Source organism: Nipponia nippon, unplaced genomic scaffold (genome assembly GCF_047370975.1).
Source record: "Nipponia nippon isolate SJK-2023a ecotype South Korea unplaced genomic scaffold, ASM4737097v1 scaffold_8, whole genome shotgun sequence".
NCBI lineage: Eukaryota > Metazoa > Chordata > Aves > Pelecaniformes > Threskiornithidae > Nipponia > Nipponia nippon.
The window spans coordinates 2,041,557-2,179,972 of record NW_028262402.1 but is presented as its reverse complement, the minus strand read 5'-3'; the positions used below and the strand labels follow the sequence as shown (position 1 = coordinate 2,179,972).

General features: G+C 43.5%; 4 protein-coding genes across 21 annotated transcripts; 2 read left to right on the top strand and 2 right to left on the bottom strand.

Moving 5' to 3' along the window:
* Positions 1 to 8,778: 8,778 nt before the first annotated feature.
* LOC104019850 (thioredoxin) lies at positions 8,779 to 17,683 on the top strand. The gene is made up of 5 exons (XM_087741335.1): positions 8,779 to 9,082; positions 14,176 to 14,280; positions 14,966 to 15,025; positions 15,833 to 15,898; positions 17,456 to 17,683. Exons 1-5 carry the CDS (start codon positions 9,059 to 9,061, stop codon positions 17,516 to 17,518), a joined length of 318 nt encoding a protein of 105 aa, XP_087597461.1. The 5' UTR covers positions 8,779 to 9,058; the 3' UTR covers positions 17,519 to 17,683.
* Positions 17,684 to 25,189: 7,506 nt separating this feature from the next.
* On the bottom strand, positions 25,190 to 51,404 carry PTGR1 (prostaglandin reductase 1). Of its 13 annotated transcripts, none has more exons than XM_087741329.1 (13): positions 50,751 to 50,933; positions 50,535 to 50,648; positions 48,071 to 48,596; positions 39,023 to 39,129; positions 38,237 to 38,374; positions 36,246 to 36,291; positions 35,453 to 35,512; positions 34,055 to 34,222; positions 30,755 to 30,872; positions 30,296 to 30,451; positions 28,711 to 28,816; positions 27,330 to 27,448; positions 25,190 to 25,833 (listed from the first exon to the last, which is right to left on the bottom strand). In XM_087741329.1, the coding sequence occupies exons 5-13, from the start codon at positions 38,340 to 38,342 to the stop codon at positions 25,723 to 25,725; spliced, it is 990 nt and encodes a 329-aa protein (XP_087597455.1). In that variant the 5' UTR covers positions 38,343 to 38,374; positions 39,023 to 39,129; positions 48,071 to 48,596; positions 50,535 to 50,648; positions 50,751 to 50,933; the 3' UTR covers positions 25,190 to 25,722. The 13 variants fall into 13 exon arrangements, with proteins under 13 accessions (XP_087597455.1, XP_087597449.1, XP_087597451.1 ...); XM_087741323.1 differs by having other exon boundaries at positions 38,237 to 38,343; positions 50,751 to 50,931; XM_087741325.1 differs by lacking the exons at positions 50,535 to 50,648; positions 50,751 to 50,933 and adding an exon at positions 51,269 to 51,404 and having other exon boundaries at positions 38,237 to 38,343.
* Positions 51,405 to 51,460: 56 nt separating this feature from the next.
* SMC2 (structural maintenance of chromosomes 2) lies at positions 51,461 to 71,595 on the top strand. Of its 3 annotated transcripts, none has more exons than XM_087741318.1 (25): positions 51,461 to 51,591; positions 52,236 to 52,477; positions 53,381 to 53,530; positions 54,259 to 54,381; positions 55,340 to 55,378; positions 55,560 to 55,670; positions 55,846 to 55,890; positions 56,393 to 56,626; positions 57,284 to 57,433; positions 58,104 to 58,337; positions 59,213 to 59,372; positions 60,050 to 60,167; positions 60,955 to 61,093; positions 61,341 to 61,460; positions 61,773 to 61,977; positions 62,566 to 62,701; positions 63,721 to 63,845; positions 64,691 to 64,884; positions 65,158 to 65,301; positions 65,556 to 65,750; positions 66,283 to 66,483; positions 67,303 to 67,419; positions 68,804 to 68,964; positions 69,792 to 69,939; positions 70,867 to 71,595. In XM_087741318.1, the coding sequence occupies exons 2-25, from the start codon at positions 52,310 to 52,312 to the stop codon at positions 71,077 to 71,079; spliced, it is 3,630 nt and encodes a 1,209-aa protein (XP_087597444.1). In that variant the 5' UTR covers positions 51,461 to 51,591; positions 52,236 to 52,309; the 3' UTR covers positions 71,080 to 71,595. The 3 variants fall into 3 exon arrangements, with proteins under 3 accessions (XP_087597444.1, XP_087597445.1, XP_087597446.1); XM_087741319.1 differs by having other exon boundaries at positions 51,482 to 51,586; XM_087741320.1 differs by having other exon boundaries at positions 51,490 to 51,591; positions 52,249 to 52,477.
* A 2,443-nt stretch (positions 71,596 to 74,038) lies between these two features.
* Positions 74,039 to 138,098, bottom strand: ECPAS (Ecm29 proteasome adaptor and scaffold). Of its 4 annotated transcripts, XM_087741494.1 has the most exons (50): positions 137,971 to 138,050; positions 137,504 to 137,548; positions 128,811 to 128,941; positions 123,062 to 123,178; positions 121,306 to 121,424; positions 119,890 to 120,042; positions 117,520 to 117,688; positions 116,857 to 116,996; positions 115,230 to 115,311; positions 114,846 to 114,965; positions 114,583 to 114,668; positions 114,221 to 114,299; positions 113,049 to 113,098; positions 112,429 to 112,495; positions 112,200 to 112,322; positions 110,916 to 111,019; positions 109,745 to 109,868; positions 107,410 to 107,490; positions 106,423 to 106,651; positions 105,789 to 105,880; positions 103,891 to 104,025; positions 101,654 to 101,819; positions 101,048 to 101,220; positions 100,463 to 100,564; positions 98,810 to 98,933; positions 97,680 to 97,825; positions 96,509 to 96,563; positions 95,626 to 95,740; positions 94,606 to 94,671; positions 94,235 to 94,352; positions 92,165 to 92,332; positions 91,204 to 91,283; positions 90,332 to 90,437; positions 88,972 to 89,019; positions 87,825 to 87,946; positions 86,523 to 86,673; positions 85,572 to 85,637; positions 83,636 to 83,725; positions 83,060 to 83,126; positions 82,235 to 82,326; positions 82,069 to 82,135; positions 81,644 to 81,835; positions 80,474 to 80,682; positions 79,933 to 79,976; positions 79,182 to 79,374; positions 78,404 to 78,548; positions 77,678 to 77,783; positions 77,427 to 77,515; positions 76,156 to 76,227; positions 74,039 to 75,319 (listed from the first exon to the last, which is right to left on the bottom strand). In XM_087741494.1, exons 1-50 carry the CDS (start codon positions 137,990 to 137,992, stop codon positions 75,180 to 75,182), a joined length of 5,580 nt encoding a protein of 1,859 aa, XP_087597620.1. In that variant the 5' UTR covers positions 137,993 to 138,050; the 3' UTR covers positions 74,039 to 75,179. The 4 variants fall into 4 exon arrangements, with proteins under 4 accessions (XP_087597620.1, XP_087597621.1, XP_087597622.1 ...); XM_087741495.1 differs by lacking the exon at positions 137,504 to 137,548 and having other exon boundaries at positions 137,971 to 138,098; XM_087741496.1 differs by lacking the exons at positions 137,504 to 137,548; positions 137,971 to 138,050 and adding an exon at positions 132,573 to 132,694.
* Between the last annotated feature and the right edge of the window lie 318 nt (positions 138,099 to 138,416).

Genomic DNA, 138,416 nt, shown 5'->3' with positions numbered 1-138,416 from the left:
AGTGAGCGGTTGCATGTCTCATGAGGCAGCCAGCTAGTGGTGTTTCTTCCTGTCTGCTTTAGGGCACCTCAGCACAAAGGCAAGTCTTTAACTTGATTTGATCTGGCTAGTGATTTTGGTTGCCCTGGTTTTCAACTGCTTTATTACAGGTACTTTCAAGGAGCCTAAGTTTTTCCAGGATGTGGTAACCATCTTCTCACCCATCCCTGCACTCTAAAATCGGTCGCAGCTGGACGCTGCATAATTTGCACATCCAAAAATACAATTGCTTTGAAAACGGTCAGCTGGAGCACTTCTGCAGTGTAAACACAGGCTTTTCAGCATCACCTGTTCAGGCACAGAAATGCAATTGCGTGTGCACTTTTGGAAACAGGACCTTGTGCGCATCTCCCTTCAGTGAGGATTACATTTCTGTTAATGAGCTTCTAGGAAATCACAGACTATATGGTTTTTAAACTTAGCTCCATACCCACACACAACCATCCCCTGACCTGAGCCAGCATCAAGAGATGGAGCACTCTCATTTATGGGTAAGAAAACAAGACACTGGTGTTTTGTGGACTGCAGCGGCAACCATACACCTACATTTTGAGAACCTCATCAACACCCCAGCCTAGGGACAGCCACAGATACACGGGCAGAAAGCAGTGTTGAGGCGATGCTGTAGTGCTCTGAGGTCCACCTTGCAGGAGGGATGTGATGCCACCCCAGGGATAAGGTGATGTGGAGGCCCTGAGACATCCCAAGATGAAGGCCCAAAGCCAGCTTGCCCCTCTCTTTCCATCATTTTTCCTCCACACTGCTGCCAGCTCCTTACTGTGCCTGCTAAAATCACCCTAGGCACCAGGTCAGCCCACTGCAGGGTCCCCACTGGAGCACAGAAGTAAGAGCTGTATGGAGATCCTAAGAGTGATACCACGCTTGCCCTTCTGAAGCTAGTGAAGATGACCCAATGCCCATCATGCATTCTGGGGTTTTGGGGCTGCCATTTCCCCCAGAGAGCACCGTAGTGGCCCTCTGAGCCTAGGGACGCTGGGGCGGTGGCCCAGGGAGTGTGCAGCGCTGGAAGGACCGGGGGTATGTGAGCCCCATGCCCTCCTGATAAGGCCTTGGACAACTCTGTGGCCCCAGTGTACAAACCACATCACATGTTTTTAAATCAGCTCTGGCAGATGCATCACTGCTGAAGTCAAAGTCTCCAGTTATCTCTGTGGCTTACGCAGAAGAAGCACCTGGAGGCCCAACATCTGGGTCCCTCAGCCTGCAGGCTGTGCAAGTAGGCAGAGGTGTGTGAAGCAGATTCAGAACTACACAGAAATGTGGTATTTTACTTCCAGACAAAGAGAAACAGAGCATGGCGAGGAGAGGGGAAAAAATCCCAGGAGACGTCAGGAATGAAGAAAAAAACAAGGCGGGGGGGGAGCTTGAAGAGAGAGAAAGAGAAACAAAGCAAAACAGCTGTTCGAAGACAGATGGGTATCAGGTACTCAAAAGCAAAGTTTGTTATTGGTACCAGCTTGTAATTTGAATGCGATGCAAAGTGAAATGAAGAACTGAACCTCCGTTCTCCCCACGCCACTTCTCATGTGCCGCTTCCTGGAAGCGGCACGGCGTGCTCTGCCGCAGCAGACTGCCAAGAGGCATGAGAGCAGTAAGTGTTCGCCCAGGAGACCAGACTCAGTCTTGACGTGAGGACATCTGAATGGTCGCAGTCAGAGAAAACACTTAAGTGAAGCCGCAGGAGCCTGCATCCGGTGCATATGGATTTTTTTCTGACTGTTACTGAGCTTTTAAATGGCAGCTAAGCATAATTACAGCTTGCAACTTCTCTACATTGCTTTACAAAGCATCCAGGCATGACATTGAACCTGCACGCTGCTTTTAACACAGATGTGTTACTTCATTAATAACACACCAACCCAGTGTATTTCATTCAGAGAACTTGCATTTAAGATGAAGAAAATCAAGAGGACTCAGCAGGCTGTGCTGGTGGGTGCTTAGCCCGACCTGCCAGTCCTTGGGTGGGTCCTGTTGATTTCCTGGGAACCCTCTGATGAACAGGGTCCTACCCAGGAGACAAAGAGCAGCCTTATCTGGGGTGAAATACATACATTAGTCATTTGCAGGTACTCGTCTTATTGCAGACAAACTCTGAGTGAAAAGCGCTGGACTGATTCTCTGGTGTATTGGGTTTGCATAGCAAGGTTTTAGTAGCGGGGGGCTGCAGGGGTGGCTTCTGTGAGAAGCTGCCAGAAGCTTTCCCTGTGTCCGACAGAGCCAACGCCAGATGGCTCCAAGACGGACCTGCCGCTGGCTGAGGCCGAGCCCATCAACAGCAGTGGTAGCGCCTCTGGGATAACATATTTAAGAAGGGGAAAGAAAAATTGCACAATTGCAGCCGGAGAGAGGAGTGAGAATATGTGAGAGGAACAGCCCTGCAGACACCCAGGTCAGTGAAGAAGGAGGGGAGGAGGTGCTCCAGGAGCTGGAGCAGAGATTCCCCTGCAGCCCCTGGTGAAGACCAAGGTGAGGCAGGCTGTCCCCCTGCAGCCCATGGAGGTCCACGGTAAAGCAGATATCCACCTGCAGCCTATGGAGAACCCCACACCAGAGCAGATGGATGCCCGAAGGAGGCTGTGACCCCATGGGAAGCCCCCGCTGGAGCAGGCTCTTGGTGGGACCTGTGGCCCCATGGAGAGAGGAGCCCACACTGGAGCAGGTTTGCTGGCAGGACTTGTGACCCCACGGGGGACCCACGCTGGAGCAGTCTGTTCCTGAAGGACTGCACCCCATGGAAGGGACCCACACTGGAGCAGTTCGTGAAAAACTGCAGCCCGGGGCAAGGACCCACATTGGAGAAGTTCGTGGAGGACTGTCTCCTGTGGGAGGGACCCCACGCTGGAGCAGGGGAAGTGTGAGGAGTCCTCCCCGTGAGGAGGAAGGAGCAGCAGAGACAACATGTGATGAACTGACCGCAACCCCCATTCCCTGTCCCCCTGTGCCGCTGCAGGGAGGATGTAGAGAAATCGGGAGTGAAGTTGAGCCCCGGAAGAAGGGAGGGGTGGGGGAAGATGTTTTAAGGTTTGTTCCTATTTCTCATTATCCTACTCTGACTTTTGACTGGCAATAAACTAAATTAATTTCCCCAAGCCAAGTCTGTTTTGCCTGTGACAATAATTGCTGAGTCATCTCCCTGTCCTTATCTCGGCCCACGAGCCTTTCATCATATTTTCTCTCCCCTGTCCAGCTGAGGAGGGGAAGTGATAGAGCGGCTTGGTGGGCACCTGGCAGCCAGCCAAGGTCAACCCATCACACCTGAAAGCAAAACACACACCAGCCTGCTTTTGTCCTCCATGCAGACTCCACACACACACTTACTCCTCACGATTTGCTTCCTCAAAGACATCTCCACATGTGCACCAACAGCTTGTCCTGACACACGAGTGTTTGCCTATGCTCAGGCAAAACCAGTACATGTTCTCCCCCAGATAAAAAGCTGTGACAATGCAAATGTCCCCAAGAAGGCAAAAATCTCTCATCTCCTCTCCAGGAGTCTCTTGGTTCAGCGCTGATGTCCCACTCTGTAGAGACCCAGCACAAGCACAGCAACTGCAAAGTGCAAAATCTCAGCTTCGTGCTTTGGCCAGGACTTGAACTTCTCTTTTCTTCTTTGGCAGCTGCTGCCCTCCAGCATGAGCACCTTGCAGTACTGTTGGGTGTTTACCCTCCTGCCGCCCAAAGGGTCTTGTTCCCATGTCGCAGAGGGGGACGTGGGGCACAGACAGATCCAGCAGCATCCCCTAGGAAAAAGCAGGGTCCCCTAGGAAAAACACAGGGTCCTCTAGAAAAAAATTGGGGTCCCCCAGGAAAAATGCAGGTCTGCTTGCTCCAGCCCGCCCTGCTCCCTGAGGAAGGACAGAGGCTGTCAGCATGGAGGAGGTGACTGAAAATCTCAGTCTGAGTTTGAGATACTTAAGGCAATTACACAACAAGTGTAAGTCCCTCAGCTTGAGACCTGAAGTGCCTTGACACTGGAGAGCGTGGATGAGCGTTCCCGTGTTTGCAGACACTGCGCCAGCAGTACTTTTCTTTCTGGAGACACAGAGTATGCCATAAACCCAGGTAAGCTCACAGAAGGTTTCTTTAAAAAGAAATGAACAGGTTCCTTCTAATACAAGGCCCAAAAGTACTAGCTTCACCAGCTCTGGAGGGTTTTGAGATTTCTTCCCCAAAGAACGTACTAAAAATGAAGTGATAATGAGTGGAAGAGTGGTAACATGCGCTCTTTCTTGGGTGTCAGGAGGAAGTGTTTGGTTAACCAATATCCCCCCTTAGTAAGAGGAGATAAACTGTGGCCAAGATCCTTGTTCTCCTTTTCTTGCTCAGCTTCTCCTCTCATCTTTTAACGAGACGTGCTACACCAAGCGTTCAAAAGACTCTGGGTAATTACATCACTAGTACATCATTTTGGGAGCGAGAAGCCTGTTTGCTCCATGACTTATACTGGCACAACACCAAGGGCACCTATCTAATTATTAAATATTTATTGCACCTTTAATAGGTCAGTTACAAAAGCAGAATCTTCCAGAAGAGCAAGCTGGAAGGAAAGAGAAAGTACAATTAAAGGCTGCTGCTTTGTTGCAGTGTCAGGGCCAGGTGCAACACTCCTAATTTCCCTTGTAAGGCAAATAACCTGGCTTTCCTATGATAAAATCTGATGCAGCTGTGCCTGGAGTAGTTGCCTTTAGCAGCTTACTCATTTCTGCAACTCTCTGCACCATTGCTTAGTGCTGCACATGACTGACCACCTGTGCCATGGCTGTAGTAATATTTTCCCTGTAGCTGTCCCTTTTACTACATCACACATTTGAGTGGTTGGGTGACTTAATAGTGGTTTTGGGAGACAGAAGTTTGCCTTAGATATGTTCACAGGAGCTTGGAGGGGTTAACTTGTGAGAAGTTAGCACAAGCTGCTGGATCTGTGATCCTGCTCTCTTTTTCTTTTTCCCCCTCATTTTCAGGTTTCCTCGCTCTCTGTCACATACCTATGGGGAAATGCAACATGAGTGACTACTGTGCACCAGAGCCCAAAGTCTTGAAGAGCTGGCTTTCTGTTGGCGAACGCTTTGCAATGCCACCCTTGGGATGTCTGGGTGCAGACCCCCAGCCCATGTCAGGCCTCACCGCTCGATGGCATTTCCTCCAGCCACCAACACGCACTGGCCCACGAAGCAGAAAAGACAGAAGCGAGCCCTGGAAAGCAGACCCATGTCTCCAGAGCCCAGCAGGTTTGCTTGCCCTCGGCTGCCGACAGGGAAACACAGCTGGAAAGCTGCTGGCAGAGACATACGCGGGGCTGCGGGAACGTCACACTGGGACCACGCGCCACAGCTCCAGCTCATTCATCCAGATGGACGCCGCGATTTACGCCCTGCCTAACTGGTCGTCCTGCCAGGGATTGCTGCTGCCCACCTTCCCCACCCTGCTTCGTACCTTTCCCGGCAGCTCAGAAAGAACTGAAAGCGTGATTTGCTCAGCCTCCCAAACCTCCCACGGGCCTGATCCTGAGCGCACTGAGGCTCACCGCCGGCTCCGGGCGAAGCCCTTCCCCACTGCTAGTGCATGTTGCTCTCACCTAATAGGTGACAGAAATCAGCACAAGCAGACCTTAAAAAAACCTGATGCCTTCTGTCACAGGAGCTTTAACGATGATTAAAAGAGGTGAAATTTTCATTGAATTCCCGCTGGGATGTTGGTGAGGGTCATGGGGTATGTGGGCTCTCATAAAACTCATCCCTTTTACTGGCCTACATCTAAATGGTGCTGATTAATTCACTTGAGGGCACCTAAATTTAGACCTGCCAGCTTCCTCTCCCTCAGTCTTTCCATACATCAAAGGAGTGTAGCAATTCATTCATATCGTGCATGGGTGGCATGAGCATTCACCAGTGCCTCCAGACTTTTGCAAGAGAAACTGTCTAAGGACTGATTTTGAAGCCTTCGCTGCCTTTCTACTCTGCCCTTTCTCGAGCCACGTTCTCTGACTTTAAGGAGCAAGCAAACCCACACTTCTGAAGGGCAAAGACGTGTCTTTAAAAGTGCTTCCTGGTTCCCCCCTGCATTTGCCAAGAGCCGTCTATTGGCTCGCCGTCCTATCAAGTGACTCCTGGGTATGACACGGCATACAGCAATCTGCTGAAGCACAAAATACGTTTAATTTCCAACTTCCCCACAGTCAACTTGCGTATTTTTAACAGCCACGTTCCCTCTCCGACGGCTTGGGGGAAAAAAGTATGTTGCATTTATGGCCGTGAAGAAGGTGGGTGGGAGTGAGGGCACCTGAGGAGCAAAGGCCCCCATAGTCGAGTGACTGTGTGCATGGGACAGCTACAGCACTGTTAAGCTAAACAGTGAGACACTCTAAAAAAAAAAAAACAAATACAGACAAAAATAATAAGAAAACAGGGTGTGTTTTCTGGGTGTGTGTTTTTTTTTCCCAGCCAGAGGACCCACATTCCTATGTATGATTTTTATTACGTGCTGTCATGATAGTCACTAGTACACTCTAAGAATCAAGTGCAGATCACATGAATTATATTACTGTCCAGTTATTTTAGGCATTCATACAACAATCCCACAGTGACATTTCGCACTTCTAACTGCTGTATGGCTAAGCTTGTACTTGACTGTAAGCACACCAGGAGGCAAAGGGCGGCAGACGGGATCTGAGGACGGGGGGCAGGTAGGCACCCCTCCTCGTAGTTCACAGAGGGCTTATCCACCCACGCTCACCTATAGAAAGCAGAACGAAGGTATTTATTATTGGGTGGATTGTTTCCTTCCTTTGCTTGCGCTAGCTTCTGCGAGAGCCGTGCGATGCTGAGCTGAGGCGTTCGGGAGCTGGGTTTTGAAGGTAGTTCGTGTTTCTCTACCATTTTATCCTGCCCGGCAGTAGGTTGCAAAGCAAGGTGCCTTGGCTGATAAGGCTTTCCTGCTTTCCCTCTCCTGAGCCAGCCGCAGCAGCTGCACCTCCCCAGAGCAGCACAGGGCACAGGCACCAGCTGCCTCTGCCTGCCACAGGGGCACGTGGACACAAGGGCAGCAGGGACCAGCCGGAAGAAAAAGCAAAAGCCAGGAGCTACCAAGCCCTCGTGGTACTGCTTCTCACCCACAGATATCCTAGCTCCTCTGGTGTTGCCACCAAATTAAAAAGGGGATGCAAACAGCATGGGACAGGAAGGGGAAGGAGCATGGATAGCAGCACCCAAAGTGCTTCGGATAGGAAAAACCAGGTGTGGAAAGGGCTAGGCAGGAAGCGACCCACTGTAGGGCACACAAAAGTTGCACCCAGAAGCAGGAGGGAGAGCAAAGGGGATGGCACCGCGGGGTCAGAAAAGAGAGCCTTGTCATTGTGGTTCTGCTGCTGTAGGAAGCCACAAACTTAATAAACTTCCAAAATAAAAAGTTACTTATTCTCAGTACAAATTTCCAGCCTAAGAGACCTCCAACACCAATCTCATGGGGCAAGCTTTGAGGCTATGAGGGCTGTTACCAGCTTTTTGTGTCCACCACAAAAGCAAAGCAATCTATCAGGGCACATCCTGTTGGGATGGGTTGGTACCTGTGTCCAAGCCAGACTGCCTTCTGTTATCTTTTTTTGTTTTTTGTTTTTTAACGAAGCATCTTTTTATCCAGGACCTCCACTAAATCTTCCTGTCCTCTGCTCAGTTGCATCCCAGAGGAAACCTTCCACAGGCTGGTAACCTGGCTGCTAAAGCCTGCAGAAACACCCCATTCATGACACAGTCAGCACCAGGCATCCCAAAACCTAACATCACTTTTCCTGCGTCCCATGTAGTGGGAGCTGGAGTCAGTAACCTCATACTCCAACATAATGATTCTATGATATCCTACCAGCCCAAAAGAAGGAAAGGAGGGCTGCAACAGCCCCGTTTTGCACTCTTGCACTCCGGGATGGGCAGTAGTGCAGCAGCGTGCAGTAGAACAAAGGACCTCTCCAAAACACAGAGAAATAAATGAGACAAATGGAAATTTAAGTTTCCATGACAGAGTCCCTTTGGCTGGGAAAGATTAAAGGAATTCTGTGAGGACTGTTTCTGGTCCTGGCTGACTCCCTCCAAAAGCAGAACTGCTACAGATGCTCACAGTGTCTCTAGTCATCTATATTAATTTCAGTGTTTACCACCGGGCAAGCACTGCTCACAACAGCGAGCACTTCGGTGCTGCAGAAAGCCTGCAACCCACAGCGAAAGAGAGCTGCTCTGCTGCCCTATCCTGTGCTTTGGGCGGTGGGGGGAGAAAAAGAAGAAAAAAGAAAAGGAAGAAGCACTCCCGTGGTTTATCCCTGCGACCTGGCCCCTTCCTGCCTTTCGGCTTTGCAGGAGCCACGCTCTCCGCGCACTGCGGGCAGCACCAGCCTCCTTCTTCCCCTACGGCCTCAGGGAGCCCGGCTCCGCCGAGGGGAAGGAGGAGGAGGGAAGCCGTGGGAGCCAGGCCACAGGGACGCTGCCTGCGGAATACTTCCTGCTCAGCGTTACACAGCACTTTTTCCCAGAGTCGATGACCTTTTTTTTTTCTTTTTTTTTTTTTTTCTTTTGTTGATGTTGCTGCTGATTCTTCCCGGCAGCCGGCAGGGATGCAAGGCCCGCCTTCCCCATGTACCGCTCCGCTCCGCTGGGCGGTGCGGGGACCAGGCTGCCGAGCCCTCCGCTCCCCGGGGCTCCCCCGGGGCCGCCCGCCCCGAGCTCCCGCCGCCGGGCGCTGCGGGTCAGCGCCCCCCGCCCGCGCCCGGGGCCGCCCGAGCTCCGCGCCATGGGGCGGGGAAGGGGCGGCCGCCCATGCGCAGTGCGGCGCGGCGCCGGGTATATAAGGGGGGAGCCGGGGCGGTGGCGGGAGGAGGCTGAGGCGGCTGGAGGTGGCGGAGCGGGCCTGAGTCGAGCCGAGCGGAGCAAAGCGCAGGGACGAGGCCCTTGGCCGCTCTCTTGCCGTTTAGCCGCCGACCCTCTCTCCCTACCTCCTTGCTTCCCGAGCCGTCGCCATGGTGAAGACCGTGGGCAGCCTGGTGAGTCCGTTAGGCGCGCGGCGGCCGTTGGCGCCGCGCGGGGCCGCCCCCCTCCCCGGCATGGCCGCCCAGGTGGCTCCGGCCTCCTCCGCCGGGGAGCCCGCGTCTTTCTTCCTCCGCCGTGGGCCTGGTGGCCGCCGTCCTTTCGCCGTGAGAAGGGAAGGAGCGGGCCCGCTGGGCTGCCTGCGGCGCTGCCGGCCGCCGGGAGAAGCTCAGGCGAGCAGGTGGCCCTCCTCCGCGCCGCCCTGGAGCCCGGCGAGGCCCTGGCCCGCAGAGGCTGGCGGGTGAGAGGCCACGGTCCGGGTGCCGGGGCTGCCCGGGCAGGAGGAGCCTGCTTCACCGCTGCGGCGGGAAGGGGGGAGACTGAAGGGAGGACTCGCTTAGACCAGAGGGAGGGAACAAATAACTGTACGGCCTAAGGCTTCAGATAGTCAGAATGAGATGGGAGATGATGTAATTTCATGTTATGACAGATTGTTGCTCATCTCCCTTTACCGTCTTAAGGAAATGACATGTTTCATTTATCAAGCTGATAACAGGGTACTACAGTACCCTAATTCAGAAGTCCCAGTTTGCCTTACCTACTGCCAGTGTGCAGGGGACCAGGTGGCTTTCTTAGTAGAGGTTGGCCTAAGTTCTGGTGTGTCTCTGGATGGGAGTTGATGGAAAACATTAATCCAGTTTCCTTGACTTGAAAGGAATTATTAGAGCCCGTTCCTGTACTTAAATAACAGGAGCTGCTGGCAAAAGAAGCATTTCCCTTGTTATGGTGCTGTCTGACTTGCTCACTAATGCAGCACCTCATTGTTTGGATGGTTTTCTGAATACAAACATGGCTGTGGCTTTGTGATACAGAATTGTAATAAAGCCTAGACCAGCATATGGGGAATACTCTGCTGGTGATGAAATAGTATGTGGTCTTGTGCATGGCAGCTGATGTGGCTGATAGACAGCAACAGAGTATTTGTTAGCTGTAACTGATGAACCCAAATCTCCAACAATATTCTGTGTGCAAACTTAGCGAGCTCTTCATTTCAGGAGAAATCCTGTTGGGCCAGTCTTGCATTTTGAACTTGAAATTTGGTTGACGTGTCAGTTTGATCTGATTGTGAGGGGCCTGTGAGTGATGCTGTATGGCATCCAAGTTTGTCTTCCAGGCTATGCTCTCCTACAGTGAGCTCACTGTGTAAATGAGAAGCATGGCAGACTTCCCCCATGGGACTGCTGAGGTGTTAACATCTGACACATGGGCATACTAATTCTTGTGACCACAGCTTTAATACCTGTGAATGCAGAAGGCTCCTTAAAGTTAAGATTAACAAAATGCCTTATTATTCAGGTTGTGGAGATGGAGTGGTGCGTGAATTCAACCTGATGGTTTGCATCTCTCCCCCTGCCCCCCTTCTCTGTTTATGGAGGGATGAAAGGGGTGAACTTCTTAGGCAAGGTTTGAGGTTTTTGATATAGGCTGGAACAGCTTAAAAATGGAAAGTCAATAAACCTGGCTTTGGAGTAAGAGCCTGCTCTAACTTAAAGTGGACTAGGCTTCTACTATCCTCCCAGCTATAGGCATTGATTAATAGTCTGCTGTAGTTAAAGCACGGCTTTGTTGCTCATCCGTGGAGAGCATGGACTCAGCAGTCATGCTGACAACAAGATTTTAACATCAGCAGCACCCAGAGTATTCAAGTGCAGTGCAGCTGGGATTTCTGGATTAATTCTGTTTTTCAGTAAAGCAGATTTGTATTCTTCTCTGATACAAAAAGGAAAACCCCTTCTTCCACTATCTGCAAAAGCTTCTGTGAGTGACATCTGTAAAGCAAAGTAGACATGACAGGTAGCTAGATGTGACCCCTTTCCTAACACACCTCTTCACAAACTGACTGGCTTCTGAAGAACGGCTACTCTCAAGGTGCTTTACTGGTCCCTCTCATGTCCCTGCTGGTGGACAGAAGGAGCAGTGCTGCAGCAGGCTTAAGTATGTGGTCTTGAGATGGGTGACTCATGTCACTTGCAACAGGGTTTGACTATGGGACATAATGCCTTTTATAGCAGAAGCTAATATAAACTGTTAGAAAGCTGGTGTTGCCAAAGCTTTCCTCTTCTCTAGCTGCCTGTCTATTATTTAAGTCAAAGCAAATATTGAAAACTTCTAGCTTCAGATGCAGGTGATAGTTTTAGAAGTGGTGTCTGCTAGGGAGTTCAGGCAGTTGAACCTTCAGTCTGTTTATGCTAGCTTCTGTATTAAAAAAAAAAATAGGAACCCAAACCACTAAATTATGTAGTAACCATTGGCAGTCAGCTGATGACTGGGTTAATCCAAGTTCAAGGGTGACTTGATATGTGTCAGAAATCATATTTGCAGCTAAGGTCTACACCATCTGGCAGATTTGATTAAAGCTATCCTATCTACTGCTGAGAGCAGTAGACTCCTTTCAGCACTGTCCATGGTCAGTAGCCTCCATTTTGAGGTAATACCTGGTGATGGGAATCCCTGCTGCACTAGAGGCTTTCATTATTACAGCCTTTTCTCTTACTTGGCTCTTGGCAACAGACATCTGCTACCAATGTATTCGTTGAATGGAGCATGCGCTTTTCTGCTGGAATACAATACAAGTAAAATGAGGTCTTTTGTGTGCTCAGGGAGCTTATAGTTAAATATTCGGGTGGGAGGGGGGAAACAACCAACTGGTCAGAGGTTTCCCCCAGTAAGGTGCTACCCAAAGAAAATATTAGTTAACAAAGTTGCAAGATCCTCTAACAGTGTGACCAGATGGTCTTGGTGGTGGGAGGTTCCCCTTCTCTTAACAAAGATGATTTGGTTTTTATATGAAAGCTTGTCACTTCACAGTTAACATGAAAGACAACTATGGAATTCAATCAGACAGGTCGAGTAGCTTGTTTTGCCCCCACTACTGTCTTCCTTCCTCCAGGGAAATTAAGCTCCCTGGGAAAACTTTCAGGACTTCTCCCTAGTTCAATATTTTTTTAACTTTAGCTAGAGTAAGCACCTTTGGACCCTGCATTGTTTTTTACTCTCCCACAGCAACTTTAGCTGATATTAGAGATGACTCACAGGGTAATGCCTGATTGTAGCCAGGACCAGGTCTCCAATGGTGGATGGTGTGTGACCAGCTGTAGGTATCATGCCCTCCCACTTTCCTCTTGTTCTATGCAACAGCAAACCTAAGGTCCCTGTGGCCATATGGCCAACACATCCCAGGGCTGGACTTCCTTTTGCAGAATATGGTAGTTATGCAGCTGGACAGCAGACTTAAAGGTGAGAAGAGGATGGTTTAACTGGCAGGTGCAGGAAGCGGAATCCATAAAGGTCTGGTGGTGTTACAGTGTAGAGGTGTGAGAAGCTATACCAAAAACCAAGCTGTAGGATTTGAAGGTTGGGAGGAGTGAGGCTTGACTGAGGAACTAGTGATGTAAGTAGGTTCAGGGAGAAGCTAGCATGGATTGCTGTGTACAGGGACACTGAACTTTGTTGGTGGGAATGGGGTATTTCGAGGAATGGGGTGCAGGAATGCATACTATGTCAGTACAGGAGTTGGGGAATGTGGAGAGACAGGAAAACTTACTGTTTCAATCTCTTTCAGACTCAGAGTAGCTGGTGTGGAGTGTTAGCTACTGATGTTACAGCAGAGTAGACTGAATATCCAAGATGCAAGGATGGAAGAACTCAACAAGTGGAGGCTGCATTTCTGAAGATAGCTACATTGGGAGGGAAAATGTCTTATCAACAGGGAGATGTAATGCCAGGTGTATTTGAAGTCACAGGAACTTACGAAGACCTTCACATAGGTTTATGCATAAGAATGCTGGTGCAGGACCCTCTGCTTGCTTGTTAAATATACTTGTGACTAGTTTGACTCTTGGCTCCTCACCTGCATGGCATTCTTTAATGGGGGGGAATAGCTTACTAGAACTTACTGTGGGTGATTGCAGAAGCTGGCATTAGTTAACTCCTGCACTGCAAAACTAACCACCATGTACATATGGCAGTAACCATATTGCTTTGTTAGCTGTTGCTGACACAACTCTAATGCTCTGGTCTGTTAAGCTGGGGAGAATAAAGCAGTTATCTTTTATATGCATAATCTGAAATGAAGCTTATATTAACAGCTTTCCTGATGCTTGCATTGCCATGAGGGTGAAGTTGAGGAATGTTGAAGTGGCTTGTACTTGCTTTGGAAAAGAAACTGTCAAGAAGTAGCAGATTAGCATTTTCTGTCTCTGCCTGAGATACTTGTTTGCCTCTTGCTAGCATGCAAGTATTTATTGCTTGTAATGTCTTTCAGTTCTGCTGAAACATTCACTTTTTGACCAGAAAACATGGTTAATGGCATGTAAGGAGCTCTAAATTCCAAAGAATATTGTCCAAAAATGATTGGTGTGACTAAGTGCAACAAACAGTCCCGAAGCTTTAAAGTACTGGGTGTTACTTGTGTAGCCTGTATGTGTAGCATTGCTTTGGCTGGTGATGTTACATGTCGATTCACTTGGCAAAATAAGTAAAATAACTATCCTATGAGGTTGCATTAGAAAGCATGCTGTAGAGTAAACCACACAGCATCATTTTCATGTTAGCCATTGATTGGAACAGGCATCAAGCTGGAGGAGTGTGCAAAGGCTTGTGTCCTTTTCAAATTTTGCAGAGGAAAGTCTGTCCCAGAAGAAAATGGAAGTCTTCCTGCCAAGGCAGAAATGAGAAAATGGGATTATTGAAAACCATAAGGATCACATTCAGGGGGTAACACTAAACAGAGCTGCTGGAGTTGAGGATCATAGGCTAGATGAATTTCTAGCTTATGTTTCCACAATTCATTGAGTTGGGGTGACTGAGCATTGTGGTCTTTCCTAATTGAAGAGTCATAAGACACTGGCTGATGCTAGCACTGATGAAAGCAATTCATACTGAAACACTTACATGATGGTACAAATACCCCAGTTAAGTGAAGTGTTTAAAGAGCTACCAAAATGGTTAATGTGTTAAGGCTGAGAGCAAGCCAGCTTTGGGATTAGTCTAAATCCTTTCAGAAAGGAGGGGAAAAATCAATTAATGTGTTCGATTCTTTTTTTTATAGTCTGAATTTGAGGCGGAACTGAAATCTGCTGGTGAGAAGCTTATAGTAGTTGATTTCTCTGCCACGTGGTGTGGACCATGCAAAATGATCAAGCCCTTTTTCCACGTAAGTAGCCTTTCTGTTTTTATTGGCACTGTATTAAAGCATATACAAATGTTTTGGTGCTGCTTGACAGTAACATGGAGGAAACTTCCTTTGCCACATGTGATTGCCACCATTTTCTGGAAAATGGAGGAGTCACAGAAGTATTTACTTTGAGACTATTGAGTTAAATATACTGACCTTTGATACAGCTAGGAGCTCAAATGTGGTTTAACTTTTGCTGTCCTAATGCTTACATGCATCTTGGGTCTATAGGGACCTAGCAGTTGCATTGCCTCAAAAGGTGGGATGTAGAGGGGAAACAATGCTTATCCTTCTGTACACAGTTACTGTAATCACTCTAGCTGTGTGTAGGTGACAATGTTATCTCCTGGTAAACTGTGATACAAGCTGTAGCATCTTTAGATGATCAGCTGAAGGCTGTAAGAGAAGGCCTTTCACCTGTGTCTTGGGATATTTGAGTCTTCTCTGTGGGGAGTGTGTTTGAACAAGTTTCAACAGACTCTTCCAGGTATTGGAGCAGAAGATAAAATTTTTGCTCTGGTCAGTAAAATAGCTGCTTTAAGGTAACAAGACAAGTTTCACTGCGGGGGGGTAAGCAGCACCAGCCTTACAGTTTATATGAATGTGTCTTTTAAAAGAAAGCTTTCCTAGAATGCTAACTGCATAGTTTCTTATTCCATTCTAGAGTTTGTGTGAGAAGTATGCTGATGTGGTGTTCATCGAAATTGATGTGGATGATGCCCAGGTATGGTCCAGGGTAATGCTGAGAGAGGGCAGCTAATGAGTTCCACACAAGTGACAATGAAGAACTCTTTTTAAAATGTGCTTGCAGATGCTGAAACAGAATGAGAAATTACTTCAACTTTGAGAAGCAGAGATAGGGGTTTAGCACTTACACTGGAAAGAATGCATTTTTAGAGGACACCTGAGCAGAACAAACCGCCTTGGTTATCAGCACACTTGAAGGCCTATGGCATGTGTTAGATAACTTGGGAACACTGACCCTCTACTTTGGGAGGGAGTTAGTCTAAGGCCTTAAGCTGCTTTGATGCAATCTTCCCTAAAACTAATTGCTCACAACTGTCTGGTGATCTGTCTGTTCTCTCCACTGCTCTTGGCACTGTTTCTTCTTTCGTGTCTTGAATTAAGTGCAATAAAACGTCTCCTGTATAGCAGTTCCAGCGATGTCGAATAGTTACTTGAACAATGTCAGGGTGAAGCACAAGAGTTGCTGTAGGGCTCTTGAGCCTTACAAATGGTCATCTCTGTTTTGATGCAGAGGTCTTTTTTTCTCAAACACAGAGTACAGGTATAGTAAATGTGGTTTTGTTGTTGCCTGAATTAAATGCTGAAGGAAGGATCTTCCAGGCTTACTTCAGGGAGATGTTAATACTGCACTGTGTTTGCTAGTGATAGACTACCAGAAGTGCTTTTGCTTCATTTTGAGCAGGAATGGCTTTGCCCTGTCACCTAAACAAAAGGCAGCTAGTGAGTTCTAAATTTGACATCCTTCAGAAGTGCACAGCTGAAGATTGTTTTCTGGCTCTTCCAGGACGTTGCTACACACTGTGATGTGAAGTGCATGCCAACGTTCCAGTTCTACAAGAAAGGAAAGAAGGTAGGCTCTACTTTTTTGGAACTGGAGCAGACAAGCTAAACACTTAAAAGAAGATTGGAAGTGTTAGACTACATAGCCTGTTTTCTCCTGATAATGTATCTGGGGCACCACTGGCATTAAGACACTCCCAAAAGCAAGGAAGTTCATCTTAGTGCTGCAATAAATATAACATGGACCAGCAGTTAACTGACAAAGCAAACACTATTGTTCATGGGTAGTGAACTGAGTTAGTGTTACAGTCAGTCTTCTACGCAGAGCTTTGCAAGAGATCAGTGGGGTAGATGTCTGGGTTAAGACTGCTAGTCTGTCTGCCTAGCAGCCTGCTTTTTACTGATCTGGGTCAGTATTTGTTTGCTGGATGCAGCTCATGCGCAAGCAGAGAGGTAACTGTATGTGCCTGTGGAAGTCTCTAACATGTGGTTGAACACACATACAGCTGAAGCAACTGCTTGGATGCTTTTACGTATGGGCTGTGTAACCTGTGAAGTGGATGTCCCCTCTCTGTCAGAGGACTGAACAGACCTCTTGTGCCTGCTCTGCCAAGAGGTGAATGAGGTGGGGTGCAGACCATGCTCTGACAGTGTAGTGGGCTGCCTGTGCAGGGTAGTTGTGAATGGCCATCTGCCTGAACTAAAGAACTGCTGAGCGAAATGTGCTATCTTGGGCTTTTAGTTTGCCAGGCAAGCTGAAGGTAGGCTTTTCGAAAGTAAAACAATGCCTGGATGGAAGTTTCATGGCTGAAAGCAATGGAATTGTGCCTGAAAAGTGAGTGCCAGATGTTGGGTGACCTTTGGTTCAAATCAGTATGGGCTCAAATCATGACTAATAATGAACCTTTGACAGTTGTCTCAGAGTAAATTTCCACAGCTTCATAATATAATTGGAAGAATTGTGATTATGATGTGACAGTGTGTGAAGGTGACAGGCTTAACCCTGTTGTGTGGCTTTTTATTTTGGGTGACCTTGGCAGTTCTCTGGACACATGACTATCAAGCAAGCAATGTCATGGCCTGTAGTGTAGTCTGCTCTGTACCTTGCACCCCTATACATAGTGGAAGACAGAGCCACTGTTTTCGAGATATGAATGTTGCCTTTTTTCTGCTGTGTAAGTTGCAACAAGGACAGTTATCACAGGAGAAGCCAGGCTCAGGGACAGGTTATTTGGAGCAATCCTTTCAGAATTTGATTGGTAAGAGTCCTGAGCAACCCAAAGTAACTTTGAGCTACCTCTGTTACACAGTGACCTCCACAGTCTCTTCAAGCTTGTATTTGAGTCTTACACAGCATTGATTCAGGATCAGTTGTCTTTTCCCTTGTTTTATGTGTAGAAGGCTCCAGGAGTGGTAGTCTGGAAGTGATTCTTCATAGACTCTTGTCCCAGTTTTTGCATGAGTTGAGTGGGAGATGAATAGATGAACATCTGCAAAATACTCTGTTTTGGGGGTGAAAAAATTTGTCATAGCAGAGTTGAATAGGTGTATATGTGTCTGGATGCTGTGCAACTAATGTTATGAAGTATTGAATGCAACAGCTCTAAAAATCACTCTCTCTTTACAGGTGCAGGAGTTCTCTGGGGCCAATAAAGAGAAGCTGGAAGAGACCATTAAAAGTCTAGCCTAATCTCCGGCCATGGAGACATTGAAGCATGACTGCTTCGGCTAAATTATAGCCTGTAACTTTTCTACTTAAAAAAATAAATCTAAACAAGCTAGCTAGGGTATGTGGTGGAAACTACCCTCTTGATCTATGTAAATGAGTACAATAAAGTGTAAATTCTTCACTTTAGGATATCCTCCTGTGTGTGAAAATGTGAGGAAGTTTGTAATGTCATCAAGGTGTCAGTTTTTGCTGTGCTAAAGCACTGTCTGGATACAAGGACTCTCATCAAATGCAACCAGATCTGTTACTGGGTTATTGCTGAGGGTGGAAAATTGTGTTGCACGGGATAGCAATGACAGTTGCTTTAGAAGTCTGCTGCCACCTTACTCAGGTGGTAGTCACCAGGCTATAATCTGAAGAGTGGCAGTCTGGCTTGCAGATACTGAAAGGGGAGTTTAGGAGTTGTAGAAAGGGTGGTCACTGGGTGGGATAGGTTCTTTTGTTACCTCTTTTTAGCTAAAGATTGCTTTAAAACTTGTCAAGCTTCCTTTTAGACTTCAAAGCTAAGACTTGGCTGTGTATTAAACATCAGAACATAATACCAGTCCTACCATGGAAGTGTAAGGCAGGACTTGGAGCTGCTGCCTTTTCACTTTTGCTTTGCTGTTCGTTTACCTTCTGGTTCTATTAGTAGGAAAGTCTGTTTAGTCTCTGAGTTGGGCTGCTTTGTTCCTAGGCAATAGTCTGGGACAAATGACTGAAGAGGTAAAACTCGTTGTGTCTTAAGCCCAAGGTAATTTAGATTTGTGTATTCTCGTCATCTTCATTTGACTGCACTCTTGTGTTCTTAGATCATGCTGGACAGTAAACTGGACTCTGCAGTCTTCCAGACCTGCATCGGGCTGTCTAATTAACGCTGTCCTGCCAGCCTCTGTATACCATTCAGCTACTCTTTCCAGAGTTACCAAGGAGAACTGTGTTTTTCCACCACATGAAAATGGCTTTCTTGCTGGCTTGGGTGTTGTCCTGGATAAGAATTCAGTAAATAAGGAAGCAGGGCTGTAGCTAGCAGCTATACCTAATGCTGTGGTGAGGGCTGGGTGAGCTGTGCTGCTCATTGAGTACCACTGATGAAGAAGCAAGGCTTTCTGCTCTGTATGCAGACAACATGGAATGAGTAAGCCTCTTGGCTTTGTGGTAGGGAGCTCATGTGTGACTCAGGCTTACACTCATTTCACAAGCATGCATGAATTTCAACAGCTTCCTGCGTGTGTCCCTATGTGAACCAAGATTTTTCTAGTCCAAGAAGTGACCACGCCCTTTAGCTGAGGATGAGCCATCAAGGATCTTCTCGGATGTAAGCTCTGGGTTGTGATTATGCAATGAGAAGGACATGCAAAATGTGTTCTGTGCAGCTCTGGCTCTTTGACTAAGAGTGCAGCTGTGTGTTTAAATGACTGTTCACACAGGTAAGTGGGAAACCACTACCCCGAGTGGTGCCATGGACTGACTTGTGGGGAGAGAATAAAATGAACCTGCGTCAGGAATGTGCCATTAACATCACACCATCTGCAAACAAGTGCTGCTTTTAAAAGGAGTTCCTGGGTCACCTCCTTATTCCCTCTGGGCAGTATCTGGGAGCAAGAAAGGTTTTGAAAATCCCTGGTGAAAAGTCCAGGTGGAGTTCAGTAGGAGCCCCTAAAATCCCACTTCGCTTTTAAGAAATATGGAAGTTACCAAGGTCTGCTGCAACAGAGTACTCCTGCTGAGGTGAGGCCAGACCAGGTCATTACCTACTGCAGCAAGGGAAAGGTGCAGTTAATGGGAAATGCTGCTTTTCTGTTGAGTTTGACTTAATGCTTTGATTACTCCCTTAATAAGATGGCACTCTGCAATAGCCCTGAAAGATCCAGGTGACAAAAGTCACTGGAAATTCAAGGTAGGATTGGGAAAGATCAGAAAGGCTGGAATGACTCTTGTGCTGAAACCAGGGGTGCAAAGCAGTTCTTAGCAGTGCAGTGAGTCTTCAGCTTCCTGGGCTGCAGCGTCTTCCTGTTCTGGGAACCGGTGTGTGGGCATGGAGTGATAGGAAAAAAACTTGCACAGCCTTATTTGAAAGGAGGTGTTCTTTAAGGCTCGGCTCTGAGGAATACGTAGCGAGGATCTGTGTGTTAGGTACGCTTTGCCTTTAAAGGAACCAGCAAGCATATTCAAATGCATAGTTATGCCGGAATTTGAGTATTTGAAGTTGGTCCTTGTCATTACAGGTGATGGAAAGCAAAGCCTACTGGTTATACCTAGCTGAGGTGTAAGGAGTCTCAGTTCCTGTAGCAACAGTGCCCCTGCTGGGAGGAAGGTACCCCAGTTCAGGATGGGGACTGGACTAAGTCTTCCAACAGGCAAGAACATGGGGCTTCAGCCTTTAACAAAGCCCAGATAGAGCACATTTTGCCCAAAATGAAATGGGTACAAATAGCCTTGCTGAAAATTCAGGCTGTATGCTTTGCCATGTGGGTATTAAGTAATACCCTGGAGGGGTCAGTGGGTGCATTTTTTTTTTTTGCTTGCTTGTTTTTTTGTGCGAATGAGTGAGACCGGTAGTATGATACACCAGACAGTAGTGCAGCAGTCACTCTTTCATTGAACTCTGTGATCTGCTGTTTGCGTGAACAGAACTGACTGCCTTGATCCAGTGATCGGAAAAGATGTCTTTAGGAGGGAAGTGATAGATGGCCAACTGACTTGAATGTTTGGAAGAAGCTTGATGCACATGGCAGAGAAGAAACAGCATGTAAAGGTTTCTTCTGGGAGTGAGGGCTTCAGGAAGAAGTTGTCCTCCCTTCAGGTAATGACTGCAGTCTGTTTCATTTGGCTATGAAATGGCTGGGATCTGTGCCTTGCTGCCAAACCAGTAGAGCAAGATGGTTTTGTCTGCAGGCCTGTTACATAGCTTGCTTCCTTATAGTAGGCTGGCCAGCAGGAAGAGAAGTACTTCCTTGAGCACAGCAATTGGAACACATGGCTGGAATAATTAGGCTTAATGAGAGGACTAACTATCATGAAAGAGAAGACAAGGGTTCACATGAGTGGATAAGGGAACTGTGTGTGGTTAGATTGCAGTGAAAGTGATGCTCCTTAACTCCATCTGTGTGCTCTGAAACTGCTGTTGTGCACTCAGGGAAGGATTCTCCTAACCACCTGCACATGTCTTCCACATCTTCTCTTGCAGCAGGCAGCCTAACTTCAGCTCCAGTTAACCATCTGCTTGTCATTCTTTCCTTGGCCTGAATGAAGTTAGACTTGGATTCCCCCCCGAATAATTCCAGTAAGAGTATTTGTAATTATTCTAATGTTTAAATTCTTACTGTTCATTCATCAAAACTAGCTGCATCTAGCAAGGACAAAACCCAACTTCTATTGTTTTACCAATGCCAACAAACTGTGGCATAGTAGCTCCTCTGTGCTGTGCTCTATGACATCCAACTTTCAGCCACCCAAGGAGTTGGCTTGAGGGATTTGCTGGTGAAATCCTTGCCAGACGAACTCTTGTAGTGCTGGTCCCTGACCCTTGGTGAGGGGACGGAGAGACTGACTGGAGGGTTGGCCTTGGCTGGCTGCCAGCTACCCGCTGAGCCCCTCTTACCATTGCTGATAATCGGCAGCACAGGACCGAGGGGGCACCAGGCTTAGCAGGGCCCTGGCTGTGGCATGGAGTCTCTGCTCTTCTGCTGAAGCAATAGCTGTACACCAGGTGTATCCCAGCTGCTGAAACCTTTATCTGTAGGTCTTCCTCAGTCAGAAGACCAAGCACAAAACCATGGCAGGAAGAATCTGATAAGGAGCTCTGGGGAGGCAGTGGGTGCTGTACTCAGTTTATCTGGGCAGAGGTTGGACCATATTGTGGCATCCTTATTTTCAATGGCGGTGAGAAGCATATCCAGCCAGATGCCTCCAGATTTGGTAAAGGATCAACTAGATGAGTTTGAGGAACTTGAAAAAAGTCTTATGGAGATGTTGGGAAAGCACATCCACATGAAATGCAATTTTTCCTCATGTGGAGAGGGAAAGCTGAGATGGTGCAGGTTGGTATATAGAGAAGGTCAATCATAGAATCATAGAATGCTTTGGGATAGAAGGGACCTTTAAAGTTCATCTAGTCCAACCCCCCTGCAATTGGCCAGGGACATCTACAACTAGATCAGGTTGAAGAACACATGGGAGCTGCATGAAGCCTTGTCTATACCTGCAGTTGGTGAAGACAAATTTGTGACAGATGCAAATCTCCACAAGGTGGCAGTGACTGTCTATACATATATTTATATGCACACTGGCTCTGGGAATGCCTTGTGCTTTTCTCTCTCTGGTAGCACTGGGGTGATGGTAGTATCTCTAGCTGATGTGCTAGAGGAGAATGCATGGGGGGTGGGTTCCTACCACCCAGGTGGCACCATCTGCCTGGCCCCCAGGAACTGGAGCATCTGGGGTGGGGTGGATGTGGCCAAGGTGTGAACAGACTCTAGGGAGGTGGAGAAGCCAGGCGTTGGGTCCAGCTGCAGCCACAGAGGAAGAGTTTTAGACCAGGCTTGGATCATCTGCCCTCCACTGGAGTCAGTCCATGACATTTCCTCAGGGAAGCAATCAAGTCTGTTTTTTCACTTTTCTTTGCCTCTGTTCCTGGTTCCTCTGAGAGGGGAGCCTGGGGGAAGAGCAAGGGCTGGCACCATGCACAGTCCTTGGAACTGTGACACCTGCCGGTAAGGGGAATGCGGTGGTCAGTTTTACCACCGCTTAGCAGGATGGCCCCAAAGGCTTTCAGCTTAATAGGAAGCAGAGCCCATGTTCAGGTAATGATGGGGGGCTGAGGACAGGGACAGGAGGCGTCTCCCCACACTGTAGGTAATGGCCAGCAGCAAGCTAAACTGTGAGGGACCTGTTTGGAACTGATGCTGTCTAGCTGGGTGGGGACGTGAAAGATGAACAGCTACAGTCAGGGCTCGTGGGAGCAAGAGCAAGGGCTCTGAGATATGTCTGGCTCACTTCAGTACAGGCTGCATCAGAGACGCAGGAGTGTTTGAGGTTGGGTTTGATTCAGCTGGGGAACAGGGCTGAGGTGAGAATGGATGCTGTGGCTGGGCCGTGTTGTCCTGACCCCTCCTGTGGGCACCCACCCCAGAGGACCACGAGGGAAGCTCAGCAGGCAGCAATGCACTCCAGGAATAGCTCCTCGGTTTCAGCAACCCACAGCTCTTTGCAGCAATTCCCAGGGCTTCCTGAGGCCACCCTTGGTGTGGCAGGCCACGGTGGACCCCTCAAGGCTGGTCCCCACTGCATCCTGAGCTCGGGCAGGTTATTGCCACCAGCCCCAGCTTGAATTTGCTTAGGGACAGGACACAAAAGTTGCAATATTTATTAGACTGGAACAACTCTAATCTAGAAACTCTTTCAGTTTGCACAGGTGAATCACAAGGTGTTAAGCAGTTAAACCACTACCTTAGAAATAATATGTATAAAAGAAAAGCTATTTAGCCAACAGATGATGAAGCCTGCAGCTGTTTACATTTAAGATTATCAAATCAACTCTTCCTCTTGCTCTCATATATATCCTCAATGAACTGGGATCCTAAATGGCCTCAGAAATCCCCCTTTCAAGCCTACTTGCTAAGTGTAACTTAGGTAGGGGCGCAGACATGGCCACGTGGACTGGGGAAAGCAGCACAAAAAGACCCGAGCTGACTACCAACACAGCCCCAGCTGCAGGGCCATTGCGGAGCGAGCGCTGCACCCTGGGCAGAGCTGACACCCTTTTCACCTTTGCAGATGCACGCAATGGGGGACTGCTGCAGTGCCAAGGGGGACCTAGCCCAGGCAGTCCCTCGCCCACCTTCTGACAGTCAGTGGGACCCCCAAGAGCTCGCCCTTTCCCGGAAAGCCCTTATGCTCAGCTGCAGAGTGATAATGTTAGAGGAAGGGTGATGGCAGCCAGCGTTTGCTGCTCACAGGCCTTCTGCAACCGGCCGGAGGACAGGCTGGACCAATGCACTGTTACCAACGCTCTGCCTAAAAGCACAGGGAGTCAGGTGGTGGCAGAAGGGGCCTGTACAGCAGCGCACAGCTCTGCCTCTGCTCTCCACTGGACATTGGCACCTTGTTCAATGTCGTTATGCTGACTGTGCTCATAGGGTTAGTTTGCTTCACTAGAGGGGAGAAATAGAGAGTTTTTGTGACCTTTAGCCTACCTTGTGCCACTGACACTCTCACTCCTGTGACTGCCAAGAAAAAAAATTTCTGTTTTTAATATTCCCTTTTTATTTTCATCAACACCTTGTGGAAAAATTCAGATATCTCTCCATAACACTTAGAACTTCAAGGAGCTCACAGTGAGAAACAACTGCAAGACTTGAAGGTGGTGCCGGACAGTGAGGGACATTATTGCCATTATTCACGTGCTGGCAGTGTTCCCAGTGCATAACAGAAAACTTGCATTTTCAGGAGGAACTAGCTATGTTCCCCAGTGAAGTTCAGAGGTGGGGCAGGTTCAGGAGGGTTTTGCTTTTACAAAAAAAACTTTAAAACAGCCTTGGAAAACCAGCTGCAATTCATGAAGCACGAAACATATACACAGATAGCGAGGGCAACACACAGGTCAGTATTTTATGAGAAAGCAGGCTGAGCCAGAACTCTTCTGACTGACAAATCTTTCTGCAACTCTGACCAAGGGACAGGAACTCCATGTGGCTATTTGTAGTTCATTCCCAAATCACAACTTTACTTGAAACAAGAGATTGTGAATTCACTGGACTTAAAACAATTCAGTATTTTAGGACTTGCAAGCCCTCTGAGAATTTCTCAGTAAGAGAACAACAGACAACAGCAGATCTCTACACAGTGGATCTGAAGCCTACTGACAACAAACTCTCTTTTCTGAGGCTGTGCAGTGGTATTACTCCACAGATTTTTCTCAGAGGTCAGTTGAAAACCACAGCACTGGAGCTAACACACACTGGCAATTCTTTCTCCTCAGAAAACCCTATAAAGCACACAGAACCTCTCTCTTACTTGTGCCAAGATGCGTTACTTCCCCAGTGGCCAGTCAACCTGCATTTCAGGACATGTGTTTTGTTCACTCAGCAAGTACCAGTTGATCTAGATCAACTAAGTAAGTAAGTAAGTCAGTTATGTCTTCTTGTTGACAGAGCATCTAACCCTGGCACTGCAAAGACATTAAGGCCACTTAGGATCCCTTTTCACAGATCAACGAGACCTAAAAATTAACCAAGAAATCCTCCACAGTGGTTGAAGATGGATCACCATCACCTTCAATACCTGTTTGTATCCTGTAGTCGGTAACAGGTTCTTGTTCTGGCTTTTTCAATAGACCTAAGACTTTTATTGTTCCTAATCTGTGTGTCTCCTTCGCTCAGCACCATGTGGGTCCTGGACACCAATTTAACACAGCTAGGGCCAGCATATTGATCTCATCTTCCAGGAGAGCCAGGGTGAACACCATGGCAAGGTCAACTCTAAGCTTGGACACCAATGGCCAAATTAGTGAAGGAAATAAGTGACCTATCCATGCCACCCATACTGTGAGATCTGCTGGGATAAATAAGTGCTCACAATATTTTGGCCTCTCTCTGTTAACCGCAAGGAAGTGGAGGGCATTCCACAAACAGAACTATAACACAAGCAAAGTATCCATTAAAAGATTTATTTTTTATTTCCATAATCTCAGAATAACTCAGATATCTACATTTCCTGATGAAAGTAAAAAAAGCCTATCTGTGGGAGGAAACCCCCAGGTGTTGTTAGCCTGTTCTCTGCTCCTTGATATTGGTTAAAAAAATCCCTCTTGCTGAGTTCCAGGCCAAATCAATAGGTAAACATTAGTCATCAGATGTGCCATCAGCTGGTAAAGCTTTTGGAATTGCTTTTCCTTTCTACAAGCCAACTCATAGAAAGGTTCAAACTACTATTAAATCTGTTACAGTTCTGATGAGGTTCAGCAGTTTAAAGGCTTTTTTTTGTGTGTGTGTGTAGCTTTGGGAAGCAATTCTCAATTTCTTCAGCAGCAAAGCTATTGGCATATACTTACACTTACTAGCCCAATTATTAACAGAAGTTATCATCAGCAAACATCCAGCAAAATGACTGAAACATGATTTTTAATCAGTGACTTAAAAGCACTTAACAGAATCACATTCTCCTGCACCAGTTTCCCAGGAATTTCAGACTTTTACAATAGCTTTTCCGAGATTTTCTCCCTTTAACATTCCAATGAAAGCCATTGGCATGTTCTCAAATCCTTCAGTAACTTGTTCATGGTACTTCACTTTTCCCTGTCAAAAGGAAGAAAGGAAATTGCTGAGTTTTCATTCACCAGCTGCCTAGTTTTTACCATCATCCCCCTGTACGTGGCACTGGTGAGGCCGCACCTCGAATCCTGTGTTCAGTTTTGGGCCCCTCACTCCAAGAAGGACTCTGAGGTGCTGGAGCGTGTCCAAAGAAGGGCAACGAGGCTGGTGAAGGGTCTGGAGCACAAGTCTTACAAGGAGCGGCTGAGGGAGCTGGGGTTGTTTACCCTGGAGAAGAGGAGGCTGAGGGGAGACCTTATTGCTCTCTACAACTACCTGAAAGGAGGCCGTAGCAAGGTGGGGGGTGGGTCTCCAAGTGACACATGACAGGACAAGACGAAATGGCCTCAAGTTGCACCAGAGGAGGTTTAGATTGGATATTAGGAAAAACTTCTTCACCAAAAGGGTGGTCAAGCATTGGAACAGGCTGCCCAGGGAAGTGATTGAGTCCCTACACCTGGATGTATTTAAAAGAGGTGCAGATGTGGTGCTTAGGGACATGGTTTAGTGGTGGACTTGGCAGTGCTAGGTTAATGGTGGGACCTGATGATCTTACAGGTCTTTTCCAACCTAAATGATTCTATGATATTCTGGAGACTAAATTGCAATGCCATTTTCTCCAGCTTGTATGTTTCATCTGAAACATGCAAGGTGGCATGCACCAGGGCAACTTTGCAAAACTAGGTAGGCTGTTGTGAGGATCTGCTTCTGTTGAAAGACCTGCTTGAAGTCGTAACATGAAGCAAAAGTCACTGCTACAAAAAAATCACACCAGAACAGATTTAGTGCTACTTGGTCCCCAAACAATGGACAGGTAGGGGATTACTTCTCCAAAGCCAGGCCTGTCTCTACCCATAAGGACGTACAGAATTGCAGATCCAAGTGATTAAAAGCTGAGCCATCCCAAATCCTCATGTTTGTAAAAGCTAGAGCCTCTTCGTCTTCCGGGCTTGCACTCACAAGCTTTTCACAGCCATGAACCAAGTGTTAAATTCAGCCTCCATTTAGAAAAATGAAATTTAAGAAATTCCCTATTAAGTCCCTTTAAAGCCCAGCTCCCAGTTCCATAAAAACATCCATTCTTGCCAGTAATTTCAGCACAACACTACAATAGAAATCCTTGCTCATACTACAAATGAAAGGAGACTTCTGAATGAGAAATAAAAGACTCACTCTAAAAATGAAACTCTTCATTGCCAGAGAAGTGTTTTGAATTACTCTGGAAGCATCCTTTCCCAAAGCCTACATGTATTCTGGAATATACCTAAGTCAACAAGCTAATATCGCAGGTCTCAACAAAGCAGAAGGCATGTGGCATGTTCACTACGGCTTGAGTATCCCCAAAAGGCTCAAAGATCAAGTCAGACAGAAGAAAACTATCACGCTGGGACCTCACCTCAACAGCTATGATGAGACCCCTTGCAAAGAGGGAAGCTATCGTGTGAGTACACCTTATAGAAAACTACCCCTTCCTTCCTTACCTCCACCACCCATTTTAGCAGTGCATTCAGACCTTCCTCCCGGCGGTTACTCCAGCGGGTCACAATAAACCCTTCCATTTGAAGCTCTTTGAAGATCATTGGGACCTGCACATAAGGCCCTGCAAGAAAAAGGAACCAGCAAACCACTTGCAATATCAGTTTCATTTAAAATGAGACCCAGTGCCTAAAGAGAGCTTTTAGCTGACAAAGACCACTGAATCACTTTGTTCCAGCCAGAAGCAACTGCTATTTTTTCCAAACAGAATTTCCAGAACAAAAGTCCAAGGATTCATGGACATACAGCCACCCCGGGGAAACAAAGGCCTGATCCGTAAAGCTGTGGGTTTAAACACCCAACGCTTCTGAAAACAGTTTCATTCAGAAGTAAAGCAGCCTTAGCTTCAGCTGAGGTGTTTCAGCTGAATCCTGGAAATATTGTTTTGACAGTTTGTTTGATAGCCTGCCAAGCTATCATGCTCTTCCTAAATCTCAAAAAATTGACACACATTAAGAAACAGGTATATAAACTGTGGGGAGTTGGCTGGAGGGGCAGCGATAGCTGCTTGGGGACAGGCTGGGCATTGGTCAGCAGGTGGTGAGCAATTGCATTGTGCATCACTTGTTTTGTATATTCTTTTATCATTATTATTATTTTCTCTTCCTTTCCTGTCCTATTAAACTGTCTTTATCTCAACCCACGGGTTTGACTTTTTTTTTTTCCCCAATTCTCCCCTCATCCCACCAGGGGGGTGTGGTACTTAGTTGCCAGCTGGGTTAAACCACTCTCAAAAGCCTGTCCCATTTTTAAAGTGATCTTGGAGTCCAAAGCCAGTCAGTTGCCAAAGAGAATTCAGACCTCCCATTTCTTCTAGAAGGCAGATTTGGAAAACTTAATGCTATTGAAAGTGAATATTCATCTCAGCCACATCTCCCAGCAGTTTCACCAGCAGCTGAAATCTTATGGAAAAAAACCCTAAGCTGCCTCATCTAAAAACCTGAGGGGAATCCATTGTCTTATCTAAAAGTATGTTCTGTGCAAATGGCATCATGCCACCACACCTGCCTTCTACTGATCTGTATCTGCTTAGAGCCCTGGGGAATCCTGTTTTCAGTAGTTTAGTCTCTCCTTCCATTTCTAATCAGCTGATCTTCTCCATCTGATACGAGTGTGCACAGAGGGGTATGAGTGCGTGTACACACAAGGAGCGTGGTCACACTCCCACTGTCCCAGAGCAGCGGTTAGGTACCCAAATGCACACACATACACACACTCAAATGGCATACGGAAACAACCAATAAAATCTCAAGAGATTCCCGTTATGTCTTTCTCTGTCACCACCAAACAGGAAATAAACTTAGACAGAAGAAAGCAGGCCCACACCTTGCTGAGGCACTGAGTCATTGTACTGAGAGATGGCTCCACAGACTGCAATCCTTCCATATTTCTTCATGTGGTTGATAGCAATACTGGCAAATTCTCCACCCACCTACAAGAACCAGAGCATGTGCAGCATTAGAGACAATCCAGTGTTTGGCATTGACTGTCAAGACCTGCCAACCTTGCATTGTTGTACCAACAGGTTCCATCAAGGGGTGGAGAGGTAAGTTCCACTACTCCAAAGACTCAGTGGCTGCAGAAATCCAAACATCTATGACGACTCGATGTCACTCTTCTAAAAATTAGTTATGACCGCAGGGAATTGGTTTTAATTCTGAACCTGCTTCACAAAGCTTGGTTTGGAAGCATTGGGTGGGACTTGCCCTTAGATCCCTCCTCCTAAGCTTTTACTTAAATGATTCTCTTCTCCCAGATGGGGATATGCTGTACTCAGCTTTTAATGGAGAAAAGCTGTGATAAAATTTACTGCTGGGAAGTGCTCTGCACAAAAGCTGAAAGTGAGAGGGAAGGGAATGGACGTGACCATAAAACCTGTGTAGGACCTTAGCAGCACAGGACATGAAATTTGGAAGGGTGAGGCAAGGCAGCCAGGAGCTCCTGCCATAGGGGCAAGTGCTTTGCCCTGGCACCGTGCATTCACATTGATTGCCAGGGCAAGGCAGGTGCATTGCAATCCATACAGAACAACAGCGCCGTCACCCCTGGATCAGCGGACAGACTGCTGAGAGAAAGACATGCTAAAGGGGTGATGATGGCTCCCCTTTAAACCAGGTGGCTAGCCAGGGAGTTTTAGGCCAGTATGTCAGCTAATACCCCTGTGCCAGGTATTACATTATCAGGTATAGTGCATATATTAGCTACACTAGGAAATTAAAAAAGCCAGGGCTTGTTCTCTGGCTTGAAGGTGAACTGACATGGTTTGACTGCATCCATACTGTTAAACTCTCTTAGTCTCCAAAATAAGATGGTCACATTCAAACAGCGTATCGAGAACAGTCCATAGCCCCCATTAATTCCAGCTGTACTTGGGAGAGGTCAGAAACCCTCTATGAGCCACTCCAGCAATTTTACAAGTGGTCCTTGCAACTGTGTTATTTACAGGTACCGGTGTAGACACCTGGACCATGGAACATGGGGCTGTCCATGCTCACTCCCCTTCCAGCAACAGCAGAGAACTGCCTGTGGTCCAAGGTGGGCCCAGGAATGGACCAGAGCTCTCTCTGTTCAGCATCAGTTAAATGTTCACTGTGACTCTCACCTCCCCAAAACGTGCCATACTTTCCAAAGAATGAAAGCTTCTCTCTCTCCATTCACAAACACCACCAACAACCCAGCTTTGCCTTTTGATCTTTGTTCTTTCTGTTACTGCCCAAGTCAGATGCAGAAGTAAGTGTGGGAAGGGAACAGGAAAGCAGTAAGCTCTTACAGAGACCATTTCTCAATTAGATGGAACTCAATATCGAGTTCCTGGTGTAGCCTTCAATTATATGTATACAATATTGAGTTCCTGCTGTAGTTTAAGGAAAATGACAGTCTGCTCAGGGTAAGGCCCTCTTTCTGAACTCACATTGTCAAAGAAACAGTCATAGCCATCAGGAGAGGCTTTACGCAGTGCTTCATCCAAAGATGTAACAGTCTTGTAATTAAAGGCTTCATCAAAGCCTATTTTTTTCAGATAGGCAACCTTCTCACCTGAGCCAGCACAGCCAACCACTTTGCAACCCTGCAAGAAAAGGAGAAAAACATTTCTAAACATTAAACATCCCCTCACAACACAGGCTGACACTCAGAGAGTGCTGGGTGGAGGGCTCACCCTTAAAGCCAGGCTGTCATCGCCATACAAGTTCCTGAGCTCTAGGAAACATTCAGGTAGCCTTGCCCCATCTTCAGGAGTTTGTCCCATCTCAAGGCCTTACTGTAGGCATGCCTTCAGGGATGCCCCACCTTCTGATCATTTATGGCCTTTTTCCCCTGTCTCTCAGGTGAGCCTTCTGAGAAGCAAGTATGAGTAGTTCAAGTCACTCACCCCAATTTTAGCAAGCTGCCCCACCACAGAGCCCACAGCACCAGCTGCAGCATTAACCAGCACCGTCTCTCCTGGCTTCATCTTGCAGACCTCCAGCAGACCAAAATACGCAGTGAGGCTGTGCAGACAAAGAAAGCATGTTCAGTGAGGAATAAAAGATGCCAGACACAGAGATGTGACTTGCATCATAGACTTGTCTAGGTTGGAAAAGACCTGCAAGATCATCATGTCCAACTGTTAACCTAGCATTGCCAAGTCCACCACTAAACCATGTCCCTAAGCACCACATCTGCACCTCTTTTAAATACCTCCAGGCATGGGCACTCAACCACTTCCCCGGGAAGCCTGTTCAACTTGACAACACTTCTGGTGAAATAATTTTTCCCAATATCCAATCTAAACCTCCCCTGGTGATACTTGAGGTCATTTCCTCTCATCCTATTGCTTGTGACTTGGGAGAAGAGATGAATCCCCACCTGGCTACAGCCTCCTTTCAGGTAGTTGTAGAGAGAGATAAGGTCTCCTCTCAGCCTCTTTTCTCCAGGCTAAACAACCCCAGCTCCCTCAGCTGCTCCTCATAAGACTTGTGCTCTAGACCCTTCACCAGCTTCATTGCCCTTCTTTGGACATGCTCCAGCACCTCGATGTCCTTCTTTTAGTGAGGGGCCCAAAACTGAACACAGGATTCCAGGTGTGGCCTCACCAGTGCCGAGTACAGGGGGACCATCACTTCCCTGGTCCTGCTGGCCACACTATTCCTGATACAAGCCAGGATGCTATTGGCCTTCTTGGCCACCTGAGCACACTGCTGGCTCATGTTCAGGCGGCTGTCAACCAACACCCCCAGGTCCTTTTCTGCCAGACAGCTCTCCAGTCACTCTTCCCCAAGCCTGTAGCGTTCCAAGGGGTTGTTGTGACCCAAGTGCAGGACCTGGCACTTGGCCTTGTTGAATCTCATACAGTTCGCCTCAGCCCATCAGTCCAGCCTGTCCAGGTCCCTCTGTAGGGCCTTCCTACCCTCCAGCAGATCAACACTTCCACCCAACTTGGTGTCATCTGCAAACTTACTGAGGGTGCACTCGATCCCCTCATCCAGATCACTGATAAAGATATTAAACAGAACTGGCCCTAATATTGAGCCCTGGGGAACACCACTTGCCACTGGCTGCCAGCTGGATTTAACTTTATTCACCATAACTCTTTGGGCCTGGCCATCCAGGCAGTTTTTTTACCCAGCGAAGCCTATGCCCATCCAAGCCATGAGCAGCCAGTTTCTCCAGGAGAATGCTGGGGGAAATGGTGTCAAAGGCCTTACTAAAGTCCAGGTAGACAACACGCACAGCCTTTCCCTCATCCACTAAGCAGGTCACCTTGTCATAGAAGGAGATCAGGTTAGTCAAACAGGACCCGCCTTTTATAAACCTATGCTGAGTGCATCTGATCCCCTGGTTGTCCTGTATGTGTCAAGTGATGGGACTCAGGATGAGCTGTTCCATAAGCTTCCCCAGTGCCGAGGTCAGGCTGACAGGCCTGTAGTTCCCCGGATCCTCATTCTGGCCCTTCTTGTAGATGGGTGCCACATTTGCTAACCTCCAGTCAACTGGGACCTCCCTGGTTAGCCAGGACAGCTGATAGATGATGGAAAGTGGCTTGGTGAGCACCTCCACCAGCTCTCTCAGTACCCTTGGGTGGATCCCATCCGGCCCCATAGACTTGTGTGTGTCTCAGTGGTGTAGCAGGTCTCTAACGACTTCCCCTTGGATTATGGGGTCTTCATTCTGTTCCCCGTCCCTGTCTTCCAGCTCACGGGGCTGGGTACCTGGAGAACAACTGGTCTGACTATTAAAGACTGAGGCAAGGAAGGCATTAAGTACCTCAGCCTTCTCCTCATCCTTTGTCACTATGTTTCCCCCCGTATCCAATAAAACACAGAGATTCTCCTTAGCCTTCCTTTTGTTGCTGGCCATTTGACCACATTGAACCAAAATATTGTCACAACCAGAACAAGATTCAGTTTTCCTCATTCTTTATGAAATACAAAAATTAACCCAAACTTCCTAATTTGGCTTTTTTTACAGCCATCCCCCCAAAAAACAGATACACTACTGGGAAACAGGACGCTGTGGCAGAAGTCCACCTTAGGTGAAAACAGCTCTCCTTGTGCTCACTAGCTGAAAGGAGAAACACAGAGATAACTCGTAAGGTGACAGCTCAGTTACACGCTGGAAGAGAGAGTACATCCAAGCTAGACAGGGGTCAGTAGACAGCTGGCATCTACCAGATCGAGGCAATTAAACAATACTCATCACAAATCAAAGCTGGCAGAAAAAGAAAAAATGGTGCAAAACCTTGCTGAACTGATGGGCACACAGCTCCTGAGGACTACTGTGCAGAGTTATGGCTCTGGGTAGCTATGGCTACTGGGTGAATTGGGATCTGTAGGAACCACTGAAGTTTAGCTCAAGTATGTTCCACTCATATAAATACTGAATGACATCAGGCTCTGCAAGCTTCCTGAAGCAATGTGATCAACTGGCCCAGAATCCCAACAAACTTTTCTTCTAACTTCTAAATTCAAGCTAAGAGCTTCCCACTGGGTCCGAACTGAAAGGGTGAACTGAATCCATATAGCAGCTGTCTGGAAAAACACGTATCTTGTCTGATATCAAAATGAAACCTGAAAAGTTCTGCATCACACACAATGTTACAATCATTTTGAAAGCCTTCTGTGTCAACAGGACTGACCAAGTCCTGATTTCCCATACAAACTACTGAGAAAGAGAGAAGAAATGTAAGAAGGTGACTGAGACTGCAGTAGTGAATACAGATTCTGAAGCACAGCAGCTCTGCTGCAGTGAAGTTTAAAGGGCCTGTTTTGCTGCACGATATGAGAGCTGTCTTTTGCCATTTTGGGGGCAATTCTGGAAATATGATGGTAGCAGAAGAGCCCAATCAGCAAAAGCAGACTAGTCCAGGTGCCAATGAAGTTTGCGTCTTTCCACCGAGGTTAATTCAGATTGAACTGGATTCTTTCCAGCCCCTCTTGAATCCTCTTCCTGCATCATTACAACTCCTCAGGGAGATGCACCATAATCTCCAAGACAACTCTCCTCTGATCTAGAGAATGGGCCAAACTTCAGGCCCTCTACAGGGTAAGGGCATCCAGAAGCACACATTTTTTACCAGAGTGAGCAGACAATACTGGTAGAACAAGATGAGGGAAGAAGGTCATACAGATAGGCAGAAACATCCTGCACAACAAAATCCAGGGGATAGCTGCCTTTGGATCTCAAAACTCACCCTGGCATGCCAACCGTCCCAAGAGCCAGAGATTTGGGGAGTGATTCTGGCCAATTGGAAGGAAGGAGTTGTAGGTCTTTCCCATCAGAGATGAAATGAGTTCTCCAGCCACTTCTAGCCACAACAAAGGCCCCCACTGTGAAAGCAGGATTCTTGCTTTCTACAATCCTGTTTAAAAGAAAGGGGGGGAGGGTGGGTGAAAAGAATGCCCTGTCAGAGACAAATCATTACTGGCTCTTCCTTCCTTTATTCCTGTTGCCCTGTGATGCAGGAGAAAATAAATATTTCACATCAGGACATTTAGCCCATACCTGCTGGTGCTGTAGACTTCTGATGTCTTTCCTGAAATGTCTACAATCTCTCATCACCAGGGGGATACTGGGCAAGATGATTCTAGACTCAGCCCTGCCCACAACAAATCTAATGTTCCCACATGGATGCCAACTTTTTTTTGGCTAGCACCAGTCTGGTATGAATTCAGGCTAGGCTTCTGTGAGTTAGAAGGCAGGAAAGAGGACACCAGGATTAAAGGGTGGAAAAGCAAGAAGTCACAGATAGGTTGTAACAAGTAGTTCCCTTCTCAGACAATCTGCACCTCATTTAAAGGTTGAAGATCCTGAAGATGGAACCTCTTGGGGTAACAAAACCAGACAGAAAGCAGTTCTACGGAGAGAAGTTCATACTTGCAGTGTCTCTATGCCAAACGAAAATTCAACTTTCTTAGCCCAATGGGAAAACTACATTGGGAAAGGGTAGGTAAACAGCTTTGAAATATTGGAAACTGTTGGCCTTCTGTTTGGCAGACTTTGTTGTTAATTTATCCCAGCCCTCAGTGCTCCTGCAGAGAAACACAAGAGTCAAAGGCCACAGACATTCCTGGGCAGCAACCTAGAGGCAGCACAGCAGGAACAAACTGACAAAGGGAAACATCTGTGTAGCTAAATTACCACAAGCTTGGGAAAGGATGTATTTAAGGTTAGATAACCCTTTGGCTAGAGCTGTATCTTAGGTGATGCTGAGGTATTCTCAGCTGGAGTAGATAGCATGCATGGTTTCAGGCATGAAATTACTAGCACAGCAGATTTTAAAATGTGACGTTGATGCTTATGGCAAGTACAATGGTCGGTCCTTCATACCTCTGTTGTTAAAAATTTCCTTTGAAAACATTATTGCCAGAAATAACATAGAGATTGTATCAGAGGCCTAAATGCTCTCCAAGAAAGCAAAAGAGGTTCTTAGAGGAAAACCACATTCCAACCAATTACAGCTAAGAATACAGTTGCAGAAGTATGTAGACTTATGTCAAGAATAGGTAAAGCAGGCTGCAGATGTCTTGAATGTCAGCACATTCCTTTGAGATCTGCCATGTGTATGGATAACAAGAACTGAAGATCTTACCTGGCAACCTGTGTGCCTATCATTATGTCCCCTTCCTTCATGTCCCTTCGACTGTAAGGTCTGTAACATAGGCAGAGATGGCTTACTGTAAGAAACTTTAATGATGTTCCAGATATGCTATGAAGCAATAGCTACTGTCTGACCCAGAAAGAGAGTATAAGCAGTGATGTTGAACAGATCGCAAAGAGCTTGTCATTGTAATGACATAACTGGATGTTTTCCATAGCCAGTTACTTGAGCATCCCATCTTGACTGAATACTGGGCTTAGAGTGTTGTGGACACAATAGCATTAATCTTCCTAGCATGGTCCACCACCACAAGACTGAGACTCCAAAGAACTATCTCTGACACTAGGGTCCACCAGACTTCTTCAAACTACCCAGTCTCCCGGTGCTTGAACTACCAGCTATTAACATGGGCATATCAGCAACTTCCTACTTAGAATATGTATCCTTAAGTACAAGGTTGCCAAGATAAATGAAGGAGCTACTGCCAACAGGGCTGCAGTCTCATCTGAGCCTGTTGCATTCCAGTGGAAGAGACATGACAACAAACAACAGCAGAGTCCAAGAAAAGTCCAGGACTGCAGCATCATTGTCCTGACGTCTGGCTAAATCTGGCACAGCTCTATATTGGGAGTCTTGTAATTTACACATATTTTATAAAAATCAGACAAAGGCATCTGGAACTCTGGCAACAGGGGATGCTCCCAGTACCTGTTCCTTTTAGGTTTAAGTGGGAGATCAAATGAGGTATCTTAGCCAGCAATTAAAAAAAGAAAAAAATATATACCTCATGTAAGGATCAACACTGAGAAACACTGATTCAAGGAGCAACTCTGCAGAAAAAGACAAAGCAAATTCCTGGGCATTAGCAGTGCAGTAAAGCATAGTTTCCACAAGTCAGTCTTTCAACAAAAGCCATAGGAATTCCTGACAGCTCAAAAACTCCATATCCCATCACCCTTTAGGGAAAAAGGATCAGAACCAACTACTACATTCATTAGCTTTGTCTGGATTATCACTGTGCTGTTACAAAAGGCACTTTCTGTAATGTCCCTTTAGCTTCTTTTCAACCTTGTTTTTCTTTATCTGCCTCCTCTCTCTGTAGGAGGCTCAAGAGGTCAGACCCCCTAAGCAAAACACTAACGTACTTTCGACCCAGATACGAAATGCCTTCCCATGATTCAATCAGCAGAGGTGGTAAGAAACCTTGGCACAAGTCAAATATAAACACTACTACACACTACACTTTGCTCCCTTAAACAGAAAGCATTAGGCTGTCTTTTCTAGGTAGCCTAATTCACCTTACTGTCTCTAATGCCACTAGTTCTTGTGAAAGATACTGCTAAACAAATTTTAATTTAAATTCTAATTCACACAGCAGATTTAGCTGTTCATCTCCACCTAATAATACTTTTCATTGCCTGTGCTGCAGTGTTCTAGCTGCTACAAGCTAGAAACATATTCAAATATAAATATTTTCCCATTTCTCAGAGCGAGCAGGAAGAACAGTCAAGGCCATGTAATATAACAAGAAAGGCCATCTCCTTTAGAAGCGTTACTCTAGTATGAAGTTATGCCTCTTCTTGCTGTAGGGATTAAAATGGGAAGGAAGAAATGACTCCATGTTCTTAAATACCCACAGGCATGAAATTTTTAAGTGTGTCTGAACGCTATAGAAGTACACATGCTATGAAAACACTTGAAACTATATGTAAGAAGAAACTACCTTTCAAACCTTTAAGTTGTAAACATAACTAGTACTTTAATGCAAATTCTTTGGCTCACCTTCTAAACTGGAGTAAATTTTGTAAAGGACAAATGGTGGGATGAGTTTCAAGACAGCATGGTACAGATGTCCACTTGAAGCCAAAAATAAATTCTTTTATCAACAGCTCTTGCATTAAATAAGTTATCATATTCCCTACCCTTTTCAAAATAAAGAAACACAGGAATAAAACCTGTGCATTTTTTTCTCCTTTTATTCACTCTTGCTGTTACAACAGGTCAAATATAACAGATAAGCACTGGCAAAAAAATAGATGTTGAAGGCAGACAGAAGTCTTGCCTTGTTGCTTCTTAAAATGAAAGGCCAGCCCACATTGACTTCAGCCCCAAGGCTTCGCAGCTGCAGGCTCCCTCCCACCCCAGTCACTCTGCTCCCTGCCAGCACTACCTTCAATACCTTCCCTATCAGCATGAAAAACTCCAATGAAAACATACTCGCAGAAGCTACCGTCTTCTCCAGCTTTCTCCAAAGGATTTTGCAAAATAAAGTAGATGAAAACCTTTCACCAGTACAGTATGTTTGGGTTTTACTACAGTTATCTCATTTGTTCTGTGTCACAGTTCAGTTTTCTCTCTCTCTAAATTAAACTGTTTCCTTGTGGCTGTTGGTTTCAAGGGCATATCACTTCAGCAATTCTCTCCAATAAGCTTCATTTGCAAACACATTCAAATGCCTTTGCCATCAGGCACCACGTGTGAGACTGTGAAAGGCATGCCGCAGCTGCTGCATGCTAGAGTTAGAAGAGCTCAGCCACTGTTTCTACGGGTATTATCAGAAGGCAGCACATCTTAAAACCCACCAAACCCATCAGAATACATGTTCTCGAGCAGTCGCCCTTCTCTGCTAAGGTGCATGGCTTGCCACAAGCCATGCCAACCCATTTTTGAAAATCCAAGCCAGAGAAACATACAAACAGTTCTACAGATGCACAGCCATTCATCAGCAACCAGACAACCTCCGGAAAAAATAAAAACAGGTAGCACTCCACTTACCTCCATCCTTTAGGTTTGGCAGCTCTATCTTTTTCAGGTCGAAGTCACTGGGTTTGGGGAAACCCTCAAAATGCTTCTTCAGGACCCACACCTTGGCAGTCACCATCCTGCACAACAAACAGCACAGCGAACGAGCACCTGTCAAAGAGATGCCTAACGGTGCTGGGCTGCTCACAGGGGCCAGTTTAGGCTTTATAAAGCATAAAAGTACCTTGATAACTTGCCATCACACAAGACAGCCTCTGCCTGCACCCTGTAGCAATATCACTGGATCAAGAAAATGTCTGAAAAGCCCCCTCATTGCCTAAGCAACCCGGAGCTTACTGCGACCTGCCAGACCTCCCTGCCTGCTGGCAGCAAGCCCTGGTGTGGGAAGCCAGCAGGAGGTACTGCTCCCACTCTAAAGAAATTGAAGAGGGAAAATCTTCTAGTTTAAGGAGAAAAAATATCCTGGAAGGAAAAAAAAAACCCCACCCACTTAAACTCACTCTTTTGCCCCGATTACATGGGGTGAGTACTGAACCTAAACTTTTACAAACTTGAACCAAAGTGCAAGTGAGAAATACAAAGGTAAGAAAGACCTCTTTCCGTGACACCCCATATGCCAAAAGAAAATGCTACTCCAGTTGCCAAGCTCGGGGCTTGGAACTAGGAGCACGCTGTCACCACCATTTTCTGTAGAAGATGGAAACAAACAAATGCCTTGCATTTGTTTTACCCTCACAGTCCCTTTTTCCTTCCTATAAGCAAGCCTATCAACAAAGGCAAAGAAAGAGAAGTTTATACTTGAAGCAGGCAGGTGGAAAACTGTGTCTTCTGCTGACCAGGCCAGTCAATAACCTTCTGCACCCGACTCAAGTTGATGGCTGGACTCCTTCCGTCACACACACCTCCTAAAAGGCAAAGACGTGCTTTTATTGACAGAGCAAGTACCACCACCCACTTCCCCAGGAGCAAGTAAACCTGGCACAGGGCACACCCGACGTGATTCACCTTTCTTCTATCAAGATTTCAGATCATCCTTACAGACCGCTCCAATTCAGCGCTCAGCCACTTGCATAGGGATGTTCTGCAATATGCCAAGCTAAATACACAAACCCCAAGGTCCTAGAAACCACAAAATACTGCAGTCTGGAGGCTGAGACTATCCCCTGGAGCAGGAGTTTCTTCAAAACCCATTTTTCCAGTCTGTTGTCCCTCAATCAGGGCTTGGGTCCGTGCTAGCAAGCACACAGAGCTGAGATCCACCTTCTGACCTTTAACCCAGTTCTGGACAGAAATGGGTGCCAGCGATAGCTGGCAAAGCCAGCACACCTCCTTAGAGACGTAGGCTTTTACACAGGTTACAACAAAGAAGAAGTTGCACAATACTCATTCATTGGTCAGCTATTGATTAGATAACTGATGCTCTTCTGAGCATGTGGCCGTTAGTGGTTAGTTCATTATACAAAGGTGGTCTGACATTAGCAGGTAAGGTCCCCTCCCAGGGTACGATTTTTACTATGCTACTTACTCCTAGGCTACCTTCGGGCATCCCTACTTCTTTCTCCCCCAGCCCCCTGATCAGAAGGTGATTCATCTTTGTTGCCATGAGCACATTTTTGTCATTCTGGTGTTATCTTGCTGTGATTCTTTCCTTTGAGGACCACAGTTCCAGCCCTAAAACTCTTAAGAGTTCTGCCACTGAGGAAAAAAATATCAAATTCATTGTTCAATCCATCATTTAACACAGCGAATGATCCATACGTACGCCACTATGACAAGGGAACACTGCCATGACATTTACACAGTGAGATGCTCTCACTATGCAGGTTCTCAGAGGACATCCCTACCCACGCGTGTGCTCTGGCATCCCGGTACAACCACCAAGGGACCAGAGGTTGCGTGGCTGTGCCTCTGCACGCCGGGATCTCCCTGCACTGCAGAGCCACCTTAAGAAACAGCACCAAGCCTGGGCATTTTGCCTCAACTGTGTTGCAATGAGGCATGCGGCATGGGAGAAAACTTTGTCCAGGGACTATCTGTTTTCAGCTTTTATTGCTCTTGTGAAAATATTCAAGTAGAATATGAAGGGTGGAAAGTGTAAAGAGCCCAATATGTAGCAGCACATTTAACTACAAAACACTTGAAGGCAAAACTACTAACTAGGAACAGAGAGCTGAGAAAATAAACAAAACTTTTTAAAGACACACAAGCAAGGACCAGGGAGAAGAGGGCAAGCTCTCCGTTGTTTAGGTAAAAGCAAAAGCCACCAGGCCCATAAATTCATCAGCACTCAGCACCTTTCTGTGATGAACCAGGGATAGTCCTGGCTCCTCGATGAGAAACAAACACAGCACAGGTGAAGGGCTCCTGCATCAGGAGCGTGTGCTGGGGAAATCACCTATATCAGGACACGTATGTCTTTCACAAAATGACAGAAGTATCATCGAGCTCACAGTCAAAGCACCCCGCATTCATCAAGTGAGCAGCCAAAATCAGCATTCCTCACATTTCACATACAATAACAAGAACCAAGGTCACAGAAAACTTATCTGCAGCAATTGCCATCTGATTTGCAGATGTTTTTTTCTAAAAAAAAAGAAAAAAAAAGCAAAAAAAAAGCAGGTGGCACTCTCCTGGCAATTCCATCTGCTGCTGCATTTGCTTTGGTATCAGCAGTGCTTACCTGTACTTTTCAGCAACAAAGGATATCGTGACACTGCAGCAACAACAGAGCAACCTCAGCAAAGGAGCTTACAGGAGCAACAGGTGAGCTCGGAGTGACACAACACTGATCCCGCTCACTCGCTTACACCCACAAGCAGTACGAGGTGTCTGTCCCAGCAGGGTGTCCTGCGTCCAGACCCAGGCACTCAGGTGCTCCAGGTGGGAATGCCTGGGGACAAGGGATGCTGGCTAGGTTGGCAGCCGTGCGCTGGTGTGCCATTTGCACCCCCGGGAGGCAGTGGTGGCTCAGAAACGCTTTGTCTCCCGTCCTGTTCATCCACATTGACTCTCTGCTCGTTGTCTCTTGTCTGTGTGCCTCAGGGCTCCAGCCCTGTTCTTTATATTCCCACCATCATATCTTAATAGCTTGATTCTTCACTTTAGTCCGAGTACAGGAACTTGTTGCCTCTTGTTTTAGGCTGTCCCTTTTTTCCCTACCTGGTCCTCTAAGAAGCTGCACAAAGATGTGCTGTAATCCTGATGTTCTGCAAATCTAGGTGCCATCAGTATGGGCCATTTCTCTCTGCTTCCACACTCAGACCTCCTATTCACACCAATCTTCACATTCCTACCAAAAATTTCTGCTTTTCGTGATACACAGATTTTTCAGCAGAGCAATGATCTCTCCAATACTGAAATATTATATACTCCAATCCCAAACAATACTGAAAGATTAATTTCACTGAACCATTTTTAATACATTTAGGTCTGACTTCGGGAACAGGACAAATTTTCTGCTGACCACATCTCACCACCTACTGAAATCGCATTATTATAGCCACTTCAAGGCTAGAGATGTTTTCTGTAGGCTGTAAAACAAAAAGCCCCAAACCAAACACACAGAAAACAGAATGCAGACACATGCTTGATGAATGGATTCCCAAACCAATTTCCGGTTAACAAACCAAGATTATTTTGTATGTTTAGATATAAAATCATAAAAGCTAGTAAGCGCTACATTGCTTAAGCACATTAAAGAACTCTAAAGCATAAACAGCAGTGATGCAACATTTGTGGAGTCCAATAATAGCATTACTGGACTAAGCATGTGATAGCCACTACCTCAGCTCCAAGAGCAGTAACCATTGCACTCTAAAACTACTTTGTTGTCAGTGTCAGTGGGTTTGAATAATACATTTATTTTGTGTGTTTTCTGCATAAAGTGCTTCACAGCCCATTATAATCATTACTGCAAAGAGGCAGTTATGATAAAAACTTGAGAAAGGACAGTCCATGAAGGTGATAAAAAGACTCTTTTAAAAATAATTCATTCCTAGCAAGTCCCAGGAAAAAATTAAGGTGATGCATTTCTGCCTGATATTCTTACAAAAGAGCCATTAAAGCTTTTACTGAAATTGAAGTCCAAGACAACATTTATTCTGATGTCCTTCAAAGCCTCCTTGTCCTCTGGTCCCGCCCATCAAGTTATCAAAGAATAAAGTTTTACATTAATCTCTGCCAATTTTTTCCATAAAATCAGACACTTAGAAGATACTACCTCCCCACACATTACAGCATTACCAATTACCTGGGAGTGAATATGGCCTGAAATCGTAAGTGCCTGCAAGTCTTAGCAAAAATTATCTGTTCCTCCCTTCTGGCTTAGCTATTACAATGTTTTCTCAGAAATTATTTTTTTCCTGTGGTGAAAAACAAGGCAAAGGCAAACCACTCCCATGGTACTTTTGGCAGACGCCATACTGCAAATATCTAAGCAACCATGACGCTGCATTATGAAACAATAAAGCTGCAACTTCACTTTTTTATGCAATACTATCAAGCCCTGGTCGGAGGTCAGAGATTGGAGGTGAGTAGTCATTGCTCAGTAAAGACTGCGCTGCCCTGCACTTTGTTACAAGGCTGTAATTTGCACAGAGGTTCAACAGTCCTGCAAGGCAAGACCACACGGGGAGCAGAAAAAGGAAGCCAAGACCTGCACTGAAACAGGTCAGCTGCCCTTCAGCTCTCAGAAATGGCACAGAAAATGAGAGTCTTAAGAACTACATCTGATAAGAAAGAATAAGCAAGAAGCCCACAGGTAGGAAGGAAGACAGGACACTGCAGGTGACGGAGGCTGACCAACCAAGCCAAAGCTTCTTGAAGGACCAGCTGTGATTCCTTGGTCACTGTGGAGCACTCTGAGCTTCTTCCAAGCACTCTTTCTACTTCCCCTTTGCTTAAATGTTGGTACAGTCCAAGCACATGCGGCAATGTTTCATTTGCTTGATTTTACAGCTGCCAAAGAAAACTCCCCTTTTTTAAAAGCTCCATTAAGCTTAAATTTCTAGAAAACTCCATTTAAATTAAACCCTAAACGTTTGACTACACCAAGCAAGCAATTTTGTTTCAGGGGAAAAAGATAAGAAATCTCAGGCTGGTATCTTATTTTGCAAAGTTACTGCAAGAGCTTCCGGACTTACTAAGCCCATCTGTTGACTGCTCCTTCCCTCATTTCTCGTTACTTACCTCCACAAAGATCAAGCACCCCCGTCTCTTGCAGCGTAGTGCAATAAGACAGCCCTGCGTGCTCAGAAGGGAAGTTACAAACATGGTTTCAAGCACCAGCAATCCCTCTGAGGCCCTCTCCTGAATTTCTGTAATATTACAAGGGCAGACATCCCTGAATGAGTTCCTGCTCACCACCTAAGCAACCAGCCTCTCCCTCACAAAGGAAACTCACTGCTCCAGCCCACCTAGCATATCCGAGACATACCTGTTATCTGTTACCGCTCCAATACATCCATAGTATTGAGACTGAGATAGATAAATGAAAAGATAAAAGGACAAGAGGGAGAAAAAAAAAAAGAGGGAAGTCAATGAGAGTCTAAGGAACTGCAGTGGAAGGGTGGAAGCACAGAGCAGCAATCAGCATCTGTAGCATCACTGCTTTAGACAGCAGACAGCTTCTGGCAAAAGGGGCCTGGCGACCGCCCCGCTCCCGCAGCGCACATCAGCTCAGCATAGTACTTTACCGTGACATTCCACAGCAAGCAAAAATGGGTGCATCCAAGCAAAATGCCATCCTAGGGCTCCCACTGCCACGACAGAGCAGCCATCCCGCAGTGACGTACAGTCCCAGACAGATTTGCCTCTCACCGCTGATCAACACTGGTCACTTGTGAGCTCTGACATTTCCTACGCTCTGTAAACAGGAGTGTCCATCTAGCCCTACCAGAGGGAATGCAATATTGGACCTGTTGGTCACCAACACAAGTGAGCTGATTGGTAACGTCAAGACTGGAGGCAGCCTGGGCTGCAGTGACCATGCACTGGTGCAGTTTGCAGTCCTGAGGGATATGGGTCAGGCAAAGAGTAAAGTCAAGACCCTGAATTTTAGGAAGGTTCAAGGAGTTAGTCAATAGGACCCCCCGGGAAACTGCCCTCAGGGACAAGGGAGCAGAACAGAGCTGGCAGATCTTTAAGGCTGCTTTCCACAGAGCACAAGAGCTCTCCATCCCCAGGTGTGAGAAATCGGGAAAGGAAGGCAAGAGACCAGCATGGATGAGTCAATACCTGCTGCTCAAACTAAAGGGCAAGAAATAAATGTGCAGGCAGTGGAAGCAGGGACTGGTATCCTGGGAAGACTATAGGGACGCTGCCCGGTTGTGTAGGGATAGGGTCAGGAAGGTCAAGGTGCGCTGGAGCTGAACTTGGCAAGGGACGCAAAGAATAGTAAGAACGGCTTCTATAGGTATGTCAGCCAGAAAAGGAACATCAAATAAAGTGTACCCCCACTGATGAACATGACTGGCAAACTGGTAACAATGGACAAGAAGGCTGAGGTACTTGACAACTTTTTTGCCTCAGTCTTCACTGGCAGCCTCTCTTCCCACACCTCTTGAGTGGATGAACCGCAAGATGGGGACTGGAGGAGAAAAGTTCCTCCCACTCTAAGAGAAGATCAGGTTTGTGACCACCTGAGGAACCTGAACATACATAATTCTATGGGACCTGATGAGATGCATCCCAGCGTCCTGAGGGAACTGGCTGATGTAGTTGCCAAGCCACTCTCCATGATATTTGAAAAGTTGTATCAGTCAGGTGAAATCCCTGGTGATTGGAAAAAGGGTAACATTGCACCCATTTTTAGCAAGGGTAGAATGGAGGATGCTGGGAACTACTGACCTGTCAGCCTCACCTCTGTGCCTGGGAAGATCATGGAACAGATCCTCCTAGAAGCTACGCTAAGGCACATGGAGGACAGGGAGGTGATACAAGGAAGCCAGCACGGCTTCACCAAGGGCAAGTCCTGCCTGACCAACCTAGTGGCCTTCTGTGATGGAGTGACTACATCAGCGGACAAGGGAAGAGCTATGGATGTCATTTATCTGGACTTCTGTAAGGCCTTTGACACAGTCCCCCACAACATCCTTCTCTCTAAACTGGAGAGATACGGATTTGCTGGGGGGACTGTTTGGTGGATAAGGCATTGATTGGATGGTCACATCCAGAGGGTAGTGGTCAATGGCTCAATGTCGGGATGGAGATCAGTGACGACTGGGGTCCCTCAGGGGTCCATGTTGGGACTGCCTGATATCTTCATCAATGACATAGTGGGATCGAGTGCACCTTGAGCAAATTTGCAGATGACACCAAGCTGAGTGGTGCAGTTGACACGCCTGAGGGACAGGATGCCATCCAGAGGGACCTGGACAAGCTCAAGAAGTGGGCCCGTGTGAACCTCATGAGGTTCAACAAGGCCAAGTGCAAGGTCCTGCACCCAGGTCAGGGCAACCCCTGATATCAATACAGGCTGGGCGATGAAGGGATTGAGAGCAGTCCTGCCAAGAAGGACTTGCAGGTACTGGTGGATGAAAAGCTGGACATGAGCTGGCAATGTGCGCTTGCAGCCCAGAAAGCCGACCGTATCCTGGGCTGCATTCAAAAGAAGGGTGGCCAGCAGGTCGAGAGAGGTGATTCTGCCCCTCTACTCTGCTCTGGTGAGACCCCACCTGCAGTACTGCATCCAGCTCTGGGGTCCTCAGCACAGGAAGGGCATGGACCTGTTGGAGTGGGTCCAGAGGAGGGCCACAAAAATGATCACAGGGATGGAGCACCTCTGCTATGAGGAAAGCCTGAGAGAGCTGGGGTTGTTCAGCCTGGAGAAGAGAAGGCTGCGGGAGACCTTATTGAGGCCTTCCAGTACTTAAAAGGGGCTTATAAGAAAGATGGGGACAAACTTTTTAGCAGGGCCTGTTGCAATAGGAGAAGGGGTAATGGTTTTAAACTAAAAGAGTGTAGATTTAGACTAGATATAAGGGAGAAATGTTTTACAATGAGGGTGGTGAAACCCTGGCACAGGTTGCCCAGAGAGGTGGTAGATGCGCCATCCCTGGAAACGTTCAAGGTCAGGTTGGATGGGGGTCTGAGCAACCTGATCGAGTGGAAGATGTCCCTGCCAATTGTGGGGGGGTTGGACTAGATGACCTTTAAATGTCCCTTCCAACCCAAACTATTCTATGATTTTCTATGATCTCTCCTTTCCTTCCTGCTTTCCTCCTTTCCTCCTTCTATATCCTTGCTTGCTCCCTCCCTCAGAAAACATTCTCCTGTGTCTAATGAAGCATGTATCTTCTGCCATCAAGGCACCTGCAGGTTTTCTCTTTCAATCCTTTTCCTGTGTGCCAAACATGGTTTGAGAATTACACCACCACAGACAATATTCACTTCAGATGAAATGCATACAACTTGCACAGTATGGACCTTCCTTCCCTATAAAAGCAGACTAAAGCATCGTCCCTCTCTCAAATTTATATCCAGCCCAGCACAAGAAAACTTCTTGTGAGAGTTAGAGCAAGGATTACATCCACCACTGGTGTTTAAAACACTAAATCTGCGGGCTTGAAAGAAAAATCCTGGAATGCCCCCCTACAGCCCCTATTCTTAGCCTGACTGCCTTTCCTCTGGTACTTTGTGAAGATCAACACCTCTCCAAACGCCGAGGACTGAGAGTTGTCATGGTGAATCCTTGAGGGAAGCTTCACACATTTTTCACGGAAGTGGAGATTCAGAAGACAGTCCTTCTCCAGACTTGTGGCTTCTCTGGCTAAAGATTTTCCTGTCTGAGAACCCCGAGCACACACTGATCTGTCGCCCTTGTGTGCTGAGGGGGATTGCCGGCCTTTTAGGGTCTCCCCTCCAGGACCCTTCTTTTCAAGGGTTGTAAACCTTAATGGGAATATCAGCTCATGAGACGTGTAGGCTCGAGCAGATATAAACCACCTACCCCACAAGGAGACTACAGTACCACCACAGAGGAAACAACATCTAGTATTCAACTTGTCTAGATTAGAAATGTACCTTAGTCTCAGTTATCTGACAGAAGGAAGGTGAGAATTTCTAAATCGCCTGCTTAATATTTGGTGTGGTGCTTAACCTTTGTTCTTGCTTCCCTTCCCAAACTGTAAGATTAATGAATTTCAATGTGCTAATGAAACTCTGAATAACTGACTGGATTTGCCAGTTCACCTGTGGTCCCAAATTCCCCGGGAAACTGAGCCATAACCTACATTAGAGGATCTCAGAGGGTATTGATTCGTGCAAGGAAATCTGTACCTGCTTTGGACTGAGAGAAGCATGTGTTTTCGCATGAAGAACATTTAAGCAAATAAAGCTCATAAACGCAGCAAAGAATCAGATATAAACAGGTCACTGATGCAATCTCTCATACGATCCTTACAGCCAAACTGGTGAGATAAATTGGTGCATAAATGGATAAGAAGGCAGAAGATTTCAGGATTGTCCTCAGTGGGACGAAGTCCAGTGGGCAGCCCATTTCTAGTGGCATCCCTTGGGGATCATATTGGGAGCCATAATGTTTGATGTCCTTATAAAAGACCTGGACAGTCATAACCTGGAAGGACAGAGTCCTTCCCTACCACCCTGAACCAGGACTGAGCTGCATCTGGAGTGCCGTGTTGAATTCTTGTTAAGTCCCAGTCTGACTGTCAGGCTTGGGGAAGGTTTGTAATGATCCCAAGAGCGAAATTAAGACACAAGCAAGGTTATATGCCACCAATCAGACGTTTTACTGGGTAAATATAAAAGAGGAAAGCAATAGGAAAGGCAGGAAATATTAGGAGGAAATTAAGCAAGCATTCAGAGAGATAAGCAAAGGATAGTCACCACCATGGATCCAGCGGCGTCCCGTTGGTCCTCAGTCTTCAGTTTTTCGGTGGTGGATGGCCACACTCAGGTTTCGTTGTGCGATCTTTTATCCGGTGTGGGAGAGGGAGTTTTGCCCTCTCGTTTCGGTTTGGTTACCCAGGGCAACATCACATACCCAACACACGCACATCTAATCACACAATATATATTGGTGGTGGGCAAGCGGCCTGGCCCGGATACCAGTTGGTGTCCTGTTCTTGGTGGTGCCTGATAAGCCAAAGAATGGCCTGCTGCTTCAGCAAGTTTGCACACGTTTCCTTGCAAGCTAGTGGCACTTGAGAAGCCAAAGAATGGTCTGCCCTCAGGTCTTATCAGACAAAAGAGTGGTCTGCTGTCCAGTCTTATCAGATAAACACACACAAGCAAGCTTTGAGACAACTGTTCTTAACACTGCAGTCTCTTTAAGTTCTCAGCTCCCCAGTACAAGAAAGTCACTGACATACTTGAGCGAGTCCAGTGTAGGGTCACCAAGATGATGAAGGGACTGGAAAACATAACAGATGAGGAAAAACTTGAGTAAAATGCCTTTGTTCAGTCTCCAGAAGCAAAACCCATGAAGAGATTTACTGCTTTCTACAGGTGCTTAGTAAGACAGTACCAAGAAAATGGAAACCAGCTCATCTGAGGGGAGTGCAGAGTGACAGGGTAAGAGACGATGAATGTAGTTTGCAAGACAGCATTTTCCAATGATACATGGAAAGTTGTGGGATTTCCTCCCCCCCCCCAAACCATGACAGGTGGCCTGAAGAGATGGTAGAATCTCCATCTTTCAAAATTTATACACCTTCACATGCCTGTGAGCAATCTGATCAGTCTGGTCTGGCTTTGCTTGTGTGTACAGACTACACGACCTCCCAAAATCCCTACCAACCTAAATTATTCTGTGACTAGATAATGGCAACTAGCATTCTTAATTCATAATTAGCTCTTGGTACAACAACTAGTGCTTATTTCATATGAACAACTGTGAGCATGAACACCTTAAGAATTAGATCAATATTAGGAGCAAGCAAAGTTATAATTTTGTATTTATTTATTATTGATGGTTTTACTTATTATTTATCACGGGTTTCTATAGGATACTCTTCAAAATACCTGAAGAACCAGAAAACTCTCATGGGAGATTTATTCAGGATGTACACACCCTAATTTCTTTCATCAGAACTGAGTCCTGAGAAGAAAAAGAAACCAATTATCTCCTCTGAACCAAGAATCAATAGAGCATGATTTGCAAAAAACCCACCAAAATCCAAAAACAACACTTACAATATGTCTACCCAAAAGGCTTAGTGTTAAATTCATCCCATGAAATATAAAAAGCAACAGGTCACTTCACCAAAATAGAACACCGTCTTTTATGTATCTGCTGTGACCAAGCTTTCAGTCCTTAGAGATTCTAGTTAGCACACTAGTAGTTCCAAAATATCCACCTCTTTCTGAACTGATTATATCATCAATTTTGTGCTGTTTTATCATGTACTTACTAAAATCAAACCCTTTCCCAGTTCTTAAAATATTCATTTCACAAACCAGTGAAGCTATACTATATGTTTACCTTTGTAGAATATCTACATGTGACTTCAGACCTAGGAAAGGTATCTGCTATACGTTTGGTATAATGCACATTATGGTATAATAATACTAAAAATTCTCCTAGATAAGCAGCTGCTAAAAATATCTTTTCCTTCCTCAAACCACATGCTATACTAATTCCAACATGCTAACTGCATATTAAGTAGCTGCAACATTTTTTTTTTATTCCTTAAAATTGAACACTGTCATTAATGTAGCACGTTTTACCATTACACTAAATGAAGCACGCAATTTTTAGGGCCTAGGAGGTCAAAGCTATTACATAACCACTTAAGAAAGGGTGACATTATCCCTCTCCCTCATGTCATATGCAAATAGAGAACATACATGGTTATCGTCATAGTGGAAAGCCTCTCACATTAGAAGTGGTCCTTCTTTATTTCCATTTTCTTATTTCAGGCTGTAGTTAGCCTGGACGGAAAAGGAGTAGCTGGAGCAGGTACAGCACTGGCTACTCAGCTGCCAGCTCCATCAGCCACATATTGACAATCATTTTGGCCCTTTGAAGAGCAACCAGGTGCCACCTGCAGCATGGTTCAAGCAGCCACCTCTCACAGAAACTAATCAGAATCTTGCCTTCAGGCAAGAAACATGCAAGCACGTTTGCCACAGATTGCAGACTTTTTGCCAATCAAAAATGAATCGAAAATCATTTTGAAAGGTCTTCCACTTGCCAAATAAAAAGTGGCATTTAATGATGGCTGTCTAGTTACATGGTGTCAGTCTGATTCTTCCCCATACTTCAAAGTAATTTTTCTCAGTATGGTGTCCAGATGTCAGCAAATGAACGGCTGACAGGACATCATAAAGTGCTTCCTGGCTACAGTACCTCCAGCAGCAGTGCTGTCAATGTAATGCCTTAAACGGATCAAGCTGCGTCCAGTGTAATTCCTGAAGCGAGCTGGCACACAGAAGATTTTTCCCTCTAACGCAGACCTGCGGTCTGAATGATTTCAAATGATTAAAATAACCTCAGACTATAAACGAGGTAGTTCAGTACAATCAGTTTTACAGCAGCTCCCCAAATCTCAGTGACAACACTCACTTCCAGCTGACAGCACAACGCGCAAGTCCTCTTGCAAAATGCTGGTCTATTTTTACAGCATAACTACGGCAGTCTTAAAAAAGAGTAAACACATTCAGCTGACTTCACTTTTCCCGTGACCAACGCAGCACTGCGCAACTACTGTTCTTCCAATGACACACGCTCTCCAATTTTGAATAGGTGCTCTTCATTCTGCTCGAATGGAAACACTTCTGAAAATCACATCAAGATAGCTGAACAGGCGTAGAGAGTACTGGGTTTTGGTTTTTTTTTTTGGGGGGGGGGTAGGGGTCGTGGGAGTTGAAGTACAGAACTGCACTTTCTTAATTTTAATGTAATTTAAGTGCGGTAGAAAGGCACCTCCCGCCGCAGCCTAGAGTTAACACTCAAGCTCCTCAGCCCCGCCACGTAACCCCGCACTAAGGCTCCAGCGCCTTCTCATCCACCCCGACCCCTCCTCTCTCAGGGACCGCATTCGCATTGCGCCAGCTCCCTTCCCCCACGGCGGCAACACCCACCATCTTCCCCCGCTCCCGCCCCTCTCCGCCTGTCAGGGCTGGAGGGGACCTTCTCGTCAGCGCCCGCCCGCCGCGCTCGCCTGACCGGAGGCTGCCCGCCGTCCCCTCAGGCCGAGAGGCTGCCTCACGGATGTGCTCACTCCTCCTCTGAAAAGGAATGAGGAGCGGACGAGTCCCTCCCCTCTCTCGCCGGGAAGGGAGGCTCAGGCCCGGCTGAAGCAGGCAGCGCGGGGGCAGCCGCCAGCAGGCGCCGCCTCTAACGGCCGCCGACTCTCGGCGCCAAAATTCAATCGCTGCAGGCGGCTGGCGGCGGCGGCGGTGAGGTACCGGAGCTTGGGGAGGGGGCTTGGCCGCGGTCGCTGTGCGGGGCCCGGCCCGGCTGATTCCGGCGTCGGAGCCGCCAGCGAGGGGTCGCTTGGCGGGGGCATCCGCGGGGCTGTGGGGAGCGGTCGGCGAGAGCTTGGGGGCAGGCGCCATGGCGGCGGCGGCAGGGGCTGGGATGGGGCTGCGTTCACGGCTCCTCAGAGCCGAGGCTGTCGCTTTCCTGGGCTTCAGCCTTCCGGTGCGGTGGGGCTGAGCAGGCAGCAGTCCTGCAGGCTGGAAAGGGAAAAAAAACCCTCCCCTTCTGCCAGATCCTGAAAGATTCGGGCCTTTCCCTTACCTTCGTTGGCTGGTGGGCTGACGGCCAGCTTTGTGAGAAACAAGGGCTATACTACAGTCTTCGTACAAATGTGATGCACGTTGTGTAAAGTCACGTCGCTTAAAAATGTTGAAGTACAGGTTATTGTTGGGATGCTTCCTGGATCTGGGGTCTACTTGGAATTTTCCGTTTATAAATGCATAATCTTTTTGTTGTAGGAGGCATGTGTTCTTTCCATTTTCTCACACATTTAGCTGTTTGTTTGGCATGCAGTATGATTCGTTTGCTTCTTTTTTTTTTTTTTTTCCACTCCTTTGAAATCCGTAGGATTGTAATACAGATACTTTTCTTCATACTGTTGGGAGGAATACCTTGCCTGGTCCCTTAGGAGCGTAGAGAAGATGTACATCAAATCAATTATTCTTGAAGGATTTAAATCCTATGCTCAGAGGACGGAAGTTTGTGACTTTGACCCGTTATTCAATGCCATTACTGGCTTGAATGGTAGCGGCAAGTCCAATATCTTGGACTCAATCTGTTTCCTGTTGGGAATCACCAATCTGTCACAGGTAAAGAGAGGGTGCATTTAAGAAAGGTTTGTCTTCTGTCGGCAACGTTTCATATTACGATGGAAGACCTGAAGTGGTGCTTCTATTAAAAAAAAAAGTTTTATTTATTTGGATTTTTCATTACATAAAACTGCGTCTCTGTCATTCTTGCTCATTCTTACATTAAGACTGAATTACAATTTCACCAGTATACTACAGTGGCTCAAAGCATGCAGCTTAGAACATTAGACTAAAAATACCCACTTAAAAGGTAGCGGCCTCAAGCCAAGGATCTTTTGCGCCTAAAGGCACTAACTGGTTTATTTGTAATAAACTTTTTCACTTCTGGATTAGATCTTAAAATTTGGCCAACTGGTTCATTGGAAGAAAATAAAAACCTGTTTTTCATGCAACGCCTGCTATTCAAAAGATGATGTATCTGCTTTACTCTTATAAAAAAAAATTGTGTGCTTTGAGATCAGTTTGAATCTTTGTCTTCAGGTGATTTTTTTATTCCCCCCACGTAATTGTAGACAAATCCTGTGGACCTCCAAGGACCACTTTCTGATTAATTTCCCTGTGAAATGCATTATGAATAATAAATGCTCTTTAAGTAAATGTACTGGTGACCCAACTAGTCATCTGGCTTTTTTTTTTTTTTTTTTTAACATCTATTCAGTTTTTGTTAGGAGTTTTGTGCAGAAACAATTATCTGGCTCACTAAAACTTAGACTGGCACACTCTGCCTGTTGTTTTACAACGCTAGCACCTTGCAGCTCCCATATGTCAGTCTGTCACATGAACTCTTATATCTACAGATAGATCTGCATTTTTTTCATTCGTTTCTCCAAAATCTGTAGTAGCACGCTGAAGCTGTGTAATGAATTTCTTTAAAAAATGTATTTATCTGTTCCATGGATTTAGGTGCGAGCTTCAAACTTGCAAGACCTAGTTTATAAAAATGGGCAAGCTGGAATTTCTAAAGCAACTGTGTCTATTACCTTTGATAATTCTGACAAGAAACTAAGTCCACTGGGATTTGAAGCTAATGATGAGATCACCATCACTAGACAGGTGAGTCTTTAGTATCTGTATTGCTTAGTAACTTATGTATATTTTTACCATGCTCAACAGAGTGGCTTTTCAAGGAAAAAAAAAAAAGGAAAGTAATTTTTAAAGTCCCTGAGTTTTGCAGTTGAGGCAATGCTTCTACAGTGTAGTTAGTAACACAAACTGTAGAAGTAGGTCCAGTGTACTAGATTAAAAAAAAAAATTGAATTACTTGGGAAATTTAGTTTAATATTGTTACATGTATTATATCAATAATGTTTTCTACGGTCTTGCACAGAAACATAATAATAATAATGAAATAATGTTTCTAAAGCAAGTTATAATTTCCTATTTTGTGGCTTTTTCTTCTGCTTTCATATATTCCTCTTAATATCTGAACTGTGTGTTAAATTTGGTCTCCAAGAACAAAGAAACCTTTATCTTTCTGATGAACGTGTCTCCCAAGTTTTTAAAAAAAAAAAACAGTGAAAACTTGTGGAGTTTGGAAATTTTCTTGTCAATATTGCCCTCGATGACTGATCTTTCTTATGTTTTAGTTAGGTATTTTAAATGTCCCTTCAGCCCAACAAGATCTGTTTTGATGTTCTGTATAGTATGCATATATATGTGTATGTGAACATATAATATATGGGATTTGCTCAGATTTTTTATTCTTTATTGCACTTTATATTCTCAATGTCAAGTCATTTTTAAATCACTCAAAGTTTCTTCCATTTATTTTCCTTCTCCAGATTGTCGTTGGAGGTAGAAATAAGTATCTTATCAATGGTGTGAATGCTACCAACACTCGTGTGCAGGATCTCTTCTGTTCCGTTGGACTCAATGTCAATAACCCTCACTTCCTCATTATGCAGGTATTGTCTGTATCTTTATAAAATCCAAAAAGAAGTTGCACTAAATTTGAGGCAGGATAGATAATGGAAGAACATTTAACTTCCTAATCAGAGAAAAGCAACTTCTTATCAAGTAAAAATTAAATGTCTATTACGTAGTTAAGATTTCCAGTATGGTTTGACCCTAAAACACGTCTTGTAGCACAAGACCTCATGTAGCCCTCATTGTAGCAAGCTTTTTCTAAAAGAGGTTCCAATTTTATTTTCATTTTTGTCTCTTTAACAGATAGGTGTTGCTTTTATTATTGTGCTAAAAAGACAGAGATTTTCTTTCCTATTATGTGTGCTCCATGTTAGACAACATTTTGAATGAAGTTGATACACCTGTGGCCTTGAATCACAATTAGCAAAGGAAAAGCTGACCAGTTGAAAAGACCCTTATAAACATCAACACAGGGACTAGACAAATCCCTGAAGTATTTGCAGGGAATAATAGAACAGGATTTACTGTTTCAAATGGCACTGTCCCAACTTGCAGCAGGGGGAAGGGCAGTTTTGCACCGATTCTGCTTTCCCCTAGTTACATATGAGACCCAGTTTATGATTAAGAGCTTGTTCAACATCAGCTACTCAGTAAGACTCTAGAACAAAATATGCACATTACTCCTGTAAGATTTAATCAGGAATGTGGAGGACAATCCTGAGATAATATATGAGGGCCATTTCAAGGTTGCTGCCTGAAGGAGTGACTTATTTGAACTTTCAAGAACAAAATAATTGAGTAAACTAGATTATCTTTGTAGCCAAAAAAAAATCATGTTTGAGCTTATAATATAACGTGTAACAATGAGGGGGGGCTTTTAGGGTTTGGGGTTTCATTTTGTTGTTTCTTTTACTATTTTTTTATATATATATATACCATACATTTACTATTGCATGGTATGCAACCACCACTCTTGTTTTATCTTTCTGTCACCAGGGACGAATTACCAAAGTTCTGAATATGAAGCCACCAGAGGTAAGAAAGTTGTGGGAGTCTTCTGTCTGAAGTGTTACTGATTTGTTTTGATTGACAAGAATGAATGTTGGGGGTGGGGAGAAGGTCTCAGAGGGAGATGAGATGTTCAACTCAGTTCTGAGTTGAACCTATCTAACATAAGATGAAACATCAATTTTTTTGTTGCACTGCTTTACTTTAGATTTTAGCTATGGTTGAAGAAGCAGCTGGTACTAGGATGTATGAATGCAAGAAAATAACTGTCCAGAAAACCATAGAGAAGAAGGAAGCCAAGCTGAAAGACATTGAAACGGTACTGTATGTTGGAAAGTATACTTTCTTTTATATTTGTTAAAGGTAACTGAATAACTAGTGTAGTGTGGTTTTTAACTTGTAGAATATTTCATTTCTGTACCTGGAACTACGTATTCGTTAGACATATAAGAGTTTTAAAAATGTGAAAGTAAATATTCTGGTTTGTGTTTCAGGTCTTAAATGAGGAGATCACTCCAACTCTACAGAAACTGAAAGAGGTATGGGAAAATTAGAAGAGTGGTAAGGCCCTTAAAGTACTGAAAAAATACTTTCAGCTACCCTGAAGTAGTATGTGGTGGCTAAAACAACAGTATGCTTTCAAGCTTTGTAGAATCTTTTAAGACACATAAATTTTATCATCTGTCCAAATGCAGAAAATATGATATTCAGGAATTCCAAGAAATCCTGGATTGTAGGGAGGAGGAAGAAAACAAGAGAACTGGATAAAAACAGAAGATAAAAAACATCTTAGTTCTTAAAAAAACTTGTGTCAAGCTATATTTCTGCTGTACAATCAGTTGTGCAAATATGTTTTACCTAAGATTTTCCTAAGCAGGCCTGCAATGTACAATACCGAATATATTACTTAACATGGAGAATCCTTCCTCTTATCTACAAATAATAATGTTAGTAGAAGCGCTTAGAATATTTCTATAACAGTCCTACTTAATGTTATTTTTCCATCATATTTTAGAGGTTTTTTTATTGGTGTCTTTTCAGGAACGATCATCCTATCTAGAATACCAAAAATTAATACGATCAATAGAACATTTAAGCCGCCTCTGTATAGCTTATCAGTTTGTTCAGGCTGAAGAGACAAAGGTATCCTCTGCTGAAGTATTAAAGGAAATGCAGGCTAATGTAGAGAAGTTTCAGGAATCAATGGCTGAAAGTGAAAAGAAGTTGAGACAACTTAATGAAGAAATAGTGGAGATGGAAAAGAAAAGGAATGAGGTAAGTGAGAATAGTCGTGCTTTTCTGAATATCTGAACACAAGGAGTTATATGAGAAGGGAATTATTTCTACAGATAATATACCCTTGAATTTTTACCTTCTTCTGGGGCGTTGTTTAGATTATACACTGCTCGTTGTCGTTCTTAGCCATTGTATAAAAGACATCCATTTAAAGTTTTCATTTATCTGCAATGCTTTACTGCCTGTCACTGTAAATGAATAACTGAAGAACAGCCCTCATGTTTCCACTCTGTGCATTCAATGGTAAGTTTTGGCAGAGATTTTTTTTTGTCCCTTTTTATTGATGTCTCAAAAGAAATACACTTCAGGTATGAAACTTGTTCAACAAAAGTCAGTATTGACCTCAGTTTTGGGGGCTGTAAATTTGGTTAGATACAGGATGGCCCATAGGGTCTTTGCATGCCTAAAGGCAGCTTTTGTTGAGGGACAGTGTCCCGTGATGTGGGGCTTCAGTAGTGGCTTCTGGTTAGTTTGGATTTCAGAGGGAAGAGATTTTCTGACCTATTTGTGTTGCAGTCTAACTGCCTGCTTGATCAGATATTTATCTCCTACATATAGCTGTGAACAGAAGATGAAATATTACAAATACTTTCAGTTTCTTAAGCTAAATTAAACTTCCTTTATTTCTGACTGTAGGAAGTTGGTGGTACACTCCGTTCACTGGAAGATGCTCTTTCAGAAATGCAAAGAGTTAATACTAAAGCACAAAGTGCCCTTGATCTCAAGAAGCAAAACTTAAAAAGTGAAGAGAATAAGTGCAAAGAACTGCTAAAAAGTATGCAGGAGGTAAGACCTTTGTATATAATTTTCTTTAAACACTAAATTAATTCAGATTGAGGGGGCCAGATGTTTTTTCTTACCCGTTGTGATAAGAAAAATCCTATGATTGGCAAGAATTATATCAGGAAAGCAGAAACAAATGGTAAAAGTATTGTTTGATTTGTGCAACATAGGTAGTACGTTGCCATTAGAAACAAATGTGATGCATATACAAAGAAATTGCAACTCTATATGGTTGCTAACCTTCTATTAAGCTCAAGAGAGATCCCTATAGCTTCAGAAGTATTTTGCTTTCTAGACATGTGGTATTCTTAAAATTAAAGGAGAAATTTCTACATTGTGTATTTCCGACAGTTGATTTTTTTTTTATGCAAGAGGAGCACTGAAGAATACTTTTTAGATATTGGGAAGAAAGAGCCATTTCTCCTAGGTCTTGGGCAGTTGTCATCTCTTGCTGTATTTTAATCTTTCTGTAGATCTTCCGTTCACTCATGGGGCAAGTACACACTTGAAAACATGCAAAGACAAATTGCAAGATCACAAAGTCTCGCAAAGGGTCATAGAAATGTAGTTGATGAAACCACTCATAGCTCCTCATCTAAACAACATGAATTTAAAGCTAATGGGACTCAGGTTCTTTCTTCCTTTTTTGTTTTTGTTATTTGTTTTGCTGAAGGATTCTAAAGCATTAGTGTCAAAGGAAAAAGAGGTAAAGAAGACAGAGGAAGAACTAAATACTTTACAGGAAGCAAGTGAAAAAGATGCAGAAGCTTTAGCTGCAGCACAACAGCATTTTAATGCTGTGTCTGCTGGCTTGTCCAGCAATGACGATGGGGAAGAAGCTACTCTTGCTGGGCAGATGATGACCTGCAAAAATGAAATCAGCAAAGCAGTAACAGAGGCTAAACAGGTAAGAATAAAAGCTCTGCCTGTCTCAGACCAGCCTCCCTGCTTCTTTTTAAAATTGTCTGGAAACCAAATGACACACTCTTGAAAGGTCAGTGAAAAGGTTTGCAGAATATCTATGCAAGATATTTTCCAGTTGGTATGTGCAATAACGTGACTTTTTGATAAAACAGGTCATTAAAAAAATATGCTTGCATAAATACAGACAAATAGGGAAAAGCTATGACATTGCTGTGAGGAAGGATAGAAACTGGCATTTGAGACATGAAGTAGGACTCAAAGTACTCAAATGACTGACGGTTTTGGATAGGAAGCAATTAAGACTGCTGTCCATGATACGCATTCATACTGTAGAGATTTCCACAGTAAAACTTAGTGGAATCAAAATAAAGATGTCTGAGACTGTGAAAGGAGAGTTCAGAAGACACTGTTTTCTCCTCAGTTAAATTGTGTGCCAGTCACACAACTGAAACAGACGCCACTTCTTTTGTCTTAAGTTAGGAAACCTCTGCTGGGGTAGTTCTTAGGGTGGAATTTAAATTTTCAAAGTTGAAAGTGCACCTTGCTTTTCTCACCTAAGGAAAAACTCTTTTGGGGAAAATAACAAGGACAGCTGTGTCCCACGTTATTTTACCTTGTTTCTTTTTGGACACTATTCATGTGCTAATATGATTTATTGTATCCAAATATATGATTTATTTTTATTTCCAAATCACCTGTGCCCTTACTTTCAAAAGCCAAGACTGCTTTTTGGCATTTCTGCAACCAGTGGAAACTTACAAATTACACGAGCACCTTGTTAGTGCAAGTGTTCTAAATCTGCTCCTATAAGATTGTCTTTGAAGATCTTCTGGTTCGATATTTTCTTACTCCTTACAGGCTCAAATGAAGTTGAATTATGCACAACAAGAACTAAAGACAAAACAAGCTGAAGTTAAAAAGATGGATGGAGGCTACAAGAAAGACCAAGAAGCACTTGAAGCTGTCAGAAAAACAAAAGAAAAACTAGAGAACCAAATGAAGAAGCTGAACTATGAAGGTCTGTACAGACTTCTGGTGCATAATTTTGGGGGAATCTGAAAAGGAGTAGAAGTGTGGTGGGCTGACCTTGGCTGGCCACCAGGTGCCCACCGAGCTTCTCTATCACTCCCCCTTCTGAATTGGAACAGGGAGAGAAAATATGCCTGGCCCAATACAAGGTGAAACTGAAAAACCGAGTATGCTGCTTTCATGCACAAATAAATTTCTCTGGTCAAAGCTCTGCAAGGTCTTGTCTTCCACAGAAAATAGTTTAAAATAATATGATTTTATAAACTTTAGGCCAAATCTTTTAAAGTTTGATGGAAAATTTAAATTCCATCTCAAATTTAGATGGAAAAAGTGACCAACCTCCCTTTTCCTTCCTGGTTTTCCCTGCCTAAGACACTCCTTAAAGTTTGTTTCTCATTCCAGATAACATTTGTTGCAGAAGCTACTAAAAACTGTAAATTGATATTCCAGAATGACATTCAGAGAAGCACATTAGACTCTAAATTCTTTCTGTGCATGTTTGATACTGTAATGGTGTTAATTTCTCTAAACTGGAAGAATTTTAGAAAGTCTTTCAAATAAGTATTCTCTACATATATGTAGATAAACAGTGTAGCATACCAATTTTTAAGCTAATGGATTTCTGTGCTCTGGATGTTTGTCTACTGCTTGTGTTCAACTCTTAAGAAGAGAAAGAAGCAGCCCTTTTAGAAAAAAAAAAGGCATTGACTCATGACATCAGCCGACTGAGAGAATTGTATGAAGGCTTGATGGCAAAATTTCCTCACCTACACTTTGAATACAAGTAAGATCTCGGTGTGATCCTAAAAAGACATTTTGAAAGTGCTTTTTGGGGCATTGTACACATGGCTTATGGACTTAGAGTATAATTCCATCAGTTGCTTAGCTGTTGCTTTCCTTTTAGTGCCAGTGAATGATGACTATTTTATCCGCATTGCAAGCAAAGCGGGGGAGGGAGGGGGAGAAGTCAAGAAATGTTAATTGAATTAATGGACAGCAGGGAAAGTGATGCAGTCATTCTTAAATGACAGCCTTATCAAAATCACTGAAATTTTAAAGTTTTGTGTGATGGTGTTTGCAAGCCATAACTCAGCTTCAGTGGCTAAAACCATAGAATCCAAAGGTCTAAACTGCAAAAATATGTAATCATTACTTTTTAGAGTTCTGCCTGAGAACTGTGAGTAGACTCGCTCTGTGGAGGTCAACATTGTATCTGTCTCCACCAATCAAATATATGTATCCCCAGATTTATTGGCTTAATAATCAGTCTGAACATATTCCTATAGCTGTGTTAATAATAGGACCCATAGTAAAAATCAACTGAAAATGGCGTGAACGCATTATACCAAAATCTGGAGGGACATTCTTCTAATGACTTTGTAACTGATTATTGGGAAGTCTCTTGCCCTGAATTATTTAATTTAACCATTTTCTATGGTTTTTTTTTTCCTGATAGAATTTAGTACTTCTTATACCAATATAATAAACAGTATGATTTTTTTAATGTAATTTTTTTTAAGATTTGTGGGAGAAAAACAAACATGATTATCATAATTTAAATTTATTTTAAGAGATCCTGAAAAAAATTGGAATCCAAACCATGTGAAAGGCCCTGTTGTGTCTCTTATCACTGTGAAAGATCCATCCAAAGCAAAAGCCCTGGAAGCGGTGGCTGGAGGGAAACTCTATAACATTATTGTGGACACAGAGGTATGTTTATTACTTTAACACAGAACTCTGAATGCTGAGATGAGGTCATGTAATTCAGGGTTAGTGAGCATGTGCGTTGTTAACGAACGCTTAAGAAGTGTTTTGGACCCATGTACATGTTTAAATTGGGGCCAGAGAGTCATGTATAGTTACTGGCAACAATATATTCCTCTTGCAATGCCCTATTGTCTTACTTTACAAAATCAGTTATGTATTCAGGCGCACTTTGTAACTCTTCTCATTCGAGGTTACTGGCAAAAAGCTTTTAGAAAAGGGTGAACTAAAGCGTCGATACACCATCATTCCACTAAACAAAATTTCAGCCAGATGTGTTGGACAAGACATGGTCAAGTTGGCCCAAACCTTGGTATGTAAATAAATACACTATTTACACTATTCTGCTTGAGTACCTTTTTCATTTTGTTTCTTTGCTAAAAACATGGTCTTCTTAATTGTTATACTAATAAGAATTTCTATAGGGTTTGAGAGTATCTTGATTTTATTTTTTTCCTTTGTATCCTTTCAGTTTAAGTGGATATTAATTATTCCACTTTTAACTGAAATTGTTTTAAAATGTAATGATATTTTTAGAAAGTGTTTCTACCAAGAGAAGACAGAAATTAAATTTGAAAATGCTTATAACTTAAGGCATACTAATTGCATTTCATTTGATTTCTAGGTTGGTCATGATAATTTGGATCTAGCCCTTTCTCTGGTTGAATATGAACCTGAACTGAGGAAAGCAATGGAATATGTCTTTGGAACAACACTGATCTGTAATAACATGGATAATGCTAAGAAAGTGACCTTTGACAAAAGGATAATGACGAGAAGTGTTACACTTGATGGAGATACGTTTGACCCCCAGGGCACTCTGCATGGAGGCAATTGCTGGTTTTTTTTCATATAATAATACTGTGTGTCTCTTGATTTGTTTGCTGCTCTGCATATTTTTTTATAAAAATGAACAGTAACTTTTTTGTTTAGACTCATACTGGGGATAATATGATCTGTTTGAGCAAAGATTTTTCAGTCTTGAGTTGAAATAAGATTGATTAGACTAAGAGAAACTTAATGGCAAACTACTTGCATAAAGTAGTTCAGGTTTTAAATACTTAAATCGTATTTGGCTATATAATCCTCTTGGAAGGAGAAATGCTTTGAATTCAAGCACTTTTTGAAGTAATTCATAATTAATTTGAGGTAATTTCATAAATTATGAAAAGTTAGTTGATTTCACAAGAAATGCATGTGTAGTATTCAAAGTCTGCAGAACTAAATTCTATAATAGAGGAGGTAGTCTTTCTCCACTGAGAACTACTGTAACTTTAGCCTAGCTGCCTTCCTGTTTTGTAACTAAAAAAAAAAGTCAACCTGCATCATTATTAACATTTAGAATCTGCTGTTTGCTAGTGGTGAATCCAGTAGTCTAATTCCAATTAGCTTGACTTTGCTTTTTTTTCACTGAACAGGTGCGTGCTCACAGGCTGCACCAATATTGTCTAAACTTCAAGAAATGAAAGACGTTGAAGTAGAACTCAAGACAAAGGAATCTGAACTTGAGACGGTAGAGAATGAGCTGGCAAGCTTGAAGAATGTTGCTGAAAAGTAAGGTTTGCCCTATAAAATGTCTATTGTTTCTCATACGTGACTGAGTAAACGTAATATAAAGAAGTATTTTTGGAGCGCATGGGATCTGTTGAGAATGTAATATGCAGAAAATTATTCCCTTCCTCCCTCCTCTCTCTCCCCTCCCCCAATTTAATTTGTAAGTACAACAATCAACAAGCAAATTTAGTTTTTAGATAACACATGCAAGAAAACTTTATTTTGGGTAATACAGGAAAAAAGAAGTCATATGGTGTTGTCTACTTGGACTCACTTGAAATTTTCCAAAGTTTCATGAAGTCCACTGAAGAATGGATCTGATCCAGTCATATTTTCTAACACCCATACAGAATTTCAGTTGTGATAGCTCTTATTTTTCTCCAAAGAAAATTGGAGAGTGCTACTAAAGGGGAATATCTGAGTGATATAAGGATTTAAATTAAATAATTTTAATTTTAAGTATATTTGATTTTCAGCTACTCATTTACTGAAGATCTTTGTAAAAGATGGAATATAAAAATACGTTTAGTCAGTTCTGTAACAATCCCATAAGGAGGCAGTGTTGTGTAATATGCTATCTACCCGCTGGATTTATTTTTCAAGTTGTTTTGAGTTGGAAGAGACTTCCAGAAATATGACCAAAATGAAGACATGAGTTTTTGCTTTTAGATTTTTTTTCTTTAATGCTTCAGCCTAGCATCTGTCATGCTTCTGGTTGGAAAAACACAAGCTCTAAATTGTTGCCAAATTCTATGTGTTGCATTTGTTTGTTTTTAATAGGCTTTACTGGGGCTACATAACTAGGAGTTATATACGTAATAACTTATATACCTACAAACTTCACAATTGCTATTAAAGAAATTATATCAGACTTTCATGCATTTAAGCTTATTTGTCCTATAGTCATGATGTATCTCACATTACAAAGGGAATATAAGTATTTTTTTATCTACTTATTTCTATATGTACTTATTTCAACTTTGAAACTGAAGTGCTGGGTATCATTACTGTCTTCAAAGGTACCGGCAACTGAAACAGCAGTGGGAGATGAAGTCTGAGGAAGCAGAGCTGTTGCAAACAAAGCTTCATCAAAGCGCTTATCACAAACAAGAGGAAGAGCTCCTTGCCCTGAAGAAAACCATTGGTGACAAATGCATTCTTAATCTTTTAACTGAAAACAAATTGCTGAGAATAAGGTGGATATTTGGCTGTTTGAGTAGCAGAATCTTTGCTTAAGAAAAAAAATACTTTTTCACTTTGAAAATACTAGCTTTATATTTTGGAATATGTAACAAATACAGAATCACAATAGACTTGCGTAGAAGTGATTCACATAAGGTTGGTCATTCTCTTGCAGTAAAGGTTATATTCTTATTAAATTTTTATATAGTTTATAATAAAAGGAAAAATGCCTTTGCAGGGAAGTTTTAAAATGGATTTAATGCCATATTTGAGTAATCTTTGTTTTTTCCAAGCCATCCACTTCTGTAGATATTTAAGGTTAGCAATATAAATAGTTTGTGCAACAAGAAAGCATTGCAAAGAAGTATTGTTCATATAGCTAAGAAAAAATGTAAAAGGAAGCAAAGGCAGCAATAAGTAAAACATCTGAAGAAAGAAGATGGACAGAAGTGATACATATGTAGACAGAGTATTCTAGGGATGAGGTGATATCTTATTAGGTAGCCATCTGATTAATTGCTTCTTGATCATGTGATTTGGCGTATACTTGTCCCTGTCAAAAAAAGAAAAAAGGCTTATTTTCAATAATTTTAATGACTGGTTGTCTATTTGGTGCCCTACCAATAACTGGTAACAACAGCAGAGTGTCTTAGAGTAATCATTGAAATAGCTGACTTCAGTAACTAGCAAACATACAGCCACTTCTTTCTGTTAGAGGCAAGGATGAATTTGTATCAGTTGGAGTTCAGGATGTAAATTTAAAGATAGGAACAATGCCCAATCTCAGTAATGTACTTCTTGATTCAGTGGAATGTGAAGAGACATTAAAGAAAACTGAAGAGAGCCAAAAGAAAGCAGAAGATAAATACAAGGTATTAGAGAATAAAATGAAAAATGCAAAAGCAGAATGTGAAAAAGAACTAAAAAATGCACAGCAGAAACTAGATGGTGCCAAGAAAAAGGCAGACGCTTCAAGCAAAAAAATGAAAGAAAAGCAGCAGGTAAAACAACCTTTGGCAATTTTCTCAATGTCAAAAGTGGTTGCAGTAATCAGAAGGTTTGATTCTGAAGTTTTAGTACTGTCAGTTTTAGAACTTAATATATTACTCTGTAGTCACTGACACAGAAATTGCTGATGCTTTTTTTTTTTTTTTGTGAGATTGCCCCCTTGCTGAAGAACGGGTACTGTTAATCTCCTACAGCATTTACTACGTCAAATTGAATCTTAATCTTTCCATTGAAGTATAACTAATAAATTTGAAACATCTCTCTAGGAAGTTGAAGCTTTAGTTCTGGAACTTGAAGAGCTAAAAGAAGAACAGGCCTCCTATAAACAACAGATAGAAGCTGCAGAAAAAGCCGTCAGATCCTACTATGAGCAAGTTAATGCACTGGCAGCTGAGGCATCTAAGGCAAAGGTAAAAGTGAATACTGTGTTTCATTATCTGTGGTGATGTTACTGAAGATATGATCCCCTGAAGCTCAAATTATAATGTGTATTTTCTTTGGATTTTCTTGCCAGCACTCAGTTATGTTTAGCCTAGGTAGTTATTTCTTGGCTTTGTTACCACATGTGAATTTTTTCTCTTTCCTTGCTGTGTCCTTCTCTTGTAACAAGTGTCTAACCAGCCTTTAAAAGAAGCTAATCAATGGCTGGTTTTTTGCCTTTCAGGAATCTGTAGAGAAATCACAGAAGGAGCTGGCCAAGCAAAAGGAAGTAATTATGTTACAAGATAAAGCAATTAAAGCCAAATCTGCAGAGACAGTAAAATACAGAGAACAAAATAATGAATTACAGCTTAAGGTTAAAGCATTAGAACACCTCATCAGCAAACATCAACAAGAGACTGCTGATGCTGCTGCCAAGGTATTTCAGAACTGTGCTTTTCCTTGCATCTTGTGACCAAAAGTTGTTATTTCCCTTGCCACGTGTAAAGGAAATAGCCTTTTGTCTTAATAAGCACTGTCATATTTGCAGGTCTTAATGTGAAAAGTTTTATTCCAGGAGGAGGGGGTGGAAATCTTAAATTGTAAATTGTAACAGAGCTTGTCAGTATGGACTTATAGAGAGTAGATCACAGTGAGAAGGGGATCAATGAGAAGAACATTCTGACTGTAACTAATTAAAGAAGCTAATCCAGAGATATAGTGACAATGGCTTAGTCCAGGTATAGAAAAACCTGTTCCAAGTAAATGTGATGGGTATATGTGAAAGTTCCCTTAAAATCTTTGTTCATCTACGGTCTTCAAAATCACGGGAAGCATTGTAAAGGTGTTGGGATAGAAGAATTAATCTTGTAGAGCAATTTCAGGGTGTTTTGGTTTTTTTTTTTTAAATTATTTTTCATTCATATTTGAGAAGGTAAAAAAAAAGTCTCAACATATCTTCTTGTTTACAGGTGACCAAAATGCTGAAAGAGCATGAGTGGATAGCTTCAGAGAAACCACTTTTTGGTCAGCCAAACACAGCCTATGACTTCAAAACTAACAATCCTAAAGAAGCAAGTCAGAAGCTGCAGAAATTGCAGGAGAAAAAAGAGAAGTTGTCAAGGAATGTTAACATGAGAGCTATGAATATGCTTTCTGAGACAGAGGAGAGGGTAAACATTCTGTGCTTTAACCTTTAAAGATTGGGCAGGTTGGGTATATGGTATGATGTATAACGTAGCTTTGTGTTTTCATATGCTCTATTTCTGAATACACCAAAAATAAAACAAAGCCTTTTTTTAGATCTTTTATACTAATCTTACATTTTTTAACTCATCACTTGTGCACTAGTTTTCTAGGTTATGCATAACCTTGACTTTGGATGGTAAAAAGAATAATTGCATTCCTCCCTATCCCAGTCCATCCTAAGTTGGCAGCAGTGGCACTAGGGAAGCTTTGTGGTATCCATTACAGTACCTGAGAATTACATACTTTACCAAAGGTTGCAGATCAAAAAATTGTTCATTTTGAAGCATGATAGCTTGAGGGTGTTCCAGGGTGGTCTTGAATTCATCTGTATCTTGAGGCTATTCCAGGATTGTCTCAAAACTGTCCACTGACTGACACTTCAACTTTTCTAGTACTGTTTCATGATTAGAATTGGCCTGTTCTTCATATCAGCCTCCAGAAACATCCTTTCTTCTCTGGAAAGGCAAAGGAAACATGATTAACTCGAAAAGGAAGTGCGACTTTCAGAGTAATGTTGGTCTTCCCCTTTGCCAATTACTGAAAATTCTGATGCTTTAATTTGCAAATAATATCCCAAAACTTAAACCCTGCATACAGCTAAATGAATGCTTTGGATTTCAATCTTGTGGTTAATGGCTATTTCATAGTTACAAAAACGATAAAGAGTGAAACTGTAAGATTAGCACAAAATGTATTTGAGCATAAAGTTCATTGAAATCAATCTTTTCTTCTCATTGCACCAGTACAATGACTTAATGAAGAAAAAAAGAATTGTAGAGAATGATAAGTCAAAAATTCTTTCAACTATTGAAGAGCTTGACCAGAAGAAAACTGAAGCTTTAAATATTGCTTGGAAAAAGGTATGACACTTGATATCTAATCTTCACATTTTAGCAGAGGATGAGATTTATCTTAGATTACTGTTTTGCATATTTCCATGGGGGGGGGGGGGGGGAAGTCTCTTTCAGAACTAATCTCCCTTGCCCAGTATTTAAATTACAAAACAACCACTTCATTTCTCCTGTTCCACCTCACTTTCGAGAATAAGGCATGAATTCTCTGAGAATTGTAAAGACACAGTTAAACCTGCAAAACTACTTTACCATTCCCTTTTAGTGCCCACAAAAATGTAAGGAATGTTGAGCTACTGACATGCTGAAATCATTGTATCTCACATGGAAGTTGGACAAAACAGTGATACAGTCTGTTTTTCTTTTTGTTTGCTTAAACCAATATTTGACCAGAGTTAAAATCTTCTGGTTCTGTGCAGCGCCATACAATGTGGGGCTGTGGACCTGGGCTACTGTTCCTGTCCCTGATAGGATAGGTAGTACTGGAATAGAGCAACAGCTGACTTATGTTTCTGTTTTCTAAGCACTCTGCCTTCTTACTAATTCTCTCATAAAATTCTCACGAACTATAACAAAAGCGTAAAATTTTCCCTTTCTACATGGAAAGTTCTTGACACATTCTTTTCTGCTGTACTAGAAGAACTTGTACTTTTTGGCCTTTGAGAAGATCGATTATATCTAAGATTAAATTGCTCACAAATGAAGTATCAGTTTTAATTATACTGCCCGTACTCAAATTACCACAGACAAAATGGTACTTTTTCATTGCAAAATCTTGTTTGGCAAAAATTAGAGAATTGTATTTAAAAGCATCATGGGTGGTAGAATAAGTGCATTCTCAGATACATTCCTTGACCTAGAAAATTTTAATCTACATTTACAAAGTTGCGTCCTATCCAATACCTGGAGATTGCGTAAGTCTGGGGAATTAAATCCTGGGAAGAAAAGGAGTGAGGAGGGTGCCAGTGTGTGCCTCTTACAAGGTGCTTATACTTTTAATAGTCCTTTAATTGGGAGAAATCACAACTTACTAGTTAATAAATCTGAGGTAGGGCATAACCATTTCCCTGACTGATAGCATAGAGAAGCCTTCCGATATTTCTTCCATTTGATCCTTCTTAAAATGCTTAGTATAAGGTGTCCTATATATATATATATATATATATATGTATCCCTCGGTGTTGCTTCTCTTTTCAGCACAGACAAAATAAAAGATTCCATATGCTAATATTTTCTCACTATCCTGTATGTGCTAATCTTCAAGACAGAAGTTGTCATTGGGTTAAATTGGGCAAGACATCTAGAGCATAGTGCAGCTTACCCCTAAGTTTTTTAGCTGTTCGTGCTCTTGATTCAAAGCATGTACATACATCTTTTATGGTCTGACTTGTAGGTGAATGAAGACTTTGGTTCAATTTTCTCAACGCTTCTACCAGGAGCCAGAGCTATGCTAGCAGCCTCTAAAACGCAGAATGTCTTGGATGGTCTGGAGTTCAGAGTTGCCTTAGGAAACACCTGGAAGGAAAACTTAACAGAACTTAGTGGAGGACAAAGGTTGGTGACCTTTGTGGTTTTTTTGTTTATAATTGATATATCTAGCTAATTAAAGTTCAGAAAAGCGAAAAATTAATCTTTTCCCATGTCAAGTCAGGGACTCTCTCTCCTTCCAACCTAACTTAATATTGAAAGCATTATTAATTCAGTTCAGCTCAAAGAGGAATCTGACTTAGAACAGTGCATTACTTGGCATATAACAAACAAGATTTTACTCCATGGAGAAGTGACAAAATTAAGTTGTGAGAAAACTGCAGTTAACTCTACGTAGTACTGAGGTACTGTTGAATTAAATGCTCCAACCTTTGAGTCTGAAAAATCTAGACAAGTTCTGCCCTGGTGTCAAAGTAGTGTCATGGTGACAGTTTTCTTCTCCAGTGATTACAGCTACTGTGTAGGGTATGTGCTGCTTTGCGATTTCTAAGGAAAAATCTAACAAATTGAAAAGCAGAAACAGGATTTAGGAAGAGGTGAGACAGCGATCTAGAACTTTCTGAAGGACAGAATGCTTCAAGAACTGTGTGTTGAAAAACAGCACTGCAAAACTTGTAAATGAAAATGGGTAAAGCAACAGCATGATTTTAAATATCATCACCCAACTAACCTGATCTTGTGATAAAAGAGTAAGTAACATTTGCCATTTCTGGCAGAAGGCTTCACATTTTGAAATCAGAAGTTGTGGCAGAAGCTGTCATTCTGTCCCTTCAGAACTCATAGCATGAATCTGCTTTTGAGAGAGCATTTTGTTACTACCAAACAATTGTCTTCATAAGCCAAAGCCTGGCAAACAAGAGGGTAAAACATGACTTTCTTGTTCTCTATATTAGATCATTGGTGGCCTTGTCCTTGATCTTAGCCATGCTTCTCTTCAAACCTGCCCCAATTTACATCTTGGATGAAGTGGACGCAGCCCTTGATCTCTCTCATACCCAGAATATTGGGCAGATGCTTCATACTCATTTCAGACACTCCCAGGTATGATGTTGAAACTATTGTGATCATCTATTTATGCACTTCATGATTTTCAGAGGCAGTCTGCCGCTGACGAGTCTCAGCTGTTGAAGTATTTTATTCCAGAGATGTGTGTTGTATTTCTAAGTTGTTTCAACGGGAGGTTACACTGATGATATGGCAACTGTGAAACTTTGAAGCATTACATTTTAATGTAAGCTGTGGCTGCAGTGGCTAAAAACCAGGTAGTAACAGGGAAGAATATCTGTGATATGATCAGTTTCAGGCATGACCCACATCCTGATTTTGGTTTTTTGTTTTGTTTTGTTTTTTTTTTTTGCTAGAGTTCTTTAACCTGAGCTTTAAAAATATTTTATTTTTGGCGCTGTTGAAATAAGCCAGGCATTATTGGAAATAATCTCTCTATCACTGTGGCCTGTGCATGCAAAAAATCTGTAGAACTGAAAAAACTTACTGCTCTGAGTGAAAGGCAGTACCTGTCTCTCTTTGGTGGTAGGACATGACCTTTCCAAATTATGAGAGGGAGGAGGGGAACATTTGCTACCAGTACTGTAAAATAATTTGAGCAATATCTTCAGACTATGAAAGATCCTGCGTTCTTACAAAATCCATGGCAACGTTTTTTCCAGTGATCGATGCACCATGAAGGGGTATTCTCTGCTGTGGCCTGTGTCCCAGGCCAAGCGCTGGGATAGGGACAGAGCTGTACACCGTTATCCGCAGAAGACGTCTGGCCTGTGGGTGTACGGTAACCTGCGGAGCACATTCTGTTGGGCTTCAGTTACATCTAGAATATTTTTTGAAGAATTACCACCAAGATATTAGCCAAATAAAGTAAAAGGAATCCTCTTTTTAGAAGCCTTTCCCAATCTTGTTCAAGGTCTTTATTTGGATGGAAGCATTTACTTTACGCTTTCTGGTTTGTTGTAGTTCATCGTGGTGTCCTTGAAGGATGGAATGTTTAACAACGCAAATGTCCTCTACAAGACCAAGTTTGTGGATGGTGTATCCACTGTTGCAAGATACGATCAGTTTCAAAGCAAAAACAATGCAGCTGCCCTCAAGAAAGCCCAGAAAGCCCAGAAGAGTGACAAAAGAGGACCTGCAGAACTGGAAAACTCCATTGGCTTTCATGTACAGTAGCAGCTGCTTAAGTGTTCTCTGTCCCCAGTCTGTAGCTAGGCCAGGAAGAAACTCTCTAATTTTAACTTTTTTTTAAAGTATTTTCAATCTTGAAATATTCTTTTATGCTTTATCCTTTAGTTTGCATCTGCAGGTCATTAAGAACTGAAATTCACAGGATACTGTTGCCTGTACTATTAGCTAAACTGGCCACATTTCTTCCTCTTGGTGTTCCGTAAGTAATTCCCGTCATCCCTCTAAGCATTTACACGTAAATGTACACAAAGAGCAGCCCTGTAAGCTCAAGAGGACGAACTGAAGCCTTTGAATGAGGAAAATTGATTTGACTTGCAGTGTTTACAGCATTCAGAAAACCTGTTGCAAAGTGCAAATGCTGTCTTTGTCTCCTGTTGTCAAATGCCAGCAAAAAGTGGCATACCGATTTCTAATCTACTATATTGTTTTGTACTAAATTGCTTTTTAAGTAGGAGGGCAATCATCAATTTTAACTCCCAAGTTACTTTTACAATTTTTGTAGTTGCTGCACTGATATTTTTATCAATAAATATCTTAAACTACACAACCTGATTGTGTGCTTTCCTTCCTTGCTGTTTCTCATTGAACAGAGCCTACTGAGAATTAAACACTTCCTGAGTTTTGAACTTCCTACTGTATTTCTTGAAGTTTGATTATTTAATTCTGTACTTTATAAGTAAGACAAAATCTAAATATTTTTCGACATGGATGGTCATAATCAAATTCAGACATTCTGATGTGTCTTTTTGGGTTTTTTTTCCCCCCCCTACATTTCCCTTGTCTTCCCTTACCAACAAACCCAAACACCATCATCCTGCTGCCCTCACTGGCCAGAAGTAACACCGCGTCTGTACCGCTAGCGCTCGGACGGCAGAGCCCAGCCTTGGTCACGGCGCCTTGGAGAAGGCCTCCACTCACCCCAGCGAGCAGGAGCGCAGCAGAGGGATGCGGACCCACCGCTAGCAGCGGCGAGACTCCACGTGCTGGGGGTGCGTGGTCTGACGACGTTCATCTCCCCAGATGATGCTTCAGCTGGTTGTATTGTAAAAAAAAATGTGTTTGCTTGCTCTCCTCTGTATTATAAGTAAATATAATACATATACACACATCCCATAACCGTGCCTGGTTGCAAGAGACCAAGACAAAATTGAGGCAGTTCCTCCTAACTGGCCGCTGTCTTTTGTAACACAGCCGCCTTCAGCCGGAACAGCTGACACCGGGGACCGAGTGCAGCGTCGTTAGGCGAGTAGGTCAGCGCAGAGCAGGACGCAAAGGTGCGCCTCGGATTTGGAACACAAGAATACTGTAAAATACTCACAGTGGGAGAAAAAAACACCACCAGTCACTTCGAAGAACAGGTCATGCAGCTTTTATTTAATTTTACCTTTTTGGTAAGCAGGAGGGTTTTCTTTCAGTCAGACCATTCACATACTTGGACAGTACAGATTGCAGTGAACTTGATGGAGATCTTGCAACATTAGAAAACTTTTCTCAATATACATCCATTTAAGCAACAGCTTGTAGGTCAGAATGTGAGTGCTAGAGTCAAGTCTGCGCACTGCACTCCAGGTATACAAAGCATTGCAGCAGCACAAGAAATGCCCGCGCTGGGCAAAGTACAGTGTGTTTTACATAGTGCAATCACTTTTAGAGGAAAAACTCTAGGAAGGCCACATCTATTTATTTATTTTTTAATCCTGTCAAGTTTACAAATGCGAGGGGGATAGAAATCAAACCTCTGACTGAATTAACTTTTGTACAGGTAGGTTTTGTGTATAGGCACGTGCTTTAGAGAGGAGCTCTGAATCCGTTCTGTAATCACGAGAAAGACATATTGCTTTGTGATTCAGAAAGTGTTATACCATCTCTAACCTTCCTAACACTCTTGGCCAGAGGTGTTAATCCAGCTGTTTGTAGAGTTCCTAGAATACGCTCTTCCCTCTAGTGTAAATCCCCAATAGAGAAATTCAGGTTGCTATTGACAACGATTACAGTTATTCTACTTATGGCCATTTGACCATGTTAGGCATTGCCTCTGAATACTCCAGTCCACAGTGAAAACTCAAACTACCAGAGACGTGGAGGCTCTTGCTTTTCTGTTACTGTCGCTCACCAATACGAAAAAAACCCAAGTCAGACAATGAACTGCTACAGCAAAGCATCACTGGTAATACTCATCTAATACAAAAAAAAAAAAAAAAGAGCACTCATGACACTACATGTCATGGTAAGCAAGTTTTTAAAGATACTGCAAGGTGATTTGCCCAGTAAAATTTTAAAATGTACACTGTGCTCAAGAGTTCAAACTACACGTAAACAAAGAGCAGCTCCCTGCGACAAGGTGTAAATCAAAACGTTATAGCACCAGCTCCCAGCACCAAGGAGTTGCCCACTGACCAGTTCTAGTGTACAGTGCAATAGTGCTCGCTGAGGTTTCTGCTACACGAGAGCCACAGTGGGACAGCTCTGCCCGTTTCTTGCTGACAGACATTTTCTTACCAGGTGTGCACAAATTACATTCCTCCCGTCCCGTGGAGAGCAAGTCAGACAACGAGATTGTTGTTACAGTACCAGAAAACACTGAATGGGAAATGGCACCTGAGGGAAAAGTAGGTACTGCATACCTGATTCTGAATAAATGGGCATGGAGGAACCGTGACGTTATCTGAGCAATCCTCTCCCTAGCAGATCAAATCTGAAAGGAGCTGCAGACTGTACGAAAAGAAACAAGCCCTCCTATGCCAAAAGCCATGGACATGATATTGCCCACACTAATGATTTTATTTCACCATCAGCAAAGCGTTTATCCCCAAAAAGCCGTACACATACTGGTCAGATTACGGTGCAGCACTAACTTCACGCTATTAAAAGTCTGTTGCTATAGTGGTCAGGTTTGTCTCTTATCTGAGGAGGGCAAAAAAAAAAAGGAGACAGGCAGCATGGCCACATTATCATATAGCAATTTTACTCCACGTTAACGCAGATATAATCTTTCTTCTTAAGTGCAAATTAAAAAGTATTTGCTAGAAACCAGCATGACTTGGGCTGCTGAGAAATGACAGATCATTCAGTTTCTTACAAATATTGACAAGTCTAAATCATTACAGGTTTCCAAAGCAAGAACAGGGTTACGAACAGGAAGGGAATGAAACATTACCACTATTAAAAAAACGTGTCATTGCAAACTTCGAACACTCTTCAAAAACATATCTAGAAAAGATTGTTTTCCTTTTTTTTTTTTTTCCTGCAGCTGAGGAGTGTCCATGCAAAACAACTTTGAGAAGAGCAGTGTTCCACCTGGGCACCAACTAGGCCCAACTTTGTCCCACACAGCTCAGTAAAGTGCTCTCTTGTGCATCCTTTGAGGAAAAAAGTTCTCATTTAAAGTTTGGGAGGCCGAGGCTGCTAGCTGGGGAAGCTGGCATAGTCTCGGTCAATCCATGCTGAGGTCAGAGAAGGAGGAAGGAGCGAAGTTAACAGTACTCTGCCTTTCGTAACTCACAGACAACAGGCTGCAAGGGAGGAGCAAGCAGGAGAAGCAGAGGTGGGTGTTGGATGAAACCTTGCCCCTGGGAAGCCACCGGAGTTTAACACAGGCTTCATCAGGAGGAGCATTTCATGCTTTATAGATAACAAACACTAGCTCTACTGCAGAGTCCCAAAGATTTACTGTTTAGACACCAGGTAACAGATCTCCACACACGACATAAGTGAAAATCAAATATGCTTTTCACTTCCTGTGCTGGTGGTTTTTCAACAATTCCTTTGAAGGACAAAGGGGATCTGAGTAACATTCTTTTGCCGATTTAAAGGAAAAAAAAACATCTTGCCCTCAACATTTTTTATGTTGCACACTTATAAACATTCTAGGGCAGATCGTTAGAGGTATTTACTGATAAAACAACTAACCATCAGCTTGAGGGAGTAAAAATAACATTAACGGGGAAAAGAATTTAAGGCATTTTTTATTTTGGCCAGGAATGATGCATGCTACAGAGTAAGCTTCATTTTCCCACTTGGTTTTCAGACCACTGCACTTTTTTGTTTTTGTTTTACATGGCACTTTGTAGTTTGTGTTTTACTACTTAGTCAAGATTTTCAAGTGTTTTCTTCAATATAAATGCCTTCTCTTGTAGCTCAGGTCTGCTATCTGATGCCATTGTAGACAACGAACGAATGAGGTGCTCTCTGCTTTCTGCTGTCAGGCTCTCCCACTGTTGAGCTTCTGTGTAGATAAAGACAGACAGACACTGGACATGAATACCGGAATGCCAAAAAAAACCCCCAAAGGCCACCTCCATCCCCAGCAGGCTGAAAGAGTGACTGCTTCAACATTTCACTCGCGGTCTGTGCTGCTCTTCCAGGAGGAGGCAAATTGAACTGGACACTCAGGCGCACGTGCTGCCTCCTGCACAGGGAGTCATGCCCCTTTAGACTAGGCTTGATTGTCTAAGCCTGTAACATGTGAAAACAAGGGCACAAAGAACCGAACGTTTCCCACTTCACAATAGTTTCATGTAATGTAAGAAGATTTTTGCTAGAATAAAGGAAACATGAAGTGCGTAACAGAAATCCAAAGGAAACGTTTGCTACAGAACAACTGCAGACATGTATGACCTTGAGACCTAAGCAGACTCATTCTCTGAGTAAATTCTGCAAGGCTTAAATCCTAAGTTAATAATGAGGAACTAAACTTGGCACTGAAAGGGTAAAAATTCCTCTCCTGCACAAATGGGAACTCTCCCCTCTATGGAGCTTGCACATAACACAGAATCTGACCCCACAGTCCTCTGTGCTCTCCCTGGGACCCTCCTTGCTGGACATTTTCCTCACCCAACGAGTATGCAACCGTACTTCAGACCTTCACTTTACCCACAGTTACTTCAAGCTCTGTCCAAGTTTCCCAGTCACCAAGCACAGAAGTCCAAGTCCCAGCCACCCTGAAATCACCCAGTGCTGCAAGCAGAAGGTAACGCCATCTCTCCAGGGCTTCTGGCCACACAGCCAGGTGCCTTCTCTACCAAACAGTGGTTCTCCCAGGTGGCAAGCAAAAAGTCTCACCTTGCAGTCTGGTGAGCAGCAGTTGTATCACAGACAAAGCCTCTGTTCTTATGGACGTGTAGCTTTTGTTTTCTAAGGGATTTAAAAAACAAACAAAAAAAACCCCACAATGACACTGAGAACCAAAGGCACACAAGCTGTACAAAGAGCAGTCACCACTGTGGTTTCCAGATCACTTCGGTTAGCACAGCCCACCGAGCTCGTTTGTGCTGGCAGTCGGCAGTGCTCCCCAATTAGACATATTTGAACGGCAGAAAGTGACCAACTAGAGGTTGACAAGTCGACTAAACTTTGTGCATCGCCTCCGCTACTATCACAGCGCTACTGTTCCTTACACGTGTTGAAAGGGGGCAATGCTGGCATAGCTGCAATGTGATCACAGACAACTTCTGTGGCTAACACTGTTCTTTTAGTGAGTTGTAACGGCTATAAACCATCCAAATTTTAACAAGTAGCATTAAGTGAGGGTACATAATCCCTATGCCATCAACCACAAGCTTGTCACAAAAAGTTATTTGTGAAATATTTGTGAAAAAGAGCTAGAATCTTGTTAGTCTCATTCGAGGAGGACTGATAGTTAAAACAAACTTTCCCCAAAGGGGTCTCTGGATTGGTAGCTAGTTCTCAAGTAGATGCTGCTGCCTTTAGGCATACCAGAAATGAGAGCCACACACAGGTATGGGGGGACTTGGGGCACGCTTGCAGTCATAGGACAAGTGGGAGCGCTACCAAAGTAATAAACAGCCATCATGACATAGGTAGCACTTGTATCCCCATGGGCACTCTGCTCAGGGAGAGCACAAACTGCCTCAAAGCCTTGGAGCTTCGTGCACTGGCTGTCTGAGAAAATTCTGGGTCTCTCCAATGCATATGTATCCAAGAGTCTGAACTGTGGAGGAGAAAAACTTGTGTTTCATTAAATCAGTAACAGCTTGATTAGGTGGGGTCCATCTTCTGCATGGAGAAAATAACTATGTTTCCGATTTGCACTCCTGAGAGGCTGCACAGAGCCTGCAGTTAGCCTCTCCCTCCCCTTTCAAAGCTCTCTCGCGCCAGAGGAATTTACTTCTCTGTGCAGAGCACCCTGCATAGCACTGTCTTGAGCAGCTACCACAACATCAGAATTATCACAGCGCAGTGTGAGGAAGGGCAAAATGTTATCTCTGGCAGCTTATGCTTATTCTGCACTTCCTCTGCCAGCCAACCCCCAGAGGAGGAATGTATTAACAAGCAATTCATCCTTGACCACAAACCGGGAAAAGTCTGTTTACCTAAAGAATGGGTGATAGATGAACAGGTTTCCAACAGTATTTCTGTCAAAGCCGCAGGGTCTGAGTGCTCCTCATCAAACAGCATTAGCCTGTCAAATGCAAAAACAGCGTCAGACACCCTGCATCACTGGGACAGAAGTCTGCTCGACTTCCTCCAAGAATCCAGTGTCATCATCCTCAATTTCACTAAACAGTTTGAAGCAACAAAGAAAAGAAGTATCACCAAAGGGGACTGCAGAAAGGAGGATTACCCTTGAAAGTAGGCATTCATGGATTGTAGCACTCCAAGCTGCACTTTCCATGTGCTGAGTTTCAGACGGTCACACATTAACTTGCAGAACTCTTGGCGATAGAAACCTACAGAAAAATACGGATGTCATTGTGTTACCACAGGGAAAGGCAGAAGGAAACGCTTCCTGCTCTGTCTCCCAGGTGTGCCTTGTGCTCCTCTCCGAGCGACATCAAGCTCGTCACTGCATGTGACCGAGTCAACATCCTGTAACAAGTGAGCCTGAAAATCTTCACCACATCAACACTCTAACAAACACTGGAAGATAAACAGCTGCATTACACATTCTGGCCTGCTAATAAAAGCGCCCTGTTTTTTTTCAGGTATACCCAGTTCCTCCACCTTGTACCAGCTTTGATACAAAAGTACATGTGAGCAGCAGAACTAGGCTGCTTTCGATTAGGCAAGCCACCTCAGGCATCCTGCATGTCTCCACAAACTCAGAGCAGTTTGGTGAAGTGAATTTAAGACAACAGCAAAGGAATTTCCCCAAGGATGGGCTACTCTGTGGGAAAGCTCTTGGGGCAGCTCTTGCAAGCTGCTCTGCAGGCAGCGAGATCCTGCACCTCCTCAAAAGCCTCCCCACTCCCCACATGATCTCCAGGGCCCTCCCACCTCCCTCTTTTAATTTTAAGAGGAAACAGTTTGAGCTGAGAAAGTCCACTCTGCACACCGTTAGCTGACTTACGCTGTGTCTCCGGGCTCCTTGGCCAGGCTTTGCCCAGGGTCTCGAAGGCACAGATCAGGGACTCCATCTGCACCTCTTTCTCCCTCATGTCCTCATCCTCTTCATCATGCTTTGGTAAACCCGTGCCCATGCTCTCAAGAGAGTTCTGCGGAGGCCATGGGGGAAAGGTATGATCAACAGCGGGACGAGGGCAGGCTGCCCACACACCTCAGTGCAATTCAGTCTTCCCTTGCAGCCGGCGCACACCAGTCCTGGTACGCAGCCGGTGCCTCCGCACAGACAGAGCACAGGCCCCCCCCGGCCACCGGTAGCTCTGGCGCTATCGGCAGCCTGCAGAAGTGCATAGCAGGCTCTCTGGCCTTGCACCCAAACATTTCCCTGTGCTACACAAGTCCCACTTGCAAGAGCTGTGAAGCACTGCAGATACTCAACAGAAGCACTCTGCACGGCTTCCTAGGAGTCTCTTGCTGCCTGTAGAACAGCCAGCAATTAACTTCTAATGCTGTATTGGGGCAGTGCTGGACGCCACAGGAAGGACTATGCCTAAAGAACCGTTGGGCTACTTCAGAATTTGGGGAGCACAGCTATATGCCCCGCCCAGGGCTCCCCCGCAGCCTGGTATTCAGCCCCACCAGGGATCTGGCTGAGTGTGGGGTATTCCTCACATCAACAGCCTTCTGGGCAGAAGCCTGGTGTCTACGTAACAGCATCAGCCAGACTGTCACCACTTGAGTGTTTTGTTTTGAAAGAGGGAAAGCTTCAGAAGCTGAACTGTCACCTTCTTTATCATGGGGAAGATGATATCTGCCAGCTCCTGGAACCGGTCTTCCTTTGTTGCCTGCAGCACCCCAGCCGCACAGCGCAGTGCCACCATCTTATACTTTAGGTTCTCTTTCCGACATTCTTTCAGGACAGCCTGGACAATATCGCTGACGGTGGGCTGGCCAGGCACCGACTTCTGCAGCTCTGCACTGAACACAAGGCACACAGAAGCTATCAGACCCACGTTCCTCCCTTCCCAAACACCGCCCTTCCCACAGATAGGAAGCAGTTCCTGTGTCCAGGCACAGGGCTGCTGACCAACAGTTGTAAACGAAGTTACACTCCAGTGCTCTTCTTCACTCTTACCCTGTCTGTTCTCCCCATTTTTCTTTCCTGGCTTTCCTCATATGCTTCCAATGCACTTCCCCCCTCACTCTTCTTCCACCTCTTCCTCTCTTTTCCCCTTTAAGGTGTCCATCCTTTCTTCTTAGCAATTCTAGCTTCTCAACATCCTCTTCCTTGTCCTAAATCAACCATTTACCTCTGCAGGTCCCTCTGAAGCATCACTTGTCCCTCCCAGCTCTCACCAGTGACCCACACATTGACAAGCGGAGTGGAGAGAGACTCCTCACATGATGGTGGGAGATCAGGATGGTGTTCACAACTTTCTAGAGTCTCCTTAGCACCAGACAGGCAACACCACTGTGTAACAACCTCCTTTTTGAGATCCCAGATCCTGAGGGTACCACCTCTTTCAAGACACTTACTTGCATGCAGAGACGACACTGGCAATGGCCTTTAACAGCTCCTCCTGCAATGAGTAGAACAGATATCACTGAGAAATGCTACACAGCCAAATGGCACAGTCCTGCCGCACAGGGGAAACCTTCGTACTCCGTTGCAAGAGGTAGTGGGGAAATACACCCGTGACACCAGCCTAGAGAAGCAATGTCTGGCTCCTGCCGCTCCTGCTGTAGAGGCTGCGGAGGACTTGGCTTTCCACCTGCACTGAACTGGCAGTGGAAACAGGCCTTGCAGTGCCTCTGAGCACAGGTTAGTACCCCTCAAGTCTACAATATCGTGCAGCGGAAGCAGTCTAAGTGGGAATCCAACTCCTAAAGCAACCTGAGCTCCACCTACTTATCTTCCCTGACATTTTTGTATCTGCTAATTGCAGGGCAAAATGTGGACTCCCTAAGCCAGAGTTCCTACACACACGGCTCTGCAGCACAGAACACTGCATTTCCTGGCTGCAGGGCTGCATGCTGGGGCTCACAGCAATCCACAAGACGCCAGTTCCTTTTTTACCTTCCCCGTCCAGGTTCTCCCTGGCAGGCCTTGCAGCAGTGCAGAGAGCACTATTCCCAGATGCGGTGGTGTGAGGGAGCCTGTCTGTTTGGCAATTGATGCCATGGCAGCTGCTCCCTGGGCTTTCATCTTCCAGGACTGGGACTGCAGAGCCTTCTGGGTAATGGTTATCAACTCCTGCGTGTACAGTCTGATGCCACCCTGAGTACCTGCGCGTCAAACAGAGGAAAACTGTAACTTTGCCACAAAAACCAAAACAGAAACAAACAAAAATCCGATCTAATTTTAAAAAGAAAGAAAAAAAAGAAAAAAGTTACAGATTTATCTTTATTTTTGGCCATGAAACATATCAGCAAGGCCTACTTCAGGCAAAGGGTTGCAGAATTCCTCACAGGCTGACTGAAAATGGGTTCTGTTTTCTACGTGCTTCCAAAGAAAATCTTTAGCATATATCTAGACAAAGAGCTCATCTCAGCCCTCCCATATGGCAGACACTAGACCTTGTGTTAGCCTGTTTCTAAGGAATATAACTTTTTTTTTCTTTTCAAGAACAGGTCACTCGGAAAACCCTTTTGCAGGTCCTTTCCCAAACTCCAGAAAAGTAATCTGGTGTCTGAGGGACCAGATCCGAAATCAGGTCAGAGAAGGAGCCAGCAAAACCATTTCACCATGCATCCAGATCTTCCTCTACAGATGGAAAGTCTGGCAAAACAGCCCTTCTATAGCGTAGATTCATTCACTGAAGTTAAAACCACAAGCATCACCAGAGAGATCTCCAACCTGAGACACAGGCCAAAGGCCCCTGTAACTTCAGAGTGTGCAGCAGGCCTTAAAGGCCAGCATCAAAATTTGCAAAGATGTGCAGCTACCTGCGCCACAATCAGGGCCATATTACAGTGGCATTCAGTGCCTCACAATCTTAAAATGCTTCTCCTGACTCTGTCTGTATCCTCAGCAATCAACACCTCTGTAATTATTTTAAATAGCCACAGAGAGAAGCTAACCTGCCAAAACTCATACAGGACATCTTTAGCAAGGAAGAAAATGGAAACAAGTTTCCCAAATTTCTGACCATGAGAACTCTGTATTTCCAAAATGGATTTCCAGAAAGCATGGTATTTCTTGCCCCATGCTTCCCAGAAAGATTTTACCACTCTTAACGCAACTTACCAGGTACATTTTCCTGCCAAACTTCAGTCCACAGAGCAGAATTCTCTTTCTCTCCTTTCTCTTCATCGGGAACCTCGTGCATGCCAAGAAAAGCCAAGGGCAGCACATGTTTGGCATGGTTCTTCACTACGTCTGGACTGTAGCGTCCCATAGCATGCACAGTTAAAGCACAGCCTGTTCTGTAAACTGGCTCTGAAGGAGCAAAACAATCACATTATGACTGGGCAGCAGGATTTTCCTTTAACAGCTTGGTCTGCCTCTTGGGAAGCAGAGGAATGCACAGTATTGTATAATGATGCGTGGGAATTATTAATCCAGTGAAAGCAAGCATCACAATATAGAAATGTTTCTTTACCAGCTTTTGCTACCAACAGGAACTTTTTCTGCACTGTATTCTGTAACTGAACACCCCAAAAGCAACATACCTTCCTTGTCCATGTACCAACTGCTGAGTTTGTGCAGCAGCTTCTCAGTGCTGCTGTCCCGGGAAGTCTGTAACAGGGAAGAGACCCAAATCACTCAAACACTTAAAAAAACCCCAACAACAAAAAAGCAAAATAAAACCTAAAACCACCTCAAACCCCAACTCACCCGGACTAGATGCCCCATAGCAAAGGCAAAAGACTTCTGTATCACGCTGTTGCGATCGGTCAGGCCACTAAGTAAAGCACTCATAAGTTTGCCTGTTGGAAGAGACTTCGCTTTATCAGAAGTATCATGTTTTTATTGCTGTGGCAAGAATTACAACAGCCTGCATTTCATTATATTGTCTGAATTGATGCATTTTTCATGTTTGTGGGGTTACAGGTCTGTCCAGTCCTTATGTTTAAACAAGTGCACAGCATAACACAGCAAGGCTCAGCAGGAGCTAGTGTTTTGCCAGCCTCAGCCTGCACACCTTGACTGATAGTGTTCCTCTATGTGAGCACCCTAGGTGATCATGCTTTCAGCTTTATTTCCATTTTGCAACAGAAAGGTGACCTTCTTTCTACTATGAAATCACAATAAATTGTAAAGAGAAGACTAGGACCCAAGGAAGCAAAGTTCCTGTTTACGGTCCTCCCATAGCTCAAGTTGAAGGAACAAGGGCTTATCGACAGCACTGCACTAAGACAGGCATTGTTAGTCTGCTCCAAGAAAGTCTAGAGATATTTCTGCCTGTCCCTGCTGGGCGTTAGCAAATTCCCTCAACTCCTTCCTCTGCCTCTTCCAACTTGGTGAGGTATTTAACATCCCCAGGACCTACCCCCAGCATGCCAGTCCCATAGGCACAAAGCAACTTCAAACAGCCCTGAGGAAAATACACACGTAAAGATCATTCTTGTGATAAAAGCAAGGGCCAACAGGGAGGAAATACTACCTATAGAACAGCAACAAAAAGCACCTTTAAAACCTGACACTAGAAACAAACCTTACCTGAATAAGGTGTTAAGTCCTGAGGACACTGTGTGGTTAACGACACAATCACACTGGCACAGCCTCCCTGGAAGATTGCGAGGGAAAACAAAGGTAAGATAAAGCAATATCAGCCCCTGGTTATTACTGTTAATACCTCCTGTGGTACTATATGCACTTGTATGACATGACCTAGGCCCACCGAGCCTCTGCCCTGATAAACTGGGAGCCAAGGGCAGAAGCAGAAAAAATTTGTACCAAATGAATGAGAAGAATTGAATTAGGAAGTGAAAAAGTTACCAGGACCCACACGCAGGATAGATGGTCCTGGAAGATTCACGGCTATCAAGGACAACCTTCTGCACTCAAGTGTCACAGGGTGCAAGAGCCATGTAGCACAGGCGAGATTAAGGCAGCACACATTCAGAAAATCACAAGTAATGTAGGTGGATTAAGACTCAGATGTAAAATGACTCCAATATGAACAAGCCCAAGCTGTCACTTTAAAAGAGACAGTCAAAAGAACAGTATTTACATTGAGCCTACACTGTGTTCCCTTCTCCACGTCCAAATGAACTACTAAAATCACAGACATACCTTTGTGCCAAGGCCTACTCCACTTTTGATCAGTTCACACAGCCGAGGAACCAGCTCACCCAGGACGGACACATCCAAATACTGCAAGCTCTGGAGAAAGGCAAGGGACAGGGGGAAAAGAAAAAAAGAAAAAAGAAAGGTAATGATGGCAGACTTAAACGGTCTACTTCCAGCTGAGGCCTACCTCAGTTCTGCAGGCTGGTCTTCAGCTGCATTGTGAGAGTTTGCCGCATGGTGGGAAAAAGGCACCACAAAGTGGCTTCCACCAGCTACATTCTCTTGTCCTACTTCTATGCTGAGCTGACCCTGCTAAAATTATCATTTGCTGGCACTGATGTACTCCTGCACTACAACTGTTTAGAAAGCTGAAAGTAACACACTAGCAGGAAGCCCTTTTGGGGAGGGAAAGGGATGCAAAGGTGTGCATATCTTAGGACAAAACCCAACATTCCCCCAACTGTCTGAAACCCTGAAACAATAGCATATCCAAACTAGGCAATGAAATGAAACTAGTCACGACAGGTTTTAAACAGGTCAGGACAAACAAGTGGAATAAATGACATAAAGGTACAAGAGGGATGTTATTGGTATCATTTCTAATCTCCTATGCCTAAAATGCCACTGGGCAAAACAGAAAGCCTCATGTTTCCAGCACTCTGTGCAGCACGCTGTCTGCAGAGGGGAGATCCATCCTCTAGCAAATTCAAGGATCGCATACCAACTGAAGGTAACCCTTTCTGAGCTTCAGAAGTCAGATCTCCTGCCGTTTCCCCCTCTGCACCGGTACGGCGAAGGGAATAATCCATTGTGTCCCATCCAATGATATCATCTCCCAGCCGGCCCAAGAATACAGAGCAATAGAGAGACGGTTGCTCATAAGCCAGAGTATCCTCATGCTACTCCAGGGAAGCCATAGCATCTCTCCTCTCCCCTAGCAAATCCCAAGCGTTGGCCAGGGCAGCACAACCGTCCCCAAGGGCCGGCCCGGGAGAGGCATGGCCTGGGGGAGGGACAGCAGCAGCTGCTGCAGCCTGCGGGGTGGCAGTGAGTACGCTTATACATGGAGCCTTTCATCCCCAGCTACATTGCACGCTATTTATAGAGAGCGCTCCACCTGACACCAAAACGCAGCTGCACATGCTGTTATGTACAGGAGGGCTTGCTGTTGTTACTTTTCCATAAGAGCAGGAAACAAAGAATAGCGCTGGTGGCCATGCTTCTCCTAAAACTTGCTCAGCGCTCACACCCCCTGCCTGCTTGCATGCCCCTGGCTGTGTGCAGTGCCTGAGCAGAAAAGAGGGGTCTTTTCTCTGGGAAGGGACAGGCTCTTACAGAGGGCAGAGAGCTCTGCCAACACAGACCCCACAGCACAGTGTCTGAGCATCAGCAACTCCTCCTCCAGCAGCAGGAAACTATGGTGCCAAACACCAGCTGCTGACAGTCCTCTCACTGGTATCAGCATTTGCTCTAAACATCTCCACCACCGAAGCACCAGCAAGGCCCAGGTAGGGATATCTAAGGCACCACGAGGCAAGGGTTGGACAGCATTTGTGCCTTAAGAACAATGACCATCATCAGTGGGTCAGAGATGAAGAGAAATGGCAGCTAGCATAATCTAGAACCAGCTGAGCCCCCATCCAAAAAAAAAAAGCACTTCAATGATGCCTTCTTCATCAAAGCAGGCAGGTCTTCAGGTGGAGAAACAATCCATCCAGCTCCAAATGGAGCCAAGGTTATTTACAACTGATCTGAGGAGGAAGCTCTGGTGACAGGATGAGAGAAGTCAGTAAACGAAAAAGAAGGTGGACAGACATCCACATGGAGATGGGATAATAAAATGAACCTTGAAGAGGTATTCTGTAAAGCTCCCGCTTTGATTTCTATTCTTCTCCTACGACATACCTTGCACTGGAACCCTGCTGAATCAAGCACTCACCATGTTAATGGTTTCCATCATGGGAGATGACTTGACAGCACTAAGTCTGGCACTATCCATTGCAGTCTAAAAAAAAGGAAAAAACCAAAACCAAGTGTAAACTTAACATGTGAACAGTGGAAAGAGCAACATCAGCTATAACTCACTACTTCACAAACTCAACCCAAAATCCATTTCAGATGCACACAGACAGAAATTAATTATGTCTACAGGCTATGAATGTCTCCCTTTCAGAGGCAGATGGATGTTCTAGCTGGAGCACAGCAGCTAAACCATGCAATCCTGACATCATGGAAACAAAAAAAAAGAAGAAGGAAAAAAAAGAAAGAAATAAAAAAAGGGGGGGAAGAGAAAAAATCCCACTCTGACCTACTGTTCACTCCTTTCTTGTTTGCAAAGGGCAGAGTTTAACCCCTTCCCCTCCCCACAATTAAATGAGCTAAATTTGCTTCTGAACAGTGGGTTTCAGTCACTTTCCCAGAAGACTGCTACTGATTAATATGGTTCTTTGAGAGAGATTAAAAGACGCAGTGCTGACAACATCCACCTCCAGCCCATAGTGCTATGGCATACCTTCTAATTTATTTTATAAGAAGTCCTGCAGTTAATCCCCTGGGAAATCCAGATAATTATTACAGATTCTCTCTTCACCTGTTTCACAGTTGTATATGGAGCTGAAGTACAGTAACAACAGTTCTTACTAAGATTGTTCTTCACTTTCTGAAATACGTGGTGTCTAGTGAATAAAAAAAATCCCAACCTTGCAAAAAGACCCCCACATTTGTCCAGGCATATTCCAATGACCAAACTTTTTTTAGTAACTTATTAGCTATTTCTATTTGATCTTTGAACACCTCTAAACCAAATCTGCTATTTTTCTGCTTGCTGAATGAAGCTTAAATCTTTGTCCTCTCTGTTCTGTCGATACTTTCCCATTACAATTGCACTTACTTTCTCCTGCTCTGTTGCACAAAGACTCAGGTAATTGAGGACTTGAGGCTCCAGCACACTCAAGGATTCCAGAAGGGCTGGGATAAGCTTTGGTGCATGAGGTTTCAGCATAGACCCAGCACTTTTACTGATCTTCACAAGAGTGTTAATGCTGGAAAAAGATCAAAGGGAAGGTCAACAGAGAAACACACAGATTTAGCTGAAAAACGTCTCTGGTCCACTCTAATCCAGTAGCAACAAAAAAGCCAATCCAAATCTCAGATACACCAATACAAATCTACCTACAAGCAAAAATCTGTGTATTTTTCTGCTTAGGCAAAATCATACCCTAGCCCTGAGCTTTCAACTGATGCTATGCTTTGCACAGAGATTGCTTACTTTGGCCAGGGCATCACAAAGGGAATGGGCAAAGAGGCAGTACTACAGATAGATGTAGGAAGAAATAACACATCTTCATGTTTTAAAGAAGCTCTGGGCAAAGTCACCCCAGAGATATCCATTGTCTCTGCCCAAGAAAAAACAAATTACAATGATCTGTTCAAATTCCACTTGTCAGTTTCAGACTGACCACATCTCTCAGGCTGCATTTTGACAAAGTGTTTACATATCTTCAAAAGGGATGAAAAAAATCAAGAAATATTCACTATAATTCGTTAGGAGCTTTCTAACCTTCCTGAATAATCATGTTCAATTAAAGAAAATTATTTTTGCAAAAACCAGCTACACTCCAGGTATAAATTTTCCAGCTTTTCTGTCCTTCAAGCAAATGAAGGAATAAGCAAGGTTACAAAGTGACAAGCATACAAAGTCCCTACACATCAAGGAACATCGAACCGTTACATGACATAAAATGTATTTGAACAGTGTGACCAAATGCAGCCACCTCTGGGATGTGAACTGTCATTACTCACAACCAGTAGTGATGCCAGATCTGGCTGTTTCAACAACTACCATGGGATTTTTGTTTACAAGCAGAAGAGAGATGCCAGCCTTGAAGGACAGCCTCAAGCCCAGCAAACTGCTTGCAGATCAGTTTGCCAGTTGTACAGGGAGAAAAGAACTTCCTGATGGGAACTGAATCTGGGCATTTGCAGAGAGGCCACATACTCCCAAAAGACAGGTAGAGTTCCCGGGGCTGCTGTTTGAACTCAGTGAGAAAAGGACTCGGTAGGAAGTCTGTTTTGGGGAGAAACTTGTCAATTCAAACACAAAGAACATTCTGCAATTCAGGTGAACAAGCTGGGCCTCTTTGGGACAAATCATAACCCAACCGCCAGGGAACTTACATGATGCAAAACTAACCTGAGAGATCGGACTTCAGCAACTGAGCTTACTATTCCTTTGTCTAGGAGGCAAGGGAGCAATACAGCTATCGTCTTCTGACCAGCTGCTCCTTTAGAGGGATCACACATTTTCACACAGACCTGGGGACAGGTGAGGGTCAGTGTTGCAAGCATGTACAAACCTCCTGCTCAGATTACATTAAAGCACCTTCTCCGTCAGACAGAAGAAGCCAACAGCAACTAGAGCAACTGCTCACAGCCAAACCCAGGCGATGTTACACCTTCATTCTCCTCTCCAGGAGGTACTTAAGCCCTAAGCCACATCCTAAAAGGAGTTTCAGCTACGGGCAGCTTCCAGAAAAGGCAAATTCAGAGCCTAGCAGGCCTTGATCTGCATCTGGATGAAGAGAAGGACCAAATGGCCTCTCAGTTGAGGGACAGCCTATGTCAGCCACATGGATTCAACCATTCCACGAGGAGAGCGGCAAGTCCCAGATCAGAACAGACTCTGCAACTGCAACAACATTTTGGGACCCAGTCACCGCTGGTGCTATTGAAATGTCACGCTGTGTGCATTGTGAAGGTTGTGACTTCAAACACAGCTCTTAAGATCCATTTCCATTTCCACTGATGTGACTTTTTTAGATGAATACCAAACAAAATATTAAGTGATATGTGTACTACACCCAAAAAATCTTGTGTCAGTAACAGCACCAAAGCGTGAAGTCTGGACTGGATTACTTTGTTTCACACCAGTGAAGTTCCACTGGGCTTGGTCAACTAGATCAGTTAGGCTTGGTCAACTGTTGAAGTTACAGGAAGTTTCCTTAAATCCCACGCCCAAGTGGGGGAAAAAAGGACATCAGAGGAAAAAAAACAGTTCATTATATCCCTCCTTTGGTTGTATAGAACTTAACATTGCATTATCCTCAAGCAGCAGAATTTCACCAGCATCAACAGAAGTACAGAATAGTACGTGGTCAAGCTTATTATGATTGCTTCCTAGGGGGCTGTTCTGTTTATCACAACTGCACCTTATACTAGAGATCTTTTCAAGACAACAGCCTATGGTAAACAGATCACTCCTGCAGATATGATAGTGAATGATTACCTGACATCAAAACCATACACGTCTCCATGTGCAAATGATGAAATTAGAGTTTTACCTTGCTTAAAGTTTTTAGGGCTAGTTCTGCTGCCTTTCGCACAGTCTCCTAAAAAAGAAGTCAACAATCCATTGTTACTATTTTTAAATCTTCTGTAGAATGAATCATATTACGTATAACACTAGTACTGACAAGGCTATATTCACGGCTAATACTTAATATAATATCTTTCAAAGAAATTTTGGCTTTGGTCCATCTGAGTATCTGGTCTACTCAATGACAAATACATTAACAATCCTGCCTGACACCACCAGGTTCTCTGTGCTTCTGTTCACATTTGTCTCTGTGATACTATTTTATTGGTTGTCCTTTTCAAAACAAACACCCCCCCCCAAAAAAAAAACCCACAAAAATGCCAAACAAACAATAGAATGCAAAACCAAACCCTAAAAAAACCAACCGAACCTTCTACTGCATGAAGTATATAATGCTTTGGGTATGCTTTACCCCCTCCTCAGTATAATGCTTGCTGCTTAGTGATGCTTTACTCAACTGAATGTCTAGGATTAGAGAAAGATGCACTAAAAGCAAACAGTAAAATTAGTGCAGCTCTGGTGGCACATGACACCACCACCAACTAAATTCTTTAACTTTACGTGTATTGATGAATTAAGCAGTATCTAGCAATATTCCTGGGTACTGAAAGACAATCACCTGGACTAGTAATGCCTTAGGACGTTCTTGGAAAAAATCTTGGCCTGCCACAAGTAGACCTTCCCAAACCATTTTCAGGTGAAATTCAGGAATTAGACCCTTTCCACTAGGCAGTTTGCAGGCAGTTGCTCTATTTTGGAGGCTAATATAGCTCATTAGCACTAAGGAAAAAATGCTTGGTTGTTTTCAGTGTCCAGGAACATTTCCGAACACACTAAATCTACTAGTATGGAAGCAACTTCCTGGTACACAGTACACTTTGGAAAACAGCTCAGCCTTGCTTAAGCTTGAGCAGAGAAGTGTGGATCCAGAGAGAACACAGCTCAAACCTGGAAGGACCTGAGGACTCTGACTTCATATATGCAAGTCATTTAAGCACACAAGCAGCCCAAAATAAATGTTTCTATAGTCGAGAGTCAAGCAAATACGTAGGAATCCTTTTATATCCAGGAAAAATGCTGCACCATCAAGGATAAGCACAGTAGGAATGAAAACCAATGCTTAAAAACATGAGAAACACACACAAAGAATTTCCAAGGCAGCATGGAAATTTTAAGTGCAAAGGGCCTGAATTTCTAGTCTGGTTAATACCCCAAACTACCATTGGCTTCAACTTGACTTCTCAGAAAATCTCTCTTTAAACATCTCAGAGCTTGATCACTGTATTTTCTGTTGAAGATTCCTCTTCAATTATCAGTGCCATTACCTTAATGTCATCTTGCACTCTGAATAGGATTTCCCAAATTTCTGGAAGCTTGTCTATAATGTCATCCAACGGTCTTCCTCTTAGTAAGTCATTCAGTGCCAGACAGCTGCAAACAAGAAATTTTATTTCCTTCACCTGGTGTACTTATTTGATACAGGTGTATATACAGATATGTTTATAAATATAATTAAATGGTTAAAAAAACTGAGAACTGTTTCACATTCCTTGTATTTCCCAAACCCTAAATCTACTCTGTCATAAGAACGCCTCCTCTAGCAGAAAAAAAACGTTCAGCCAGTCAGGTGACATCTGAAACAGGTGACAGCAAGTGAGAAAGGCTGCTGTGGTGAAAACTGCTATTGCAAACACTCCAGTTACAAAATTGTTTCAGATTTCTTTTCTGTAAGTATAGGATAAGAACAAACCAAAATGGTCTAAAGTATGGAACTGAAATTAAAATGGAAGTTTTCAATACAGCATAATTACAAACCACTATAAACAAAAAGCAGTTTATTAAAAATGCTATACCGACTGGCATCCTGCTGCCAAGTACATGTATAGCCAGACTGCCAAGATTTTCTAACATTAAGTAATATTTCAGGTCCAAGGATAGGCAAGAATTTTGTGATCAGAGAACTCCTCCTTCAGAGAACATTGTTCAGTATCATGCTCCAGGCACGTGCAATAAAAAATGAAGCAAATAGATTCAAGATTATATCACACTTCAAGTGCAGGCTACAAGACGGCGCTCCATCCTGATGAAAGGACGTGTCCTCTTTCCCCTCCTCAGGTTCTTCAGGTTAACAAGTTTATGGTGAAGAAGAGAAAAGCAGAGAGTTCAAAGAAAAATCTGTTACTTTTCCTAGCAATACCTGGATTCTCTGATCCTCCACAGACTGCTGGTTAGGTTACTGATCAAATCTTCAAGAATTTCCTTCATGTACTTATCAACCTATTATCAAAAAAAGGAAAAATCATGAAACAAGCATGGACCATGCATCCTTGTCCTGTACTCTGAAAAAAAAAGGTCCTTTTGGACAATAGAACCTGCTTTCAGCCATAGCAGACGAACTAATCCTTGCCAGGGCTGACACCGCACAAACTTACTCTGACTTTGCTTTAGACATGCTTTTCTCTGCACTGCTTCAGGGCTTAACACTGTGACAGACACAACAAGAAAAGAGGAAAGTCCCTCAGTCCTTTATCAACTGAACTGTTTAGATGCAGCACCAAACACATACTTACAGGAGATGCAGCTGCGCTTTGATGAGGGATCAGAGCAAATGACTTCACATTAAGATCAGCTTTGCTAGGAGAAAAGGTTTGCAAACCCAATTCCAGGCCATTCAGAGCCAGAGCAAGAGCATCTCATGAAAATCACTTATTCCTGAAACTTGTCTGTGAGGAGTTATCCTCAAACTGATGGAACAGCCTCTTCCCATGGGCTTCCTCTCACTTAAAAACTGAGGAACCATATTTAGATGCTCTTGCTCTAGGAAGGGCATCTTAGGCTATATGGATTCCTGAAGAGCTTCTCATAAGCAATATCAAAGCAATATCGACATGTGGAAAGACCCCTTTAAGTAAAGTTACAAACTTTATCACTGGCTGCGCAAACAAGGTCTGCAATATCGTTTCACATGTAAGAGCCAGTGCAAAACCTCTGCGCATTCTCCAGCTTGTCCATGGATTCAAGCACCTCTTTCTCTGTAGGACAATACCTCACCCCCTTCTGCACAGTCCCTCCTTTCACAAGATGCCACTGCCCCACGAGGATCTCTGAGACGCTGCTGGCTAGCAGCAAACCCACCACTCTGCACTCTGCTCACTCACCATCGACTTGTCGGTGACCAAGGCATTCCAAATGCTGGTCATTGCCTGTCGAATGCCCAGGTTGGGGTCAAACTGGTAACGGTAGAGCCGGGGAAGAAGCTGGGGCAAAAATGGAGCCAGCTGCTCTCCAGCCTTGGCAGCTATCACGTTGAAACCAAAAGCTGCTCCCTGAAATGATGACAAAAGAGTATTTGTTGAAACAATCTGCTCACTCAGTTATCACTCCCGGGCACACCACAGTCAGTGGCAAAGCTGACTGACACAGTTTAGATTTAGACCAAATCAAAAGGACTAGAATGGTACCAGAATTAGTTCCCCATCAGTGCTACAGTACCACAGTGATCTCAAGCATACAATCACACTCAGTGGACAACGTACTACTTCAAAGCTTCCTTCTCTGCAGCCTTCATTTCCAGATACTGATTGACCCCATTTGCACAAGTGGTGGTGGAGAATTAAAACTCTCAAGATTTGAGTATGTTCTTCCAAAAGAGATTCTTTCTTGGAAAAACTGGTGAGGGTGAGTCACTGCTTCCTTACAACTCTGCTGCATTTAGAAAAACTAGAACAACTTAGGAACTGAAAAACTAAAAATAAAGCAACTCTACCTTAGCTCTACAACCTGAAATTTCTGGGGATTATCATTTTGCATCTGTCCATATTTACTTTAAACTTAAGTATTCTTGCATACTCTTTTCTTTGTCCAACACTGTCAATTCCACTGTCAATGCTAACACAGTGAACTGCTGCTCGCAGGATTTGGCAGGATAGCCCAAAACAAAATTGCTCCATATAGGCAGTGCAGTAATTGCCTCTAATGACTTCAGGTTTCCTGAGTTGCAGTGTCAAAAGCTGCCACTCAAAACCCCATGCTAGGGATTTCACAGGACAGGATGTGTTGTTGGGGTTAGTCTAGAAAAGGAAGAGTAATAAACTCTCAGTTAGGATCACTGCTGTGAGAAGCAAGAGGTTGCAGAAAGTATAAGGAAAAGGGAAGCATTATCTGCAAGGCCCTGAGCAGCCTGCTCTGCCTAGCTCTTGTGCAGAGGTTTGGAGCACAGACTTCCAGATGTCCCCTTCAACTTCAATGATTCTGCAATTTCCTCAAATGCCAAAGCTCAACCTACAGCTGCTGAGTGGATTTTCTTGACTCATCCTGACTGGTGAAATTCCACAGTGGTCAGGAACCTAACTATGTTCCTGTGCTTCTGAAGTCCCAGTGCAAAGAGAGAGAAGTCTTGAGAGACATGTCAAACTCTGGATGAAAGTTAATGCTGGGCTTGTTTTTCGCACTAAGTGGTGTTGCCAGAGACTCAAAACCTCAGGTAGCAAGCATGAAAGAGCACGAAAGGGGCAATACAGAAGATGGAGCTACCTGGGTCTTCTACATGAAAGCGCACGGAAGGTGCTCTGCCCGCTCCCAGGGACAAAACAAGTTCTTCCATGCTTTTGTAAAGCCAGTGTAAAAGTCTCCGAGTTACAACTCTGAAATGTATACTTAAATCTTAAAATTTATGGTGCTACTTCTTTTGCAGGAAGTGGATCCAGTAGTATTTTGGCTTTGCTAAAGGTTCCAGTAGCTTTAAAATACCAAGACTTAAGTTAAAAAAGGATACTTTTGACAACAGTGATTAAACTGGCGTATTGTCAACTGGCTTTTCAGCAACTTGTTGCTGAATACTTTTTGCTCTGCCTTTTTACATAACAAAGGTCACTTTCTCTGGCATCTGAAAATTCATCCAGTCTTCAAAATATTACTTCACTGTTTGAACACGTCACGACCTGGCCTCTAAGCACACTCAAAAGTAAAAGGAAAGGATCACGGTTGATTCAGAGGGGAATGTAGGATGATATGAACCCCGTGATCCCAATGTCTTCTTGTAAGAATTTCAAGTAATCCTACATTTGTTTCTCAGGTCGGTAAATTTGCATTGGACCTGACACCAAAGTGCCAACAAATGGCCTCCACATGCAGTTATCCATAGACCATACAACCAGAGCTAGAGAACTGCAGTTATTGTTTCCAGAGTTCACAGTGGGAATGGAAGTGGTATGAAAGCAGTAAATTACCTTCCGAGAATTCCACATGGCATGATGGTTGGCCAGATTCATGAATTTGTACACCAGGTCTGGTTGATTGAGATCACTAGCCAGTGAACAAAGCTCCTTGTAGGTAGAAAGACCTTGACTTTGGAAAGCAGAAGGGAAATCAGTGTCATTATTTTTAGCTACACAGATGCCATAATAGCTAAAGCTATAGTCAAACTACAGCCTAAAGCAGACAGACAGAAGTGAATACCCTGTCTGTACTACAAGAAAATAGTTATGGTAACTCAGAGAACAAGAAGGAACAAAAAGTTCAGGAAGCAGATTTATAAGCAAGGGAATACTGTTTCAGCACTGATTGTGTGTCTGTCATTGAGACTGTCAGTAAAACTTACCCATCTGGGGTTTTGCTCAGGCCACCCTGAAACACCACAGTCTCTCCAGTCATCTCATGTTTGGCTCTGATAGAAAAGAGGTCCAGTGTTAGTGTTACCAAACTCTACCCTTGAATGGCCTGCACGCTACAGAACACGTTAATTTGTTTTGCTTTACTAACTCAGTAACTTCCCATTTTTTCAGTTCCAATCCCACAAAAAAACATATGGGTGTGCAAAGCCACACACACTGCAAGGAATCTCATTAACCTGTATCGTGTGTAACGTTAAGCAGACACCACAGGAAGTGAGGGTTTTGCTGTGCAGTCAGAAGGTAAAAAGCCTAAACACTGAATGATGGCTTTTTATTTCTGCCTAAATACAAGCCATATAAGGGACAGCAAATCTCTACTTCAAAATGAAAAAATCCAATTTCCACTTATCTAATCTCTTCCTGTTTACCACCACTGGATCCCCACATCCCCAGCCTCGGGTTTTGTCATTCACAGTGGCCACACCCACACCAGGTTAGATAGGAGCAGGCTGTTAAAGAGCATTTCTCGCACTGAACAAGATGATTATTAGCCAGGACTCCTGTAGGACTAGCATTTTTTGCACTGCAGCTGACAAGTAACCATTAACAACACTTTCTCAGCAAAAGGTACATTTCAGGCACAAGAAAATCCCCACTTCTGCAACATTCACATTGTTCAGAGTTGCTGGAAGAGGTCATTGTCCTTTGCAATTACACAATGCAGCAAGTAGGAAATCTAACCAAACCCCAACTGATTTGAACTGCTTGAATCAGGACTGGATAATTATCTTGAAGCTTTGTTGAATGAAACAAAATTGGAACAACTTCAGTCACAACAAACCCTTAAGCCGAATTAAGAAATGTCCCAGTTTGACCCGTCGATATATGAATATTGGCTTGCCCTTGGCCACAAAACATCTCTTTCCACACACAAGGGAGGCACATTTTTGTTCCCACCAGACACATAGCTCAGAGCACTCTCTCACTGTGTTCTGAGCTCACTGTACCTTTTCCCAGTCATAAGGGTATCAACAAGTGTGGTGACTAGCTCTTGCTGATCCTGTTCACTTCCTAGTTCATATATCAGGCCAAGACCTTTTGAAGCAACATCTTGACTAAGCTCTGCAAGAGATTTTACAAAGTAAAATTAAAGATAAGCATGTAATTAAGTAATACACAAATTTCAAAAGATTCAATGAAAATCATGATCTAGCAAACAGCTCTGTGCTGTAGTTCACAGCTCTCCATTTTAGAGCAGATCTAGTCTGGCAAGACACAAGCTTTGCATTCTGAAGCAGCAATTTGTTCTGAAGGCATACCCCCCATCAAATTAGGTGACATCTTTATGTTAATATTGTCACTTCAGGTTTTGAAATAGCGGAGCGAGTCCCAAGAGCTATAAAGTATTCTGGCACACCACTGCCCCCTGAAGTCCAGCAAAGCTAACGGTAATGCTCTCTTCAACTTCAGTGAGCTTTGGATAGGCTGCTGGATGCCACCCTTTCCACTAGCTGCCATGGGTAGACCTGTAAGCCAAAATCTGCTAGCTTAAAGAGGGCTTAAAGTTCCTGTCCACACAGAACTCTGGGATATCCTGCCCAAAGCAGAGCAGACGTAGCACTACTGAACAGTTTCTGTTATTACAGTCTGAAGGGGCAAATGCAGAAAAAGATTTGTGCTTGGTTAGCAAAGCACACAAAAAAACTGTGCTTCTTATCTCTACATGCGATGCCTAGAAAAGAAATCATTATGTCAGAAACGCCATGTTTCTACAGTCACCTTTTAATGCTGACTGACAGGTGTAGGTAACTTTCCGCCTGTTCAAAGATTCCCTCCATTCTGTTAAAAGTCCACCAAAAGACAAAACTCTTAAGATGTCATAGTACTTACCATCACTATCTGACAGAATGGAAACAAACGCACTTTGAATATCCTTGAGATGAGACTGTAAGATGAGAAAAAAGGACATTATTTTTATCTCAGGTTTTGGATCCTTTGTCTGGTCTCAAGGCAAGTTCCTAACAGATAAACAGAGGCCACTGTATCAATAGAGCTGCCTGTTTGAGCTACACCTACAACAAGAACTGCCCTCCTTTCCAGACAGGTAAGCAGCAGCCTGACTGACATTCACAGAAGATAGCAGTTATTTGTCCAGCACTTTTTAACAGCTACCATGCCATTACTAAACCACATATTTTATTTTATTTTCCTTGTCTAATACATGGCAGCAATGCGTCATAAATCTGGCTTGCAGCCACATGGGGCTATCATCTGTGCAACGACGTCTTTTCTTCATTCCCAAACTAGTGGATTTTGGCACCTCCCACAAGATCCACTGCTTAGACGAGTGTAATATGCAGCAAGATTTTACATGTAACAGCTTATATTTGCGAGGCACCTATTGTCCCACAGCTCTTCATCATTACCAGGAGAGCACAAAATGGTTACATGGTCCCATCACAGCCTGTAGTACCTCTGTGCAGAGAGAGGACATTTTGGTTGGGAATGCTTTATTAAGTCCTCATATAGGACCTTTCACATTCTCTCATTACAGACAAGGACCCTAAACATAAGATTTTCTTCAAAGTGCACCAAAAATACACAGTATATGGAGCACATCATAACTGCTCCAAGTTGTGATAAACTCTGGAAAACAAATGAGTCCAGGAATTCCATCTAGTTCTCCCCCTTCTTCCCCTCCCAGACCTCCTTTTAATATTTTCCAAAATTAAATCCTAAAAACTATACAGACACCAACCTCTTCTTCCCAAGGGAAGAGGTACTGCTACTTCATCTTACAACAGCTAATTACACTAAGCTCACTCTGACTTGAGTGCAAGTCAGATGTTTATAAAGGTGCTGAACAGCCTCGTTCATCTGCCAGTTAGTATGTTCCCCTAGTAACAAAAGATAAGCCATGGCTCAAAAAGACCTCAATAAGGACTGCAGCAGCACTGGGGGGGAAGAGGCAATGGAAGTGAAGGGGAAGGAAGGGACAGAAAGGAGGTGAGAAGCAAAAACAGGGACAAGGAGCCAGTGTTAGAAAGGGCATATTTCTTACCTTAATTGCTTTATGTGTGCTCAACTTCTTCACCATTGATAGAAGCCAGATGCAAGCTGCCTGCCTAACGTGTGGGTTGGGGCTGATAATGTGCTTGTTCAAAATGAGGTCTAGGACCCAGGGAACCACGTCATTCGCTTTCAAATCTAGATGAAAGAAAGAAAGGTGGAGGGGAGGGGGGAGCTTTGAGAATCGGCCACACCCATTTTTAGTTTCAAGATAATGTGCAGCAGCAATGAAAAACCTAATCAGCCCATGAGTACTCAGGTGACACCTTAATCTCTGCATATTCAGGAAAAGCCTTCACTTGAGTCACTGGGAAAGTATTTCTCCTAACAGAAACACTGAATAGAGTCCTCCTAACCCTTCATGAAAGTGTTTCAGAGCCTGTGGCCAAGAAGGTACTATGCGTACTGCACAAGATTCAGCGCACTACTTTTTTTTTTGTTAGTACTCAAAATTTTTGGAGCAACGGCAGGGTTCAGTTTCTACCCCGTTCTGCACATGGTCATCTTTGTGTATGCTTGAGATCTAAGACGACTCTCCCAACATTAAAACAAGTTTGCAGGTCTGAGGCTGGTATTTACAGGTGCCTGTTTTAAAGGTAGCATTTTGTCATGCTTATATTTCAATGGGCACAGAATCTTAGTCCATAAATAAAATTTCTGCATTTACTGCATGTAAATGTCACTTAATCATATCAGTCCAAGTTGTTGGAAAAAGACTTGCAATTTAATTTTCTAACCCTATTTTGCAGTGCAGGCTTCAAAATGCTATTTTAAAAGGTTTCTGTATGTTAAGCCTGAAACTAACACAACATGGCAAACCAAAATGAAAAAAATAAATGCAGTGTCAAGTGGCAGCGAATTAGATTTCATCAAGAATTTATTTAAACAGCGCATGAAATAAAGTCTTCTACCCTCTGAGCAGATGGACTTGAAGAGGTGAAACGACCTGTATATAATCCAGCATTGCAGAACACTGAGCGGTGCATTAACAAACACAAAATGTCTCTTACTTCTACTGTTATAAATCAAACACCACAGAAATAAAGTTATGGAGCCCAGTGTTAGCCCAGAACTGTGGGATTTTACGTTTCTCAACCCAGCCCCTGTATTAGGAAGGCCTACCTGAAGGAGGGATATATTCCTCCTCTGTGACTGTCCACGCATCACGTGCAGCCACCGAGCTGGTTCCTACAGCAGCACTGGTAATAGCTTCACCAACGGTGAACTGTAGTTCTATTTGTTTGGCCTGAAAAACACAACAGAGTCTCACTGACAGGACTAATTAAACACACACCAAAACTTTTGACACTTTCTCCGCAAAACCAGAGTCTCTCCCAACCCCAATTCTCAGCACCACTTTGCAATAAGATCACTCTTTTGGTGGGCTTCTGAGACTATGTGGCACCTCAGACCCACTGAAACTGATGGAAACTGAGGCAATGTCAACCTCTCCAAAATCAATGATAAAGAGCTAAAATTTCCACTTATTTTTAAAGCATGCCTCCTACAAAGCATTTGCTAGTCTCTGCAAAAGTTCAACTTAGTGAACAGAAAGAATTGGAGAGACAGGATGAATATAAAACGAAGTTAGAACAAGACTGCTAGTCATTAATGAAAATTACTGTGGCTTTGTTATAGTATGCAATAGTAAAAAATTCTGTAATTTCACCCAGAAGTTGATCATGTCTAAGAGATGCACAAATTTGTTTTTCACATTAAAAGAATTCAGACAATACTGTGCTTTGCTTCTCTGTCCTCTTTCCACTATACGCTAAACCCTCATGCCCTCAGAATGTGCAGATCTCTGCCACTTTTTTGTCGTTATCTATGACGTACCTTGAGTCATAAGAACTGATTTCCATACTTGCTGAGTACCTTCTAGATTGCTTTCCTTACTCTCTGGAAGCACAAAATGCTTAGGCATTTGGAGAAGTAAGCCCTTAGCTTCCTGCTATCTAAGATAAAATGTTTTTTTTCAAGTGCGTATTTTATAAAGGAAGCTGTAATGACCCTAAGCAGTTACAGGAGATAAACACAGCACTTAGAAACATCATTTTATGTTTGTGTACACAATGTTCTTACTATTCTTGCTTGTTTGATCACATCAGATTGGAGGACTCAGCAAAGCCATCCTGTCTGATACTCAATAGCTGCTTCTAGAATGCTGAATCCTACGTCAGTATGAACAAGGGAGAAAGGTAAAACAAGCTGTAAATGAAGAAGACTAGAAGAGCTCCTTGACTATTTAATCTTGCTGTCTGGCATACTACAGTATGTATAGCAGCTCTGAAGTACTGCGAAAGAACACAGTGGACTACACTGATGCATTTAGACTGAGAACAGATACATATATTCCTATAAACAAAGCTTCTAATTCAAGTGCGTTATACCAACTGATGTAGTTCAGATGAAAAAGAAGGTGTATTTATACCATCTACTTCCAGGGTACTTTTGAAGGCCGAAGTACAGACCTATGGCTTCATTACTGTAAGCTCTCAAGATGTTACACATACAGATAGTCCTCCTGAAGGGGAACATATTCATCTCAGAGACTGGGGCAGAGACCTCGAATGGCAAGTTTTTAAACTGTGGCATAAAACATTTTACAAGCCCCAAACCTACCTCTCCTCTGTATTTCAAGGTAGTTTTAAAAAACCCAGAGGCACTATTACAAAAAGACAGCTCCCCTTGTAAACTTGGCTCTAGAGATATAAACAGCATTCAAATAAAAATACTCGCTGCAGGATAAAGAATAATACATTGATAGTGCCTCACCTCCACAGAATCCATTAAACCCTGCAACAGTAGCTTCTGGTGGGGAAAATCTTCATCTCCCACTGGGAAGTAACCTAATGTTTGTATTGCTCGTTCCTTCATCTTAAATACAAACAAAAAAACAACACCATCACATAACGTTCCTTTAAGTCCAGAAGATACACTTTAAACCCACTCTTTCTCACCCTTGTTGAAGTTTCACTTAAGGTACCAGAAGTTAGACATGCAAATGACTTATTAGATCAACCAGTGCATGTCCCTTCCAAAACACAGACCAAAACAAATGTCCTGTTGTCTTCAAGGATTACTTCCAGGTAAAAGAAGATATTCCCATTTTTCTTGAATTAAAATTATGACCGTTCATAGTTTTCATCCCTTAAGCTCCTACTTATGACTATAGAAAGCACAAGCAATCAACTGCTAGGCAACACTGGAAAAACCCTTAGCCTAATTCCAACTCACTGAAGCCAACAATAAGCCAAATTCCTTTAAAAACCAAGGCTGAGTTTGGCAGGTAATACGTAAACCTGGGGACTGAGCATTCCAGAAATGAGCAAGAATCATAGCAACACTACAAAATCTTGCCTTATTTGTTTCCTTGCTGGAAGGGATTCGGGCCAACAAGCTTTCAACAAGTTGTAGCTTTGTAAACCCTGTTCCTTCGCTGGGGATTGGCAAGGGGCCGTTCCTGCCAATCTCCCCAAGAGCCGTACAAGCAGCCACCACGAGGAAGGGAGAGGTGCTGTCCAGAAAAGAACCTACAAGAAAAAGCAAACCAGGATGACTTTGATTTTGTATTATTATTATTATTATTATTATTTAGCAGTGGGCAGGCAGGGACTTCTATTTTACCCATGCAAGAAGCAAAGCCTTTATCTCCTCTGCAGCTGGTAGGAAGAAGCATGCTAGAACAAAACCAAAGTGAAAGGAGACACAGCGGATTCTAGGCAGTGGCACCGATCCTAATTGTGCTATGTTGGTCCATCAGCTAAGAGTCCACTTAATTCTCGTTGAAAAGGGTTACATCCATGCATCTAATCAGATGACATTTTTACAGGCTGTAAATTCTATCACAGAACGTCAACTCAGGATTACAGTATGCATGGGCTGAATACCTTAGAAAAGTCCTCAGCCTGGGGTGGCTGAAAAAAACAACTGTTACATGCAGCAAAGTCTTAGGCAGAAAGTTACCTATTGTCTCTGTCGTCGACTTTATGAGCTGTTCTTGTTCCGGCATGACTGCAGTGTTTGGCTGTTCTATGTCATGTAGCTCCATTGTTTTGATTTTCCCTTTGGCCAAGTACCTTCCTACTGTAAATCCCAAAGCCAACAAGGATCCATGTTGGACCTCCGGGCTCTACAGACAACACCAACAGTGCAGAAAATCTCATTTTCAAGTAAGTAACACTTTGCACAAAGCACTGATTTAAAAACACATATGGACAAGCCAGATGAGAAGGCACCCTGAAGAATGCAGAGTTCTAACACATAATGCAACAACACAGAGTTTGATATTGCTAGCGCTCACTGATGGATGGAGTCCTTTAAGATAAATTAACAAAACTTACAAGTGGCTTAGGAGGACAGATTAAGAACTTATCACCAGCACTCACATTCCTAAAGTATACCCCTTGGTAGCTAGGCAAAAAAAAAAAATATTAAAAAATCCAACTCATCTGATTTGTAAGTACAGACTTATGAAGGTGAACTAAGATAATACTATGCTGTCTATGCTTAAAAACTAAGCATACTCAGATTAAGGGGACAAAATATACTCTTTGGTAAAAAGCAGTAAAGGGGAATTAGTCTAGATTTGCATTGCTAAGAATGAGAACACACTTGGCCTACAAACGCTGAAGGCAATGCCTCTACAGAGTTCAGTAGGCCACAGACTGTGAAAACTAATTATTAAAATTAAATGTCAAGAACATTAATTTGTCCAATGCTGATTTGGCGCTGAGACTATCTAGTGACAGTGCTCATTCCCACAGGTGAATTCTAACAAAAGGATTTTATGCAGAAATAAGACTATTGAGACTTAAATGCTACTTTAATTAAAAAAAAAAAAAAAGGAAGGGGGCAGGAGCTTAAACTCAGATCAGTTCATGTACCTGTTTTCTATCACAACCCTGCAAAAAGTTGCATCAGTGCAACTGTGCTATCAGGATGGGATCCTCAACCTAGCTTGGCCACCAGGGACCGCTCCTTGTCGTGGTCTCACAGCAGCAATGCCAGCTGAAGATGGGTCCTTCCCCCCTCTCCGCTTCAGCTACCCATTTACACTGCAGTCCTTACCGAGCCACTGCAGACCACCACACCCCCGGCTGTACTGACTGAACAGGTTTTGTACACTCACAGCAAACCAGAGCTCTAACTGACTCAAACTCAAAAATGCACGGGAACACCCTGCTTTTTTTGTGTTTCGCGGTTCGCGTCCCTCTTTATTTTCAGATTCTGCGAAAGGTCAGTCTTGGCTTCACGGGCAACCGGGGCAGAATGAAGCAGTGGGGGACCGGGACCCATCTGCGCCGGCTTTGTGACCGCAGAAGCTGCACCCTACGTAAAACTGAGCAATGACACAGCTTTGGCTCACAGGCACAGCTTTCACAGATTCAAAATAAATCATGTTTGTTAATTACAGCATAAAGCAATCAGCTTTTCTTGTCAGCTTTTGAGCCCGTTACCTGCAATGTAAAATGGTGGCCCATGAAGTCCTTCAGTGACTGAAATAAAAACATCTTGGGGAAACATAACCTAGAAATGCTACTACTTTCCCTCCCTTTCAGGATTCAAGACACGCCAGCACAGAAACCTGCCCAATTTGTTTTCAGGACTCCTTCTCCATGGTGGTAGTGGCAAAATGCAGAGCAAGGAGGAGGGAAGGCAGCAAACCCACCGCATAGCCAGCGGAGGGCTGCTGAGCCATCCATGTGGGGTGGGAGGGAAGAGGCCAGCCTCTGCCTGGCAAAGGCCGCTGGCGGGACAAGGAGGCTGCTACGGCTCAGGAGAGGAGGGGAAGTTAAACATTTAACGAGTTAAACATTTTCTTAGTTCTGCAGGTACCTGTAGTCACTCACAAGTAAGGAATCGGTAAACTGTTTGAGGTAGGTAGTGTGATCCATTACCACCCAATGGGACGAGCTGGCTAAAACTCGTTAAATATGTGGCAGTACTGGCTTTGCTTGGAAAGTCCCTCCAGGAAACCCTCTGACTGACCTTAACAACAGCTTCACGGATTAATTTATTTAAAGATCTGTTGCACTCACCTACAACAAAAACCCTTCTCACCATCCAACTGGAAGTCAGCTAGTTAATTTTACACTCAGATTAAGGCTAATACATTCTGGACACGCTGTGAGATTCAGATTTCCTATCAGTTACATGACACGAGAAAAAACAAGAAGAAGCAGACAAAGGAAGGTAGTTACATGGTTGTCTTTTGTCATCTTGATCAGCTGCTCCAAGGAGGCCCTAAGCTCATCTCCAGACAGGGTAGACAGCACTACAGAGTAAAACAGGGCTGCGAGCTCGCGCATTTCTTCTTTGTTTGTGTTCATCAGGCTCTGCAGGAGTTTTTAGAAAGAAACACAAAATATGGAAGCAGCTTCTTACCCAGTCTGTTCATACAGAGCTTCAATATACAAGCACAACTGTCACACAGCTACATAAATAGTACTTAACTCGGAAACCACTCTTCAAACCGACAGCATTATCATTCAGTAAGAAACAAAGCACTCAATTCAGCAAAGCATTCATTACACGCTCAGCGTTTAGGAGGAAAACTACCACTAGCCACAAGAGGGCTACCCACCGGTTCTGCCTGAAACACGCTGACTGAATGCTTGGCTGAGTTTTGTCTTCAAAGAAGAGCTTCCACATTTTGCTTCCACACTGAGCTAAAAAAAGCCCTAAAGATACTATTTTTCCTGAGCTACTTGAGGCTTCCATTTCCTTTTTATTAAGCAAAGGGGAAAAAAAAACCTCAAGAGGTTAAACCAGTTAAATCCAATGGTGACCAAAAAAAAAGTGTCCAGGAAATCACAGCTCTCAATGCAAATTTATCCACTTTGTATTAGAGATCTTGTATTACCTAAATCATTAAAAAGTTGAATTTGGGAAGCCTCAAGTTATTTGTTAAGACATAATCTTACTTCTGCCATTAATTTGATGTAAAATGCAACACGCTCGTGAAAAATTCATACCAAAATCTTTGAATGGCTTGGGCCACCACAAAGGCGGAAAAAATCAGCCAAGCAAACAAACAAGAAATGAGATCTCTCAGGCTCATGAAACATAACTCTGTAACTTCCACTCAAAACTTGCATCAGATCACATAGCTGACTTCTAACAAACCCCAGACCTGTTCCTTCCACTTGGCAAAGCAAAATAACACAAAGGATGATTTACAACAGTATTTCTGGAACTAGGTAGTATCCGTTACCACCTCTAGAAGCTTAATTTTGCAAAAGGACACTAGGCCAAAGAAAAAGAAGTTTTTTTCTGCAAATGATGAGCAATACTGAAAAGGAGAATGCTTAAGTCCTCTCCTTTGCGGTTCATACCTGCACTTAAATGAGATGTGGTAAACTGTATACAGCGCAATGCAGCACAGATACCAGGAGGAGAAATTATTAGAACACATTCTAATTTTTCTTTAACTCGACCAAATATTTTTTTCTGCCAAATTCCCCCAATGAAAATGAAGGCAACTTGTAAGAGCTTAGCAAATCCTGGGTGCTTGAAGCAAATCATGAAAAAGCAGAAAGCTCCTTGAGAACAGAATTTAGGGAAAGCAGAATTCTCTTTGGCTTATTCCCAAGCAGGATACAGTTTATCTGTCTTTTTGTTTGAGGCTAATAAAAAAATTTAAAAAACCTCTACAGAAAGGGCTCTAAAACAATTAGGGATCTAATTAATGTCATTTTCTGAGAAACTACTCGCATATTCCCACTGGAACATCCCCATTGTTAAACAATTCCTTAAAAAATTTGCAGAATTTTGTTTTCAGTTTTCTTTTGGTGTTTAATGGATCTTCTGATCAAGAGGAAAAACTGACTGACTATACTAACAGGATCAATGACATAGATTACCCAGAACATGTAGGTCAATAAAATCAGTAACACCAAAGAATCAAAAAATAATTTTCCCCATCCTGCTACATATAACATCTCATGAGGTGTTGACTCTAAGTAGAAATACCAGATTTCAAATTAAGTGCATACTTGGAAACAATACTCCATTCCACCATGGGAAAATGCCAGATTTTGCTAATGCCAAATCCCCTCCACCCAAAAAAATAATCCCAAAAAAAGGCTCTTCAACATACCTTTATCCAATCCATTTTGTCCACAAATCTGGTAGCTAGTTTTTCCGGATACACTGAAACAACTTCTAGAAGACAATACATGACTGGCAAACCTGAACAGTAATTAAAGAACCAAGTTATTAAAAAATTGCAGTATTTACAACAATCTAACAATCAGTGATAAAAAGAGGTTAAGAAGTATCAGGCATCTCAAAGCATTCATTTGCAATCCACTAGGGATAACAAACAATACAGAATAATAGGGTACAGTATTTCTCAGAAATATTAGGAAAACTCGTAGAAGCATTCTGGTGGCAATTTGTTCTAAAGGCATTCAAGTGCTTTAAGACTACACTTATCACAGATACGCTGTTACCAGAGTGACGAAGACATAGCATTCACTGGTGAGGAAGCTGTTATACACAATGGCCTCACAATTTTAAAGCATTATGTCAACCCATGCTGCCATTTTACTGTCCTGCTTTCTCCCACCTACACAGCAGCATAGAAGAGAACAAGTTTAAACGGAAGAGAATATAGTTCATGTTGCAACTCTGATTGCTGCAGCCAAGTTCAAAGCACTGGGCGTGGCACCTCCTTTCTATTAAGAGAAGACCTTTTCTTCTTCAAAATGATGCTGCACACTGCTTCTTACCTCCAACACCAGCTAACAGCTGCTGAAGAAGGCCAATATATATGTATACAGGGTTGGTTTCTGCACTTTTTGAAGAGGAGGAGGAAGAGAAAGATATGTGGTTGCCAGACATGAGGTTTCTGATGTAACGTCCAATGGCTGGAGCATGATCTTGCATATCTGCCAAGCTCTGTGAGGTTGGCACCACACCTGCACTGTGAGCAAGACACATCCGCAGATACAGAACTATCTAAGTAGAGAAGAGAAAAACACAGGATACTGAGTGTGTGAGCACTTGGAAAACCATGGAGGAGACAAAATAAAAGAGCAGGGAATAGGCTGTATTTAGTGTAACCAAAACAACACAGTTTCTTTAATCAAATCTAGACAGAAGAGTCAGCATGGAGACAGGAAAAAAGTGTAACAAATCTTAAGACCAGTTTCAGCAACAGGCCTGTGTAAGCAGACTACTCTACAGTGCCTACATCACTCTCAAAAGATTAAATCATACACAGACTTTTGGTTTATCATAAGCTGATGCAATCACCTTGCAGGGAGTTCAGCCTGTACCCTATACCAATTTGGCATGCATACAAATGCAACCCAATGCATTGCTAATACAGACCTTGCATCACATCTGAGTTTGTGTCTACAGATCACTGAAGCTGCGGAATCTGCTATGAAAAGAACAGCCTCAAGGAGCATAATGGGACTTTCACACAGGATTGCCAGTATCTCCCTCTGAGAAGCTATGACGTGAGGTATGCTGCAGGAAGGAGTGGAGCAGCCCTCTCGGGAACATTCCTCCCACCCCCGCTGAAAATCCTGTTCAGACTGCCGTTTAAGGACAGACAGATAAAGGATGGAGAGTTAATCCCAACATCTGTTTAAAAGAGGAATTTTAGAATGTAGGGTGACTTATGGTAACTGTTAGCTTCTTACTGTTAGGTTCTGTCCTCTAAATAAATAATGGTACACATATCCAAAGAAGTAAATCCAGACAATTACCTCTCCAAATGTGGCAGGATTGAAAGGCAACGCTGCAGTTCCAGTCATATATTTAGCTGGAGTTTTCATTCGGTGAGATGCCTAAACAACAGAGTATATGAAGACCGGAACAGTCAGACGCATGAACAGCAGAGGTGTTGGAAAGGTCAACGAAATTTTGCTGATGCAACTATGTTTATCCTCCACTTAGCAACTGAAAATGTACAACAGTTCTATAACGAGAAGGGCACAGTGCACTCTGCAATAGTATAGTTTAGGTCCACCAACTTTACCACCCTATCAACTCAGAAACTGGAAACTCCAAACTCATGAGAGGGAACGGCAGGGGAGGCTGGAGGAGGACAACATTCTTTCCTCAGGAAAAAAGAAGTGCCTTAGACTTTAAAAACAAAATACCTCGTAAACTTCTAAACTCTGAGGCACCCCAGCTGACGGGCAGCCAGGAAGCTTGGAAACGGCAGCTCTGCCTGGAGAGGCTGCAGAGAAGCCAGGCTTCCCCAGTACTGGGAGGTGGGTGCCCTGTGCTGCACCAGCCAAGCCCAGGGCATCTCTCAGACCCTGCTGCCTGCAAGGTAGGATGCAGCTGCAGCAAGCTGGCAACTGCTTTCCACAGAAATGTTAGCTTTGACAAGCAGGAATATTCCAGCAGAAAAACATGCGAACAGAAGGTTTCCAGTAACACCCACTGCAAACGCTGCAGAAAAGCATGTTCATATCCTCTAGGCGACACGCACATCAGTGCTAGGGCTGGATTCAGCAAGGAAGCCTTGCATCTGAACACACACACAAGGCAGGTGCACAGAAGTCAACAGATCCTCACATCTCTTAATGTGCTCATATCTTTTGCTGCACTGTAACTTCAATGATATCCAGAACCATTAGTGAAAATCTGAATTAGTGAACCAGAAGATGACTCCCTTGAAGAACGGTTTCCCATCCATACCCAGCAGATCAGGTCCTAGTCTTTTGCAAATACCTTCTGGCAGAGGGAGAGAAGGATCCTGCTAACTCATCAGGAAAGCCATTTTGCATCTTGGCCTGCTGTGCCAAGCAACGCACACAAACTTCTCAAACATCTCCAACACTTGCAGATTATTCATGATATGTGAAAATTCACACTTTGAGATAACTAACCAAAGAAATGTACCTCCAGGACTTTTTAATACGCCTTCAGGACATGTAAGGAAGATCTGAAAAGTGCTCAAAAAAAATTTTTTTTAATTCACCCAGGAGCACGGAAATCTTGTTTTTCTCAGCAGTCATTAAACTAGGCTGATCCATAGTTGTTTAGTGACATTACAGAAGTCAAGGAAAATTTTAAAATTAACTACAAGGGGACAGGCATCTAATAGTGTTATCTAAAACTCAATCTTGGTTTCTTAATTTTTTATATCTATTTGTATAATCAGTATTTTGGACAAAAGCAAGTCTTTTCATAAAGCTTCAAATACTTCATACACCAGCATAATACACCAGCAGAGTATACATTTCACAAGAAACCTCTCAGGAAAAAGAGTTCTGCTATTACAGCTCTCTTGCAAAACCAGGTGTGCTCCAACATTATATACTTCTGACATTTTTTTAAAAAGTAGACTATCAGAGGAAAAAAAAGTATTGTCAGTGACCCTCCACATCTTCTTTATAGCTTATAAGCCTAGTTTAGCTACTATGCACAGAAGCGTTTAACACAACTAGATTTTAACACCTCTCCAGTGACCTCACTCTGCCAACAGTGAGGGTAAACTCAGTGGTACAGTTTTTGGCATATCATTCCACTAGACTTGTGAAAGGTTATTTACATGGCTATTATTTCCACAGATTGCAATGAAGATGAATAATTAAGCCTTTAAGTCAGAAAACCAGACTTCTTCACTTGTTCCAGTATCTCCTTTCCCAGCCTGGAATCTTTTTTCTGTTTTATGCACAATATTATTTTCCACCAGCTCAACCAGACCGTGATCTTCCTGTCCCTTCAAGAACGTGTTTGTGAGCAAACTGTCTTTGTGAAACATGCTGTATGATCACCCTTGAACACTGGATTCCTCGCTCCACACATCTTCTGCACAAACAGCATCAAACAAAATAATCCCTTTCTTAAAGGATCTGCCTCCTTGTTACTTAACACTTGGATCTTTTGCAATTATTGCCAGCAGAAGGTAACAATGAGTGCTAGTCTTGGCAATGCAATACTATGTGTGGTCTTCACTGTGATTTTAGCTAACTTTATTCCTCGGGGGAGGTGAGGGAGACAGATGCAGGGAAGGGAAGATGACTCTTATTACATGCCTGAGCATCACACATGTATTTGTCATTTACTGGGACAGAAGCACTGTACCTTGTCTTGAATGTAATGGACCATTTCAGGGAAGGAAGGCATCTGCTTCCCAGAACTCTCCTTTTCATTTTTACCAGGAAATGTTCTCAGCACCCGCTGGGCTTCTCCATGTACCTCCTCCCGCCTTTCAGAAGAAAAGATGAGAAACAGACGTTATTTGCACAGAACAAATGGCCTTTAATGAGCAGTAAGATATCTTGGGAAGCTGAGGGAGAGAGAACAGTTTTTAAATGAGAAGTGTTTTTCTTAAAGGAAGGGGAAAAAAAGCTTGCATTAGAACTTCTAATGATTTATTTATTTTAGAGAGGAGGAAGAAAAAGGATAGTGATGAGTGGCCTCTGCAAAACAGTCTGGATCAGCCCACTTCTGCTCCTTTTACATCCTGCTACAGTTTACCACCAGTTCCTGCTTCCCACATCCTTGTTTTCCTATCTGCTCCTCCTCCCCATCGCTTCCTATATCAAGCTTCAGCTGACACCTACCAGGTTTATCACTATCTACTTAGCAGAAGACCAACTCCTGAAACAGTGCTGACACTGCAATGACAGAGCAGTTTGTTGCAATTGATCTGTTTAGCTTTCCTTAGTTACACAATAGCTACTCACATCAAAAATGGAACAATTAAAGTAAGCTGAAGAAAAAACCCCACTTAAATTGCAGTAACAGAAACCTGCAAATGAAATGATTACTGTAATTTAATGAGTCAGCTACTCCTCAGCAGAGAGTGGAAACTCTCACAAGTGCATGCTCCTGATTCTTTGCAAATACAAGCTAAAAATAGACTGATAGAATTTGCCAGGAAAAAATAATTTCCAGCCACTGTAAAGGTGATTTCAGTTAGTGCATTTTTACTTTGCAATTGCAATTGATCATTAACATGAAGTGCTTTAGTGACAGCAGTTCATCTGAAACACGAAAAAGAATCCAAGCCAAAGACTACCATAAGGCACAGTAACAGCTCTCCACAGAACTGTCAAGAATGCCCCTATGTAAGGATTAATTTCCAAATTATCATACTTGGTTTTCAGTGACTGAGTTTTTATGTACATACATATATACGCACATATATATGCGTTCATATTTCATCCAAATATATATTGGATGCAAATATATTTATGTGTGTATGTGTGCGCATACATATCAAAATAACTTAAAAAGGAAAACAACTTACGGGTCTCCTGCAGCTAACAGGAGTAAGTATCTGGAAGGGATATGATCTGGAGGGAATACTGTGCTAGCAAATTTCACAGCCACTTGACGTACTTGAACTTCAGGCTTAAAGAGAACAGACACAAACATATGGTTGAGTTTTAAATGAACACACTAACGACCTGCACTCACCACTTGTAAATCATCAGTCGTCTGTTTTGTCCTGTGGTACCAACATGACTCAAAGACTTTAGACATTTTGAGACACCGTTCTTGCGAGTTTAGACATTTTAAGACACTGTTCTTGCTAACTCTTCATATGGCAACAGACAGGGAAAAGAAAAGCTAGTTTCTCATATATACAAAGTGGAGAATGAAATGTTTAATTAAATACATGCACTTTTTTGGAAACATAAATCAGGGTTATTACTAATTCTTAGACATCTGAACTGCCCCACCCAGGCAGTTTTGAAATTAAGAATGACATACATCATCTGTCCACACAAAACAGAGCTGTGCTTAAGAGCAGCACAGCCAGAGGTGAAAAAGAAACATTAGCTTAGGGTGGTCATTCTCTCTCCTGGGTTCAGACAGTCTGAAACTGGTATTGCCTGGAGACCTAGATCGCTCGAGCACCCAGGCAAAAGAGTCATCAGCATGAAAATAGACTCTTACACAGTTACCAGTGTAACCACTAGAAATACATGTACCTCCACAGTCACCCTGAGTACCCATGCAAACCCAGAGCATACAAAACCCACTCTTTCTGAAAAGCCAGACCTCTGGGGAATTCTGAACATGAACAAGATACTCAGTAAAGTAAGAGAGTCAGTGAAGTGTGGTTTCCTCTGGATTAGTGTCTCAAGGCCGAGTTCCTGGGGAGATTCCTAGGTGCCTTATGATGTTAGAAATGACACAGCACACTGAAATCCCCACCTAGCAGTGAAAGATCCTTTCTACCTTGCTTTCGCAAGGCATTTCACAAGACACTGTCCTTGAAGCATCTACTTCTTAATTTTTTCTTAGGCGACTATGAGAAACATACAGTGCAATCACAACAGTTTTGTTTCTTTGCAAAACAGAACACAAATAGAAAACTGCATTGTCACCCTTCTTCCAGCCACTGCATGATACTAAAAAGATTTCATCTGAGCATACACCCCCGACTTCTCCCAGACAGGCCAATACTTTCAGTAAGAAAAGGGACACCTGTTCCAAAAGTATACAACAGGAAGTGTCAGGAAACAGGAAAACAACAAATAGCTCTTTTTTTTAGGGTACTTAATTTTGACTCCACTGAAAATACCTTTATTAAATAAGAAGCTACAAGAGCTTCCATCAGGGTACGCTGGGCTCCTTCCAAGTTACTGTATGCTCCAACCATCATAGACAAGGCCTCCTGAATGGCAAGCCTAGTATCAGCATCTTCCTGCAGTACAAAACAGAGAGTTTTCACTTTACAGTGTGCAGTGACAAGAATTAAGCAAAACCAGCACAAAATATTAAGAATTTCCCAAAGCCCCATGAGCACCCACCTTGCATAAAGCTTCAAAAAACTGCTGTACCAGTGCTATATCCTTGGTAAAGAGCTGAGGCATTCGGCTGAAACAAGATATTATAATTCATGAAGTTTTTGTTTTTTTAAGTTGAAATGCTTCACATTTCATTGGTCTTCCCCTCATCCCACATTTTAACTGTCAAACAAAACAGAGCCAGCACAGAAAGTTTGCTCTATCTTATCCATTTCCACCGTGGAGCAGCACCCCCCTTAACACAGTTTGGAATGCGAGATATTCTGTGGACAATCACTTAGATCACCAGCATACCACTGAAAATGCCACTTGTCTAGCTTCATGCCCTCTTGTCTTTGCTGTACATTCCTTAAATTTATGTTTCTCGCAATCCAGAAAGTGGAACCATTTCTTAAATTCTGTGCATAATTCATGAACTGCCATTAATCACTGCTAGAGAAGCTATCAGCTAAAAACGTATTTCTTTTTACACCTCTGGAGATGTCACAAGAAGAATGCTTTTCTCTGCACTGTACACTCAATTGCAAAATTGGCAGGTGGCATAAAGCTTGCTGCTGATAAATTAACAGATTACTCTGGAAAAATTATTTAACGTCCCATTGCTTAAATGGCGCTTCAGTTACCTGGAGAGCTTTCCAACCGCTGAATATGCCATTGACAGCAGTTTTGAATCCTTGAATGATAAAACAATAAATAAAATTCAGCAAAACCAGAAATACATAAAGGCGTATCTTTTATAATTAAACATTTACTTTAAATCCTGTCTCCAAGGTGCTCAAACAGGCTTTCATGGACAAAGAATCCTGGAACATAAAATAATTGTATCCAAGAATAAAAGTGTTACATAGGAACAGAGGGAGCATGCTTTTCCACAAGAAAGAGAAAATTACAAATGGTCACAAAAAGTAAATCTCCCTTCTGGTCTCAGCTAATCGCATTTTATTTCACGAGAGACAGCTAAGAAGATTCACCCAGTATATGAAACAGTAGCAGAGGGACAGAAACCTTCCAGTGGCTCTAAAGCTGCTGCTTTACACAAAGGAAGCTGTTTGCACAACAGATCCTGCAGATGACCGATGCAGCCCATTTATATATGGCCTTACTTCTTCCTGAACACTCCTCTTTCATGCCCTTCCCAATGGCAGGGGAGGCCCACGCGTTCAAACACCAGCTCAGGCCAGAAGGTGACATCCAGCAGTTCAGATGAACCAGCAAGAGGATCAAAGCTGCAGAAGGGGAGGTCTGCAACATCACCCCTTCATAAGATACATGTAGGAGTATCGAGGGGAATTTGCCTTCTGAAATGGCCCTGGAAAGACCTCTTCAGGCCAGACTGGCATTTGCAGTTAGGTTTGTAACACCCTTCCCATAGCGATACCATCCCTGGACAGACAGGATGGAAGGTATTACAAGCAGGCCTATAGAGATGCTTATCACAACAGGGTACAGGCCTGGAGCTGAGCCCCCTCTGTGCTCCACAGTAGTGAGTAACAGCAATTAGATGCTACTCTGGCCTCACTCTTTAGATTACCAACACTATTAGTTCCCGAGTCTTCTGCAAACAGTGACCCAAGCACCTATCCATAGCTGTTAAACAAATAAAACTGTTTCCCTATATAGCCTTTTAAAGTATTTGCTTCTCTTGCAACAAAATTTCTTAAAAAGTATCCTTTGATAGCCATCTCAGGCAACTACAAAAAAAGAGATTTATCAGTTTCCATCATAAAGGCATTTGTGTTTCGCTTGTATTCATATGAAGATTTATAGCTCTATAGTAAAGAATCTTTCAGCTTACCTCTTTGTATTCATTGATCAGCTTTGTAAGTCCATTTAAAAGCATTGGGCCTAGTGGCTTTATTTTACTTTCTGGACAACTGCAATTAGAGACACCAACAAACAAAATATTATCTTTTGCATTCCTTAAAAGTATCTTCTCTCAGTATCACTTTTTCTCAACTTTGTTAAGCTGAGAAATTACAGCTTAATGTGTGCAAGCGCACACACACACACATACAGATTTCAGGATTAAGGAAAAAACCCTGCTTTTTATGAGTTTCAGTACTCTTTCTTTGCCCTTAGTTCAGCTATATATTTAGTAAACAGAGTGGCTTCTGGGCAAATAGCTAAAAAACGTTGTGCTCACTCTGAATTACTTACATGATACAAATATGATGCACAAACTGCAAGGACAGACTTCTCAGTTTTGCATTTGTGTTTGCACCAAAGAGTCCATCATAAACCACCTGGCCAAAAGGAATAAAGAGCAGATCAGAGAGTGCCTGGCCTCATTTTCAAAGGTCTTCTAATTCCCCTTCTTCTTTAAACACTGTCATCGGTAACAGTACTTCCCTCCCCTAAGTACTGGAGGAACTGTGGGATCAAGCTCATTAGGAAGAGCAGCTTTGGAACGTAAGCACTACCTGAATGTTAGCTGGGAACGTTTCTGCAGCTTGCCTGGATCGCAGGAGATGAGGAACTATCTTTAATTTAACACGGGTGCTGACTGACTCTCGTTTCATTTCTGGTTTCAGAACAGATCCCTGCCAGAAACAGAGTTGAAATAATATAGTACACCTTTGGACAGCAGTACTTTTAACTTAGCTAAATTACCTTCTACTGCAAATCAGAAGGCACTGGGACAGAGAAAAAAATTATTCAATAGCAAAAGCATTCAGTGAAAGCAGAGATCAAAGGAAGTGATAAGATTTAAGAAATATATATAAGTCTTCTCCAAACAAAATAAGGCAAATAAAATTACAGCTTCAGAAATTAAGCAGGTATGCAACTCTGAAGGCAAATCTTACCTCCTTGGTTTTCAGTGGTATATCCCCAAGATACACTTTATACATTTTGTTGATGATAGCAGGATTGTTCCAGTCAATTAAACTAAAGAAAAAAAACACATTGAACACTAACATGTTATGATTCTGACCTTTGATTACTTTTTAAAAGATACGTTTTACAGCATTTTGCATCATATTCATATTCTTCCCAGAGTTGTAAGAGACCTAGTTTGACGTCTTATCACTCCTCCCACATCCACATAATATATAATCACAAAGAACGTGAAGGGATTACAAATTGCACCTACAAATTCTGACAGTATAATTCCAAATAATTTGTGAGAAACCTACATGCTCCCTTCTCTCCCACGGAAACAACACATATAAACTATGGTCGTCTACTGATTGAATACAGAATGGTCATCTGCTAACAAATTTCTCCACATTCTTCAACCTCAGTGCTTTGACATTTCAACAGAGAAGAGCGTGTTCTTAATTCTAGCACTATTTCATCTTGGTCTCTCAGACAAACCTGTCTGCCCATGATAACCATCTAATGCTAGCTAACGATGAGACTGTTTGGAACACAAACAGCCCCCCAGAAAATACCGCACGGAAAACAAAAAGTTAAGCATGCATGCTTCAGAAAAGTGCAGGAGACACAACCATCTCTTTCTTTCTGTAAAGCAACTGATTTCCAAAGAAGTGAGCTGTGAAGTAGCATGTGTTTCTCATAAAAGACATTTAATATTGCATATTAACATGCATTTTGTCCACACATGTGTTTTGCTCTCCAGGCAAAGAGTACTAACACAAAGGGAAAGATGAGACAAGCAGCAAAGGAGAGACTGCCTTCCTTAACCAGGCTGTCATCACTTGCTAGAACCATCTCCCCTGCCGCGACTGAGGCACATGAATAGACTCGAATGGAGAAGGTTTCACGTTACATATTTGACTCCAAGTTAAATAGCCCTATACTTCCAGTAATACAGAAGCCACCTACACATTTCAAAGCCACTTACACAGGCCTCTCTCACTCCAAATCTCCTACACGAACCAGCAAACCTCGCATGATCAATTACTCAGCAAACTGTACCAACTGCAACTACTATGGCCTCTTGATGGGTTAAAGACAGAAGCATTGTCTTTAGATGATGAAAGATGGACTACAGACAAGCAAAAGCCTTAATAATGCAGAAAACAGTGGCTGTCAAACTTCCTAGACTGTGGTCCACTTCACAATTACAGTCTCTTTACTCCCTTAATAAATTAAATGAAAGTATACTTTTCTGGGAAAGACAATACAGGTAAGTTGACCAGCTGTAAATCACTTATTTGCCTTATTGACCACCAAAAATCCACAGAGGGCAATTTGGAAACCAAGAAATAAGAAAATAGCTTAAAAGCAATACCAAAGATGATTGAAAACAGACAGCTAAAGCTGTCAGCTCTGGAGCCAAGTGATGTTCCCAGCTGCAAAACTGAGAGCCACACCATTCCCAGCCCTGTGTGAATACACGGCAGCTTTGCAGGTACACGGGGGACTGCAGCTTTCCTCCTTTCAGAGCAGTCTCTCTGGAGCACATTAATTGCAGCTGTCTGTGTTAGGAACACTAGCACCATCTTTTCCAAACATCCAAACTTGTACCTTTGTTTGCTCTTTAGTTCAAGGTCTGCTGCAGTGGCAACGCTGTGTCTTGTATCACTGGAGGCTACAACCAGGTGTATAACAGCTTCAAGTTCTGGCACTTGCTCAGCTTCAATGAACTTCACTATCCCCAGCTTACACTGTATAACAGTGAGAAAAGTAAAGGCAGCGTTACTGACAAGAAAGCATATGTTACAATAACCGTAGCAGTTCAGCTGTCTGAAATGGCTTCTGCTTGCTAAGGAGAAGTTCACATGCTCTCCATCTCTTCAGCAGCACCCTCCTCTTGCCTCCTGTCAAAGCAGTCACCTGCAGCAAAGTATCAGCATTACAATTTGCTACTTCTCTGCTAAAAAGGGACACTTCATCAACATAAGAGAGTTTTGCAACCTTATTATCTTTAGGAGGAAAACTCAAGAGTAGGCTGCAGTCATGGTTGCTTCCCAATCAGCTCTGAGAACTGCTGGCACCTCCCACTCCATCTCACCGTTGCAAAATTCCTTAAGGCACCATGTGAAGTCCCTCAACAAATTCCCTCAGGGCAACTAAAGACCAGGTCAGAGTTAGTTACATATTTTTCCTCTGGCTTTCCATTCCTCTGTCGGTAGCCACCCTTGTTACCACCCCCAGTTCACCGAGGACCAGCCTCGCAGATGCAAGTACCTGTTCTAGCAGCTCTGGTGTCCATGGGCTGTCTCCAATTACCCTTTTGGCTGCATAAAAGCTCATCCCTGGAGGCGGCTGAGGGATTCCAGGACCTCCCACACTACTCGATGAAGTGCCCTGGGCCGAGGGCATGTTTTGTCGACTCTGAGATTCATTCAGTACGAACCTACGCAGGTGGGAAAGGAGTTTCATTAGAGGCTGTACCAACTCACATTGCCAGCTGAATTAGATGCTGGAACGGAGGAAGAAACACAACCTGTCCAACCTCACGTATTCTTCTTTAATTAATCCCATGACTCTGACATAAGACAGAATTTTACTCAGTTGAGACTCAGCTACCAGCTATCCCAGCATATTCCGCAAGAGCCGTCACGATCTCATTACAACAGTGTGAAAACAAACCTCAGTTAGGAAAGAGAACGGTCCACTGGCACTTGTGAAAAGAGTTATCTCAGGTTACAAACCAGAAAGAATGATCTCTTTCTTATTAGAAGTGAATACTCAGACAGTACTACGTTCAAGAAATTTGTATTAAAAGCTTTAACAACATTTGTACGACTTCTGTGAAAAACACAAACCTAATGAGAAATAATGAAGCATATGCAATATGATGAAGTTGCAGGAAACAATCTTTGATATAAAAAATAAATAAATAAGATAATGCCTTGGAAAATGGCAGTTTTATTGCTGGGCAGAGAAGGAAAGCAGAACCTTTAAGGTTAAGTTTACAGATCTTAGTCTTTTTGAAGACTGTCTAGTCTAGCTGCCCTGTGCACACCTCTGTACCCTCACAAAAGCCAGTCCATCTCTCCCTGTACCCTTGGAAGCTGGTCAACACATGAAGGCATCAAAATTGTAGCGCAGAGACCAACAAGAATTATTTTGCCCCAGCCAGCCATAATCTGTTCTGCATTCAGCACACAGGCAACAAAAAGAAGTAAACAGTCTCAACAATAAGGATAAACATTCATCCCAAGTCTCATTAGTTAAAACTTGAAACATTTGAACTCGATGACGAGCTTTAAGCCCTACAGTTAGGCTTTCTGGTTGTTTTACTGCATGCAGACTGGCAAGGCTAATTCACAACTGGGCAATGACAGAGCAAGTTCTACCAGGCATAAATTAGCTCTAAAAGCCCTGCGAATGGTTTCATCCCAGGGAGCAAGACTTTAAAAGACAGACATGCAGAGCCACAGGCTAGCTGCAGACACTCTCTGAGCACCTTCTGGAAAGAAAATGAAACCTTCACCCTTACCCTCGTGGTCTCTCTGAGTATTTAAAAATTGTCATGCTTGGCGAGAGTACAAAAGCACAGAAGGAAGTGAAGTCTCATTGCAAAGCCCAAGAACTTCATCTGCTGAAGCTACAGCCACAGCAGCAGCGGGGGGGAAGCTAAGAGCATAAACCTGGGCAAACTGAAGAGTGTGAGCTGTGAACAGAGGAGCAGACTGGCCATTTTAAATTATACGCTGCAAGACTCTACACACTCGGATGGTAAGGAAGTGGCCCCTGAAACATCTGATGGGAGCATGACCTCCAGCAAAGCTACATGGAGAAACGTCACACACTCATTATTTTAAAAGTCATTCCTCTAGGTTAATCCACTTGGAGCAAGAGTTAGGTGCTCAGGAACATCCTACGGGAATCAACGAGCTGTCAGAAAAAAGAACTGTGTTCTGCTGTTAAAATTATTTCTATTTTCTTTCAAAGCAAAAGCTCCCCCAGCAATACAAAGACACTAAAAGAGTTAGTAGAAAATAGATTTTGAGAAAGTATTGATTTTAGACACTAGAAGACTCCTAACAAGCAGTGATCAGTAAATTCAAGTTGCTCTGTAGATCATTCTTGCTCTCAGAAACAGTGCTCACACCAAGACACACCATTACAGTTAAAACATTTTTCACCAGAAGACAGATGAAAGGCAAATCTTTTTATTAAAGGTTCAATTCCGGAAAGCACAAGTTTTCAGAAATTATGCTTGCTTATGACCTTGGAGGAATAAGCCTTAAAACTCAACTGCAGGAAGATGAGCACACGTTTTGATCTGGCTTCTATTTTAAAGGTTTGGTTATTTAACAGACAGCTCACATGTCTCATAGCGTCACTTTGATCCCAAAAGAGGTCAAGGACAGAACAGCATAACATCTAATTAAGTGGAAAAAAGACGTTTTGTTAAATAAGGAAGATGGTGATCCCATTCTTAAAATTAGGACCCTGCCTTGTATCTTACTGAAACATGTAACTGGCTTCACTGGAGCTAGGAAATAACAGTGTGTTTTAAATGAGTTTCCAAGACTGCAGTTTGTAATCTTTCACACATAAAGAACACATCAGTACTAGAGAAGACTGGTATTAATTCTTACTTACCCATAAGGCATAAGAAGGACATCCAACATAAAGTCCAAAAGCAGCTGTACAGTCTTTGGTTTTTCAGCAAGATTAAATGGAGAAGCTGCTGCTTTCAGTGGTTCAGCAGGGTATTTCATGTGAAAAAGGGTTGGTATTAGAAGATGCATTAGGCTGAAAAACAATTATATTTACTGCAACCATTTAAAAAAAAACACACCTGTTTATTCTTAACATTCAAGAGAGAAACCTTTAACAACAAATCTGGTCCTTAATAGCAAAAAAAATCTTAACAAAAGTTAAACTGATTGACAATCTAGTGGCCTCTATCTGCCACCTGACGTACTTAAAAATGGAAGGCAGAAGATAAACTATGTTTTGCACTTAACATAGAACGTGTACGTCTGTGTGCGTGCACACACACACACATCTGGAGAGGTTAAGTCGCTGCCTTTGTCCAGATGTTTAATGTTTCATAATTATGCCACAAAATACAGTCTAGGACCGTCTCATCCATAAGAAATTTAAAGTTTTAAATCTGAATCCACATAGAGCAGAAGTTGATCAACACTGTTCAGCTTCACCAAAAATTGCACAGAGACAAATATATTGGTTATATACCAGTACAGCCAGATTTCCCAAAGCTCTCTTCACTCATGTACTTGCTTTTTGGACAGGGCAAAACCATGGTTCCAGAGAAGACAAACAAGTATTTTCACACTGATCTCATGAACAGAAGCAAGATTTTACTGCAAGACCTTTCAGTAAGGTCATTTTAAAAATACCTTTACACTGTCACAGTAATGTAGAGTGAATGAAGATACCATTTTCCAGTGCCAGCATGGTGGAAACCCAACTCAATGTAAATAAGAAGCAGGTTTTAATGCCATTTTCCAGTGCCAGCATGGTGGAAACCCAACTCAATGTAAATAAGAAGCAGGTCCATAATTAACAGTTTTCTAGAAGTTCTTAGTACACAGCAGTTCCCAACTTCAGTCTTTTTTTATTTATTACAACTTAGTGTTTCAAGTGAGTAGGAATTTTGGTTAACTCACAATTTAGTGTGGCCAATCTGAGACATTTACTGCTGTTCCTGTTGCTGGACAGAGGATATTTACTGAAGGTCTGGCCTTCATCTGGAAACCCAACTCTGATGGAGATGAATGGAGGATATGGACAGGCATATCCATCATAACACAGGCCTCTTATCATACAGGGAGTCTGCTGCTGCAGATCCTGTATATTATTACAACATTAGACTACGTGAATTCTTTCTACCACCCAAACTACTGAATTGCTGATCCAAATTGTACAAGCCAAGAACATCCTAAGCAATGAAGATATCACCAAGAAAAAAAAAAATCTTTTAACAACTGATACAAACTATTTTACTGAAATGATACCAACAAAATTAACTCCAAGAATAAGTAGTTATACCTGTCTTGCTGTGGTTGAGGTTTCCCTTCCATTGCAGTGAGAAGAGTTGGAGCCAATTCACATTGTTTTTCCACAGGCAGACGGGGGTATCCCATCTTAACATAAATTATGGTAAAATTCTAAAGGAGTAGAAAAAGCACACAGTATTGCAACAGTGTGAAAGACATATCTGTTCTTTGAACTCTTCTTGTATGTCCTGTTACATAATTGGGTGTTGGAAACATCTGTTTTGGAAGACCAATTTCTTAATTCTAAGGCTCATTGGACTGACAGCTATTGAAGTGGAGTCTCAGCAAGACCTACTCACAAAACCCTTTCCAAGTACGTCTTGCTGAGCCTCCACTATAAAAGGTGTAAAACAACAATGCAAAAAAACTCTCTGTAGCTTCTCCTACTCGCTGACAATTTCACCAAAAGCAGCTTTACCCGAGAACAGCTTCAAGAAAAGCAAATGTAATGTTCTCTCTTACCTATTTCCAAAATAAAATAGAAAGCAATATTGAATAAATACAAAGTCAGCCGCATAGGCAAGGTTTCTCTTGAAAACTTGTTCCTAAATCATCATTATTAAAAGCTGCAAAAGCAATCCCAACAGAGCACAACGATAGGACAGCACAGCAGAGGAATACTGAATACTGGGCTATCTAACTGCTACCATGTTGATCCAAATCCAGCCAAGAACTGTAGAGATAAGAGTTGTGTTCAACGACCTGGTTGAAAGAAGTGTTGAAGTGGGAAGCATTACACTTCTTTGTAGATGGCACTTGTTAAAATTTCATGAAGCCTCATGGCACAAAACAACATGCATCACTCAGATACATGGATGAAAACAGATTTTTGACATGTCCAACCAAAAGCACAGTTTATGTCAGGTTTGTCTTCAAACAAGATAGCTCTTTTACTGCTCTACAGAACACATGCACTCTAGAAGCCCTCAGCCATTTCTAAAAGGTGAGCTCTGGATAATCCCACTTGCTTAAAGACAATCTGAGATTACTTCTATGTAACTGCTGTTTGAAGTCTAAATATTTCTCCATCAGTTTCTAAGATGCTATGTTTTCCTTTTATGTTACTTATGACTGAATAGTCAAATGAGAAGGACAGAGCGTTTCCCTCTGATTTTATAACTTTTTTCCATGATGGTGATTTGCAATAGATCTACCACAGCTGAAATGAAAATTGTCTTCATAGTTTCACAAAAATATTTTTAAACTACTTTCACTTTTTAAACTACATTGAATGAAACCATCTAGTACAGTTTCCTCATCTATAAAGTAAGAGGGTTTTCATCTTTTCTTAATCAGCTAAGGTCCTGACCCTAAAAACACAAAAAAATACAGGTTCGCATGTGTTCAGAGAAATACAGATGTTTTAAGTAGGACTCTGATCCTGCACTATGTTTTAAGACCCTGATCCTGCACTTATCAGGTTAAGGATTGGTAGCTGCTTGCAAAATGGAGCCTATAACAATGAATAGACCCTCTACAATACAAACAATGACACTCCATGCATTCATGAAATATCAAGAGTAATTATCAGTAATTTGAACAGAATCAATAGTGTAGCTGCTTTATGAAACTAAGTTTCACCCACATCAGACTATAAAGTTTAGTTTAAAAAAACCTCTTAAAACATCAACCTCATGACAATAACATACTTGCCAGGAAAACTGACAAAGCTAAATACAGGAGCTTTAAAGAATATTCTGCTTGTTACAAGTAAATCAGCAACTATACTTGGAAGAACAGACACTTACAGTGACAAACGACACTGCAGAAGGATCCTGATATTGAACTAGCAATGTCTCTACTGGAAGCTGAATTTTTGGACGACTTTTGATGCGTTTATTCAGATGAACCAGCAGCTCCATGACCTGACAGGAAGAAAACAAAAATCGTGAAAGAACCACCATTAATTTTACAACTTTGGACTCCACACGTCACCCTCAGTCCACTAGGCAAGCCTATTATAAACAGATCTTGCCTAGAAAGGTTGGACAAGATGATCCTTGAGGTCCCTTCCAACCTGGTATTCTACGGTTCTATGATTCTTTGAGATCAGGCCTGAGCTTCCCAATTATTTAATCTTTAAGAAAATGGTACCCATCATTTATTGTATTATCTTGAAACCACTCTGACATGTCTCAAGTCACTGCTAAGACAAACACATAAGAAGTCCCAAACCACGCCACAACCAATAACCTCCATCAACAGAAATGTCAGGAAGAAATGATTACTGAGGATGACCACTTCTTTCTACACAGTTGGCTCCCTCAAAAGTGAGCCCGGCTTGGAAATCTGCATTGCTGCTCTATCTTGTGGCTGTAGAGTAACTCCAATTCACGACATAGAACAAAAAAACAATGAAAAAAACTCCACTTATAATAAGGTTATCAAATAAGTGTATGAAAACTATGTTTGGAGTGGAACGAGACAGGACTGAAATCCTTCAGGCAAGAGAAGAAGCCAACAGGAGCCCCATGAATGTCAGGCGGGAGCACCGTGCAGCCCTGCCCTGGGCAGGCAGAGCCCCGGCAGCGATGCCGGTGGGGCCAGGCAACGACTCTGTGGGGTGGCCCTGGGCTCTGGCGCACGGCGAGCTGAGCAGGGGCTGGAGCGCATTGAAACAAGAGAGGTGCAGAGTGGTACTTCCTCATGATGAGCACTCTAAAGCAGTGGAGCAGGGGCCCGGAGAGTCTGTGCAGTCTCTATCCTCGGAGGTTTTTCAAGACCTATCTCGATAAAACCTTCAGCATCCTGGTCTGAACTTGTAATGGGCCCTGTTTTAAGCAGGAGGTTGGTCTGGAGACCTTCTGAGGTCCTCTCCAAGCTGAATTATCCCATGATTCTACAATCCCATGAAGTAGTTTCTTAGCATAGCATCAGCAAAGTGTCATTTGTAAATCCACTAAATGAGATACCATAACTGAATGGAGGAACTTGAAAAACTACAGACAATCTCCACTCTGGAACAGTGGGTTCTGAGAAATCACACTGAACATCTGCATCTAGCTCACAAACCCTATCAGATTCTCAAGCAAGGTGGTGCAAAACTACAAAGGACATTAAATGAAGTCAGATCAGCTCCAGTAAAACCAGACAGAGCTAGTCCTAGATGCATGTTGACTTCAAGCAATTCAAGTCAAAAAGCCAGGGTGGGCACACTGTCCTGTGCTTTTGATGGCTCATTACCTTGGTCATAGCATGGTGACAAAGCAGCTAAATTGCTGTTACTGAAGTTGATCATGGGAACTGCAGAACCTTACACCTGCTGAGCTGCAAATGAGCTAAGACATCACCTTTGCATCCACTCCATGACTAGGTATCAAACAAAATAATGTCCGGATATAATCCAGAGAAACTGCATAGCTGACCACAAGCATGCAATTGAGACCAGAGATAAACTGACAAACTAAGTAATGCTGACAGATATCAAATTTTGCTGTTACAAAATTACTATAACAGCAGCCACAAATTCCTATTATTTTATAGAGGAAAAACACTGTGCACATGCTTTTTCGTGAAGGAAGAGAAACATACACGTATGACTACAACAGAGTTTGAGGAACCTGTTCAAATTACCCATGAGTGGCTGGTGTAAAAAGACGTGGCTGGAGCTGGGTATGTGTGAGGGTTTAGCTCATGTCCTGCTTCTCTAATCACTAGCATCAAATCAGCACACTAAGGATCTCATCCAGCCGTAACCATCTGACTTGAATCAGGCAAATGTCTGCACTTCGAGTATGACTGCTTCTTGTGTTTTTGCTGGCTTCATGTGGGCTGCATAAAGTGACACGGTATCCAGTCTGGCACAAATGCTGCCAGCGCACCAGTACTTCTTGGAGCACATACATCTGAACCAGCGGAGTGTATTTACCCTGGATTAGTTCTTTGTGTGACACTGCTAGGGTAACTGATTTGGCAGAAGACATCCTAGAGTTGAATTTAACTCATCTGTCAAACTGTGGCCTGAAGAGGGATTATCTTTTCAGAGTAAATGGATTAAGAAGGTATATAGGCATTGCAAGTTTATCCATGTACCTAGACTACATCCTAGATCTGAATATGTATGAGGACAGTGAGTTCAAATTACTGAATGAGGCAGTAATGCTGACCTGACAGTCACAAAATTAAGGGCAGCGATAAGACCAGCAAAGCAGCAGTTAAGGCAGCAGGAAGAAAAATGGAATTTTAATTTCTGCTTTCCATTCTAGCAATACAAGCTTAAGGTGAAAGTTAGTCTGGGGAGTCAAATTAGAGTGTAGTCAATGTCTCTGGTGTACTGAACGAACTACACCATGCTTCTGAAGTTGGGTGAAAGGAAGTCCTTGAACAACCATACTGATCTACACATCAGCAGCACACTGGCAACACACAGATGCTCTTTTTTTGCTCACATACCTATACTATCAAAAGCTACACTGTCAAAATGGTGTAAGTTTTCAAACTACAATTAACCATGTTGGCACACTTTTGTTGTTGTGTTTCCTTTTTTTTAACCACTACAATAATTGCAGGAAAGAGACATGACATGGGATGGCAGAGTTTTGTCACTGCCTATAGTCAGTCACTGGGTGAACAAAGAGCTTGTCCTTCTCTTTCCATTCTATTTCACCTGCTTTATTAGATTAGTTTTCCAATCGCCTGAGTGCTCATGTAAAAAAACATATGCTTTTGCTTTATTTACATTGCCTTAACACAATTTTGAGGCTAGAGCTGAACAATAGTCACATTCTTTGTTGTCCACCAGGAAAAATTACCACTGGAAAGCTAGGCATTTGTCTTTAAAAGTCATTAGCATTTGAAAATGCATCAGACTTCTTAAGACATTTTCCCACCACGTTAACAGCAAAGTAAGAGGAAGTAGAAGATTGAAAAGCTGAGTTCTGATGTAACAGAAAAAGGCAATGTGCACATCGAACAGACTCAGCTGCAGGTTATACACTCCACAGTAAAACTTCACTGATGTTCATTAGAATAAAAAACTGACAGTCTTCCCCTCCCCTCTGTCTCAATGATAAATTATTTTGATATTTAAAAAATACCAAACAAACAAAAAAAATCAACACATACAGAGCCTTCATGCTACATTTTGAATTTATTATGCAAACAGAACACTCAGAGTCAACTTCCCTTCACTGATATGGCAAGAGCAGAATTCAGGGTAATTTCCTTGACTTCAATGAATTTGACAAGTACCAAGAAGTAGAGGGAAGTGCTGTAATTGCTTATAATATTATCATCATCTTGTATGGATAAAAATCTATAGTTTAAGCACACAGAAGGAAGAAAAAGAAATAAGTTTTATTTCATTATTCATTTTAACACAAAAACTACAATATACTGCAAGAATGCTGTGTGATTTTGAGAGGCCTCTTAAAATTTAATTTTCAAAGGCACAGTCCTCCCCCGTTCCTGAATCTCACAACACTCCAAAAAAAAAAAAAAAAAGAAACAACAATTCCAGTTTATGGAAAAAATATCATGTAAAAATACCCTAAGAAATTTCACTAGCTAGCTGGATGCTTTTCTTAACAGCTTCAAGTGCACGTGATAAGCAGGTATTCAGAAGAATCCTCCATCTGAGTTGGAGTATCTGTCCTTCAGCACAGTAGAATGGCTTCACATCTATGGATCCACTTTCATGTGATCACTGTCAGGACCACGTTTTGTGCAGAACTTCTAGAAAAATCTGTGTTCTAGTTACTTGCAGGTTCTGAAATCTACTCATAAACCCAGTGAAGGCATGATCATTTCCCTATTCTGACAAGACAAAGAGGGGATTATAAAAAGCTTTTTTTCCACCGCCACTCCCCAACAGTCCATCTGCACTCTGCTCAGAAAGGTTCTGATCCGCCTCTATCACCAGGCAGCTCCTTTTGATGAACAGCTGCAAGGACAAGAATTCATCCTTTGCTTTCTGATCCAGCTGCTCAAGTCTCTTGTATTCAGCTGCTGCTGCCCCATTTGCCTCTTCTGTTCACATCCTCCTGGGAGAAGAGGGAACACAAGCAGGTGTTCCTCTGTCTGAATCCAGACTAGGTCAGATCTCTTCTGCCTTTAACACTAGGTTTAGCGATCCCCATCGTGCAATCCCACAACTGCTGTTACACAAGACTTGTGCAAGAACACAGGCCTATGAAAAAAAAACTGCTAGTAAACAGAGTTCAGCTCCCTGCTACAGAAGGCAGCTACATCACTGAATTCTTTTATGTTCATATTAAATTCCATCTTCAACACTGTTTGGTCCTTGCCTGGCCACAGGAACAGAGGGAACGACCAGTAGATGGTGTCAGGGAACTAGGGCCAGGCTCAGTAGCCCAGCAGAGGGGAGGCTGCCGCAGCTCCAAGCCCCCAAGGTCCAAGCAGAAGAGGCACACATTAACCAGTGGGCTTCACCCCGAGACCCCCACACTTGCTCCTCCCCAAATCACATAGGTCCATCCCTTTCCCTGCCTTTGGTTCCTCCACTAAACATCCCATTAGGAGGCTTGTGCAATCCCCAAATGCTCTTCCCCTGCATCCCACTGTGTCCGCTACCCCTAGGTAGCGCCCTCAGTCCAAAAGGTGTTCTGGCATTAACTCATCTTGATGGGTTTCATGCCCGGACAGTGGGGCTAAGGCTCTCCTCAGACAGGCCTGGAAAGGACCTGGACATGGTGCTCCTTTCTCCGAGTCCTTAGCTGCCTGCCTGCCATGATGCCTCTGTGTTCCCCTGGGCTTGTGGAGATGGATATCTGATGGGCTGATGCCTCCTACAATGGGCCCAGGAGTAGCTGGTGCAGGGCATTACACAGGTTTCTACACTTGCTATTGTGTCTTTGTGCTCCTTTGCAGATGTGCAGATGAGCTTTTATCCTATAACGTAATACAGGGAACTGAAATCCCCAGGTACATACTAAATTCCATCTCCAAAGCTGTTTGGTCCTTGCTCCTATGCCAGTAACCAGGCAAGGATCACGCAGTTTTGGAGGTAGGAATTAATATCTACCTGGATGAATTCTGTGATAAAGCTGCCTTCTGTACCAGGGAACGGAATTCCTTTAGGTAGGTATCAAATTCCATCTTCAAAACTGTTTGGTCCTTGCTCCTATTCCTGTTATCAGACAAGTGAATGACATCAATGTGTAAGTCTTCACAGTCTTTTGCACATAGAAGCAAGCTGGCTCCACAAGTGCCATAAGTCAGGTAGAGGCACAACAGCCCTAACCCGGAAGCCACAGCAACTGCCTCTATGGCAGTTAAGTCTTGGCCTCAGGCTAACTCACAGCTAGCTGGCATCAAGCGGAAGCAAATGCAGCCTCCACACATCTGCAAAAGACCTTGCTGGTACAAGCAATGACTGTTTTCTTTAAGCCCTAACAGTTGTAATAAACCTGTTCTCTACTCCTCAAAGAGTAAATTTCTCCACAGAGAACACCCAAGTGTTGTAAATCATGATACATAAGCAGCATTTCATTTTCCCTGCCTGGGAAAACATACCATTATGGTAAATTGCACCCTTACCTTTTTACGAACTCCTTCCTGTGTGCTAGACAGCTTGAGGAGAACAGGGGGTAGGAATTTGGAAATAATGTTCTGTAACTGCTCATCTGTTTCTGCATGGCCAAGACGCAAGAACACACGTTCAAGTTGATCTGCAGGTTTTTTTTTAAAAAAAAAAAAAAAAAGGAAAAGAGAAACTGGTTGAAACTCAAAATTGCTGTAGCAAGAAAACAACTTTTTCTGAACATCCCCTAATGGGCCTGTAAGAAAAGCTGCACACAATTCTTAAAGTACTTCCATTTCAACAGCACTCAACACAGATCCATCTTCTATTTTTAACACTAACTGAGCAAACTGTTGATGGCAGAAACCAGCCTCGTAGCTTCCAGAACTAGCCTCCACAATTATGTGGAGACCACTCCTATCAAAACCAGAAGCAATTAAGATTTCCTTTGCTTCACGCTGTGTTTCAAGTAGAGGCTAGAACATCTCCAAAGGTGAAACAGAAGGTTAGGATCTCCAGGTCATTTCCTGCCCCTTCTGCTTTGACAGCAAAGGTGTGCGGCTGTGGGGCTGCGAACTTTTGAAAACACGTTGGCTGTGATCTGCATTCAGACCATGATGTTCTGGATCTCCACTAGTTAATTAGAGGGCAACAAGATCTGTCGAATTCTCATTATTATTCTTGTTAAATCCAGGGCTCCGGTCAGGCACAGGGACCCCGTTGCTGTAGATGTCATGTCAACAGAACAAAACCACCGAGCACGTACAACAGAACCCAAGACCAATTACGGTTAGTATGGCAGAAAGGAAAGAGCCTAGGCAAAGCACAAGTTATAAGCTTGGGGCAAGCCACACCACGGCAGCTGCATACAAATAAACAGGCTGCACACCTGAAAACACAAGAAACAAACTACAAAGTGAAAAACGTTCTCTGAAAGCTTAAGACTACTGTTCCAGCGTAAATTTGATACTCATGGGAGTATTCACAGGACATCTTGACACAGGCTAACCTTTTCTGCCCATGACTTTCTGTTAAGCCACTTAGGTCTTCCAGAAAATCTTTACAAAGCTGTACAAATGTTGACTGAACCAGTTACTGATTTGTTACAATTTGCTGACCTTTTTTCCAAAAGACAGCATTAATCATCAATAGGAGTAAGATCACAAGCGTGAAACACAGGACACATTGCTGTAACTTAAACCGCAAAGCTCCTGTTATCACTCTAAGAAGCTGCTGGAGTGTTGTAAGAAATTCACCTTCCTCTAGCCAGCAGGTCTCCTCCCCAGACCCGGGAAGGAACACACAAAAAAGTTTTTTTTAACATCTGCAAAGAGGTAGAAGTTGCAACTCCTACAAGATCAAGGGCGGAGGGGGGGAAGCTATAAACATCTGTTTTCTCAGTGATCTAGCAGAAGATCATTTCAAGGAAACAGATGAGACCAGAATTTTCTGTCAGCAGCTCAAGCACAAGGGCTCAGCACCATCTGTCTTTATACAAAGACTGGAAGAGTCCCTATTTTAAGCTCCAGCATGCAGCTGCCCCAAGAGCTAAACCAGTCGCAAAGCAAAACCTCCCTGGCACAGCAGCCTTCCCGACGGCTGGACCAAGAGTAGTCCTTGTGCACAAGATCAGGAGCGTCTCTCCTCCATAGTGCAGCACTGCAGGCCAAATCCACAGGCAGCAATGAGACCCAGGGCTTCTGAAGGGACTACAGGTCTTAAGATATCCTACAAGCGGAAAACCATTCCCCCAGAGGCTAATCTAAGGTTACCTGTTGCAAGCTGAGATTAGAGGGAGACCAAGGAGAACCCTCCTTCAGCGGAAGAGGATCACTGAGCTGGCTGTAAAGGACTACAGAAGCAAGAAAGAATAAAGCACTGGTGCAGGGCAGGGGTAAAGACTGAGGCAAAGGGACATGGTTGAAACTTAAGTGAAAAAAAGGATGTTCAAATGCAAATACAGCTCTAGCCAGGAAACCTATCATGATGCAGCTGCAGAAGCCCTTACTGTCCTGTTTTTTAAATCTGTGCTATCCCTGCACTAAGAGTCCTCACAACATCATCCCTCCTCTGCCAGCTGCAGATTAAACATAAACATATCGCTTCCAACATTTTATTTTCTGCTGGGCAAATATGACAGGCAAGCTGAAAAGACAGAGGACTATGAAATTTTACTGTCAGGGAAATTACAAACTGAAACTCTGCAGCACCTACAATGCAAACTGACTTGCAAGTCAATCTCTTGTTTCAGACGGATTTTACGGACCAACCAGGCTGCCAGCTAGTCAACAACTTCATGTTATTTATCCCATATTCCAAGTATCTTTTTTTAAATCCTAACAATTTCTTTCTCTCTTCACCTTCCTTTTCACGACATACTGCCCCCCGCAATGATCTCTCCCCTTCCAGGACCTCCACAGTGTCTCACGACCCCGCCAGCACTAGGGGACTGCTAAGGCCACACCAAGCAGCTGAAATAACTCAAACAATGAGTGAAATCATCAAATCTGTCCCCTTGGACCTGGAACTCCAGGAGATCACTGCAGACCCACCGTCCTCAAGCAAGCTGACTGAGGAACCTCCCCAACATGTTCCTTCACATGGCAACAGATCAGACTCAAGTGTAAGGAAACACTTAAGAGTGAAGTTACTTGTAAAGCCATTTGTTGTAGCCACTGGACTACGCACACCTTCCAAAAGGCACAGAAACGACTCCGCAGGTGCCCAGAGGAAGTGCAGCAACGCCTGAATTGCAAGCATCTACCCGATTTCCAGCTTCCTCCGCTATGCTGTTGTTACAAGCAGCAACCATAATTATAACAATAACAGAGATCAGGAGGAAAAAAAAGCTACCCCTTTGTTTAGGCTGCCTGTGCAGTTTATTACTTTCCCTGTATCTCTGCTGCTTAGTGAGTTAAGCCCTGATATTGCCATCAGGTATCCTTCCCTTAACCATAAGCACGACGGGACTCTTCAGCAAATTCAAGGAGCCTAATCACCTGGCTGCAGTTAAGAAACTGGTCAGGCGTTGGTCAGAGCACTCTCCTGTGCTGCGGATGCAGGCTGTATCCATAGCAGTGGGACAGGAAAACAAAGAGCTATAAACCCTCCCAAGTATTGCACATCAACCATTTTCTCACCAGTTTTTATTCTACTACAATTAAGACCATCTCTCAAGCTGACAGCATGCATGATGGGAAAGCATAAACGCTGGAGATTTAAAGCGCCACACGCAATGGTCCAGGAGAGAGGAGAGCCAGGGACCCAATATCTGGGACTCAGATACTGCATCCTACTTCCATGTGTGTTGCAGACCTGCTGGATGGCACGGGGCAGCTCCTTTCCCTCTCTGCCCCATGTCCTCTCACAACCTTCACCTAGCCTCTCCGTCCAGCCTGCACCAGCGAGCAGACCGCCGTGCATCAGACATCAAACAAGACAAAGGGTTTGCTCCCAACCCATCTCATATTCCCACATCGTGCACTTCACAAGTTTTTAAGAAGGAAGCCAAAACCTTCTCCATCTAGTTTTACAGCCCCTACTGCTGACTGTAAAACTGCACAGTTGTGATTTCAGAGGGGTACTACCAGGTTATATGATAGTAAAAACAAGTAAAGCAAGAGGTCTAACTCGCTTTGCTACATACCATAGGGGGGGAAAAAAAAAAAAAGACACAAACCGTTTTGAATAAGCCTTAGCAACTGAAATTAACTACTACAGCAATCTTACCACAACTTGACAGTAAGAGCACTGAGTTTTAATGAGAAAGCTTTACGCACCTCAGTCTTTACCTTCGCTAGCCAACATGGAACTTAAAATGCAGCCCATGCAATGACACGCTTCCTATAATTCTTCCTTTTGAAAGCTGACCAATACAGTTAAAGATGATTTTTAAAGTTTTCTGGAAGCACTGGAAGAAAGAAGTAATGGAGGGATGACATTTAGTAAAGCATAGCTTTACCCCCATCTAAAAAGCCAATACGTAAGAGATCTGGGATTTTACAAAGGCTTCTCCTTCCTCAATCTCACATTAAACCCTCATCTCAAATTCAGGACTATAATATTTCCTCAGTATTGGTTCCCACCTACAGCACCCTCTGTATTAGCTAATTATATATGTTTATAAAATTATGTCCATAGTCAATCTACTGCAGTTCAACTCTGGTGAACATGGGGCTGGGGGAAGAACATGCTTGTCAGAGGCAAAGGAGCAACTTTTAATGCAGTCCAGAGAATTTACCAAAAAAAACCCACCCAAAAACCAAAAAATAATCTTTTGGGTGTTTTGATTTACCGTGGTGAGAAAGTCAAAGTGAAAGGGAGAAAGGAGGAAAGGAAGAAGACTTCACTGGAAACACAACTGGAAAACCCTGTGCCCAGTCCTGCAGGGCTCTACAAAAACTACTCCAAGAACAAACTTGCATGTCAGAAGCAATGGAAGAGCGTGGGGCACACTGAGATCACCGTGAGCCTTCTCAATTTGCTCCGCTGTGGAGAGCCCCTTGCTCTGCCAGGGACTGTTGGAAGGAATAACCCAAATAAGATTACACAATCAAGAATTAACTGCACGAGCAGAAAAATTAACACCAGGTAGTTTTATTTTTAAAATACATACAATTAAGCCCATGAAAAATTTGTAACAGATATTCATGCATTTTGGCAAAATTACAACTTCTTTCCATGCTGCTGTATAGTATTTGTACACAATATTTCATTTTTTGTGGCATTTTCTTGGGGGAAAAAAAAAGCGTTTACAAGAGGATGAACATAAATATGGAGAATTTAACAATGGGCATTGCATATGAAGAGACGTTCTCTTTCGCTGTATGTAAAACAACCAAAGTGGCAGGAAAACAAGATATATCTTTGTATCCCCCCGTTTCCAGCAGCAGCAGCATCCAATTTGTGTCAACAGACATGGTGTATTTGGAATTTGAAATCCCCAAGTTACCATGGCAATGCAGTTACCTATCCTTGAGAAAATGCATGTTTCACTTCTGGTTCTTTCCAGTCTCCATTTAAGGCTACAATGAGGAATACAGGTTTCAGCACTTATGACCACACCTCATGCAAAAAGGAAAGAACTAGATTTCAAGACACAGATAACGTATACAAATTTTACAAGAAAGTCACATCAACAACGAGGCTCTAACTTGTGCTTTATAGACTTCCAAATCCTGCAACACTGTCCATAAAAGGGTCAGAGTTATTTCTAAGCCTTATTACTGCAGAACTGATCTTGCAGTCTCCCAAGCCAACAGCAAAACCCCAGCCTGCTTACAGAAACAACATGCCCCTTCCTCCCCTTCTGGTATATGGTAGATTGCCAAAAGGAACAACTGAGAGAAAGACACAGAAAGCATAAAGTAAATAAATAAACAGCTTAATGTTTTCCTTCCTTTAACAAGGGCATTTCCCTTCCTTTTTTTTTTTTTTTTTTTAATTAAAATCATGGAAATGAGCTCTTTGAATGCTTGGCCTTACTGAGGTAGCTAGTTCACCATTTATCCATCTTTTTATCAAAGAAATCTCCTCTCGGTTCAGCTCAGTGCAGTTCCATTTCATGTGTCCAGGCTGTCCTTATGCAAGGTAAAGAATTAGCTCCCTCTGGCATTCATAGATACTATGCACAGCACATCAGCTATTCTGCACAGACCCCTCAGCAATGTATATTTGTGTAGTTGAGTACCAAGTAAAACACACGCCCTTCTTTTTATGAAAACTGAGTCAAACCACCGGGGCTAGAACATGTCAAGCTAACTGTACTTCATAATTTAACTAATCACCAGAAAACCATCCTAGGAACCCAAAAGAGAGTCCAAGTCCTCTGCAAAACAGAGCAGAAAGTGGGACAGCAAAATTCCATACATAAAGGTGGAATTTAGCTTCACTCTTCCGAAAAGTGTCTATTTGACAGATTAGTGGGACTACTACATTAAAGCACTTCTAGAACTGTTTCAGTAAATCAAACAAACAAAAAAACCCTCCTCCATTACCTGAACTCTGTAGAACCACTACCTCACACTAGGATAGCCCACATTTTCTCCAAAAGACCCTATACCGAATAAAGAGTACTGGACACAGGAGCGTTTCAACTTCACTGCCTGGGTAGCAGGAGTAGTTTTAGGGGCAGATCCCTGCTAAAGCAAAAGCTCAAACACACCCTTCAGCCCCTCCAGAGCTAAGCAATTGTTTCTATCCTTTCTTCTGCGTGCAGAATAGGGCAAAGTTCTTGTCTATTGTGCCACTACTAAAATAGAAGCCGAATTCTTGTTCAAATGGTGTTAGACTCTGGGAGAAAATATATCTAGTATCATTACAGTAGCAAACAGTGAGTCAGGATTTGCTGGTGCTATTCCTGGCTCTAACAGTAACCCATCGCGTGCCTACAGCCAAATCACTTAAGGGGGTATTTGTAAAAGTAGGCCAGTCACCAGGTTATTTTACAAGATCTGACTGGAAAAGGCTGGGAAGGCCTGGGGGAGGGCAGATACATTCTCTTTTTTCACCTTATTCTTCCATTTTATAGAAAAGCGTATATAAAAGCTTGAATAGCATACTGCAATATGCCAGGCTTAGGGTCTCCATTCAAGTGGCTGACTATTCGTACTCAAGATTAATTTCCCTTTCTCTTGCGTCTTAACTCTTATGGCTTCAGGGCCAATTTACTGATTTTGCATTATTTTTTGAACTGCCGTATCTCCATTCTTATGCTGCCTTCAAACAATTTCTCCTCTAAAATTGGCAGCACCCTCATAGAGTTTAAGCAAACAGTAAGATTTTATGTGTTTGACTGGAGCTATAGATCAAAGCTTCCTATAGCCATGTATATATAACACAAGGAATACTGGTTTTCCAATCTAAAACTAGTAGCAATTATTCTTGTTATTTTGGGACTGCTCATCATCCTAAAAAGCAACAGATTTCTTCCCAAATATGCTGAAATTTAACTATTTAAATGTATCAAAAGACAGTAGGCCCAGACGGAGCCTGTTTAGTTCCCTCTCTTTCTCTACATGAAATTATTCTTTTTCGATTGGCTTTATTTTTTAAGACTACAGTACATATGAGTACAGCATAGTGACAGATGAGGTACTAGGGAAAAAGGGAAAAAAAACAAACCAAAACAAAAAAATTCACTCTCTTTCCTCCCCGCCTTCAAAAAAAGATTTCTAACCAAGCCAACAAAAATCCCTGAATTCTGAAGGATGCAGTGGTCAAATAACCTGAATGACATCATATAATTATTAACATGAATCTTAATCTAAGGACATTTGTTCTTTTGGCGCAGCTTAATACAAAGGGCTGTGTAGCAACCGGCACATGGCTGAGGACTAATTTTTTGCAGGATCAGATCTGCAGGCTGGGAAGCTAGATTACACAGAGACAAAAGCTGAGTAGTTACAAGCAAGAGATCTCACACCGACTGGTTTCACCAAGGGGAGCCATGTTAGCATTGTAAAACTGAACAATAGAATCTCCTGGATGACAGCAGCAGTGAGGTCTTTCACGGTCATGATTGCAATTTATCCCATTTGTCAATGGAATAAATAGGTTGGCATTTGTGTCCCCCGATTCAAGGATCAGTGTAACTGAAAGATCCTTCTTACTCCAACGTGAGATCCTGGCTCTTTGGCTACATAGAGGACATCCCCACCATTACCGCATGCCTTACTCCAGTCAGCCTAGTTCCAGTAACATCTAACAAAGAGGAGAACGAGGATGTTATCTACACAGCAGCACACCGAGAACAACAAAAAAAAAAAAAACCCAAGCGAGACATCACACAGAAATGCTTTAGAACTGAAAGCCAATAGCACAACTATGCTCAAAGTATTTCTTCTGCCCTTCCTCCCTGCTGGTTGCCAAGTACTATTTCAGGGCCACCAAAGGCCCTCTCGCTTGGCTGAGTCATGCGTTATCTTGCTATTAACTCTTCACGGTTGTCTAAGAACTAGCTCTGTTCCAAGACGGGAAGAGCAGGGAAAGAAATACTGTTCTTTAAAGTTTCGTAGGCTTCCCCAAAGCGGAGTCCATCGCTTCCTGCGCCAGACTGAGCAAGGCATCCGGAGGCGAGCGCCATACAGAGCTGGCTTCCCGGCACCGCCGGCTCCGGCTGCGCTCGCCACCTGCGGGAGCTGCAGGGGCCGGGCTGCGCTCAGACGCCCGCCGCCAGCGCGGCGCTGCGCCCCCAGCGCGGCCCGGTAACGCTCCAGCGTGCGGTGCTTTTCCGTCGGCTCTGCAGCGAGGAGACGGCGACCGGACAAAGCAGGGCACGGGCGGCTGCTCGCCCTTTCAGGGAGCGGGGCTACGGGGGCAGCCGGTTGCTGATGCCGCCCCTGCACCGCGGGGTCCCTCTCGGCGGGAGCCGCCGCCGCCTCCCCACCGAGCAGGCGGGGCGGCCCCGCAAGGTCAGGCAGCCGGCGAGCGGCGGGAGAGGCCGCAAGCCCCGGCAGGCCGCAACGAGTCCTCCCCGCCCGCCGAGGGGCCGGGGCGGAGGGAGGCCGCCCCTGCCGCCGCAGCCCTCGGTTTCCGCTTCCCGACATGGCTGCCCGGGGCCCGGGCCCGGCCCCGCCGCCCTCACCGCCTCGCCGGGCCGGGAGCCGGGCCCCGCCGCAGCGGGGGCACCGCCGCGGAGAAGCCCCGGCCCGGCCCCGCCGCCCCGCGCCCGCCCGCCCCGCGCCGAGCCCCCGGCGCCGCGGCCACTTACTGAGCTCGTCCTGGGCAGCCGCGGCGGCCGCAGCCATGTTGCCAGCTGGGGAGGGAGGGAGGCGGTGAGAGACGCACCGCAGCCGCCCGGCCCCGGCCGCTCCCCGCCTCCCGCCCCTCTCCTCCGCCGGCGGCTCGGCACAGGCACCGGCACCGGGCCGGCTGCCGGCTGCCGACTCCCTCCCCCTCCTCCTCCTCCTCCTCCTCTCTGCGGCTCTCCCCGACGCCGACCGCCGCGAGGCACGGCGGGCCCCGGCGGCGCGCGCCCGCCCGCCCTCCTCTCACCGCCGTTTTATATTTAGAAAGAGCTGAGCCATCGTCCCCGCCGCCCGCCCCCGCCGCGCACACGCACCGGCCCGCCGGCGCCGCTCGGGCGCGGCGGGGGGCCGCACCGACCACCTCCCCCCCGCCCGCCCGCGGCTCCCGGTGGGTCCCAGGGAGAGGGGCGGCGGGGGGCGGCAGACTGACCCGAGTCCGCGCTGACCTCCATGACGGCCGCGGCGCGGTCCCCGCTCCCGGCAGGGGCGGAGGAGGGAAACGGCCCGTGGAGCGGCGGCCGGCGCAGCGGCGCCCCCTCTCGGCGCTCGTGGCGCCAGCAGCGCGCGGCGGCGAGCCCCGCCCACGGCCCGGCGCGGCCCCGCCCACGGCCCGGCGCGGCCCCGCCCAGGCCCCGGCCCGGCCCAGACCCAGGCCCCGGCGCGGCCCCGGGCCCTGCCCGCGGCCTGGCGCTCGGCAGGCGCCTCGCCCGTCTCCTCGGCTGGGGCTGCCTCGGCCTCAGGCCTCAGTGCCGGTGCTGGCAGCAGCTGCGGGCACCGCCTCCTCCCAGCACCTCCGTCTCCCGTCCTGAGGTGGCCGTGGGTCAGCCAGCGTGACAAACACGTAATTAGGAAGATCTTTTTTTTGTACAAGTTCAA

Bases quoted from the DNA above. Each gene is read 5' to 3' on its own strand.
- LOC104019850 (XM_087741335.1), top strand. From the start codon at position 9,059: ATGGTGAAGACCGTGGGCAGCCTG. The intron at 14,281-14,965 runs GTAAGTAGCCTT...ATTCCATTCTAG, and splicing joins TGATCAAGCCCTTTTTCCAC to AGTTTGTGTGAGAAGTATGC. The intron at 15,899-17,455 runs GTAGGCTCTACT...CTCTCTTTACAG, and splicing joins TCTACAAGAAAGGAAAGAAG to GTGCAGGAGTTCTCTGGGGC.
- PTGR1 (XM_087741321.1), bottom strand. The intron at 30,873-34,054 runs GTGAGTTTTGAG...TTGTCTGCACAG, and splicing joins GGGACGGTTGGCATGCCAGG to CCTCACTGCGTATTTTGGTC. The intron at 27,449-28,710 runs GTGTGGGCCTGC...TTTTTCTTGCAG, and splicing joins TGACTCAGTGCCTCAGCAAG to GGCCTTATGTGCAGGTCCCA.
- SMC2 (XM_087741318.1), top strand. From the start codon at position 52,310: ATGTACATCAAATCAATTATTCTTGAAGGATTTAAATCCTATGCTCAG. The intron at 67,420-68,803 runs GTATGACACTTG...TCTGACTTGTAG, and splicing joins TAAATATTGCTTGGAAAAAG to GTGAATGAAGACTTTGGTTC. The intron at 68,965-69,791 runs GTTGGTGACCTT...TCTCTATATTAG, and splicing joins GAACTTAGTGGAGGACAAAG to ATCATTGGTGGCCTTGTCCT.
- ECPAS (XM_087741494.1), bottom strand. From the start codon at position 137,992: ATGGAGGTCAGCGCGGACTCGG. The intron at 96,564-97,679 runs GTAAGAAATATG...CTCATCTTACAG, and splicing joins GCACACATAAAGCAATTAAG to TCTCATCTCAAGGATATTCA. The intron at 94,353-94,605 runs GTAAGTTTTACT...TGCTTTCCAAAG, and splicing joins CTGAGCAAAACCCCAGATGG to TCAAGGTCTTTCTACCTACA.